Genomic DNA, 144,179 nt, shown 5'->3' on the forward strand with positions numbered 1-144,179 from the left:
TACGGCCTGGTATCACCGCTAGGTACCAGGGCTATTATGTCACGCTGCCTGCCTGCTGCCACACTCACACTACTCCTCCATTACTCCTGCTGCTGCTGTCTGTCTGTGTTTCCCACTGCCAGGGTACACAGAATTACCTTCTGCTGCCACACTGCCACCAGCTATTACGTCAAACAATAGCTGCTCACATTACTCCTCCATTCCTTCTGCTGCTGCTGCTGTCGGTCTGTGTTTCTCAACGCCAGGGTACACAGATTTACCTTCTGCTGCCACTCTGCCACCAGCTATTACGTCAAAAAATAGCTATATCTGTGTAATTGGTTGTAAAACCAAAACTACAAAACCATTACCAAAAAAAAAGGTTTAATTTTTCTGAGGTGCCCGGGTTGAAAACTGTGTTGTCCCAGTTGTGTATTGGACACAATGTGGGCTGCACGACCGCTGTCTGGAACCTCCTGTTGTGTTTATTTACGGCCTGGTATCACCGCTAGGTACCAGGGCTATTATGTCACGCTGCCTGCCTGCTGCCACACTCACACTACTCCTCCATTCCTCCTGCTGCTGCTGTCTGTCTGTGTTTCCCACTGCCAGGGTACACAGAATTACCTTCTGCTGCCACACTGCCACCAGCTATTACGTCAAACAATAGCTGCTCACATTACTCCTCCATTCCTCCTGCTGCTGCTGCTGTCTGTCTGTGTTTCCCAACGCCAGGGTACACAGATTTACCTTCTGCTGCCACTCTGCCACCAGCTATTACGTCAAAAAATAGCTATATCTGTGTAATTGGTTGTAAAACCAAAACTACAAAACCATTACAAAAAAAAGGTTTAATTTTTCTGAGGTGCCCGGGTTGAAAACTGTGTTGTCCCAGTTGTGTATTGGACACAATGTGGGCTGCACGACCGCTGTCTGGGACCTCCTGTTGTGTTTATTTACGGCCTGGTATCACCGCTAGGTACCAGGGCTATTATGTCACGCTGCCTGCCTGCTGCCACACTCACACTACTCCTCCATTCCTCCTGCTGCTGCTGTCTGTCTGTGTTTCCCACTGCCAGGGTACACAGAATTAGCTTCTGCTGCCACTCTGCCACCAGCTATTACGTCAAACAATAGCTGCTCACATAATTACTCCTCCATTCCTCCTGCTGCTGCTGTCTGTCTGTGTTTCCCAACGCCAGGGTACACAGATTTACCTTCTGCTGCCACTCTGCCACCAGCTATTACGTCAAAAAATAGCTATATCTGTGTAATTGGTTGTAAAACCAAAACTACAAAACCATTACAAAAAAAAGGTTTAATTTTTCTGAGGTGCCCGGGTTGAAAACTGTGTTGTCCCAGTTGTGTATTGGACACAATGTGGGCTGCACGACCGCTGTCTGGGACCTCCTGTTGTGTTTATTTACGGCCTGGTATCACCGCTAGGTACCAGGGCTATTATGTCACGCTGCCTACCTGCTGCCACACTCACACTACTCCTCCATTCCTCCTGCTGCTGCTGCTGTCTGTCTGTGGTTCCCACTGCCAGGGTACACAGAATTAGCTTCTGCTGCCACTCCGCCACCAGCTATTACGTCAAAAAATAGCTATATCTGTGTAATTGGTTGTAAAACCAAAACTACAAAACCATTACCAAAAAAAAGGTTTAATTTTTCTGAGGTGCCCGGGTTGAAAACTGTGTTGTCCCAGTTGTGTATTGGACACAATGTGGGCTGCACGACCGCTGTCTGGGACCTCCTGTTGTGTTTATTTACGGCCTGGTATCACAGCTAGGTACCAGGGCTATTATGTCACGCTGCCTACCTGCTGCCACACTCACACTACTCCTCCATTCCTCCTGCTGATGCTGCTGTCTGTCTGTGTTTCCCACTGCCAGGGTACGCAGAATTACCTTCTGCTGCCAGTCTGCCACCAGCTATTACGTCAAACAATAGCTGCTCACATTACTCCTCCATTCCTCCTGCTGCTGCTGCTGTCGGTCTGTGTTTCCCACTGCCAAGGTACACAGAATTACATTCTGCTGCCACTCTGCCACCAGCTATTACGTCAAACAATAGCTATATATCTGTGTAATTTGTTTTACAAACAAAACCAAAAAAACATTAAAAAAAAGGTTTAATTTTTCTGAGGTGCCCGGGTTGAAAACTGTGTTGTCCCAGTTGTGTATTGGACACGATGTGGGCTGCACGACCGCTGTCTGGGACCTCCTGTTGTGTTTATTTACAGCCCTGGTATCACCGCTAGGTACCAGGGCTATTATGTCACGCTGCCTGCCTCATTGACTGCCTGCTGCCACACACTCATCCTCCTCCTCCTGCTGCTGAATTTACCTCCTGCTGTCTGTGTGTTTCCACTGCCAGGGAGCACATACAATGGCGCTTCCAACATGCGTGCGCCACCAGCTATTTGTTACGCTCAAAAATAGCTGCATTTCTTTAAAAAAAAAAAATCGAAAAGAGAAATAAGTGAAGAAGAAGACGATATAGAAGAAGATGAAGAAGATGAAGAAGAAGAAGAAGAAGAAGGAGAAGAAGATGAAGATGAAGAAGAAGAAGATGAAGAAGATGAAGAAGATGAAGAAGAAGATGAAGAAGATGAAGAAGAAGATGAAGAAGATGAAGAAGATGAAGAAGAAGATGAAGAAGATGAAGAAGAAGATGAAGAAGATGAAGAAGATGAAGAAGATGAAGAAGATGAAGAAGAAGAAGATGAAGAAGAAGAAGAAGATGAAGAAGGAGAAGAAGAAGAAGATGAAGAAGATGAAGAAGATGAAGAAGATGAAGAAGAAGAAGATGAAGAAGAAGAAGATGAAGAAGATGAAGAAAAAGAAGATGAAGAAGAAGAAGATGATGATGAAGAAGATGAAGAAGATGAAGAAGAAGACAATATAAAAGAAGAAGAAGAAGATATAGAAGAAGATATAGAAGAAGAAGATATAGAAGAAGAAGATATAGAAGGAGAAGAAGAAGATATAGAAGATAAAGAAGAAGAAGAAGAAGTATATACAGTACTGAACAAAATTCTGGACACAACTTCTCTTTTCACCTTTTTTTTTTTAAAGGAACATCCCCACATAATCACTTGCTGTTGTTACTTGGAAAAAAAGATGTTTCTTGCATCATTCACCCTCAAAACAAGTGTAGGAAGCTATTTAAGGCCAATTCGAATAGTCAGCTCGAATAATGAGCTCGAATACCGAATAGTGAGCTCGAAGTCCGAGGTCGAATCGAATAGTAAAATTTATTCGACTCGAATATTCGACTGACCTCGAATAATTTACTATTCGAATTCGACCAAACTCGAATTTTGAAAAGGGGTATTTGAGCACCACTGTTGCTTTCTGGTGGCTTAAAGGGACTCTGAGCAGTAACGTAAATTAACGTAAATTAAAAGATTTCCTCCAGCCCACCAGGCCACGTGGTCCCCCAGCATCCTCCTGGCTCCTCTCTGTGTCCCGCCGGCAGCTCCCGGGTGTGGGACCGCCTCTTCCTGTATCCTGACGCTTGTCGTCATCACGCTGGCTGCTACTCGTCATCACGCCGGCCGGCATGACAGGTCTGCGCATGGGTGATTTTCTAACTCTAAACTGCGCATGCGCAGACCTGTCACGCCGGCCACCGTGATGACATGTGGCGGCCGGCGTGATGACGACGAGCGTCAGGATCCAGAAAGAGTCTGTCCGACACCCGACCCGGCTGTCGCCAGTAACGGGAGCCGCCGGCGGGACACGGAGAGGAACCAGGAGGACGTCAGGGGACCTCGCGGCCTATGGTGGGCTAGGAGGAAAATCCAGGTGAGTGAAATCTTCTAATTTACATTACTGCTCAGGGCATTTTATTGACAAGTTGTGAAAAATATCACATAGGAGAAAACTCAGGAGAAAAAGCATAGCTCCCAACGTTCCAGGGGCGTAGCAATAGGGGGTGCAGCGGTAGCGACCGCATCGGGGCCCTTGGGCCAGAGGGGCCCCGAAGGGCCCTCCCTCAACTACAGTATTAGCTCTCTATTGGTCCTGTGCTCATAATAATCACTTCTATAGATACTTTGAATAGTAGTAATCATTAACAAACTGTTTCCCATCCCTTCCTTGCACCTCTGACTCTGTAGTTGCCATTGGCAGGTTTTGGTGCACCGTATCAATTGCTATGTATAGAGTGCTTGGGGGGCCCCATTGTAAAACTTGCATCGGGGCCCACAGCTCCTTAGCTACGCCACTGCAACGTTCCCTCTTTCGGAGGAACAGACCCTCTTTGGTAGCCCTGTCCCTCTGTCCCTCTTTCCTCCTCATGTGTCCCTCTTTCAGGACTTTGTCCCTCTTTCTATGTAAACATATATATTTCTCTACTAAAAATGTGTTTGATTCTAAACTTTATTCCCATCCTTTAAATTGATATATTACTAATTCTAAAATGTTAATATGAAGGAAAATGAACCAGGATAGAAAGGACCAGTGTGGTTTGAATTATAAAACAACATATTTTTCTTATGAAATCTTTATGGCATGCATCACTAACAGTGTGATGGGGGCGTGGTTAGGGGTGTGGCAAAGGTTTTGGCCTAAGTGTCCCTCTTTCTCAAAAAGTTGGTAGGTATGAAAAAGTCAATTGCATATGGGCCCTGGAGAGAAAGCTCAATGTGCACACGTGGGTTGGAGTGACACTGACAACCAGTTACTCTACTGATCTGGTGGTTATCCCGTTACCATTGGCCTGAGCACCTAGAATTATATGGGCCACACACTATGGTATGCATCAGTTTCCCTTTCTCAACTTGACCCTTGCCAGCACACAACTTCTAGAACACTCCTTGTGGCAGCTCTCCAGCTGTGGGCCGGCCTTGGAATACCACGATTTCAGCTTGTAGGCATCTCCCGCACTGAAACTCTTCCTAATGCAGATGGTAGCTATAAGGACATCTAGTGGGTGAAGTACAAACTGCTATTTTTTGCCATTCACTACATTTCTGTCTCTCTATGTTCTCTCCACCGTTGCAGCCCATCAAACTTATTACATCAACGCTGACCCTTCTTTGGTTTATTTGCATAGGTCAGTGGATAACTCACATAACCATCCCTGAACTATTCAGCCGCATGAGAGTTTCGTGGCATGAGGGTAAGAAGTGTGACTAAGCTCCACACAACTAGATATCTCATGTCACTATGGCAACTGCAATCTGATAGTATAACCGTCTATCTGTGCTGCTAATTAAACCTCCCGTTAGCTACCTTAAAGATTGCCTAAACTTGACACATATAAAGCCCCATCTAATCAAATTCAATTGGATCAAATTTGATTGGATTGATTAAATCCGACATGTCCAATCAGGACTCGAACGATAGTGTGAGCGAATTTGGTTAGTTATCAATGCAAAATCGACTACACTGTCGATCGAGTCCCAATTTTGGATTTAATCAATCCAATCAAATTTGATCCAATCAAATTAGGTTGATCGCACGTGGAATTGTATTGTGTAGATGGGGTTGAAGACCAAGTCCATTTTGATATTTTATCAGTTGAAACAGCAATTTAATTTTCACAGCAAAATAAGTGTTTGAACACGTTGTTTGTTTTCTCGGTATTTCGCACAGAGCACAGAAAGGTTGTTAAAGTGTACCTGTGATGGCCGGTGCAGTCCAATTAAAGGACAATTGAAGTGAGAGGGATATGGAGGCTGCCATATTTATTTCCTTTAAGCAATACCAGTTACCTGGCAGCCCTGCTGATCCTCTGCCTCTAATACTTTTAGTCATAGCCCCTGAACAAGCATGCAGCAGATCTAGGGCTTGATTCACAAAGCGGTGCTAACCTACTTAGCACGTCTAAAGTCTTTAGACGTGCTAACCAGGGTGCTAAGTAGGTTAGCACCAGATTTCTCGATCAGATCGCGCACAAAGTTTTGTGTGCAAAGTTTTGCGAGCGCAAATTCCTATGCGCGCACTAAGTCCCATAGGCTTTAATGGGTACTTTGCGCGGAGCGTCCTGCGCTCTGTACAGTGCGCGCATAAAGTTTTACGGGCGAAGAGCTCGTTTAGACGTGCTAAGGGGGTTTTCACAGGCGTGCTACTAACAGTTAGCACCGCTTTGTGAATCAAGCCCCAGGTGTTTCTGACATTACTGTCAGATCTGACAAGACTAGCTGCATGCTTGTTCCTGGTGTTATTCAGATACTACTGCAGCCAAATAGACCAGCAGGGCAGCCAGGCAACTGCTATTGATTAAAAGGAAATAAATATGGCAGCCTCCATATACCTCTCACTTTAGTTCCCCTTTAATGGTGCCCATACACTGTACATTAAAACGTTACATTTTCCTGTTTATTCGACCAAAACGATCGAATCAAATGAAAGCTTAAAATAATCTTTTTTCAAAAAAAAGAATCGATTATCCCGTTTTTTAAAAAAAATCTGATCGAACATGTCGGAAAAATCGTTATACTTAATCTAACGCAATAGTTATATAGTGATTTGGGTTGAAAAAAGACATACATCCATCGAGTTCAACCAGAACGGAATAATCGAACAAAATGATTTAATCGAAAAAAAAAAAATTGTACCCTGTATGGGCACCTTTATACTTACCTGGGGCTTCCTCCAGCCCCATGAGCTGCCTGGAGTCCCTTGCCGCCTTCCCTGGCCTATCCGTTCTCTTAGAATCATTCCATGGAGATTGGTCAGTCATGGCTAGCAGGGCCGGCCCGCTCATGAGGCGGGGTGAAACTTTTGCCTCAGGCGGCAAATTTCCAGGGGCGGCACCCGCCCGTCCGTGGGTGCGGGGAGCCGGCCCGCCGAGCTGGAGGGGTAGCTGGCAGGACAGGGGGTATTGGGCCAGCGGCAGGGAGGGGGGTCGGACCCCCCCCTCCCTCGCCTGGGTCCCCCGTCCTCCGCTCCCCTCCAGCCTAAATAGACGCAGCCGTATATGTAAGAGGCACGGGCGGGGAGACACTCACCTCCTCCTCGCTCCAGCGTGCGCTCCACTGACATCACTTCCTGCAACGCTGCAGGAAGTGATGTCAGTAGAGCGCATGCTGGGAAGAGGTGAGTGTCCTCCCCGCCCGTGCCTCTTACATATACGGCTGCGTCTATTTAGGCTGGAGGGGAGCGGAGGACGGGGGACCCAGGCGAGGGAGGGGGGGTCCGACCCCCCTCCCCGCCGATGGCCCAATACCCCCGTCCTGCAAGCTACCCCTCCAGCTCGGCGGCCCCCCAGAGCGCCCCCCCCCCCCGAGGGGGGGGGAGGGGCGGCGGTGGCAATTTTTTTTAAAAAATTTGCCTCAGGCGGCAAAAAGTCTAGGGCCGGCCCTGATGGCTAGTAGTGGTGTTTCTGCACATGCGCAGATCGTCCACGCATGCATCTCTGCTACGCTCGATCTGTGCCTGCGCAGTACCACTGCACAGACACAGAACGCTCCTGGGAACGGGAGCACAACAGGAGTGCGCGCTCTGCCAATTCACGCATGTGCAGAATCACCACTACTGACCAGTCTAGCTGAAACGATTCTTAGAGAACGGAGCGGTGGGGGAAGGTGGCAAGGGACTCCAGGCAGCTCATGGGGCTGAAGGAAGCCCAGGTAAGAGGTAAGTATAAATTGGCCCACAAAGGCCATCTCGGGTACACTTTAAAGAGACACTGAAGAGAAAAAAAAATATGATATAATGATTTGTATGTGTAGTACGGTTAAGAAATAAAACATTAGGAGCAGAGACATAAGTCTAATATTGTTTCCTGTACAGGAAGAGTTAGGAACCTCCAGTTGTTATCTAGGGAAAAGAGCCATTGAGCTCCAGGACTTTTAAAGTCGCAGAGAGCTCTGTCTTCTGAAGCTTATTATCTCAAGTGTCTGTAAATGTATTTTCTTTTTCTCTGCAGAAAAGGGTTCAAAAGATCACTGGGCTGCTCTGTAAAAACATTTAGAATGCTGAGTAGTGTGTAAACTGCAAATATTAGAGAATGAGGTAATGTTATAAAAATAAAACTATATGACTGAAAATAAAAATATGAGAATATTTTCTTTGCTACTAATGTTCTAGTAATTATCTGTACTACACAACCAATTCATTATATCATATTTTGTTTTCGCTTCAGTGTCTCTTTAAGCTGACTGTCCTGTACTAACGCTGCCCCACGGTCCCCTCAGAGCTCAGAGTGGGAACCAATTCAATTGCAAGCTTGTTTGGGGACTGGTGATTGTTTAACCATTTCAGCCAGCGGGTATTTTTCACCTTATGGACGAGAGGACTTTTCCCATTTCAGCGCTTCTCCCATTCATTCCCCAATAACTTTATCATTATTTATCACAACAAAATGATCTATACCTTGTTTTTTCCGCCACCAATTAGGCTTTCTTTGGGTGGTACACTATGCTAAGAATTATTTTATTCTAAATGCATTATAATAGGAATCATAAGAAAAACATGGAAAAAATTCATTATTTCTCAGTTTTCAGCCATTATCGTTTTAAAATAATACATCATCATCGTCATTAAAATCCACACATTTTATTTTCCCATTTGTCCCGGCTATTGCAACGTTAAAATGATATCCCTAGTATAATGTATGGTGACAATATTTTATTTGGAACTAAAGGTGCATTTTTTTAGTTTTACATCCATCGCTAATTTGTATCAATTTAATAATAATAATACTAGTGTACTAGTGACATTAGCCCGTTTAAAAACAAACCAGAAATGGTTAACTGAATTAGCAATTTTAATTATATACCTCAAGGCGTAATTGCAAAAATGTACGTAAAATTTAGTGTAATCCTAATTAGCTGATTATGATCATCAGTGGCAGTTGTTGTCAGTTTTTTTTGTTTTTTTTTTCCAATATCTGCCAGTAGTAAAGATGGTGACCTGCAGGCTGATTGTGGATCAAACATGATGGAGAAATCACATGACGAATATCAATCATGTCTTGATCTCTCTTATATTTTTTAACTTCTTACTATGCAATGTATTTATTGATTTATTTTTTCCCCTTTTCGCTAAAGTTCCTCTTTGATAAACACAATATACACATAACCGCCACTGGTGTGTGGAGCTGTTAAAAAAAAGTAGTTTGCAGTTTAAGAGTTAATATTGAACACATGAAATATTCATGAAACTGCATCTAGAAAGTGCCCAGATCAATTCCGTTCAGCCCAGCACAGCATATGTTAGTTGTCCAGTGTAGTGAGAGGGAACGGAATATGGCGGCTGCCTGGTAGAGATAATAAGATGCGTTTCACTTAGAGGTGAAATATGGCTGATTAGTAAAAGTGTGGAATCAGGTGGTGATCAGGTGTTGCATGTGATAGATTTCCCGTTCTAATCACTGAAGTCTTTTTTTAAAATATCTTAATTATATTTTTTCATGTTTAACTTCTTGCCGACTGCTCCACGGCAATTGGCGTGAAAGTGGTGGCAGCCCAGGACCGTTCCACGCCCATTGGCCTGAACGACCTTCAATGGTGCTAGCAGGAGAGCACGCACGACCATTGGCCTGAACGACCTTCTATGGCGCTAGCAGGAGAGCACGCACGCCCATTGGCCTGAACGACCTTCTATGGCGCTAGCAGGAGAGCACGCACGCCCATTGGCCTGAACGACCTTCTATGGTGCTAGCAGGAGAGCACGCACGCCCATTGGCCTGAACGACCTTCTATGGCGCTAGCAGGAGAGCACGCACGCCCATTGGCCTGAACGACCTTCTATGGCGCTAGCAGGAGAGCATGCACGCCCATTGGCCTGAACGACCTTCTATGGCGCTAGCAGGAAAGCATGCACACCCATTGGCCTGAACGACCTTCTATGGCGCTAGCAGGAGAGCACGCACGCCCATTGGCCTGAACGGCCTTCTATGGTGCTAGCAGGAGAGCACGCACGCCCATTGGCCTGAACGACCTTCTATGGGGCTAGCAGGAGAGCACGCACGCCCATTGGCCTGAACGACCTTCTATGGCGCTAGCAGGAGAGCACGCACGCCCATTGGCCTGAACGACCTTCTATGGCGCTAGCAGGAGAGCACGCACGCCCATTGGCCTGAACGACCTTCTATGGCGCTAGCAGGAGAGCACGCACGCCCATTGGCCTGAACGACCTTCTATGGCGCTAGCAGGAGAGCACGCACGCCCATTGGCCTGAACGACCTTCTATGGCGCTAGCAGGAGAGCACGCACGCCCATTGGCCTGAACGACCTTCTATGGGGCTAGCAGGAGAGCACGCACGCCCATTGGCCTGAACGACCTTCTATGGCGCTAGCAGGAGAGCACGCACGCCCATTGGCCTGAACGACCTTCTATGGCGCTAGCAGGAGAGCACGCACGCCCATTGGCCTGAACGGCCTTCTATGGCGCTAGCAGGAGAGCACGCACGCCCATTGGCCTGAACGACCTTCTATGGTGCTAGCAGGAGAGCACGCACGCCCATTGGCCTGAACGGCCTTCTATGGTGCTAGCAGGAGAGCATGCACGCCCATTGGCCTGAACGACCTTCTATGGCGCTAGCAGGAGAGCACGCACGCCCATTGGCCTGAACGACCTTCTATGGTGCTAGCAGGAGAGCACGCACGCCCATTGCGCGCCCATCTCCGCTTCAGTCTCCCAGCGGAGATCGCCATGTAATATACCTGTACAGCGCTGCGATCTATGGCAGCGCTGTACTGGGGACAGCCGCGTGTCACAGCTGTCCCCCTGGGTGACACAGAAGCGATCGGCGGTGATAGGCTGACTGGGAGAGAGAGGGATGGAAAATAATTTAAAAAATACACATTTTTATTTAAAAAAAAAATATTTGTAAAAGAATAAATAAACATTGGGGGAGTGATCAGACCCCACCAACAGAGAGCTCTGTTGGTGGGGAGAAAAGGGGAGGGGGGATCACTTGTGTGCTGAGTTGTGCGGCTCTGCAGCGAGCCCTTAAAGCTGCAGTGGCCCAATTTATGAAAAATGGCCTGGTCTTTAGGGGGGTTTAACACTGCAGCCCTCAAGTGGTTAAAGGGCACCTGAATCAAAAGCAATATGGAAGATGACATATTTATTATTTCCTGTTAAACCATACCAGTTGCCTGGCTGTCCTGCTTATCCTCTGCCTCTAATACGCTTAGCCATAGCCCCTGAACTAGCATACAGATCAGGTGCTCTGACTGAAGTGTGACTGGATTAGCTGCATGCTTGTTTCAGGGTTGTGATTCAGACACTAATGAAGCCAAAAAGATCAGCAGGGCTGCCAGGCAACTGGTATTTTTTTAACCACAGTGTCTGGGGACAGGCACAAGTTGAGACACCAGAATGTCTGCAGGTATCCTGCAGCTCACAGCCCCGCCCCCTTTCTTACTCTGCTACAGTTGACTTTGGATGTAACAGCAGCGTGTGTACAGAGCATGGAGCAGCAGCGTGTGTACAGAGCATGGAGCAGCAGCGTGTGTACAGAGCATGGAGCAGCAGCGTGTGTACAGAGCATGGAGCAGCAGTGTGTGTACAGAGCAGGGAGCAGCAGCGTATGTACAGAGCATGGAGCAGCAGCGTGTGTACAGAGCATGGAGCAGCAGCGTGTGTACAGAGCATGGAGCAGCAGCGTGTGTACAGAGCATGGAGCAGCAGCACGTGTACAGAGCACGGAGCAGCAGTGTGTGTACAGAGCATGGAGCAGCAGTGTGTGTACAGAGCATGGAGCAGCAGCGTGTGTACAGAGCATGGAGCAGCAGCGATTGTAAAGAGCATGGAGCAGCAGCGTGTGTACAGAGCATGGAACAGCAGTGTGTGTACAGAGCATGGAGCAGCAGCGTGTGTACAGAGCATGGAGCAGCAGTGTGTGTACAGAGCATGGAGCAGCAGCGTGTGTACAGAGCATGGAGCAGCAGCGTGTGTAAAGAGCATGGAGCAGCAGCGTGTGTACAGAGCATGGAACAGCAGTGTGTGTACGGAGCATGGGGCAGCAGCGTGTGTACAGAGCATGGAGCAGCAGCATGTGTACAGAGCATGGAGCAGCAGCGTGTGTACAGAGCATGGAGCAGCAGCGTGTGTACAGAGCATGGAGCAGCAGCGTGTGTACAGAGCATGGAGCAGCAGCGTGTGTACAGAGCATGGAACAGCAGTGTGTGTACAGAGCATGGAGCAGCAGTGTGTGTACAGAGCATGAAGCAGCAATGTGTGTACAGACCATGGAGCAGCAGTGTGTGTACAGAGCATGGAACAGCAGTGTGTGTACGGAGCATGGAACAGCAGCATGTGTACAGAGCATGGAGCAGCAGCGTGTGTACAGAGCATGGAGCAGCAGCGTGTGTACAGAGCATGGAACAGCAGTGTGTGTACAGAGCATGGAGCAGCAATGTGTGTACAGACCATGGAGCAGCAATGTGTGTACAGAGCATGGAACAGCAGTGTGTGTACGGAGCATGGAACAGCAGCATGTGTACAGAGCATGGAGCAGCAGCATGTGTACAGAGCATGGAGCAGCAGCGTGTGTACAGAGCATGGAGCAGCAGCGTGTGTACAGAGCATGGAGCAGCAGCGTGTGTACAGAGCATGGAGCAGCTCTGGGGAATGTGACAGTCAGGTATGAGCACAGCCCTGTGCCCTACTGTGTGAATGCTTCACTTTCTCCTTTATTACCAATGTCGGCTGTCCTCATTATTATCCGTATCCAAACTACTCCTGATCGATCCTGTTGTAAGTCGGTCAGACAGGAAATTGCATTATGTGTACCCAGCATGATGTCCTACCATATTATTATACTGTATTGTGTGTGGCTGAGGGAAACCTTTCAGGAATCCCCCCCTTGAATATCCTGGGTTTGCCCCTGCGTGTGCCGAATCTAGGGGCCAATACCAAAGCATACTATCATCACTACAAGCTATCATCACTAAAATTGCTACGTATGTTCCGGGGAATAGTGGGAACAAGTCAAAACATTTTTTTTGAGAAAATTCATTTTAAAAATTCAAAGGAAACCTGTTTTTTAAACTTGGTAAAATTACATTTTTCTTTTTCACTTCCCCACTATCCCCCATTAAATCAGTAGCTATTTTGGTGACAATAGCCTGTATGGGGACTTTGCTATTAGCTGCTTAAGTCAGCACAACATTATGCAAAATTACACGTAATTACGCAAAATTGTAAAATTATGGTTACTGATTATGGTTGTAAATAAAATGAATTAAGATTTTTTATAAAATTTCACATTACAATTTTGCACCGTTATTGCGAATTACGATTGGGAAAATACGATTATGAGAAATTTGTGCTTATTCAGAGCTGGTCAGGGGCGTAACAATAGATCCTGCAAGGGATGCAGCTGCAGGGGGGCCCTGAAGCTGCAGGGGGCCCCGTGGGGGGAGAAGTTTATTTTCCCTGTTCTGAGAGACTGACAACTAAGGGCACAGAGAGAAAAAAAAAACTTTCTGCTATCTGCATAATTGTTCTAATGACTGCATCTGCTCAGCCACTGATAAGGAATCATACAAAGTTTTGTAGACAGTCCCGATTCAGTGTGCAGCAGGGTCTTGTGCACAGCACCCAGTACCCAACCTCCCTACCCCTCCCCCAGTACTGTGTTCTGTAGTGATGCTGGAGGAGTCTGCAGAGCCCCGCCCCCAGCCCCTCCACCCCTCCCCAAGTGCTGTGTACTGTAGTGATGCTGGAGGAGTCTGCAGAGCCCCTCCCCCAGCCTCTCCACCCCTCCCCAAGTGCTGTGTACTGTAGTGATACTGGAGAAGTCTGCAGAGCCAGTTCTGCTCCATCAGAGATGGACAGAGTGAGTGTAATAAGCTGAGGCTGGAAGCACACTCATCTGTTGGTTTTCTGTATGCGTTTTCTACACATCATGTGTGTCTGTAAGTGTGAAAACATGGATGTTATATCACAGAAGCTAATGTAGTTGATAGAGAAAATGCCTGCAGCACTTCCCTGCTGTCTGTTTTTATCTGCATGGGGAAAACACATTCAAGTGCGCACTAGCCAATTGAATACCATTGGTCCTCAACTAAACCGTGCAGAAAGCGAGGGGGGAGGGGAGAGGGCCCCATCTAAAGTTTTGGATGGGGGCCTAGTGATTTCTAGTTATGCCCCTGGTGCCGGTCATGGAGGACAAGTAGAAGACACATTTATGAAATGCATTTCTAAGCTCTGTGTAGACATCGGGACTTGGAGACTCGGATGTGCAGGATTACCATAACATTGATACAGCTACAATAGCATTCCCTGGAATAAGGACAAAACAACTTGGACAAACTAAATATAAACAGAACGGCAGGAGGAGCAGACGACTTCCACCCTCCAGTCCCTGAAGAGTCCTCCGCTTGTCATTTTTAAGACTTTTATGTGTAATCTTTAAAGACTCCTTAAAAGCTGGCATGGTGCTAATGGACTGGCGTAAAGTGAATGTAAGACCGCTCTTTAAAAAGGAATAAAGGGCTTCTGCCACTAACGACAGATTGTAAAATTAACTTCTATCATCAGAAAGACTTTCAGAGAGACGCTAAGTGACCGGACAACGAAGTGCGAACTGGAAAATAACATCACAAGCAATTAAGCAATAGTTCATGATGGGTTCATGCAAGACGGGAGTTGTCAGACACGCTTATGTCACTCTTACAAAGAGAATAGTAGTTATTAGAACAGTGGAGTGACGGTAAATTTAAAGTGACACCCATGCTAATTTAGAAATAAAAAACACATATATAAGTAGATAAATACTGGTTCTACTTACATAACAGATGTATTGCACTGTCCACGTTATGATTTCTGTGAATTTTATAAAGGAAAGGCAGAGAATCCTATTCTAGACAGTTTCCATCTTGGCTACCTATGAATGAAGCTAATTCTGCCATCATTTTCTCTCTCACTTTTTTTCTCCTCTTGCTAATTGTGTATTGGTTACCCGCCCTCCTCCCAGAGTTTTCAGACACTCCCACTGAGGTCTATACTAGGAAGTGTCTTATGTAATTAGAAGGAGTGGAAAATAAAGGGAAGAGGATAAATATATTATAGATAAAAATATCTCCCAGCATGCAACTGTTTGGCAATGGCAATTAAAATGCCAGTGCTCCTAAGGTGTGTGATAACTCCAAACCATAACAGAAGAACACGTTTTGAAAGTTGAATGCAGGATTAGCATCTTTATCACTTAAAGGATACCCGAACTGACATGTGACATGATGAGATAGACATGTGTATGTACAGTGCCTAGCACACAAATAACTATACTGTGTTCCTTTTTTTCTTTCTCTGCCTGAAAGAGTTAAATATCAGGTATGCAAGTAGCTGACTCAGTCCTGACTCAGACAGGAAGTGACTACAGTGTGACCCTCACTGATAAGAAATTCCAAATATAAAACACTTTCCTAGCAGAAAATGGCTTCTGAGAGCAAGAAAGAGGTAAAAAAGGGGAATTTCTTATCAGTGAGGGTCACACTGTAGTCACTTCCTGTCTGAGTCAGGACTGAGTCAGCCACTTACATACCTGATATTTAACTCTTTTAGGGAGAGAAAGAAAAAAAGGAACATAGCACAGTGACTTGTGTGCTAGGCACTGTACATACACATGTCTATCTCATCATGTCACATGTCAGTTCGGGTATCCTTTAATACACTCAGACCAGTTGCTGTTGAAATTTGATTTTTATGGTGACGATACCGCTTTAACATTTTGGGGCCTCATAAAAACTCACAGATGCCTAATAACCCTTATTCAGTCCTCTTTTTCTCCTAAGTTTTTTTTCCCAGGACTCCAGGAGATCATTTTTCTTCTTCTGTTTAAAGTGGGATTGACAGCCATAAAATCAAATTCTTATTACTCTCTGTTCTGTGTTTAATATGTAGTTTATATCCTGACCTTGCATTGCAAATATTCCATTATAATCATAAATGTTTCTCCTGTAATTAATCTTATCTCAGTCAGCCTGGCTCTTTTCTCGCACATTGCCGGGAGGAGGGAAGCTAAAAAAAAAATTTCCCCTCCCCCCCCCCCCCCCCACATTTCTGTTTCTTGCTGATTGGCTGAGGGCAGTTCAGTGTGACACGAGGCTGAAATCTGATCTATGTTCTGATCACATTTATTTACAAAGCAAGCTAGATATGACAGTGTAGTTGTCAGGTCCGCCGGTGACGCCGTATGGCAGAACGCTGAGACCCGGCTTGCAGCACGGATTTCCGGGTCTCAGCGGGCCACTGAGGTCACTGGAGCGCAGGGCGCTCAGCTGCCATTGGATGGGCAGTGGACGCGTTCTCAGTAAGCGCTCCGCCTCTGTAATCAATGATCACATGTGCACACTGCGTGTCAGTTGACTGCTGACATGCTGCTATGGGATTGGGCACTTTGGATTCCTTTACTTTCTGATTGGTTAGTCCTTGTATAAATGTAAGGTGAGCGCCCTCAGTTATGGCCTGTGATAGTCTATGCTGGGCTTGTTGCTGAGATTGCGCTCACAGCTGATTGATCTTGTTGCCGACTTTGTCTGTATCTTTACCAAGCTTATTTCTGGATTGATTTCCTGTTGCCGACCACTGCTTGTTCCTGACCATGCTTACCGATTGCCGACTCTGCTTGTACCTGGATTTCCCTGATTGCCGCCTGGATCGACCCCTGTTTGTTTAAAGGTTTTCCTTGAACTCTGCCTGGACTGACTCTGGCTTGAACTGACCACATTACCTGTAAAGTGTTTGAACTGCCTACAACCTATCCTCTCCAGCCTGCCAATATCTGGCTATCATCTGCACCGCCTCCACCTCCAGGCCTCAGGTGACTGCATACTTGAGTATACTGTGCCTTGTATTACTCATAATGCTTTGTTTGGTGAATACTATCCGTCAGTCTGTATGCTACATCTACCTGCAGGGTATTATAGTATTGTATTAGGTAGGAGTTTGCGCAGGTGTTATGGGCTGGGCTAGAGGTCAGTCATATGGGCATACAGCCTCACCTATAGTTATTGACCAGACAAGCCTGACAGTAGTTCTGCATACACCATTGCAGCAGAGCAAAATAAAAGAAAAAGTAAGAAAGGAAATGACATCAGTCAGAGGCAGCAAAGATGAAAAATGCCTGGAACAGTTTTTATAAAATTCACTGAAATCAGAATGTGGACAGAACAATACATATGTTATGTAAGTAGCACAAGTATTTATCTACTTATATATGTGTGTTTTTATCCTGGGATAGTATGGCTGACTTGTGCTTTAAAATAACTTGTCAGCAATCTGCAATTGAAAAAGTACCAAAAAGTGGGTGAAAAGTACTATCATAATTATTCTGAGTATTTTCTTGCTTTCTGGTTGCTTAAAGGGCATTTTATTGATAAGGTGTGAATATATTTCGTTGGAAAAGTCTTAGGAGAAATAGTGAATTGAAAATGGGCCTGTGTGTGTAAGTGTAAGTGAGAATACAGCATGTAAGCAGTCTGTTGTGTCTATCTGGAGGAGGGAAATTCTCCTCGGCTTCCCCCGGTTTTTAACATTTTTATTGTCTTTTATCCTTTTGGTGCCGCTGTTTGCCTGTACATGTTCTTTTCATACAGTTTGTATTGCCATCACATTACATCGATGATCACCTACCCTGATACCCCTATCTTACATTTACCTCACTTACATCCCTTACGTAACCCTTACCAAGAAAATTATATGGAATTCCACTACCACTGGATAGGTTTGTTGGCCATTGTACCCTGCCCAAGAACACCCTTTTTGGAAGAATGAGAATTGAGCTGGTTTCTGAAGCCCAAATGGTTACAGGATAGAGTTGTCTCCCCCTGCGACAGTGGTGGTTGGCTGGCAGGAGATCCACTTTCCAGAGTACCATTTGTAAGTACACTTCAGCTATTTGGTGTCTTCTCATCTTGTCATTGTGACTCTTTGGCCCTTATTCAGTCCACCTTTTCTCCGATGTTTTCTCCTAATTAATATGTTCACACCTTATCAATGAAATTCTTTTGGCAGCACATTTCCACCTATCGTTAGATGCTTTTAATGTTTGTTGTTAAAGGCATAGGTAGTAAATTGAAATTACTTACATTAATTAATTTTCTCCTTTCTTTTTTATTAGAGAAGTTTTCTGTTTATTATTCTAATTCTTATTATTATTATGTAAGTCTGCAGCACATTACAGAGTACATAGTCATGTCACTGAATGTCCTCAGAGGAGCCCACAATCGAATCCCTACCATAGTCATAGTCTAATGTCCTAGCATATTATTATTATGTATTTATATAGCACTGACATCTCCTGCAGCACATTACAGAGTACATAGTCATGTCACTGACTGTCCCCAGAGGAGCTCACAATCTAATCCTACCATAGTCATAGTCTAATGTCCTACCATATTATTATTATGTATTTATATAGCACTGACATCTCCTGCAGCACTTTACAGAGTACATAGTCATGTCACTGACTGTCCTCAGAGGAGCTCACACTCTAATCCTACCATAGTCATAGTCTAATGTCCTACCATATTATTATTATGTATTTATATAGCACTGACATCTCCTGCAGCACTTTACAGAGTACATAGTCATGTCACTGACTGTCCTCAGAGGAGCTCACAGTCTAATCCTACCATAGTCATAGTCTAATGTCCTACCATATTATTATTATGTATTTATATAGCACTGACATCTCCTGCAACACTTTACAGAGTACATAGTCATGTCACTGACTGTCCTCAGAGGAACTCACACTCTAATCCTACCATAGTCATAGTCTAATGTCCTACCATATTATTATTATGTATTTATATAGCACTGACATCTCCTGCAGCACTTTACAGAGTACATAGTAATGTCACTGACTGTCCACAGAGGAACTCACACTCTAATCCTTACCAGAGTCATAGTCTAATGTCCTACCATATTATAATTATGTATTTATACAGCACTGCCATCTTCTGCAGCACTTTACAGAGTACATAGTCATGTCACTGACTGTCCTCAGATGAGCTCACAATCTAATCCCTACCATAGTCATAGTCTAATGTCCCACCATATTATTATTATGTATGTATATAGCACTGACATGTTCTGCAGCACTTTACAGAGTACATAGTAATGTCACTGACTGTCCTCAGAGGAACTCACACTCTAATCCTTACCAGAGTCATAGTCTAATGTCCTAGCATATTATAATTATGTATTTATATAGCACTGACATCTCCTGCAGCACTTTACAGAGTACCTAGTCATGTCACTCACTGTTCCTCAGAGGAGCTCGCAATCTTATCGTAATATTATCCTATGTCCTTTGTAGTCTAGGGCCAATTTAAGGGGAAGTCAGGAAACGTATCTGTATTGGGAAGAATGTTACGAACTATCCAGCATGCCAATCTTTCTTGGTATTACCTAAAAGGTTCTGCATCACAATTATACATTGACGGAAGCCCACCACAGGGGCCCACAATGCCGTTCCATTTACCAACCCAGCACACTTTACTAAATAACACTATACCGTTGCAAAACGCGGATGTGTGCATTCTACGGCAAACATGTAAACAGCAGCAGTTGGTGTTTAATTGCTGGGAAATAAATCCCTCGCTGTTAGCGAGCACGTTCCTTATCTGCCTAGGAAGTAAGTGGGTTAAATTTACCAACCGACATCCTAGCCTCAATTATAGTGCATTTGCTTAGAAGATTCCCAGCGGGCAGCTGTAGTTAAAGATCCCCTCTGCATATTATCTTCTGACAGAGCCGTTCCTCTGGAGGTAAATCTGACTTGAGGGGTGATGTGATAGGATGCGATGAGGGATTAAGATGAAACGTCCTCCCGTCTCCCACCCTTCCAACATCCAACGTGGGCTCGGGGGCTGTTTCGGTGGAAACGCAGCCGTCAGCGAGCAGAGGCGAAGACGGGCTTTGCCGATGTTGACTTGAGATGAGAGGGTTAAACTTGCATCCCTTTTATCTTTCTTGTTAGGAGGCACTTCAAAGAAGCGAAATTTGGCACCTCATTTGCATACATCATTTTTAATGAGGACAGATCTGTAGTTGGTATCGAACGTACGCGCAAGAGGTGCGCCATGTTTTCAAAGAGTAGCGCTGCTTAACCTCCATCCTTTTGCCGGAGGGGCCTATGCTTGTCTCCCGGTTTAGAAGATGATTGCCACTGTGGCAGGCAACTTCTGCGGGGATGGCCCACCTTTCACAGCGAGTCAATATGACGAAAGCCTCTATGAACCTGTTCTAGTCACTTTTTAATGGGGATCCCGTCTATCTGAGTCTCCGAGATATATCCCTCTCGAAGTACATCAAATACAGGGGCACCAGTATGTAATTCCTGCTAAGTTGTCGCTTTTAGCTGTGAAATATGCCTCTACAGTTCCTGAGCAAGGCTGATAACGTTCTACAGTTGAGTCACCGTTTATTAATGATGTCTTTGTTCAGTATTGTGGTGTTGGATGACCTCTGCTGGCTGTGTGTGCTATAGCTGGGGAACAATCACTCTTTTTACATTGCAGGAACAGTTCACCACTCCATGTACAGCTGGATCTGTCTTTTCCGAGGATTGTAAATTCCAAATTTAAAGAGACACTGAAGCGAAAAAAATATATGATATAATGAATTGGTTGTGTACTATGAATAATTACTAGAAGATTAGAGGCAAAGAAAATATTCTCATACTTTTATTTTCAGGTATATAGTGTTTTTTTCTAACATTGCATCATTTTATATTATGTGCAGATTACACAACACTCAGCATTCAAAATGATTCTTTCAGAGCAGTCTGTGAACTAATGACCTCTCCTCTGGCAGAGGAAAAGTAAATATTTCAATAACACTTGAGATAAAAAAAAGTCAGATAACAGCTCTCTCCACGACTTTGAAAGTCATAGAGCTTAAAGAGACTCTGTAATGTCAAAAAGATCCCCTGGGGGGTACTCACCTCGGGTGGGGGAAGCCTCCGGATCCTAATGAGGCTTCCCACGCCGTCCTCTGTCCCACGGGGGTCTCGCCGCAGCCCTCCGAACAGCCGGCGACTGTGCCGACTGTCAGTTCAATATTTACCTTTGCTGGCTCCAGCGGGGGCGCTGTGGCGGCTTTCCGTTCCGAACTACATGGAAATACCCGATCTCATTCGGGTCCGCTCTACTGCGCAGGCGCAGGAAACTTGCGCCTGCACAGTAGAGCAGATCTGACGGCGATCGGGTATTTCCGTGTAGTTCGGAGCCGACAGCCGTCAGAGCGCCTGCGCAGGAGCCAGGAAGGTAAATATTGACGTCACCACTGCACGGACTCCACGGAGGGCTGCAGCGAGACCCCTGACGGATGGAGGACGGCGTGGGAAGCCTCATTAGGATCCGGAGGCTTCCCCCACCCGAGGTGAGTACCCCCCAGGGGATCTTTTTGACATTACAGATTCTCTTTAATGGCTTTTTTGTATAGAGATAACAACTGGAGTTTCTTAAATCTTCCTGTACTGGAAACAATAAGACTGATGTATCTGACCCTAACCCTAACCCTTAGCTGTACTACACATACAAATCATATCATCATAATTTTTTTTCGCTTCAGTGTCTCTTTAAGGTTCATAGAGATGGTCCTTTACATTTCAAAAAACAAGAAGTCTGTAACATGGTGTCAGATTGCTGTACAACCTATAAAATCATATATAAGCTTGAGTATGTGGTGATGCTACTTTGTATGGCTCTGATCCAGTTCTGTAGCATGCCTGAAGAAGAAACTTAAAGTGAACCTCCGGACTAAAAATCTACTCAGCAGAACTGAAAAGGCTTTGTGTTTCACAGCATCAGAAGTTTGTTTTTCTTACCAAAGCATCATTTTTAGCTGCATTTTTAGCTAAGCTCCACCCATCAAAGAAAAAAAGCCTGGGCTTTTTTTCCCTGATGCTATGCAGAGCATGATGGGATTTCCTATGTTGTTATTCACATTGCCTAGCAACTGGGAGAGGTGCTCAGGACACAGGCCAGTTGGAACTGTGTCTCATGCTCCCTGTCACCTCCTTTCAACCAAAAAGATGGCTGCCATTGTGAAATCAAACATTTGCCTGTTCTTTTAAAACATGGAGGGTAAGATATTATATTACCTATCTATTTTAATTAACATAACTAATGTAAATTAATGACAGTATGTTTGTTTAGGCAGGAGTTCCTCTTTAATGTTTCGGAAGGCTACAAAGAAATCTTGTACAGTTAGTCATAAGATTGCAGGCCTGCTAGGCAACTGGTAATGCTTAAAGGGAAATAAATATGGCAGCCTCCAAACGCCTCTCACTCCAGTTGTCCTTTTAAGAGAATCTGTATTGTTAAAATCGCACAAAAGTAAACATACCAGTGCGTTAGGGGACATCTCCTATTACCCTCTGTCACAATTTCACCGCTCCCCGCTGCATTAAAAGTGGTCAAAAACAGTTTTTAAAAGTTTGTTTATAAACAAACAAAATGGCCACCAAAACAGGAGGTAGGTTGATGTACAGTATGTCCACACATAGAAAATACATCCATACACAAGCAGGCTGTATACAGCCTTCCTTTTGAATCTCAAGAGATCATTTGTGTGTTTCTTTCCCCCTGCATCTCTCATGCACTGAAGTTTCAGGCTGCTCGTTTCTTCCTGCAAACAGCTTTGCCCTTGTCTGTAATTATTCAGTATGTGAAAGCCCAGCCAGCTCAGAGGACGATTTATCCAGATTGTAAAAGATAAGAGAGAAGAGAGAAGCTGCTCTAATCCTAAATAACACACAGGCAGTGTGCATAGAGGGGCCTGGAAGGGGGAGTTCATAGCAGAACCACAACACTGAAGAACTTGGCAGCCTTCCAGACACAGGCCTGACAAGTCTGACAAGAGAGAGATAAGTTGATTTATTACAGAGACTGTGATAGTACAAAGTGCTGCAGTAAGCCAGAACACATTAGAATAGCTTTTGGAACTTGTAGGATGATAAAAAACAGGATGCAATTTTTGTTATGGAGTCTCATTAAGGCTTGTACACAGATGCAATTTTTCCAACCTGACGACATGACGACCACACGACCAATTGATTGCACAACTTGTTTTTCCGTGCACCAACAATTAACTCATTTGCATACTGCGCACGCAAGCAAACAAAATGGCCTCATTCAAAACAAGTACAATACATCAAATGACTTGTACACACATGGCCAACGGCACGATATCAGCCTAACGGTCGTGGGAGTTGAACCACAGGTTGGATCAGGCAAACTGCCTGTTAGCAGTCGTTCGTCCAGTTGTTTGTCACACATCCACACACCCAACTATCGTCCAACAGAATACGTTTGGACGATAGTTGGGCGGAAAAGTTGCATCTGTGTCCGAGCCCTTAAAGTGAGGCCCTAAAAAATATGAGACTGCTAAAAATATGAGAGTCCTGTTATATTTACCTTCACATACATCAGTTTATTTTCACTTCTAGTTTGCTTTAAGAATAAGAAACAAACTATCACAATTAGCCACTTAGTGACCTGGGAGAGGAAATGCGACTATCTTTCTTCCTGTGTCAGTCTTCTGGCGTTCCCGGTCCCTAATTATATTATTACTGTTATTTGAATAATCGCCACTGGTCGACGCGAGTCCTGCACTTACTTTGCTTATTTTTTTGCTATTTTATATGTATTAATAAAAAACCTGCGAGAAGTTGCATAATGGATAATCCTCTGCATTCATTTCAGTAAACTATTTTGGTTGTTTCGCCTATTTCTGCTTATCCTGCTGCTGATGGGGAAGTAATAATAATGAACTGTAAAGTGTCAGGACAAATGTTCCGCTCTGCTCTATCCGAGCATATTCTGTTTTCCTATATTATTTCCTGATGAACCACAAATTTGGATTTTATAAATGGCAATTGAGAGACAAGTGAAGACTATGTTGAGGATTATTCTCTGCCAGCATGTCAGGGTTGTGTGCAGGGCCATGCAGAGGATCCTTAAAGGACACCAGAGGTGCACGCAGGCCTCGGAAGAAGCAAGGCTAACCCCATTGCGAAAGGGTCGTAAGGCCGTGCACCCTCTGGTGCCCACAGCCATCTCCCTCGCCCCAGCAGGAGCACAATAAGTACAAGGAACTTTCACTTTTGAACTGCTCATTGAGATATGTGTTCACCCCTGTGTTTGTACAGTTGCAACGTTCCATTAAAGCTACAATGCCAGATAACTCTCTCTCTTCATACTGACGTCACAGTCAGACTGAGTCAGACCTGTCTGTCATTGCCGCACACTCCCTCCTCCTCCTCCTCTTAAAGCATCCTGTTGTCTCTCCCTCTGGCAGCCATGTCGCTGTTATGCGACATCACGTTGACGTCACATGGTTGCCATGGAGATGCGGCGCTACCAGGAATTTGTCCCTTCCTTCATCTTGGTGGCTGCATGACTGTCCCTGTATCTGTCGGAGGAGGGGAGGGCGTCAGCAATCAGCGGGCTGCCAGCACTCAACAGTGAGTTACTAACTGCAGAACAACAGACTGTCTGTTCCAGTCATATAAGTCCAGGGGGCTGGGGTTAGTGGGTTACATGAAAGGGGGGGCACTTGCGCACCCAAAGCTATCCTCGTGTCTGTGTGGGTTTTCCCCGGGCACACCAGTTTCCTCCCACGTCCAAAAAACATACATATAAGGTAATTGGCTTCCCCCAAATTGGCCCTAGACTAGGACACATACACTACACGATGGTGATGGTCAAGTTGATGCAAATAACTTCGAGTTGATTCAGATTTATGCAAATTTGTATGCAAATTTATGCAGCTTGAAAATGAACCAATCAAATCCTGCTGATGTAAAACTCGATTGGTTCATTTTCAAACTGCATAAATTTGCATACATTTGCATTAACTCAAAGTTATTTGCATCTGCTTGAGCATCCATCAATACTACACGATGCACACCTAGACATATGACTATGGGAGGGATTGGATTGTGAGCCCCTCAGTGTTAGCAGGAAATATTGTGACCCCAAATTCCCAATGAGCTCTTCTACGTATTGATATTGATTTTCTTCCCTAGTCCACTCAGACTAGAAATGACTCATATTCTTTGTGCTACATGGCAAGCCATACGCCACAACTGAAAGGTTCCCGACATTTCTACTTGATCTTTTATACAAAATCTGAAAACCTTAAACCTTTACATGGAAACCAGGCTGCGTAAATAAATCCACTAACCTCCTGTAACGATCTGCTAGTGTGTGAGCACTAGCAGACAGACAAATATCAGACGTTCCCTGAACGGGAAATGTCCACAGATAGCGTCAGTACAAAGCAGCACTAACACTGAATACAGATAATGAGAATGGTCAGGCAAAACAGGGTCGGTAACAGATCTGACAGACACAGTACAAAATCGGCAGGCAAATACAACGTAAGGAGACAGGCAGAGGTCGGGAACAATCAGATGTGCAAAGGTACAGAATCGGTAGACAAAGCTAAGTGAGTGTTCAGGCAGAGGTCGGCAACAGATCAGATTGGCAAAGGTACAGAATCGATAGGCAAAGAGTAGTCAGAGGATCAAGCAGAAGTCAAACACAGTATATCAATAATAATAATAATAATAATAATAATAATATAGGATGGCTGGTATGGAATCCCCGGGGTCCTGCCGGTTCAAGCCACACACGGAACTAACTAAGGTCTGAAGCCTTCACTGCGAAGTGTTAGCTAGAGCAGACAGCGAGCAAGTGTCTGCACAGCTCTTAAATAGCCCGGGTAAGCAGGCAACCACGCCCCTAAGCTGCTGGGCCAATCAGACATTGGAGGTGGAGCCATGCGTGTCAGCTGACAGGTGATCAGCTGACACGCTTCCTTAAGATCCGTACACACGCCGGACTGGAGGCAACGACGGCCCGGCGGATCGCTCAGAAACAGCCGTATCAGTCCGCCGACAGTGCGTACACACGCCGGACTGTCGTTGGAACGCCCACCCAGCGGGAGGCAACGACGGACCCTTCGTTGCCTCCAGTCCGGCGTGTGTACGGACCTTTAGAGTATAAGAAGGGTGTCGCCGACAGCACATGTGTCCACCCTCATTTGCAGTCTGAGAATCATGTGTGTGTGTGTGTGTGTGTGTGTGTGTGTGTGTGGGGGGGGGGGGGGGGGGGGGTAGGGTTGGCAAAAGGATTCTGCATATCTAACTAACATAGGCTAAACATGACTGGGAGGGCTCAGCTACATACCAATAAACAGCAATATATCGGTATAGGATGTGTTTCTGTTGTTGAAACCAGGAAAAATACCCTAAAATTGGGTATTCTGAATAATATACTGCATTCTACTATATGTCATGACTCATTACAGTGCCTTTTTAAGTTACATGACATAGCCACCAGATGGCGCTTATTCCCCAGCAGATCAGTGGGTGAACCACACAAGAAGCACACAGTTCTGTTGTCCATGTGAAAACAGCACCTCTTCCCTTGACTATCACTGTGTTTGGATATTAAAGGGAACCTAAACTGAGAAGGATATGGATTTTTCCTTTTAAAACAATACCAGTTACCAGACTTTCCTGCTGATCCTGCATCTCTAATACTTTTAGCCACAGCCCCTGAACAAGCATGCAGATCAGGTGCTCTGACTGAAGTCAGACTGGATTAGCTGCATGCTTGTTTCAGGTGTGTGATTCAGCCACTACTGCAGCCAAAGAGAGCAGCAGGACTGCCAGGCAACTGGTATTATTTAAAATGAAACATCCATATCCCTCTCAGTTTAGGTTCCCTTTAAGTGACTAGTATCGTTATCCCAACATACATAAAATCATATAAGATTCCCAAGGCTAGGAGGCAGAGAGAGGGTTGGTATTTGCTTAGCATCCTGATTAGTAGGAAATCATTCATGTAAAGTTATATATAGTTTTATACCTTTAGTTATATAAAGGATCACTATAGCAAAAAAAAAAAAAAAAAAAAAGTAAAAACGAAAAATGCATATGTAAAAAATGTACATGTGATCCAAAATAAAATGCACTGTGCATTTTTTTTGTCTTATGTTGCGGTCACTTAGAGTAAGCTTTTAAAATCTGACAGGTTTTTGACTAGTCCATCTCCTCATGAGGAACTGTTAGGGTTTTCGTTATTTTCAAATGCCCCCCCCCCCCCCGAACGACAGTCAACTACCAAAATAGTATGCAAGCAGGTAGGGAGGCCGGCTGACATCTTTGTATGGATACTTTCCAAGGATTACTTTTGTAAAGAGTAGAGGAGTTACTGAAAATCCCTCATGACAATATGGATTATTCCAAAACCTGTCAGATCTGTCAGACCTGACTACTGTAAGCGGACATGAACAATTTTTCCTGATAGTGGTCCATTAAAGACAATTGCCGGACACAGCCTTAAATACGACATCTGATAGTTTAATAAACAGTGATGACATGTTATTATTGACGTACAGAACAGGCGTTCAAGAAGTCACAGTCTAGAGTGAAAATCCAGAGATGTAATCAGAAACAGCTGATCTGAAGGCGGTACTAGCATAATTTGTAGGCGGGGCTGTTCCTTGGCTTGCATAATCATCATGTCCTGATTGCCAGGGGGTGGAGAGTGGACTATACTTCTTCTGAGCAGCTTGCAGCCTACATTGATAGAAGTCTATGCTACAGGAAGTGCTTAGTAAAAGAAATGGCTAATTTTTGTCTCAATGAAAACAAGATGTGTCTACAGAGGAGTAATTATAAATGTATTCCTGGAGGCGAGAGAGGCTCCAGCCTCAGGGCACAGTGTAGTAGGGGCACACACACGGGGCCGAGGCAGAGGCTAGAGAGGCTCCAGCCTCAGGACGCAGTGTAGGAGGGGGAGCACAACTCACTCAGCTATCATTCCCCATTGTGTTTGAAGCAGAGAGAAATAAGAAAAGGGGATACATGGCAGTGACTACAAGCCAGATAACTAGAGATTAAGGTGTTGGGGGCCCTGGGGCACCTCCTAGTCTAATAGCAATCAGTGTGTGACCGCTGGGGTGGGAAGGGGGCGCACTTTGGTGTCTCACCCTTGGGGGCTGGAGCCTGGAGGACCTTGTCCCGGCTCTGGTTGTGGCACATCCGATCTTCTTAAAAATATTATTGAATGCATTTAAAAGGTGCTACCATCTAAGAAAAACAGCAATGTCCTCTGTCCATGTTAATTGCTTACATCTCATTCCCTTTAAAGATGAGGGTTTGTGACTATAGTATGACAAGACCTGGCCCACTGCCCGAGCCGTCAGTGCTCCAAAAATCCAGGCAAGACATTTAATGTCAACCTACGAGTCCACACATCTCCAGAGCCATAACCTGGAAGCGTATCAATGAGGTCAGCCTGGTGGCCCAGCCAGCTCGGACCTCTTGGAGGAGGCCTTGTTTTTCTGGCATCTACTTCATATCACACAACCTCCAAGCCACAAGTCATTCTGTTTCTTCAGTGGTCCTTTTTAATCGATGATATTTTCTTCTTTACAGAGACTGTGTCATAGAAAGGATCCCACGAAATGCTGGATCTAGAAAGAGAAGAACTTTGTTAGACTTTCTCAAAAAATGTGGGAATCACAACTCATCTTCTGGCTCCCTGGTAGAGAAGCAACTGCGGATGAGAAAACGGCTAATAACCAGACTACAATAGCCTCTGCGAATGTGGCTATATGTGAAACAACCAAATTATTAGATTCTTGGATCTATATAATAAAATGATCATTTGTGCAAAAAAAGGAAATCTCAATAAATGTTGTAAAAATGTGATAAGTGAACAAAAATGAAAAATCAAACCCAGGAGAAAAGGGCGTCATTAAAGGTAATGATCCAGGGCACGTGCCCCGATTTCCTAGCAGTGGTGACCCAATCCTTCTGCAGGATGTAGGCTCTCTGAGATATGGCTGGTCAGACAGAACACCGCACAAGATTTGATCCTTCTAAGAACTGCGGGTCTCTGACAGACTCAGGTGAGCAGGAGTCAGTATGTGGCTGCTCCAAGTCACCCAAGAGTCGGTAAAATGAAAGTGAGATGCAGCGAGAAGAGTGGCATCTTTTTATCATTTACAGTACCACAAAGACTACCCGTGATATAGTGGAAAGAGGGGAAGGGTTGTGTCACTGTACCTAGTTTGAAATCACCACACTTCATTAACCTCCTGGGCGATAATCCCGAACTGAGCTCGGGGTATATCGCGCAGGAGGATTTCTCAGGCCCTGGTGGGCAGATTTGCATAATTTTTTTTTTGTTACACGCAGCTAGCACTTTGCTAGCTGCGTGTAACTGCCGATCGCCGCTCGCCGCCGATCCGCCACTACCCGCCGTGCCGCGCAGCCCCCCCCCCCCCAGACCCCTTGCGCAGCCTGGCCAATCAGTGCCAGGCAGCGCTGAGGGGTGGATCGGGACTCCCTCTGACGTCACGACATCCATGACGTTGGTTACATCATCCCGCCCTGTCGCCATGGCGGGGAAGCCCAGCAGGAAATCCCGTTCTGAACGGGATTTCCTGCTTACTCTGAGTGGGTGGGGGGATGCCGCTGCGCTGCGGCTATCATGTAGCGAGCCCAGGGCTCGCTACATGATTTAAAAAATACAAAATTAAAAAAAAAAAGTGCTGCGCCCCCTCCTGGGCGATGCAATTGTATCGCCCAGAGGGTTAAGGAACCAGCAGACACTTATAATGAAGCAAAAACCACTAATCAAAGAAACTTGAAAGAATGATGCAAGTTTTTGCAAACAAAGCAAAAGAAGAGCATTGAAGATGAAAATCCCACTCTGTGCAGATAAGTTGAATAATACAGCATTGTGTGTGTTCTGTATTGTAGTATACTAACCTGAGACTCTGCACCCAGCTCTCCCGCTCTGCTGCGTTGGCGGCAGACAAACGATACGATTGGTGGTTGCCCTGCACTTTCTTGCCATCCGCCTGAGTCTTGCACGCTTTGACGGTCTGCCCTCTCGCATGCAGGTCGAAGCAGTGCTGGGGAAATAATAGAGGAACAGTTTTATAAGGCCCGCCGGTCAGAAGCATTTGCCTGCTGAGATATTATTCTGCAGATTTTTCTCCTGACACTTTCATATACACAATAAAGCCAGAGTGGAGCCAAATAAGTTTAGTGAGGCTTCCCACAGGGTCCGAGAAGTATGTATATGCTATCGGGATACAAAGAACTGGAGGAGGTGGAGACGGGAAGACATAGGAAGGAGAGCTCCGTCCAGGGGCGTAACAATAGACCCTGCAAGGGATGCATCTGCAGGGGGGGCCCAGAAAACAGCAAGGGGCCCCATAGGGGGAGAATTTTCTTTTCCCTGTCCTGAGAGACTGACAACTAAGGGCGTGTAGAGAAAAAGCTTTCTGCTCTCTGCACAATTGTTCTAATGATTGCATCTGCTCAGCCACTGATTTGTAGACAGTCCCTATTCAGTGTGCAGAAGGCTCTTGTGTTCAGCGCCCAGTCCCCAACCTCTCTACCCCTCCCCAAGTGCTGTGTACTGTAATGATGCTGGAGGAGTCTGCAGAGCCCCGCCCCCAGACTCTCTACCCCTCCCCCAGTGCTGTGTACTGTAGTGATGCTGGAGCAGTCTGCAGAGCCAGTTCTGCTCCATCAGAGGTGGACAGAGTGAGTGTAATAAGCTGAGGCTGGGAGCACACTAGTCTGATGGTTTTCGGGATGCGTTTTCTGCACACTACATGTGTCTGTATGTGCGAAAACATGCACGTTTTATCACAGAGGCTAACTTAATTGATAGAGAAAATGTTTGCAGTGCTTCACTGCTGTCTGGTTTTATCTGCATGGGGAAAACACATTCTAGTGTGCACTAGCCAATTGCATAACATTGGTTCTCAGTTTACCTGTGCAGAAAGCGAAGGGGTGGGGGTTAGGGGGGCTGGTAGGGGGGCCCCATCCAAAGTTTTGCAGTGGGGCCCAGTGATTTCTAATTACGGGCCTTGGCTCCGACTACCATATTAGCACCTCCCTCTCTACCTGTCGTGTCAGGGCCTCCAGGTCTCTCCCATGTATTGTATCTCCCAGGGTCATGTTGAGTTTAGATGTTATTCAGCTCCCCTATCTACCGGCGTGCCTCCCCCAGTATCCCAAGTCTTCTCTTCTTACCACAGCACCTGTGCCATGTGACCTGATGTAGAGTGACCATATTTTTATGGGTCCAACCTGGACGGGGAGGGGGGCGTGGGGGGGGCGGCGCGCGTGCGCGCCGTGTCGAAAAGTGGGGAGGACTGAGCGCGCAGCGGCGAAGACTGGGGGGGTGCGCCGAAAAAAATGGGCGTGGCCATGACATTGTATGGGCGGAGCTAACGTAATGATGTAACAGCGAGGCATAAGAAAAGCAGTGTTTACGCCATGATGTGGACAAACGAGACTTTGCATCATGGGTGTGCAGAAACTGTGTGGTGCTAATAGTATACCGTAACCCCAAAGCAGCAAACATAGCCATCTATGACCATTAAATAATAAATGCAGGAACGGTTACCCCGGACACCAGAAAATAAACGCAATAGGCAACATGTCAGCACAAAATAACCGCAATGCGGGCAACATGTCAGTACAAAATAAACGCAATGCGGGCAACGTGTCGGTACAAAATAAACGCAATGCGGGCAAACATTTCACCAGAAAAGAAACGCACTGCGGGCAAACATTTCGCTAGAAAAGAAACAATGCGGGCAAACATTTCACCAGAAAAGAAACGCAATGCGGGCAAACATTTCGCTAGAAAAGAAACGCACTGCGGGCAAACATTTCGCTAGAAAAGAAACAATGCGGGCAAACATTTCACCAGAAAAGAAACGCAATGCGGGCAAACATTTCACCAGAAAAGAAACAATGCGGGCAAACATTTCGCTAGAAAAGAAACAATGCGGGCAAACATTTCACCAGAAAAGAAGCGCAATGCGGGCAAACATTTCGCTAGAAAAGAAACAATGCGGGCAAACATTTCACCAGAAAAGAAACAATGCGGGCAAACATTTCGCTAGAAAAGAAACGCACTGCGGGCAAACATTTCACCAGAAAAGAAACAATGCGGGCAAACATTTCGCTAGAAAAGAAACAATGCGGGCAAACATTTTGCTAGAAAAGAAACGCAATGCGGGCAAACATTTCGCTAGAAAAGAAACAATGCGGGCAAACATTTCACCTGGAAAAGAAACCTAATGCGGGCAAACATTTCACCTGGAAAAGAAAGCATTTACTCACCTGGCAGAAGTCTCCTCTGGCGCGCTGCTCCGTCCTGGGACCGTCTTGTTCCTCCTGCTCTTCTCTCCCGCGCTGACAGGGCTACGGCAAGATGGCGCCCGAAGCCCTGTACTGGAGACACAAATAGGTCTCCAGTACAGGGCTTCGGCAGCCATCTTGCCGTAGCCCTGCTCGCCTGCCGGTGTCGGAAACAGACACCGGAAGAGGAGGCTGGAGCGGGGCTGCAGGCAATGAACTGGCACGGCGTCTATAGACGCCGCTGCCAGTTCATTGAGGAGAGAGTGGCCAGAGTCCCGAGGCCGGGACGTCCCGCTGCTGAAAGCGGGACGTTTCCCGGGACCTCATTAAGCCTGGGACAGCGGACCCCGAATCCGGGACGTGTCCCGGGCAATCCGGGACGTCTGGTCACTCTACCTGATGGCACGCGTGTGACCTCATACAGACCCTCTGGTCACATGGTACAGAACCTGGAGGAGAGAAGACATGGGACACTGGGCGAGGTACATCAGCAGACAGAGGAGCTAGGCACAGCTGCCATACTCCCCATGGGCCTGGGGGGTACACACTTGAGGGAGACCGGTTGGCGGTCTGTTGGTTGTGTGTTGGGACATCAAACACCGCTACCACCACACACCACCAAGCGAAACCTTTCTGGCATGCCGGATAGATCATTTTGATTGATTTTGTCAGAAAATCGAAATTACGATTCAATCTCGGTGGTCACTATGATCAAATCTACTGGATTTCGAGGCCACAAATCAAGTAATGTGTGGGCACCTTAAAGCACGTTAAAAGAAACCTTAAAATTCGATAGGAGCAGCATTTATACTTCCATGGGGGTTCCTCCAGCCATGGGCTCTCTCGCCGTCCTCCTGGGCCACTCCGTTGTCCCGTGGGGTGAGCTTTGGTAAATTGTCAGTTGCGCTCCACTTCTCATGCATTGCTGTGCATGCTCCCCTGTAGGGATGCTCATTCGGATTCCGCGGAAATGCAATTTCCGACCGGTAATGCAAGTGCGTTAGGCGGATTTCCGCCGGAAATCGCGGAAATTCCGCCCGACTTTAACATTGATTTTCTCAAAAACTATATTGTCTTTTTGAAAACTTTTTTTGCATCTTGTTCACAAGATGCAGTTTAATAACCCCTGAAAATTTGGTGTTTATAGGACTTAAAGAGACTCTGTAACATGAAAAAGATCCCCTGGGGGTACTCACCTCGGGTGGGGGAAGCCTCCGGATCCTAATGAGGCTTCCCACGCCGTCCTCCATCCGTCAGGGGTCTCGCCGCAGCCCTCCGAACAGCCGGCGACTGTGCCGACTGTCAGTTCAATATTTACCTTTGCTGGCTCCAGCGGGGGCGCTGTGGCTGCTTTCCGTTCCGAACTACACGGAAATACCCGATCTCATTCGGGTCCGCTCTACTGCGCAGGCGCAGGAAACTTGCGCCTGCGCAGTAGAGCAGATCCGACGGCGATCGGGTATTTCCGTGTAGTTCGGAGCCGACAGCCGTCAGAGCGCCTGCGCAGGAGCCAGGAAGGTAAATATTGACGTCACCGCTGCACGGACTCCACGGAGGGCTGCAGCGAGACCCCTGACGGATGGAGGACGGCGTGGGAAGCCTCATTAGGATCCGGAGGCTTCCCCCACCCGAGGTGAGTACCCCCCAGGGGATATTTTCATGTTACAGATCCTCTTTAAGGGGGCTTTGCAATTAACCGCTAAAGTCGGCAGATTTTTACTGTAATGTAAAATGCAGAAAATCTGCATCTGCCTTACAGGAAAAATCTGCCGACTTTAACGGTTAATAGCAAAGCCCCCGTACGTCCTAGAAACACCAAATGTACAGGGTTTATTAAATAGAATCTTCTGAACAAGATGCAAATAAAAGTTTTTAAAAAGACCTTATAGTTTTTGAGAAAATCGATATTAAAGTCGGGCGGAATTTCCATGATTTCCGGCGGAAATTCCGCATTGGAATGCTGAAATTGGTAGCGGAAAGCGGAATCGGTATTTGGCAATGGCGGAATGCGGAATTACCGCGGAATCGGAAATTGGCATTTCCGACCATCCCTACTCCCCTGTCTTGCTCTGATGGTCAGGAGCTTTGAGTATCTGCGAAGTACTACTGCCCAGGTGCAGAACGCTCCTGCTCACAGAAGCTCAACAGGGACATGCATGCAGAGTGGAGCACGACTAGCAGCAACTGAGCAATTTACCGGAGATCACCACTGGACAACGGAGCGACCTGGGAGGACAGTGAGGGGGTCCACGCAGGGCCGGCCCGCCCATGAGGCGGGGTGAGGCGGGTTCCTCAGGCGGCAGGAAGTGGAGGGGCGGCACCAGATGACGTGGCTGTGATAGCGGGGGGGGGGGGAGCCGGAGCCGCGGTGATCGCAGCCCGACCTCTCCCTCCCTCTCCCCGGGCCGCTCTCCATGCTCCCCCCTCGGACTGTAGGCAGCAGAGTTAGCGCGCAGGGAAGCGCTGCTGTACACAGCTGTTACTCACCTCCCTGGATCCGATCGCCGCTCCCGCCCTGCTGGTCTCCTCTCTGCCTAGCCGGCTGATACACACGTGGCTGCTTCCTGTGTAAACAGGAAGCAGCGTGGGTATCAGCAGCGGCTACATTGCAGAGAGGAGACCAGCAGGGCGGGAGCGGCGATCGGATCCAGGGAGGTGAGTAACAGCTGTGTACAGCAGCGCTTCCCTGCGCGCTAACTCTGCTGCCTGCAGTCCGAGGGGGGAGCATGGAGAGCGGCCCGGGGAGAGGGAGGGAGAGGTCGGGCTGCCCTCACCGCGGCTCCGGCTTCCCCCTCCGCCATTATGAGGGGCACCTACCTACTTAACCTATACTGGGCAAGCTACCTATCTATCCTATACTGGGGGGCACCTACCTAATCTAACCTATACTGGGGGAAGCTACCTAACTTTCCTATACTGGGGGGCACCTACCTAATCTAACCTGTACTGGGGCAGCTACCTATCCTATACTGGGGGGCACCTACCTAATCTAACCTGTACTGGGGGCAGCTACCTATCTATCCTATACTGGGGGGCACCTACCTAATCTAACCTATACTGGGGGCCAGCTACCTATCTATCCTATACTGGGGGCCAGCTACCTATCTATCCTATACTGGGGGGCAGCTACCTATCTAACCTATACCGGGGGGCAGCTACCTATCTAACCTATACTGGGGGGCAGCTACCTATCTAACCTATACTGGGGGGCAGCTACCTATCTAACCTATACTGGGGGGCAGCTACCTATCTAACCTATACTGGGGGGCAGCTACCTATCTAACCTATGCTGGGGGGCAGCTACCTATCTATCCTATACTGGGGGGCAGCTACCTATCTAACCTATACTGGGGGGCAGCTACCTATCTAACCTACACTGGGGGGCAGCTACCTATCTAACCTATACTGGGGGCAGCTACCTATCTATCCTATACTGGGGGGCACCTACCTAATCTAACCTGTACTGGGGGCAGCTACCTATCTATCCTATACTGGGGGGCACCTACCTAATCTAACCTGTACTGGGGGGCAGCTACCTATCTAACCTATACTGGGGGGCAGCTACCTATCTAACCTATACTGGGGGGCAGCTACCTATCTAACCTATGCTGGGGGGCAGGCAGCTACCTGTCTAACCTATGCTGGGGGCAGCTACCTATCTAATCTATACTGGGGGCACCTACCTAATCTAACCTGTACTGGGGGCACCTACCTAATCTAACCTATACTGAAGGGCAGCGACCTAATCTAACCTATACTGGGGGGAAGCTACCTATCTAACCTATACTGGGGGCACTTATCTAACCTGTATTGGGGGCACCTACCTACCTAGCTAGCCTATACAGGTGGCAACTATACTGGCTACCTATACTGGGGGCACCTACCTAACTAACCTATACTGGGGGTACCTACCTATCTAACCTATGCTGGGGGCAACTATACTGGCTACCTATATTGGAGGCACCTACCTAGCTAACCTGTACTGGGGGCACCTACTTATCTAACTTATACCGGGGCGGGGGGGGGGGTGCCTGCCTATCTAACATATACTGGGGGCAACTATACTGGCTACCTATACTGGAGGCAACTACCTGGCTAACCTATACTGGGGGCAACATTACTGGCTCACCCATGCCTGGCCACCTATACTCGGGGGGGACCTATAGCTGGCTACCTATACCGGGGGGGGGGGGGCGCAATTTTTACACCCTCGCCCTGGGTGCATTTTAGCCTAGAAACTGCACTGTTGCCGCCGGCCTCCGAGTCCGACGACTCCGAGCTCTGCAGCCTCTCCTGTCTCCTCCAAGGCTGCACGCTGGTGACGCTGCCTAGTGCCTAAGCCTGCTGATTTGATGGCGGCGGCTGCCGCCCGCTCTGCTGCCCTGGCTGCGGCTGATTGTCATGGTCAGTCACTGAGCAGCGAGCGCCGCCGACGTGACCGTGACGATGATGATGATGAGGCTGGCTGGCTCCTGCCGGCCGCCACTCACTGGCCCAGCGCGAGATCCCTTCAGATCCGAGATGGAGCATGCCCGCCGCAGACCGCAGCCGTCTGTCCCCTGCCAGTGCAGGATGCATGCTGGATGCGGATGCCCGCCCTTCGCCGCCGCCAGACCCGGAGGGAGACCCAATCCCTGGTGAGTCAGTCACTCACTTTGCTGCGTCACTCAGGCTTTCCTTCACGGGCACGGTCGGTTGTGTGGGGGATGTAATGTTATGTAGAAATATTGGGGGGGGGGGGGGGGGGCGCCTTTACGATCTTTGCCTCAGGCAGCAGAAAGTACAGGACCAGCCCTGGGTCCACGGTCTACATGGGGCTGGAGGAAGCTTCAGGTAAGTATGAATTCTCCACCTAATAATGTCTCAGGTACACTTTTAGTCTTTATGGGGGCTCTAAATTCTACAAGAGGGCAAAACTCATGCACTGCAAGCAAATTATTCATCAAATAGTAACCGGAGAGTGGTTGCATATAAAGTAGTTATAAATCTGCCAAGCTCAATAGAACATGTGACTTTTGTTCTAGATCATGTGACCTAATGCCGACACATCACCATGAAAGCTCTGTACAGTCTTCAGTCACCGGTAACAATTTGCCACATATCTAGTTACCGGTTTCTTGGGGTCTTCCACCAGCTCCACAGACAGGTTTTCCAGAGGTATTATTCCTAGGGGGTCTTTGTCCTGCAGGAAAACAAATAATGATCAACGGTGGCCTCACAGGATACAATAAAATGATTCGATTTTACGGAAATTCAAAAAATATGATCGGATCTCCCAAAAAAACTCAAAAGCTTTTTTTTTTAATTCGACTGAAAAATCCAATCAGATTTCCCGTTTTTTTTTCGATTTCCTGGTATATCAATCTGGAATGTTGAAACGTTTTCTTCAATTTTTCTAAAGATTGTATGGTGTGTGTTAGATTATCAATTTATTAATATAAACACCCTAGCAATTTTTTCAGCATTTTCAATCATTTTTATGATAATTTTGGAAAAATTGAACATTGGTTTGTGGTACATTGGTACATTGGTCAGAATTAGGTTTAGGTGAATAAGACCATCTCCCCTCGCTCAGCTCCACTCACCGTTGTGCATTCGAAGTAATAAAGACAATTATCTTTGAGGATGAACCATCGCTTCTTCCAGGTCTTCACACGTCCTCCTGCAATGGCATCAGCTGCAGTTAGATTTCATTGGTGGCATCATAAATGTAAAGCTAATTGTACACAGCATGGAAATGAGCCTATCAAGCTCATCAGGAAGAGCAGGGGTGTCACTAGAAATCACTAGGACCCCCTGTAAATCTTTAGATGACCCCCCCCCCCCCCCTGAAAAAACAAACAAAAAAAAACTGAAATTGGAAAGGCAGGCCAGGCAGGATATTACAAAAACAAACCAAACAACAAACAAACAAAAAAACCTTGCAGTATAGGTAGCCAGGGATAGGTGTCCCCATGTATGGCCAAATATAAGTGCCCCCAGTAGCCGCAGAATAGATAGCCAGTTATAGGTGCCCCCAGTATAGGTAGAAAGCTATAGGATCCTCCAGTATAGATATCCAGTTATAGGTACCCCCAGCACAGATAGCAGGTTATAGGTGTCCCCAGTATAGGTAGCCAGGTTTATAGGTGCCCCAGTATAGGTTAGCTAGCTATAGGTGTCCCCAGTATAGGTAGCCAGGTCTATAGGTGGCCCCACTATAGGTTAGCTAGCTATAGGTGCACCCAGTATAGGTAGCCAGGTCTATAGGTGCCCCCAGTACAGATAGCAGGTTATAGGAGCCCCCAGTATAGCTAGCAGTATAGGTTAGCTAGCTATAGGTGCACCCAGCATAGGTAGCAAGAGCTGTAGGTGCACCCAGTATAGGTAGTAAGATCTGTAGGTACCCCCAGTATAGGTAGTAAGATCTGTAGGTGCACCCAGTATAGGTAGTAAGATCTGTAAGTGCCCCCAGTATAGGTAGTAAGATCTGTAGGTACCCCCAGTATAGGTAGCAAGATCTTTAAGTGCCCCCAGTATAGGTAGTAAGATCTGTAGGTGCACCCAGTATAGGTAGTAAGATCTGTAGGTGCCCACAGTATAGGTAGTAAGATCTGTAGGTGCACCCAGTATAGGTAGTAAGATCTGTAGGTTCCCCCAGTGTAGGTAGCATGGGGGGGGAGCGGGGGACCTGACTCCTCATGCCTACCCTTCAGAGCTCCTGGCTCCTCCCTCCAGAAATGAGCGCAGCGGGCGGGAAACTCACCTCTTCCTGCTATGGAGCTCTGTGTGCCGCTGTCTTGTACTGTATGTCTCCAACGCCGCTGACAGGAAGTATAGTGAGCTACTTCGAAGACATAGAAGATGGAGGCACTCAGAGCTCCTTCGCCACCAGGAACACAGAAGAGGTGAGTTCCCTGCCTGCTGTCTCCACTCGCTGCCATCATTTCTGGAGGGGGGAGCCGAGAGTGCTGAAGGGGGGGCCTGAGGTGATGAAGGGGGGGAGTTGGGGTCTCCTCCCCGATGCTGTGTGCCCACTGCCCTCTGTGTGTGCGCGCACGTACGCAGGGGGGGGGGGGGGCACCAAACTCAGATTTTGCTCAGGGTGCTGTGAAACCTGAGGCTGGCCCTGTGTGCCATACACACGCCTGATTGTTGGCTGAGGTGGTCGTTATTGGCCGCCTCAGCCGACTTAAGTCAGGCGTGTGCACACAAGGCTTTAAACTGTACAGATTAAACTTTTTGTACTGAATTAAATGAGCAGTTTTTTTTATTTAGTTTGTCAACTACAAATCATGATTACTGCCTATATTATTTCTGTAGCTTGGAAAGTCATGCCATGCCAGGAGCTTGGGGAAACAAAATGCTTGAAATGTCAATAATATGTCTTTTCCCATGATGCAATAGCCAGGTCCCCCCCCCGCCTCCACTCCTCCGATGTCACATCATCACTTCTTCTCTGAGGCTCAACTTCCTTAAATTCTCTTTCAATATCACACAAACACGACTGACGTCAGCTTTCCTTCCTTGAATTTTGGAGTGTAAGGAAGTTATGCAATAAATACAAAACTTTCCAATTTATGGTAAGTTATACTTTAAGCACCAGTCAGCCTTCTATCAGACAAGAAAGAGATGATGCCATACAGGCAGCAGGGCCAGATTTCACATCCAGACGGTATTTTGCACGTCCACGGCGGTGGGGGTGACCATAGCTGGTGATTCTTCTTGGTTGAATCAATTATAAAGAACAAGATCTGAATAAATGGTATTAGGTTCACTATAGGAGTGGCTATTTGGACAGTAAGCTTCACTTATGACTTAAACACCACATCAAAATCAGGTTATAAAAATAAATAGGGCAATAAAAAGAGCCCAAATAAATTAAGTTGACATATAATTAAGTTCAGATCTCAGGAACTACATTGCAAGATATAGACTTTGTACAGCTGAAACTTATTTTAGTAGTTCATATTTTGCAGCATATTTCAGCAAGCTCCATTTCTTTATCCTCAGTTTCAGGATACCAGGGCCGGTTCTCTCATGAAGCAAGGTGAAACATTTGCATCAGGCGCAGAGATTACAGTGGCAGCACGTTTGTACTGTGTGTTTACACTAACAGCATGCAGTCAGAGTAAGAGGAGAAGTGAGAGGAGAGTGAGGTGAAGAGGTCATCAATAGGGAAAAGCAGCTTGTTGTGCTGTGTGAGGAGTCTGACAGTGAGTGAGGAGGGGGGAGGCAGGAGAGCAGCATTGGGGAAAAGCAGCTTGTTGTGCTGTGTGAGGAGTCTGACAGTGAGTGAGGAGGAGGAGGCAGGATGTCATCATTGGGGAAAAGCAGCTTGTTGTGCTGTGTGAGTAGTCTGACAGTGAGTGAGGAGGCAGGAGAGCAGCATTGGGGAAAAGCAGCTTGTTGTGCTGTGTGAGGAGTCTGACAGTGAGTGAGGAGGGGGGAGGCAGGAGAGCAGCATTGGGGAAAAGCAGCTTGTTGTGCTGTGTGAGGAGTCTGACAGTGAGTGAGGAGGGGGAAAGCAGGAGGTCATCATTGGGGAAAAGCAGCTTGTTGTGCTGTGTGAGGAGTCTGACAATGAGTGAGGAGGGGGGAGGCAGGAGAGCATCATTGAGGAAAAGCAGCAAGTTGTGCTGTGTGAGGAGTCTGGCAGTGAGCGAGGAGGGGGAGGCAGGAGAGCAGCATTGGGGAAAAGCAGCTTGTTGTGCTGTGTGAGGAGTCTGACAGTGAGTGAGAAGGTGGGAGGCAGGAGAGCATCATTGGGGAAAAGCAGCTTGTTGTGCTGTGTGAGGAGGCTGACAGTGAGTGAGGAGGGGGGAAGCAGGAGAGCATCATTGGGGAAAAGCAGCTTGTTGTGCTGTTTGAGGAGTGACAATGAGTGAGGAGGGGGGAGGCAGGAGAGCAGCATTGGGGAAAAGCAGCTTGTTGTGATGTGTGAGGAGTCTGACAGTGAGTGAAGAGGAGGGAGGCAGGAGAGCATCATTGGGGAAAAGCAGCTTGTTGTGCTGTGTGAGGAGGCTGACAGTGAGTGAGGAGGGGGGAGGCAGGAGAGCAGCATTGGGGAAAGCCGCTTGTTGTGCTGTGTGAGGAGTCTGACAGTGAGTGAGGAGGGGGGAGGCAGGAGAGCAGCATTGGGGAAAAGCAGCTTGTTGTGCTGTGTGAGGAGTCTGACAGCGAGTGAGGAGGGGGGAGGCAGGAGAGCATCATTGGGGAAAAGCAGCTTGTTGTGCTGTGTGAGGAGTGACAGTGAGTGAGGAGGGGGGAGGCAGGAGAGCATCATTGGGGAAAAGCAGCTTGTTGTGATGTGTGAGGAGTCTGACAGTGAGTGAAGAGGAGGGAGGCAGGAGAGCATCATTGGGGAAAAGCAGCTTGTTGTGCTGTGTGAGGAGGCTGACAGTGAGTGAGGAGGGGGGAGGCAGGAGAGCAGCATTGGGGAAAGCCGCTTGTTGTGCTGTGTGAGGAGTCTGACAGTGAGTGAGGAGGGGGAAGGCAGGAGAGCAGCATTGGGGAAAAGCAGCTTGTTGTGCTGTGTGAGGAGTCTGACAGCGAGTGAGGAGGGGGAGGCAGGAGAGCAGCAGTGCTTCATTTGACTTGCACAGCAGAAGGGAGGAGGTGGCACTGCTGTCCTGACTGAGGAGGAATGGAGGACGGCCAACTGGCTGAGGGTGAGCAGTTTGTTTGTCACAGACTCACAGCCAGTCAGTGTGCTACTGTGTTGGGCTGCAGCATGTCATGTGAGAACATTAAATGAAGCAGAGTAAATTGTCGGGTGCTGTGCGGTCTTGGGGGAAGGGGAGGGGGCACATCCTCACAAGTTTGCCTCAGGCAGCAAAATCTCTAGAACTGGCACTGCAGGAAACCCAGTAAAGGCTAATTCTTTCAACCGTAACTATACAACATCTTGTGACAGAGGCTAACACAGGGGCGTCGCTAGCCCTGTTTTAGGGGGGCACGTGCCCCCAATCTTTCCTGGGGTGCCACGGATCTCCGCCCGGCCGCCCCCTCTGTCAGACTCAGCGGCTCCCTCCAGCCGCCGCGTCACTGACAGTCTCAGACCTCAGGATCAGGCGGCGAGCCGGCGACCAATCGTGCGGGCGCTAGGACCCAGCGCCCGCACTGATATGCGGAAGTGACATCACTTCCGCATATCGAGCGGGTGCGTCCAGCGCCCGCTCGTACATCTGGTCGGGTCGCCGCTGATCCTGAGGTCTGCTGAGAGGTAGGGGGGGGGGGGGGAGCGGCGGCGGCGGCTAGAGAGGGGGCCTCCCTGTCACTCACTCACTCACTCACTAAAGGGGCTCCCTGGCACTCACTCACTAAAGGGGCTCCCTGGCACTCACTCACTCCCTTAAGGGCCTCCCTGTCACTCACTCACTCCCTAAAGGGGCTCCCTGTCACTCACTCACTCCCTAAAGGGGCTACCTGTCACTCACTCACTCACTCCCTAAAGGGGCTCCCTGTCACTCACTCCCTAAAGGGGCTCCCTGTCACTCACTCACTCCCTAAAGGGGCTCCCTGGCACTCACTCCCTAAAGGGGCTCCCTGTCACTCACTCACTCCCTAAAGGGGCTACCTGTCACTCACTCACTCCCTAAAGGGGCTCCCTGTCACTCACTCACTCCCTAAAGGGGCTCCCTGTCACTCACTCACTCACTCACTCACTAAAGGGGCTCCCTGGCACTCACTCACTCCCTAAAGGGGCTCCCTGTCACTCACTCACTCCCTAAAGGGGCTCCCTGTCACTCACTCACTCCCTAAAGGGGCTACCTGTCACTCACTCACTCCCTAAAGGGGCTCCCTGTCACTCACTCACTCCCTAAAGGGGCTCCCTGGCACTCACTCCCTAAAGGGGCTCCCTGTCACTCACTCACTCACTCCCTAAAGGGGCTACCTGTCACTCACTCACTCCCTAAAGGGGCTCCCTGTCACTCACTCACTCCCTAAAGGGGCTCCCCTGGCACTCACTCACTCCCTAAAGGGGCTCCCTGGCACTCACTCACTCCCTAAAGGGGCTCCCTGGCACGCACTCACTCCCTAAAGGGGCTCCCTGGCACTCACTCACTCCCTAAAGGGGCTCCCTGGCACTCACTCACTCCCTAAAGGGGCTCCCTGGCACTCACTCACTCCCTAAAGGGGCTCCCTGTCATTCACTCACTCCCTAAAGGGGCTCCCTGGCACTCACTCACTCCCTAAAGGGGCTCCCCTGGCACTCACTCACTCCCTAAAGGGGCTCCCTGGCACTCACTCACTCCCTAAAGGGGCTCCCTGTCATTCACTCACTCCCTAAAGGGGCTCCCCTGGCACTCACTCACTCCCTAAAGGGGCTCCCTGGCACGCACTCACTCCCTAAAGGGGCTCCCCTGGCACTCACTCACTCCCTAAAGGGGCTCCCCTGGCACTCACTCACTCCCTAAAGGGGCTCCCCTGGCACTCACTCACTCCCTAAAGGGGCTCCCCTGGCACGCACCCACTCCCTAAAGGGGCTCCCTGGCACGCACCCACTCCCTAAAGGGGCTCCCTGGCACGCACCCACTCCCTAAAGGGGCTCCCTGGCATGCACCCACTCCCTAAAGGGGCTCCCTGTCACTCACTCACTCCCTAAAGGGGCTCCCTGTCACTCACTCACTCCCTAAAGGGGCTCCCTGTCACTCACTCACTCCCTAAAGGGGCTCCCTGTCACTCACTCCCTAAAGGGGCTCCCTGTCACTCACTCACTCCCTAAAGGGGCTCCCTGTCACTCACTCACTCCCTAAAGGGGCTCCCTGTCACTCACTCACTCCCTAAAGGGGCTCCCTGGCACGCACTCACTCCCTAAAGGGGCTCCCTGTCACTCACCCACTCCCTAAAGGGGCTCCCTGTCACTCACTCACTCCCTAAAGGGGCTCCCCTGGCACTCACTCACTCACTAAAGGGGCTCCCTGGCACGCACTCACTCACTAAAGGGGCTCCCTGGCACTCACTCACTCCCTAAAGGGGCTCCCCTGGCACTCACTCACTCCCTAAAGGGGCTCCCCTGGCACTCACTCACTCCCTAAAGGGGCTCCCTGGCACTCACTCACTCCCTAAAGGGGCTCCCTGGCACTCACTCACTCCCTAAAGGGGCTCCCCTGGCACTCACTCACTCCCTAAAGGGACTCCCCTGGCACTCACTCACTCCCTAAAGGGGCTCCCCTGGCACTCACTCACTCCCTAAAGGGGCTCCCTGGCACGCACCCACTCCCTAAAGGGGCTCCCTGGCACGCACCCACTCCCTAAAGGGGCTCCCTGTCACTCACTCCCTAAAGGGGCTCCCTGTCACTCACTCACTCCCTAAAGGGGCTCCCTGTCACTCACTCACTCCCTAAAGGGGCTCCCTGTCACTCACTCCCTAAAGGGGCTCCCTGTCACTCACTCACTCCCTAAAGGGGCTCCCTGGCACTCACTCACTCCCTAAAGGGGCTCCCCTGGCACTCACTCACTCCCTAAAGGGGCTCCCCTGGCACTCACTCACTCCCTAAAGGGGCTCCCTGGCACTCACTCACTCCCTAAAGGGGCTCCCTGGCACTCACTCACTCCCTAAAGGGGCTCCCTGTCACTCACTCACTCCCTAAAGGGGCTCCCCTGGCACTCACTCACTCCCTAAAGGGGCTCCCCTGGCACGCACCCACTCCCTAAAGGGGCTCCCTGGCACGCACTCACTAAAGGGGCTCCCTGGCACGCACTCACTCACTAAAGGGGCTCCCTGGCACGCACTCACTCACTAAAGGGGCTCCCTGGCACGCACTCACTCACTAAAGAGGCTCCCTGGCACGCACTCACTCACTAAAGGGGCTCCCTGGCACGCACTCACTCACTAAAGGGGCTCCCTGGCACTCACTCACTCCCTAAAGGGCCTCCCTGTCACTCACTCACTGCCTAAAGGGGCTCCCTGTCACTCACTCACTGCCTAAAGGGGCTCCCTGTCACTCACTCACTGCCTAAAGGGGCTCCCTGTCACTCACTCACTGCCTAAAGGGGCTCCCTGTCACTCACTCACTGCCTAAAGGGGCTCCCTGTCACTCACTCACTGCCTAAAGGGGCTTCCTGTCACTCACTCACTGCCTAAAGGGGCTTCCTGTCACTCACTCACTGCCTAAAGGGGCTCCCTGGCACTCACTCACTGCCTAAAGGGGCTTCCTGGCACTCACTCACTGCCTAAAGGGGCTCCCTGGCACTCACTCACTACCTAAAGGTGCTCCCTGTCACTCACTATCGGGGTCCCTGTCACTCACTACCTAACTGGAGGCGCCTGTCACTCACTAGCTAACCTGGGGGTCCCTGTCACTCACTACCTAACTTGGGGGGGCTACCATATTAAGGGGGCATTCTGCCTATTTATGTGAAATGCTGTCTATTTATGTGCCTCATGACTGCTGAATGTGTCTTGTTGGGAGCCTTATGATTTGTTGGGGGCCTCATGATTGCTGAATTTGTCTTGTTGGGGGCCTCATGATTTGTTGGGGGCCTCATGATTGCTGAATTTGTCTTGTTGGGGGCCTCATGATTGCTGAATTTGTCTTGTTGGGGGCCTCATGATTTGTTGGAGGCCTCATGATTGCTGAATTTGTCTTGTTGGGGGCCTCCTGATTTGTTGGGGGCCTCATGATTGCTGAATATGTCTTGTTGGGGGTCACATGATTGCTAACTGCGAGACTATGGGAAAAGCTGAATCCTTATCATATAAGACAATAGCATTAAACCTACTTTTTTAGCGTTTTAAAACAGAAAATAAAACTGGGAGGTTCTAAAAAATTGAATACATTTTTCAGGAGTAGGATGAATGAAATTGTTTATCTTCACAGTTTATTTTCAACTTGGATTTTCCATAATGTTCATGTATGAGTTAAAACGTTTGTACAGTATTTAGTTTAAATTGCTGTTGCCACTTTGCGATAGATACCGGTAAGTGACTTTTGGGTTGCAGTTTGGGCACTCGGCCTCCAAAAGGTTCGCCACCACTGTCCTAATCTGATGTCCCACCATTGCTAGGTTCATGTAAATTTGTCTCCACCCGTTACCACACCTATATTCTGGTCCATGGCCCACCCATTTTTTGGTGCGGCGCGATAAGCACGCCACACAACGTGATCGTCATATTTTTGGCACGCTAGCTGCAGTGTGCTGAATTCTGCTGCCTACAGTATGTACAGTATACGCTGTTCTCTAGTGCTTGCACTGTGTGCTGATTTACCTCCAGTGTGTACAGTGTAAGGTGTTACTCTGTGCCTTTATTGATTGTAAACCAGCTGTATTGTATGCTGATCCCTGCTACTTTCAGTATGTACAGTATTAGCTGTAAAGCCTGGTACACACATACAATTTTGATTAGCCAATTTTAGCTCTGTTCATAAAATTCATTGTCTGTTGGCCCACTCACTGCACGGGGGTGGGAAATTGGGGGTCAGTGATTGACCAATCAAAATTGTATGTGCGTATACATCTTTGATCTATGCCTATACTGATTGTAAATGATCGAAATAAAGGACAGGGGGCTCCGTCCAATATTTCGATGGGCAGGCCCGTTATCCGTAGCTTACACCGCTGCTAAGTTCATGTACATTTGGCCCCACCCATGGCCACGCCCACTCACCGCATGGCCACGCCCATTTTTTACCTCCCCTCCTGGTGCCCACAGGTGCCACTGATCTCCAGGGACCCTAGAAACGCCCCCGGGCTAACATTTTGTTTAGTTGAGGGATCAATGGAGTTCAAGGTAAGGATCAATGGAGCGGAGTTCCACCTTAATATTTTGGAGCATCGCATCCCATGCATAGCGTGTTTCTATGATTGTATGTGCAATGCTCCGGTAGTCGCACAGACCGCGGCTGGCTGACAGCAATGATCCACGCATCTCGTCAGTGGTCCATACATCAATCCCCTGTACAGTCCTCGTACGGCCGCAGCGTTCCCCGCCCTGTGACATCATGTCTGGACTCGGCGAGGCAGACAGATTTACTAAAGCCCTTTTTGGTGGGAAAAGCATTACATTTATCATCACTGCCTTATAGGTCAATATAAAACTTACAATAAGAAAATGGCAGTATTATTTCTAAACCTTGTTCACCCTTCAATGAAATCATATTCTCCACACTGTGATAGTTGTGGATAGCTGTCTGATAAAACAGATGCTTGGAATTTTTCTCAGATATGCAACTGTCATCGCCATGGAGATGGCAGCATGAGTGAAATATTACTTCTGGTATTGGCAATAGGGAGACAGACATTGGGTGTGTATACACATTACTTTTGGACTGGCCAATTAATGCCACTGCCATGTAGTAACATAGCCAAACAATACAATCTGTTGATGTCATTCAAAATCTGTTGTCCCTCATGCTACATGGAAGTGGTAAAATTGGCCAGTCATTGGCCCATCAAAATTGGATGTAACTCAGGAGATAAAGTTAAATTTGAGCCATAGGGGTTTATTCACTAAAGTAAATTTTGCGTGTGCATGCTTTGTGCGGTCCTGTAAATGTTGGCGTGTGCATGCTTTGTGCGGTCCTGTAAATGTTGGCGTGTGCATGCTCTGTGCGGTCCTGTAAATGTTGGCGTGTGCATGCTCTGTGCGGTCCTGTAAATGTTGGCGTGTGCATGCTCTGTGCGGTCCTGTAAATGTTGGCGTGTGCATGCTCTGTGCGGTCCTGTAAATGTTGGCGTGTGCATGCTTTGTGCGGTCCTGTAAATGTTGGCGTGTGCATGCTCTGTGCGGTCCTGTAAATGTTGGCGTGTGCATGCTCTGTGCGGTCCTGTAAATGTTGGCGTGTGCATGCTCTGTGCGGTCCTGTAAATGTTGGCGTGTGCATGCTCTGTGCGGTCCTGTAAATGTTGGCGTGTGCATGCTTTGTGCGGTCCTGTAAATGTTGGCGTGTGCATGCTCTGTGCGGTCCTGTAAATGTTGGCGTGTGCATGCTTTGTGCGGTCCTGTAAATGTTGGCGTGTGCATGCTCTGTGCGGTCCTGTAAATGTTGGCGTGTGCATGCTCTGTGCGGTCCTGTAAATGTTGGCGTGTGCATGCTCTGTGCGGTCCTGTAAATGTTGGCGTGTGCATGCTCTGTGCGGTCCTGTAAATGTTGGCGTGTGCATGCTCTGTGCGGTCCTGTAAATGTTGGCGTGTGCATGCTTTGTGCGGTCCTGTAAATGTTGGCGTGTGCATGCTCTGTGCGGTCCTGTAAATGTTGGCGTGTGCATGCTTTGTGCGGTCCTGTAAATGTTGGCGTGTGCATGCTCTGTGCGGTCCTGTAAATGTTGGCGTGTGCATGCTCTGTGCGGTCCTGTAAATGTTGGCGTGTGCATGCTCTGTGCGGTCCTGTAAATGTTGCCGTGTGCATGCTCTGTGCGGTCCTGTAAATGTTGGCGTGTGCATGCTCTGTGCGGTCCTGTAAATGTTGGCGTGTGCATGCTCTGTGCGGTCCTGTAAATGTTGGCGTGTGCATGCTCTGTGCGGTCCTGTAAATGTTAGCGTGTGCATGCTCTGTGCGGTCCTGTAAATGTTGGCGTGTGCATGCTCTGTGCGGTCCTGTAAATGTTGGCGTGTGCATGCTCTGTGCGGTCCTGTAAATGTGTGGCGTGTGCATGCTCTGTGCGGTCCTGTAAATGTTGGCGTGTGCATGCTCTGTGCGGTCCTGGCAGCGAAGCTTGCACTCTTGAGTTATACAGGACCATTCTAAGTGCCGCTTGATGTACTTATAGCGCCAGGGCCGCCTTCAGGGCATCACATGAGGGGCTAGAGTATGGGGCCCCAGTGAGTATGGGGCCCAATGAAGATTGCAACACACACAGGCTCCTGCTGCTGTGTATTCGTGTGTCCGTGGCCTGGCTGCCCTTTGCTCACTGTCAGCATATACATGCGGTGGGGGTGTCAGGCAGAGTACGGGACTGGCGGTACATAGTTTGTTACATTGGCAGGCTGGTGCTTATAACGTGGATGCTCACCTCCTGGTGTCTCCTCCTGTCTCCACCTGACATCCACAACAAGCTCCGCCCTTTCGCATCACATCTCCTCCACACTATTCTGCTGGGGCTGATGGGAGGAGGAGACGTGCAGGAGGTGAAGACAAGACACAAGACCCTGCCCAGGGAGTACGTCACTGAGCAGGGCGGTGCTATGCATATGATCCTGCCCAGCAGGAAGTACGTCACTGAGTGGGGGCGGTGCTATGTATATGATCCTGTCCAGCAGTAAGTACGTCACTGAGCGGGGCGGTGCTATGCATATGATCCTGCCCAGCAGAAGGTACGTCACTGAGGGGGCGGTGCTATGTATATGATCCTGCCCAGCAGGGAGTACGTCACTGAGCAGGGGCGGTGCTATGCATATGATCCTGCACAGCAGGGAGTATGTCACTGAGTGGGGGGCGGTGCTATGCTATGATCCTGCCCAGCAGGAAGTACGTCACTGAGTGGGGGCGGTGCTATGTATATGATCCTGCCCAGCAGGAAGTACGTCACTGAGCAGGGGCGGTGCTATGCATATGATCCTGCCCAGCTGGAAGTACGTCACTGAGCAGGGCGGTGCTATGCTATGATCCTGCCCAGCAGGAAGTATGTCACTGAGTGGGGGCGGTGCTATGTATATGATCCTGCCCAGCAGGAAGTACGTCACTGAGCAGGGGCGGTGCTATGCATATGATCCTGCCCAGCAGGAAGTACGTCACTGAGGGGGCGGTGCTATGTATATGATCCTGCCCAGCAGGGAGTACGTCACTGAGCAGGGGCGGTGCTATGCATATGATCCTGCACAGCAGGGAGTATGTCACTGAATGGGGGGCGGTGCTATGCTATGATCCTGTCGGCGCACTCTGCCACAGGGTCATATGATTGACGTTTTGCGTTGCGATGCAGCAACAGCATCCCCCCGCATCGCAACACAAAAATAAGTGTAAACCCGGCCTAATCTTTCTTTTTGCTGAAATTTCAGTGTTGGTTTGAACTTTCTTTTTATATAGATAACAATAAGAGTACATCTGCATTTGATAGACGCTGGAATAAATACATAAGTCTAAAAAGAAAAACAACACAGTTTGAGAAATCCCAGCTATGCGCCTGCGACAGCGTCGGGATCGCGGCACAGAGACGTGAGCGGTTGTGACAAGGGACCATATGTGGATTTGGAGCTGCAGCATTTGCAGCGCTGTGAAGAGACGAGACGTGAGAAATGTAATTGCTGGAACATAAAATCATTTGTAAAAAAAGAGGAACAGAGGAAAGGGCGGCTCCCCGGCCAATTCCTGTTCATCGCTATGTTAAAGATTGTATTACTTGCTGAAAATGATCCTCGTGGAGGGAGAGAACTCTGGCCCAAAACTGTTTTTTCGTCTTATCTTTAAATACAACCAGGAAGGGTTAAAAACCTAGGGGTACTGTAGTGAAAACAAAAACTTGGATACTTACCTCAGTAGGCCCATAGACCTCCCAAATCTTCCTGCGTCCCACAATTCCTGAGCTGTGAACCTCTTTACAATATTCAACATTAATGTCAGATATTGCTCGCGGCTGTACTGCGCATTATCCAGATGATTCATTTCAAACTCGTAAAGTGTACCACCTGAGCCTAAGCTTGGGTAGAAAATGAGATACTTATTAAAATGAAGGAAGCCTCAGGATCCTATTGAGGCTTCCGTTGGTGCTCTGATGTCCCCATCGCTGAGCGCGGCCACCTGTAAGATTAGTGACAAGGCATTGTCGCTAATCACATTGGGGCCGCGCACCCTCTCTTCCTTCAGCGTGGCTGCAGTATCCGCGCAAGCCCGCCCGCGCATGCTCAGCAAGCCAGAGCTGCAGGCTCAGTGTTACTGCGCAGCATGCGCGACCATGCTTGTGTGGCTACTGCATAGTCGCGCTTGTAACAGAGGAGGGCAGCCCCGATCTGGAGGGTGGCCACGATCAGTAACGGTGGACATTAGACCACCGAGGGAAGTCTCAATAGGATCCTTAGGCTTCCCTTTCTTCAGGCCGTTTTCACACTGTGGATTGGCGGTAGCAGGGCGGTGCGGCAACCACCAAAAACAGGCCTTCGGGGATTACCACATTAGTACGCAGTAATCCCCGTCTGGTATTCGGCCAGGCAGGAAATGACGCTCACTTCCTGTGGGCGAAGCGTGCGCGGAAGCGTAATGCTAAAATACGCGTGTGCATGTGCGATGTGTAAAACTTGCAGTGGACATTTCAAAAAACATGCGTCACCATAGACTTATACCACTTCCGGTCCACCGCACATTGCCGCAGGGTAAAGTAGGTTTGTCCTCGCATCTGGGATGCGTCGAAAAAAGTCACTTCTGCCACATCGCACCGCACCATGGCGATATGAAAGGCCCCATAGACTAACATTGCCCTAGCGGTGGGCTGCGGTCGAAATGCTGCACCTTGGGAGTGTGAACGGACCCTCAGGTTAGTATCTTATTTTGAACCTGAGCTTTGGCTTAGGATTGCTTTAAGGCCCAGTTCACATTGGCCAATGCTTAATGCGTCTCTGGAAACGGGCAGAGAAACATTTGGCATTAGTCCTTGTCATTCTGCAAATGCGTCCCATTCTGACCCCCTTGCAGGAACTATGGTAGAAGCCAGTACCAGCGTTTATAGGGACCCTGAGCAGACCCTTTAAGAAAAACCTAACCAATAATTGAACTTCATCCCAATCAGTAGCTGATACCCCCTTTCTCATGAGAAATCTTTTCCTTTTCTCAAACAGATCATCAGGGGGCGCTGTATGGCTGGTATTGTGGTGAAACCCCTCCCACAGTGTGATGTCAGGACCATGGTTCTGACATCACACTGTGGGAGCCTTGTTGCATTGTGGGAAATAACCGCTGTTTCCAACTGCCAAAAAAGCAAGCAGCACCTCCTTCCACTGACATCACCTGCCAGCAGTAAAAATGTCCCCATGTGATAAATGTCAGAATGTAAATCAGGGAGAGGAAAGATTTTACAACGGGAAAACACAGACTAAATCATTTATACATAATTATTGTAAAAATTAAGCCTTTTTTTTATTACATTATTTTCACTGGAGTTCCTCTTTAACCACTTAAAGAGAACCAGAGATGAAGCACCCTCTTGTATTTTACCTTATAAATCAGTGGGAACATGACAGTAAACACCTAATCTGCCCTTTGTTTCATTGTTCTCTGTGTAATCTGACTGTTATCACGTCTGATAAGAATCCTCGACTGAGAAGTCAGGCTGCTCCGTCTAGCTTTGCTACAGAAAGATTATAGCTAAGTATGTATTCTGTGGTGTTATTTCAAGCCCAAGCCTGCCCCCTTGTGGCTTTGCTATAATGACTCAGCAATAATCATTCCCAGCAAAGCCAGATTTAATTGCTCAGTCTGGGATTCTTGTGACTGCTGTTAACAGACACTTTTAGCAGTGAGGAGGAAATTGAGAGCATGGTAAGTGTTTTCTCTAATGTTCTTACTGATATACATGGTAAAATACACAAGGGTGCTTCCTCTCTGGTTCCCTTTAAGGACCGCCTAACGCCGATAGGCGGCGGCGGGTTTAAGTGGTTATTACATGGAAATGGCCGCTCGTTCGAGCGGCCTTTCCATGTAAGTTCACGGAGGGTGTCTCCGTGAACAGTGTGCGAGCCGCCTAATGTAAACACGCGGGGAAGAAATCCCCGCTGTTTACATCAATACGGCGCTGCTGCGCAGCAGCGCCGTAAGGCAGATCGGCGATCCCTGGCCTCTGATTGGCCGGGGATTGCCGGCATATGATAGGCTGAAGCCTATCCTTCAATGTGCAGGACCTAGCGCCAGAGCTGCAGCCACTAGGACGTGCTCTATAGGCAGTAGCAGTGTTAGGGAGACTTGCCTAAGGTCTCCTACTGAATAAGTGCTGGCTTACTGAGCAGACAGAGCCAAGATTCGAACTCTGGTCTCCTGTGTCAGAGGCAGAGCCCTTAACCATTACACCATCCAGCTACTGCTTACAGATATTTAGCCAGACATGGCCTTGTCTTTTGTGTTCAACAGTTGTCAAGAGAAAAATTAGACAAGACAGAAGTGTTAGGAAGACTTGCCTAAGGTCTCCTACTGAATAGGTGCTGGCTTACTAAACAGGCAGAGCCGAGATTTGAACCCTGGTTTCCTGTGTCAGAGGCAGAGCCCTTAACCATGGTCCTTGAAAGACTGAACCATGCATGCGCAGGAGGCTTACAGCAACACGCGTGATTGAGTATGAAAGGGCCAGGCATGTGCAGTCGCGCATGACTTCTCCTTAAGTTGCCAGGCTAACGGAGCCGGCATCTGGACCACTGAGAGGGCTCAGAGGACACCAAGGGACCTTACGGGCCGTGGGCTGGAAGAAGCCCCAGGTAAGTGCAGATTTTCATTTTATGGTCCTGCTCAAGGTCCCTTTAAAAAACGATTTCCGTTCATTTGAATGGGCAGTGCTTTGTGGCAAGCACCGTGACTGTCGTTTATCGCCAGTTCAACGCCCATGTAAGGCGGCCCTAACTCTAAGCTCTTCACTGAATGATCCAAATCTCTCAGACCAAACCTGCCTTACGGAACCAGCTCCGCTCAGCTGATGGATGCTTTTTGCGGCCTGTATCTCTGGAGCTGGAGGGAAGCACATGTTGTCTTTGGATGAGAATGCTGATGCTGCAGCCGGCAATTATCCTCAGAAATATTCCCGTATAATGAAATGCTGATCTGATGAAACTCTACGTTCCCTGTGTCATGTGGAATTTACTTCAAAGGAGACTTTATTAATAATTGAGTCTATTTATTCCGTCTCACATGTTTGCGTTTTCAGAATGACAGCATTTTCCGAGGATCTGGCTGTGGATTTCTGATGTATTTTTCATGTGTGTGTTTTCATGTATTGTGATGTATTTTTTATGGGCATTTTTATGCATTTGTCTTACTTTGGCCGAGCGGCATTTCATGAAGCAATCAGTGCAGTGTGTCCTGCGAGAGAGGAACATTACTCGGTATCTTCCTGCACAGCTTTCTCCATACAGGAAGGGCATTTCGCGTTCCCAGCCATTTTGTTAACACCGTGTTTGATAAAAATTCTTGTTTCTGAAGCCAATTTTCATGTTCCAAAGCTCGGTAATACTTATGCAGAGGTTGTCTATCGCGTGCATGGAATAGAGGAGCGAGGAAAAATGGGCGCCGGATGAAGCCGATATAAATCTGAACGATAAATACTGCTGTGATTTGGACACCAAATGAAAATGAAAAAATATTTACAGTGGTAATGAGTATAGTAAACATTGGTAAATGCTACCGAAATTTAACTACAACTAAACCTAACTCTACTCTCACACAGAACCCTCTACCAATGCATAACCCTAAAACCTGCTACTTCCACTGCAAATAACGTAAGTACTATCAATACTACCCACTACCTGTTCCCGTCCCCCTCCTGCAGAGTATAGTGCAGCAAAAGTTGTGCTGTTACCTCCCCTCTGGAGTCCAGTGCTGTGTAACCATCCATGTTATTGATCCCCACTTCTATAAGTCTGCAGGAGCGCTAGAGAAATCGCCTTACCTATTTTGAGGAGCCAGCCCTCTCGCTGTGGCTTCTGGAAGGCCAGAGTGAGTTCCCAGGCATCCTCCTCTTCTGGGAGCTGAAAGGGTTCCTTCTTCAACATCTCGTACATCTCCTGTCAGAAGAGAAGAAAAAGGAGTATAACAGCCGAGACACTCTGATGGCCACATTACACAGCCAGGGCTTGATACCTCGGCTGCTCATGTTAGATAAAGCTCAGATCACTTTAATGAGTCAGGTGTCTGGCAAGGAGTAATACCTGTAGAAACAGCCAGGGGCGTAACTAGAAATCACTGGGCCACCCTGCAAAGCTTTGCATGGGGCCCCCTCCCCCCACTCACTTCCTGTACAGGTAAACTGAGAACCAATGGTATTCACTTGGCTAGTGCACACTGGAATGTATTTTCACCATGCAGATAAAACCAGACAGCAGGGAAGTGCTGCAGGCATTTTCTCTATCAATTACATTCACTTCTGTGATAAAACGTGCATGTTTTCACACATACACACACACATGGTGTGCAGAAAACGCATACAGAAAACAGACAGACGAGTGTGCTCCCAGCCTCAGCTTATTACACTCACTCTGTCCATCTGTGATGGAGCAGAACTGGCTCTGCAGACTCCTCCAGCATCACTACAGTACACAGCACTTGGGGAGGGGCAGGGCTCTGTACACAAGAGCCTGCTGCCCACTGAATAGGGACTGTCTACAAATCTTTGTCTACAAAACTTTGTATGATTCTTTATCAGTGGCTGAGCAGATGCAGTCATTAGAATCATTGTGCAGAGAGCAGAAAGCTTTTTCTTTCTTTGTTGTCAGTCTCTCAGGACAGGGAAAACAAACTTTTCCCCCCACAGGGCCCCCTAGATTCTGCCCCCCCCCTGCGGTTGCATCCCTTGCAGGGTCTATTGTTGCACCCCTGGAAACAGGGCATGCATAGAACTTTCCATGAACAGATTAAAATAAACTGATGAGAAAAACAATTGTATCTATCCTCCTTTGCCTAAAAATGACTTTTTTAGATATTGCACAGTTTTATTTTATATCTAAATCTAGTTTTTACTGTTTCATTGTCTCTGCTCAATGACACCTTCATTGAGGTATGCCAGAGCTCAAATCTATGAATTATTGATCCTTTTTATGTCTTTGTTTTGACTTCATTTGAATTACGAATTTGAGTCCGTCTGGACTGGAAAGCCCATGCCTGATTATTGTTATATTGCAAATGAGGGATTCTAACTATTAATCAAGTGCAATGAGAAACCCAAAAACATAAAATGAAGAAAAAATACACCTTTATTGTCAAATAACATTGTCGCCAGACATTGTACTAGGAACATAATTTCAGTGTCATGATAACTGGGACGAGTGGGCAAAAAAAATTGGTGGGGTTTATCTACAGACAGTAACATTTATTATTTTAAAACTATAGGGGGTTAAAAATTGAGAAACGATATTTTTTCAGTTTTTGCGTATTTTACCCTGAATAAAATAAAATAAAATGAAGGGACCCATACACTGGTCGATTTCAGCCATCGATCGATCGATTGATTGTATAGAATCAATCAATCAGAAATCGACTCTTTCAAATCTATCAATCGATCGATTTGTGGCCGATTTCGATCAATTTCAATGGATTTGATCTATCTGACAGGATGGAAAATCTAGGTCGATCTGCTGCTGGCAGCAGATCGATGGCCCATGCATTAGATCAAATTGTCCAATAATGCATTTAGATAGATTTCCAATAGATTTCATTCTGAAAATCTGGAAATCTGTTCCTAGTGTGTGGCACACATCAGATAGATTGTTGTCAGGTTCAGCCTGACAGGCATCTGACAGATATCTATCTGATGGTCGAATCTGGTGCAAATCTATACGTGTATGGCCACCTTAACTCTGAGCAAAAAGTATCATCCAAAGAAAGCCTAATTGGTGCCGAAAAAAACAATGCATAGATTATTTTAGTGTGATAGGTAGTGATAAAGTTATTGGCAATTAAGTGGGAGGAGCACTGAAATATGAAAATTGCCCTGGTCTGTAAGGAGAAAACCCCCTGGTGGTGAAGTAGTTAATTAGTGTAAACAGATGGGCAAAACCAAACTCATTATTGAGCGGTAGCCAGCAGCACTTTGTGAACAGGCCTGATTCGGTGTCTGCTGTCCGGTACTCACAGTCAGGAGGTCTGTGGGCAGATCTCCCCCTGGGTGGATCCCTTTGTGTATAGAGATGAATTGCTGCAGATCGGGTTTGTCTTTGACACTCGGGTTGTGCAGACTTGTGTTCAGGATGATCAGTGAGAAGGACACAATATAGCAGCTGTCTGTGGGGAGAAAAAGAGATGATCAGTGAGCGAGTCTCGTCATATAACAACAACAACAACAAATAACATTTGTAGAGTGCTTTTCTCCCGTGGGACTCAAAGCGCATAAGCATGGCTCAGACCATCGTGGTACAGAGGAAGAATTTTATAAGTCTGGAAATGCCAAGCTAAACAGGTGGCTTTTCAGTCTGGATTTGAATAGCTCCAGGGATGGTGCTGTCTTTACTGGGTGTGGTAGGGAGTTCCAAAGAGTAGGGGCAGCATGACAGAAGGCTCTGTCTCCAGATTTTTTGAGGTGCACTCTAGGAGTGACCAAGTTTATAGAACTAGCTGATCTGAGGTTGTGAGAGGTGTGGTGCAGCTTCAGCAGGTCCTTCATGTATCCAGGGCCCAGATTGTGCAGGGATTTGAATGTCAGCAGTCCAATCTTGAAGAGTATTCTCCATTCTACTGTTAGCCAGTGCAGTGAGCGAAGGATCGGTGTAATGTGACAGTGGCGAGGCTGGTTTGTTAGCAATCTATGCATAGACAGTCCAATCACAGCTTTTCATTATTAACAATTGTCTGTATCCTCAATGCAAAGAAAAAAATCAGCACACACTGCAGATAGTTTGCTATCAGTACAGACACTGAGTAACAGCTTAACTGTATATACTGGCGGTAGCAGAGATCAGAACACACTGCAGCTAGTTTACTATCAGCACAGGCACAGAGTAACTGCTTATACTGTACATACTGGAGGTATCATAGATCAGCACACGCTGCAGCTAGTTTACTATCAGTACAGGCACAGAGTAACTGCTTATACTGTACATACTGGAGGCAGCAGAGATCAGCACATAGTGCAGCTAGTTTACTATCAGTACAGGCACAGAGTAACAGCTTATACTGTATATACCGGGGGTAGCAGAGATCAGCACATACTGCAGCTAGTTTACTATCAGTACAGGCACAGAGTAAGAGCTTATACTGTACATACTGGAGGCAGCAGAGATCAGCACACACTGCAGCTAGTTTACTATCAGTACAGGCACAGAGTAACAGCTTATACTGCACATACTGGAGGTAGCAGAGATCAGTACACACTGCAGCTAGTTTACTATCAGTACAGGCACAGAGTAACTGCTTATACTGTACATACTGGAGGTATCATAGATCAGCACACGTTGCAGCTAGTTTACTATCAGTACAGGCACAGAGTAACTGCTTATACCGTACATACTGGAGGCAGCAGAGATCAGCACACACTGCAGCTAGTTTACTATCAGTACAGACACAGAGTAACAGCTTATACTGTATATACCGGGGGTAGCAGAGATCAGCACATACTGCAGCTAGTTTACTATCAGTACAGGCACAGAGTAACAGCTTATACTGTACATACTGGTGGCAGCAGAGATCAGCACACACTGCAGCTAGTTTACTATCAGTACAGGCACAGAGTAACAGCTTATACTGTACATACTGGAGGCAGCAGAGATCAGTTTACACTGCAGCGCGTTTACTATCAGTACAGGCACAGAGTAACAGCTTATACTGTACATACTAGTGGCAGCAGGGATCAGCACACGCTGCAGCTAGTTTACTATCAGTACAGGCACAGAGTAACAGCTTATACTGTACATACTGGAGGTAGCAGAGATCAGCACAGGCTGCAACTGGTTTACTATCAGTACAGACCCAGAGTAACAGCTTATACTGTACATACTGGAGGTAGCAGAGATCAGCACACACTGCAGCTAGTTTACTATCAGTACAGGCACAGAGTAACAGCTTATACTCTATATACAGGGCCTATTCTAGACTTTTTGAGGCAAACTTGTGAGGATGCTGCCCTCCCCCCAGATAGGTAGTATAATTGCCCCAGTATAAGTAGACTGGAGGGGGTAGCAGCCAGGAAGGGGTGCAGCAGGCACAGCAGTGGGAGGGGGGTTGGACCTCCCCCCTCCCTCACCTGGGTCCCCTGGTCTGCGCTCCCCCTCCAACTATTAGCGCAGAGTACAAGTATCAGGCAGCAGGCGGGGAACCAATGACTCATCTCCTTCCGGGTTCCAGTGCTGCATACCCTTGCTCGTCACTTCCTGCAATGGCACCCACTGCACTTCCATAAGCACAGTGGGCGGCATTGCAGGAAGTGACGAGCGGTGGAACGCAGCACTGGAACCTCAAAGGAGGTGAATAATGGCTTCCCCACCCGCTGCCTGATACTTGTACTCTGTGCTAATAGTTGGAGGGGGATCGCAGCCTGGGGGGGGGGGGGGGGGGGGGAGGGGTGTCAGGTGAGGGAGGGGTCCGACCCCCCTCCCCACCACTGTGCCGGCTGCCCCCATTACTGCATTCTACTATATGTCACTACAGGGCCTCTTTACTGCATTCTGCTATATGTCACTACAGGGCCTCTTTACTGCATTCTGCTATATGTCACTACAGAGCCTTTTCACTGCATTCTGCTACATGTCACTACAGGGCCTCTTCACTGCATTCTGCTACATGTCACTACAGGGCATCTTTACTGCATTCTGCTACATGTCACTACAGGGCCTCTTTACTGCATTCTGTTATTTGTCACCACAGGGCCTCCTTACTGCATTCTGCTATATGTCACTACAGGGCCTCTTTACTGCATTCCGCTATATGTCACTACAGGGCCTCTTTACTGCATTCTGCTATATGTCACTACAGGGCCTCTTTACTGAATTCTGCTATAGGTCACGACAGGGCCTCTTTACTGCATTCTGCTATATGTCACTACAGGGCCTCTTTACTGCATTCTGCTATATGTCACTACAGGGCCTCTTTACTGCATTCCGCTATATGTCACTACAGGGCCTCTTTACTGCATTCCGCTATATGTCACTACAGGGCCTCTTTACTGCATTCCGCTATATGTCACTACAGGGCCTCTTTACTGCATTCTGCTATATGTCACTACAGGGCCTCTTTACTGCATTCTGCTATATGTCACTACAGGGCCTCTTTAAATGCATTCTGCTATATGTCACTACAGGGCCTCTTTACTGCATTCTGCTATATGTCACTACAGGGCCTCTTTACTGCATTCTGCTACATGTCACTACAGGGCCTCTTTACTGCATTCTGCTACATGTCACTACAGGGCCTCTTTACTGCATTCTGTTATTTGTCACTACAGGGCCTCTTTACTGCATTCCGCTATATGTCACTACAGAGCCTCTGTACTGCATTCTACTATATGTCACTACAGGGCCTCTTTACTGCATTCCGCTATATGTCACTACAGGGCCTCTTTACTGCATTCTGCTATAGGTCACTACAGGGCCTCCTTACTGCATTCTGCTATATGTCACTACAGGGCCTCTTTACTGCATTCTGCTATAGGTCACTACAGGGCCTCTTTACTGCATTCTGCTATAGGTCACTACAGGGCCTCTTTACTGCATTCTGCTATAGGTCACTACAGGGCCTCTTTACTGCATCCTGCTATATGTCACTACAGGGCCTCTTTACTGCATTCTGCTATATGTCACTACAGGACCTCTTTACTGCATTCTGCTATATGTCACTACAGGGCCTCTTTACTGCATACTGCTATATGTCACTACAGGGCCTCTTTACTGCATTCTACTATAGGTCACTAGAGGTCCTTTACTGCATTCTGCTATATGTCACTACAGGACCTCTTTACTGTATTCTACTATATGTCACTACAGGGCCTCTTTACTGCATTCTGCTATATGTCACTACAGAGCCTTTTCACTGCATTCTGCTACATGTCACTACAGGGCCTCTTTACTGCATTCTGCTACATGTCACTACAGGGCCTCTTTACTGCATTCTGCTACATGTCACTACAGGGCCTCTTTACTGCATTCTGTTATTTGTCACCACAGGGCCTCCTTACTGCATTCTGATATATGTCACTACAGGGCCTCTTTACTGCATTCCGCTATATGTCACTACAGGGCCTCTTTAATGCATTCTGCTATAGGTCACTACAGGGCCTCCTTACTGCATTCTGCTATATGTCACTACAGGGCCTCTTTACTGCATTCTGCTATAGGTCACTACAGGGCCTCTTTACTGCATTCTGCTATATGTCACTACAGGGCCTCTTTACTGCATTCTGCTATATGTCACTACAGGGCCTCTTTACTGCATTCTGCTATATGTCACTACAGGTCCTTTACTGCATTCTGCTATATGTCACTACAGGACCTCTTTACTGTATTCTACTATATGTCACTACAGGGCCTCTTTACTGCATTCCGCTATATATCACTACAGGGCCTCTTTACTGCATTCCGCTATATATCACTACAGGGCCTCTTTACTGCATTCCGCTATATTTCACTACAGGGCCTCTTTACTGCATTCTGCTATATGTCACTACAGGGCCTCTTTACTGCATTCTGCTATATGTCACTACATGGCCTCTTTACTGCATTCTGCTATATGTCACTACAGGGCCTCTTAACTGCATTCTACTATATGTCACTACAGGGCCTCTTTACTGCATTCTGCTATATGTCACTACAGGGCCTCTTTACTGCATTCTGCTATATGTCACTACAGGGCCTCTTTACTGCATTCTGTTATATGTCACTACAGGGACTCTTTACTGCATTCTACTATATGTCACTGCAGGGCCTTTTCACTGCATTCTGCTATATGTCACTACAGGGCCTTTTCACTGCATTCTGCTATATGTCACTACAGGGCCTCTTTACTGCATTCTGCTATATGTCACTACAGGGCCTTTTCACTGCATTCTGCTATATGTCACTACAGGGCCTCTTTCCTGCATTCTGCTATATGTCACTACAGGGCCTTTTCACTGCATTCTGCTATATGTCACTACAGGGCCTCTTTCCTGCATTCTGCTATATGTCACTACAGGGCCTATTTACTGTATTCTGCTATATGTCACTACAGGGCCCCTTTACTGCATTCTGCTATACAGTATGTCACTACAGGACCTCTTTACTGCATTCTGCTATATGTCACTACAGGGCCTCTTTACTGCATTCTGCTATATGTCACTACAGGGCCCCTTTACTGCACGTTATGGAAATAGCATGTTACATAGCTTCTGCAGTTAGGTCTGGACTTATCTGTGATTTCAGGACTGGAAGGCATTCAGAGTGTTAACTGTCCCTTCATGCCCTATAAATCTCGTTTACATTGTCCAGGCAATGCAGATGAGATCTTAAATCCACTAATCCACATAAGTAAAAATCATTCAAATCAAAAGACCATTTGTCCCGACAGAGGGAGAGAAAAGAGCATTGATTTGTTTTTGTGTTTTAAAATCATTTATATCAGAAGGAGTTTGATGAAAAGGAGCAGGCTGCATTAACGTTCTGCAACAGCGGCCGCCGGTTCTGCCGCGGGACTTCAGCCGGAGGTCTGGCGACTGTGGGGAGGAGATGAACTCCTCTCTGCGGCTGCACGGTAAATTACCGCTCTGTGCTGCAGGGTTGTTAATTTACTGACCTCTCCTTCTCTGGCCGCGCGCTATTGTGCAGGCGCTGATATATGAGTCGCACTGCAGCTGCAGAGAACGATGAGAGAATAACTAGTGTGGGCTCCAATAATGTCCCCCGTCCCCCCTCCCCTCCTATGATCACCACGACAGACTCACTGCGTCCATCGAAGAGGGAAGATAGGAGAAGATAATTATTAATTCATTAAAACATTCATTATGAACATTCGGGCAACATGTAGGCCCAGACAGTGCACACCAGAAACCTCTAGCAGGTCCGCAAAATGCTAGAGGTTTTTGAAGCAGATTTCAGAGCGATACTAGGCATGTTAAGGGCCTATTCACACTTGAGCGTTTTGCCGGCGATTTCGGCAAAACATTCGAATGCCGCAAATCGCCCCAAAACGCTAAACGCAAAATCGTAGCCTGCACCATTTTCAGGCGATTTCCCGGCGATGGCGTTTAAGTACTATAGAAGCGCTAAACGCGATCGCGGGTAAATTGGCAAGTGTGAATGGCAATTTTTTCGCGTTAATCGCGCAAAATCGCCATGGCAAAATGCTAGCAAAAGCGCTAGTGTGAATGGGCCCTTAGAGACGTATTCTAAACATGCCTAGCGTTTTTTGGAGTGTTTGTGTAGCAGATTTCATATATTGTTACCGTAAAGCTGTAACTGGTCAGCTTCTGTAACAAAAACGCCTGGAAAACCTCTCTGATCTAGCGTTTCTCAGAGCGGTTTTCCACTTTCCTATACTTTAACATTGAGGCAGAAACGCCTCAGAAATCTAAAAACTGCTGCAGCCCGTGAGTTTGCGTTTGTGGAAAAAACGAGCTGCTCTGGTGTGCACCATCCCATTCACTTTCATTAGCCAAGCGGTTCTCCCCCTGCAAACGTTTTAAAAAACGCTCCAGAACCGCTCCGGTGTGCACCAGCCCGTAGTGTAATTTTCATGTGCTGTCTGCGCACAGAAACGTCAACAAAATTTAGTGAGTATGTCCCATGCAGTGCTTCTCGCAAATTTTCACCGAAGTTTTGCCATTTTCGATTTGGACAAAAAAATACATTGTATAGTTTGAAAAAAATTCACAAAAACCTGAAAATTCATGATTTTACAGCGAAATGTGAAAAAAAAAAAACATTTCTTTTTGCATGAAAATTCACAAAAACACAAAAATTATTTCCGATGGCATTTTCGCCCGAAAGTTGAATTTAACATTATTTTCATGAAAATGAATGTGAAAAGAATAATATCGACATTTTTATCACTGATCGCATGGTGTGGAATGTTGTTTGCTGCATCTCCTGATGCTTCAGTGATAGTAGTTCTCATACCTCGTGGGAGGGAATAAGAGCAGAGGTCACGGGATCCGCGGGGGAAGTCCCAGGAACTGCCCTGACTGAAAGAGGTCTGGAGACAATTGTGGCTGAGAGTGAGAGCGCAGTACAGAGGACAGTCAGAAGAATTATGGGGAACAGCCAGTGCCCTAGGCCTGCTGTCATCTATCGCCCCTCCCCCCTCCCCCCCCCCCCCCCCCCACTGCCTCCACCAAAAAACATTCTGTCCAAAACTCTGACTAGCAATCATTGGTTTGAATGGGCTCATTTCAGTTGTGCTGCTGTGCCTCCCATTCAGCCAAGAGTCAGAGGATGCTCTGTCTGCTCAATGATTCCTGCAATTTGCGCTCCTGCCCGAATGTCCACAGCAGCCAATAGTGTTCTGGACATGCATACATGAGAAATGACGCTGATGTGTGTACTTGTCAAGAATGCATAGCACTGTACTGGAGTTGGTTGCTGTGCACATCTGGGCAGGAGCAGAAAACTTGCGCAAGTCGCAAGTGGCCAGAGCATGTGCTGCTTCTTTGTCCTCTGTGCGACTCGCTGCAGTCAGAGCCACAAACAGGAGGCAGGGCAGCTCAATTTTGACAGTATACAGAAACAAAGTCTGAAGAAAGACTTATTTGCAGAAAGATTACTTTTTTTCTTTTAAGCCAATAAATGGTAGCATCCTGATTCAAAACTCTCTGCTTTCGCTGATGGCTAAGATGGTACAATGTCCTACTGCTACAGGAAAGGAGAAGGATGCCGAACCATACACACTAGCATAGAGGTAGTAACAGCTCAGGTGACAGTGACAGTTTAGCAATGAAAGTAAAGCAAACAGCATTTTTATTCCTCTAGTTCTCATAGATGGTAGGAACTGAAGGACAGAAATTGAGCCAGGAAAGAGTTAACTGAGACCACTGCTGGCTAGGAAGAAAAAAAAACCCTAAAGCCATAAATTTAGGTAGATTAGAGATAAGAAAGTGTAATTTAGAGCTGCTGGGGTCAGTGTCAAAGCTGTAAAGGAGAAAGTGAAGAAACTAGCAGAGCTCACTGATGTTTGTGAATGCCTGCAATAAAACTCAGCGGAACTTAGTTCTATCTACTTTGTAATGTAAATCCCTGGTATTTCTCACATCATTTTGTATGATCATGATAAGAGGAATGGATCATCAGGTGAGGGGACAGCAGATGTTGATTGTCATAACACACCAGGAATTGTCAGAGAGAGATGAAGGGATTGGGGAACTCTGGAATTCAGCTATTAGTGTAGAGCAGGGCGCTGGTTGGCTGCGCTGCGGGACCAGAAGAGATGATTTACTTTGACATATGACCTCTTCTCTCTCCAAGTCATGCCGCCCTTCTTATCTTATCTAATTTTATCGCCCTACGCCCTAGGCCATGGCCTTTGTGGCCTTCCCAGAAATCTAACTCTGGGAACAGCTACATTACATCGCAAACATATCAGCTATACTTCAACATACATCTGCTTTATTTAGCCCTTATGGCCCCTGACACTCTAATGGTAACACTAACAGGACGCTCCAGTGTTAACCCTTCCTACCCTTCCTAATATTAGTCAGGAGTCCAGACTTCTGAATCTCTTTAGCTCTGTGTAGCGTTCTGATTCACCTTCTTCTAATTCTGATTCCTGTAGCACAAAACACTCACGTAAAGTGGAAAGTTAAGGTCATTCCTGGTTTCTGATGCTGAAACATTTCAGGGGTATCAAGAAAATCGGGCACATGCGGCTTTTGGACAAAGCGGACATTAACCCCCTTGGCGGTATGAAAAATACCGCCAGGGGGCAGCGCAGCAGTTTTTTTTTAATTATTTTTTTTTAAAATCATGTAGCGAGCCGAGGGCTCGCTACATGATAGCCGCTGCTCAGCGGCATCCCCCCAGCCCCGCCGATCGCCTCCGGCGATAGGCGATCAGGAAATCCCGTTCAAAGAACGGGATTTCCTGGAGGGCTTCCCCCGTCGCCCCGTCGTCGGGACGTCATTGGGAGACCCGATCCACCCCTCGGCGCTGCCTGCCACTGATTGGCCAGGCAGCGCTCGGGGTCTGGGGGGGGGCTTTTAGGCGCGCCGCACCGGATAGCGGCGATCGGGCGCACGGCGGCGGCGATCGGGGTGCTGGCACAGCTAGCAAAGTGCTAGCTGCGTCCAGCAAAAAAAAAAATTAAGTAAATCGGCCCAGCAGGGCCTGAGCGGCACCCTCCGGCGGCTTACCCCGTGTCACACACGGGGTTACCGCTAAGGAGGTTAATTAAAAATATTGGCAAACCGGTGACAAAGGGTAAACTTGGGCGCCAGGTGGAACCTGGTAATCATTGTTTTTTTTTACCTTTTTTGTTTTTTCACCAATGGGGGGGGGGGGGGGAGGGGGGTCCTTAGGGTTAGGCACCACCAGGGGTGTCCTAGGGTTAGGAACCAGCAGGAAGGGGGGTCTTAGGGATAGGCACCACCCGAGGCGGGGGGAGTGGAGGTTAGGGTTAGGCATAAGTAGTAGAGGGATCTGTGTGAGAGTCGTGTCAGATTTAGCTATAGTAAAATATTGGTAACAATTACTGATATTTTACTAACAAAAGTTAACGCTTTAAATAATAGAATATTGGTAAATTTACCAATATGCTACTATCTGCACTGTTCCTGTGCCTTATTTTCCAAGGTGCCCAAAATTCACGTAAGCATTTCAGGGGTTAGAAGGCCACACTATAGTATCACTGATATATAATAAGCAAGAGGACCACTGAGGGGAAAGATTCTGTAATATTGAAATTAAAAATGTTTTTCTTATGAAGTTATAAAAAAGTTAGAAAGAACAAACTTCCATCTTCTTTCCTAGAGAGTGAAGTAAGTTTATGCTCAGTCAGACTATTAAACAAAACACTGACAGTTCCATTTGCCCATTGTAGTTTTATTATTTGCCAGAAGTTTCCCCAAATGTGGAACTTTCCTGGATTTTAGACTTTTTCTGGCCCCGTGGAAGCATAAATTACGGGGTTGACAGTAACTATTGTTTTGGACCAGAGAGTAAACCGTAAATATGAGGCAGAGAGGAAGCCGTGAGAGTTTATGGAAGGGCTGGTAACAGAAAGCTGCCCTGGGGAGTCCTTCACATCAATTCACTCCCACTTCAGAAAAAAACCTTACCTTGCTGGGTAATATTTACAGAACAAATGCCAACCGGACAATCCCTTGAGTGTCTCTTTCCTGATCTGCTCTAAGACTCCGCCACACACAACTCTGTGGCGAGGTGCAACTTTCTAGACAGTCTTATGGATCTGCAGATCAGGATCAGGGCTTAGTAAAACTACGGTCAAACATAAAAATTCAGCAAATAACTATAAGCATTAATCCAGGGGTTCTCAAACTGGTTGCCTCGAGCACCTTCCAGGGGTGCCTCAGCATTCATCCCCATCCTTTGTGCATTGCCATCAGGTAATGCCACCACACATTGATATACACTGTGGCTGCACTACCAGCCAGTGAACCTGCAGTCCCGGCAGCCGTAGTTGAAGTTGGACATCAGAGGAATCGGGTGGAGCGACGGATCAGTACACCTTGGCCAGGATAGGTAAGGAAGTGTTTGTCCAGCTAATGGGGGTCACTTACAATCTGAAATGGGGGCTGAGGTGATGCTGCATAATTATAAAGGAGGGGTTACTAACTGCAGCTCCCATGTGGGGAAATGTCTATGTGCTCTACAAGATAAACTCTTCATCCTTGTCATGTTCATTCAGAAGAGATGCTGCATAATGGGGGGGGGGAGAATGCTGCCTCACTAATTGGAGTGGGGGATGCTGGGTAATGAGGGTAACCGATTATTTGGAGGAGGTAATGCTGCCTAACACGGGGGTCGCTAATAAGGGTCATAACAGCATTTCGGTAGTTGTTTTGTTTTGCTTTGAAAAAATGTCAAGGACATCAAGGGCACCCTCACCCAAACTCACCCAAAACGTTTGAGATACAGTGGCTTAACATTCTCTTCTACACACAAATCTTTCCTTGCGTCTATGGCGACTATGGCAAAGTGAAAACTTCCATGGAGCCTCTGGTGCCCAAATTTCTGGGTATAAACGATATTTGTATAGGCACCTATGGTGGCGCCCAAACTTTCACGGCACCTCCAGGACTTCAATTTCCTGTTTCCTAATCAAAGACCTTCTACGAAGGTAACAACAAGCTGCACAACTATCTACACAGGATGAGGAATACATTTGGATCAAGCCATCAAGCCAATGCTATGCTTCTAGGGCTAGCCTGCTTCTGTCATTGCTTAATAAAGTTCTGCTTGTTATCGCCCAGTAAGCGACTCTTCAAAGAGGAATTCCGGTAGTTAAATGAAAGGAGAGTCTCCGGACCAGACAGAATTATTCACCTGCTCCTCATTACCGATCCCGGCATTCCCAACAGGTCGATAGCCTCCCGTCCGCTGCAGGTCTGCATATTGTATGTTTATAAAGTGCAGGAATAGCTCTAAAAGCATTATTTATAGATTAAAGAAATGCTATTGAAGTGATAGACGTTTGAATAAATCCATATTATCATTTTCCAGGTAAGTTAATGCCTGTCCTTTTCTTTCATGTCTATTCTTTCTTTTTATTATCATTTGGAGATATGCAAGGCAGAAGTTTGCCTTCTTAAAACAGAAAGTATTTGCAATTATTCAGAGTGGAGTGAGCATATGATGACTCCCACAATGCATCACTGCTGAATATGCAAATCATCCATTGTTGTCCCTGTAAGGTAACCACACCTCCAGAACCGTTGGAATGCAATGATGTGTCAGCTTGTTAACCACTTTACCCCCGCCCGTACGAATTTCTCCGTCCCTTTTTCCAACCTTTAACCCCCAGGGACGGAGAAATCCGTACTTTCCGCGCTCCCGCCGCTGCCCGCGCTCCCGCTCGCTGTAGCACGCATTCCCGCTCGTAAACACGCCGCCCGCCGCTCGCCCGGAGATCAATGAACGGGAAAATCCATTCCCGTTCGTTGATCTAAGCCCCGCAATGATCCGCTGCTCTCCGATAAGCAGCACGATCATTGTGAAAAAAAAACCCCACTTACCCAGCCTCCTAGTATTTCCTCCAAGCGTCCAGAAGGTAAATAGTTACCTTAGGGACTTAACTTTTTAAATATTTATGTCAAGAGGGTATAACACTGTTACTTTATAAACGATGGGCTTGTAATTAGGGATGGACGCAAAACTGAAAAAAATGCACCTTTATTTCCAAATAAAATATTGGCGCCAAACATTGTGATAGGGACATAATTTAAACGGTTTTATAACCGGGACAAAAGGGCAAATACATTTAATGGATTTTAATTACAGTAGTATGCATTATTTAAAAACTATAATGGCCGAAAACTGAAAAATAATAAATTTTTTCCCACATTTTTCCTATTTTCCCATTAAAACACATTTAGAATATAATAATTCTTGGCATAATGTCCCACCTAAAGAAAGCCTAATTGGTGGTGGAAAAAACAAGATATAGTTCGTTTCATTGTGATAAGTAATGATAAAGTTATAGACGAATGAATAAAAGGAGCGCTGAAAGGTGAAATTTGCTCTGGTGGTCAGGGGGTAAAACCCCTCAGTGGTGAAGTGGTTAATATTACAGAGCCACAATAACCCAACATGCACACAGACTGTTTCTGATTGGTTGAGCCTCATCAGTGAATGGCAAGTATTAAGGTGGCTCTATGGAGTGGACAGCGCTGCGATCGGTGGCGTAGCAATAGGGGTTGCAGAGGGTGCGACCGCATCGGGGTCCTTGGGCCAGAGGGGCCCCGCAAGACCCTCCCTCAACTGCAGATTTACCTCTTTATTGGTCTTATATTTATAATAATCACTTCGATAGATGCTTTGAATGGTAATAATCATGAACGCACTGCTCCCCGTCGGGAAATTGCCCACCGCTCCTGCCGCGCACCTGACCAACCAACCTTGGCCAGACATATTGCAGCATGTGCTATCAACAATGCGACCAATTTCCGTCCCAAAAATCGTCGCTTTGTCGGTCAGGTATGCACTTGGCGGCACCAACTTTCATCAAATTTGACTATAATAATCGAATTGGATGGTTGATCATTTGTTGTGCTGATTGTACGGTCTGTGCTGATTGTATGGATTGGTCGCGATGTGCTGATTGCACTCTCTATGCTGATCATATTGATTCATCGCCTGTGCTGATTGTCTGCGCTGCTTGTATTAGTTGATCAGGCTGTGCTAATTGTACTGTCTGTGCTGATTGTATTGATTGTTTTTGACTGTGCTGATTGTACTGTCTGTGCTGCTTTTATTGGTTGATCAGGCTGTGCTAATTGTACTGTCTGTGCTGATTGTACTATGTCTGCTGATTGTATTGATTGATCTGGCGGTGCTGATTGTATTGATTGGTCGAGCTGTGCTGATTGTGTGTGTGTGTCCTCATCACCTGCAGATTTGAAGGTCTCGGGATTGCACTGGCAGTAGTGAGCGGAGAAAGTCTCCATTATCCGGTCGATCTTCTGAGCCTCTCCCGGAAGTCGAAATGTTCCCAGAAACCGCCTGTGAAGAGTGGAAAGAGAGCTGTGAATCAGTTTGTTTGATACGGAGGACAGATAATGGCCACTAAAGCATCCTGAATGACTGGTACTCAGGTCTAGGCTGTTTAGCTATGAGGAATTCACCACCCAGAACATTCTGGGTGAGCGCTGTAAAAACAGGGCAGGAGATTTGGGTGCGGCCGGCGCCACCGTAGGCTGTAATAGGAATTACGGCTATAGGGATAGTGAGTTGGGCGCTGTCAAAAGACAGTGCCCAAATTACTACAAAAACAGTGTAATTCGGCCGTCAGCAATAGCTGGAAGCCCAATTACATTTTTTCCCCACTATCTATGGCGGCCTGGAGGGGGAATAGTAATTAACGCTGCCAGGACTTGTGCAGGAGCAGAGGGAGCTTTTTAACGGCTTTACCCTGCGCCCAAATGTCCCGGCGGCTGTTTCATAGGTATGTATTCTGGGAGACTACGTTTTATTTTTACTGGCTTTGGAACTCTCAGTAAACATTCTACAGAGATGTGCAGTAAAGATGTCACCAACTGTGATAAATGTCAAATGTAAATCAGGGAGAGGAAAGGTTTTACAATGGGCAAATATTGGCTGAATAATTTACACTGTAAATCAATATTGTATTTTTTTTATTATGTTATTTTCACTGCAGTCCCTCTAATTTATTAAAAGGCAACACTTTTTAATCTTCATCAGGGCCTGATTTCTGGAAAGGCCCCCAAGGCTCAGGCCTTGGGCGGCAGCTGGCTAAGGGGCGGCTGGACATAGAAGAGGGATATTGCTGCATATGGAAGAAGAGGCTGCAAATAGAATACAGTGGTTGCAAATATGGAGAAACACGTGGAAATAATAGTTCCTTTTTTTGTATAGCACTTTTCTCCTGTCAGACTCAAAGCGCTTGCGAGGCAGCCAATAGAGCGCACTCAGTAGGCAGTAGCAGTGTTAAGGAGACTCGCCCAAGAAACTCCTTACTGAAATAGGTGCTGGCTTACTGAGCAGGCAGAGCCGAGATTCGAACCCAGGTCTCCTGTGTCAGAGGCAGAGCCCTTACCAGGCTGATCTGTGCTGCGTGGGCTCTTCAGCCCACAATACAGATCAGATAACAGGCAGGGCGATCAGACTTCACCCCCCTTTTTTCCCCACCAGGGGGATGTCCTGCTGGGAGAGTCGGATCGCCACTGCTCTGTGTGGCCGAGCGTGGGGGGGCTCCTCAAAGCCCCCCTCCGCAGCGACCCATGGGCGGTACAGGACGGTGATCCATCCTGCACCGCCTCCGATAGGCTTCAGCCTATCAGATGCCGGTGATCCCCAGCCAATCAGAGGCCTGGGATCGCAGATCTCCTTTACGTCAGTGCTGGGCCGAAATTACGCATTAGCGTAATTACGCATCTTAATTCACTACAAATGCACCGTAAGCGTTACGTGTAAGGTTACGGTATTACGCGTAATTAATTACGTGTAGACCGTAGGGTTACGTTTTACGCGTAACAAATTACGCGTAAGACAGTAAACTCCCATTGAAATTACACAGTCTGCCGTAATCGCGTAATATTACGCTCCCGTATAATATAAAAAAGCCGCCGACTTTAAGGGTTAATAGCAAAGCCCCCTTAAGTGCTAAGAGCCTCAAATTTGGAGAATATATTAAGGAGATCAGAAGGAATAAGAGGAAAAAATTTTTTCAAAAAGACCTTATAGTTTTTGAGAAAATCGATGTTAAAGTTTCAAAGGAAAAATATATACATTTAAAAACCCGCCGACTTTAACGGTTAATAGCAAAGCCTGCTTAAAATTTAGGAACACCAAATTCACAGGGTATATTAAGGGGATCAGTGGGAATAAGGCCCGGTTCACATTAGCGGTGGCCGTCCGGAATCGCCGTGCCGGAGCCGGACCGCTTGCAGAACGGACGGAACGGACGCACGGCAATAGCAATGAAAGCCTATGCGTCCGTTCACATGCGTCCGTTCTGCCGGACCGGATCCGGACCGGATCCGGACCGGATCCGGACTCCGGCGTCCGTTCCAACATGCGCTATTTTTTGGTCCGCACCATCCGGCCAATGGAAACCAATGAGAACCGGAGAGCGCACAACACACTGGCTACAAAAACCGGACGTTCTACCCCACTTCCTATGCATTTTGGATGGGGACCACATGGGCCCAGCGTTCAGGTGGGGCAGCAGCGATTTCATGCTGGAGCTCTAGGCAGCAACATGTCTGATTAGTCTGATAACGAGGAGGCGAACAACAGAGAATTCCCAGGTATACGAGTAAAAAATGCCTGGATCCATGGTCCCAACTGCAGTCTCTGTATCCACGGATGGTCTCCACACGTCCACCTGTCTCCAACAATGACCCCAGACCCTTCTGCTGACCTCCCAGACCCCAGGTAATAACAGGTTGTTATCTCCTTAAGAAACCGGATCCAGACCGCAACCGTGTTCACACCGCACGGAAACCGGATGCAAACGGACCGGATCCGGACCGGATCCGGATAGGAACCGTACGGATCAGGTCCGGTCCGGATACGGTGAGGTCCGGACATCCGGTGCGGTTTTGACAAAACCGCAAGTGTGAACGGGGCCTAAGAGGAAAAATTTTTTTTTCAAAAAGACATTATAGTTTTTGAGAAAATCGATTTTTAAGTTTCAAGGGCGAAAATGTCTTTTAAATGCGGAAAATGTCAGTTTTTTTTGCACAGGTAACAATAGTGTTTTATTTTCATAGATTCCCCCAAGTGGGAAGAGTTTTACTTACTTCGTTCTGAGTGTGGGAAATATAAAAAAAAAACGATGTGGGGTCCCCCCTCCCAGACCTCTTTAACCCCTTGTCCCCCATGCAGACTGGGATAGCCAGAATGCGGAGCACCGGCCGCGTGGGGCTCCGCACCCTGACTATACCAGCCCGCATGGTCCATGGATTGGGGGGTCTCGGAAGGGGAAGGGCAGCCAAGCTTTCCCCTCCCCCTCCGAGCCCTTGTCCAATCCAAGGACAAGGGGCTCTTCTCCACCTCCGATGGGCGGTGGAGGTGGAGGCCGCGATTTCCTGGGGAGGGGTTCATGGTGGCATCTGGGAGTCCCCTTTAAAAAGGGGTCCCCCAGATGCCCACCCCCCTCCCAGGAGAAATGAGTATAGAGGTACTTGTAGTACCCCTTACCCATTTCCTTTAAGAGTTAAAAGTAAATAAACACACAAACACATAGAAAAAGTATTTTAATTGAACAAAAAACATAACCAGGAAAAAAGTCCTTTAATATTCTTAATTAACCATTAATACTTACCTGTCCCTTTAAAAGCCAGTTCCCACGCAATATCCTCGGAAATATACTAATCAGTTACAATGTAACGAAGTTATTACAATGTAACAACTTTGTTACATTGTAACTACGCCGCACCCGACGTCACTCACCGCCGCCGCCGCCGCCACCGCGTCTGTGCTGCAGGACCCGACAGAGCTCTGAGCTATAGCTCAGAGCTCTCTAAGCATCTTTGTATTTGGGCTCCAAGGAGGAACCCCATTGGTCTGCTAAGGACCAATGGGGCTCCTTGGAGCCCAAATACAAAGATGCTTTCGAGAGCTCTGAGCTAATATAGCTCAAAGCTCTGTCGGGTCCGTGCAGGACGCTAAGTCCCCGCCGGCTCCGCTGCCCTCCCCGCCTCTCCCACATGTCACCTATATACTTGCTGGCACCCATGGGTGCCAGCATGTATATGAGTGACAGGTGTGGGCGGAGTGGACGGCGGGAGCCGGCGGGGACTAGCGTGTATGCGGCGGCCGGCGGGTGAGCGGCGAGTGACGTCGGGTGCGGTGGTGTTACAAAGTAACAAAGTTGTTACATTGTAATAACTTTGTTACATTGTAACTGATTAGTATATTTCCGAGGATATTGCGTGGGAACTGGCTTTTAAAGGGACAGGTAAGTATTAATGGTTAATTAAGAATATTAAAGGACTTTTTTCGTGGTTATGTTTTTTGTTCAATTAAAATACTTTTTCTATGTGTTTGTGTGTTTATTTACTTTTAACTCTTAAAGGAAATGGGTAAGGGGTACTACAAGTACCTCTATACTCATTTCTCCTGGGAGGGGGGTGGGCATCTGGGGGACCCCTTTTTAAAGGGGACTCCCAGATGCCACCATGAACCCCTCCCCAGGAAATCGCGGCCTCCACCTCTACCGCCCATCGGAGGTGGAGAAGAGCCCCTTGTCCTTGGATTGGACAAGGGCTCGGAGGGGGAGGGGAAAGCTTGGCTGCCCCTCCCCTTCCGAGACCCCCCAATCCATGGACCATGCGGGCTGGTATAGTCAGGGTGCGGAGCCCCACGCGGCCGGTGCTCCGCATTCTGGCTATCCCAGTCTGCATGGGGGACAAGGGGTTAAAGAGGTCTGGGAGGGGGGACCCCACGTCGGTTTTTTTTTTTATATTTCCCACACTCAGAACGAAGTAAGTAAAACTCTTCCCACTTGGGGGAATCTATGAAAATAAAACACTATTGTTACCTGTGCAAAAAAAACTGACATTTTCCGCATTTAAAAGACATTTTCGCCCTTGAAAAAAAAATCGATTTTCTCAAAAACTATAATGTATTTTTGAAAAAAAAATTTTTCCTCTTATTCCCACTGATCCCCTTAATATACCCTGTGAATTTGGTGTTCCTAAATTTTAAGCAGGCTTTGCTATTAACCGTTAAAGTCGGCGGGTTTTTAAATGTATATATTTTTCCTTTGAAACTTTAACATCGATTTTCTCAAAAACTATAAGGTCTTTTTGAAAAAAAAAATGTTCCTCTTATTCCTTCTGATCTCCTTAATATATTCTCCAAATTTGAGGCTCTTAGCACTTAAGGGGGCTTTGCTATTAACCCTTAAAGTCGGCGGCTACCTAACATTGATCCATGCGTCAACTTTTCCGCTTGGCAGCATGACCTTACGCATTAATTGCTAGTAGGATTTTACGCGTAAACCTATAACGTAATAACCTGAATTACGGTATACTTACGCGTAATTGCGTAAGTGCTATGCGTAATTATAGACATGTACCGAAATTGACTGTCTATGCCGTAAGCGTAATTTCGTAATGCGTAATAGCGTAAAATTACGCGTAATGATCCGTAAGCGTAGCTTTCTCCATTACGACCAGCACTGCTTTACGTCGCTGCTGCGTAGCAGCGCCGTGCGACGTAAACATCAGGGATTTCTTCCCCGCGTGTTTACATTTAGCCTGCGAGCCGCGGATCGGAGGCTCGCAGGCTGTTCACGGAGACACCCTCCGTGAACGGAGTGGCCGGTTCCATGTAAATCCACTTATGACCAGCCGCCGCCTATCGGCGTTAGGCAGTCATTAAGTGGTTAACTATTACACTATCCAGCCACCGAAATAGGGAGCTGCTGCCCAAGGGACCTGTATAGAACTGAAGGGGGTTGCTGTATATGAATGTTAGACATGGAAGAGGGGGCTGCACAAGGAATAGGAGGAGTGAGGATCTGTACATGGAAGGTGAGCTGCAAGGAAGTTGGCCTAGGGGCGTAAAAAGTATAAATCCGGCCTCGATCTTCATATTTTCCATTCCTAGCCCAGATCTCATCTCTTTCTATCACAATCTAGGTTTTCCTCTGTTCTGTCTCATGCTGTCTGAACTTTGTGCACTCGGCGGGAGGGGAAGCCAGACTTTGGCAGGAAGTGAGGTCGCTCCATGCGGATAACCCGCCTCCCCCAACACTTCTCACCTCAGAGCCTCCACCAGTCCCAGCTTCTCCAGGTTATGGCGCTTCACAAAGGCCTGCAGGACCTGAATATTGATGGAATCCCTGGAGAGACAGAACAAAAGAGATGCGTTTGAGGAAGGAAGAGGGACGGCGGGTAGCAGAGGAACAACACGAGAAAGAGGAAGATGCACCAACAAAAATATTACACGATGGGAGAACCGTGTGGTTACGAGACCAGCACTGTGTCATAGAGCTTGAAATAAATGTGTGAGAACATTACAGTAACGCTGGTTTGTGTATCTCCCCGAAACTGCAAGAATACGGGAACAGAACCGCTCCGCAACTTCATCAGAATCATTACCGAGAAGTCACTAAAATTCTGAGGAAGAAACTTTACATACGGCACGAGCTGCAAAATAATTTAAAGAGTAACTGTCAGGCTGCAGAAGCTAATTTAAACCTCTATTCTCCTGTGTTAAACAGTTTAGAAGGAAGCCCAAAAGCCATTAGTGAAGATAAAAATCTCAGTTACCTTTGATGTGTGCTTATCTCAACCACTTGATGACCCACCCTTTACCCCCCCTTAAGGACCAGCGCTGTTTTTACTGATCTGTGCTGGGTGGGCTCTGCAACCCCCAGCACAGATCAGGTAGCAGGCAGAGAGATCAGATTGCCCCCCTTTTTTCCCCCCTATGGGGATGATGTGCTGGGGGGGTCTGATCTCTTCTGCCTGCTGGGTATTGCGGGGGGGGGGGCACCTCAAAGCCCCCCTCCGCGGCGAAATTCCCCCCTCCCTCTCCTACCTGCTGCCCCCCCCGGCGATCGAGGCTGCACAGGACGCTATCCGTCCTGTGCAGCCAGTGACAGGACGTCCCCTGTCACATGGAGGCGATCCCCGGCCGCTGATTGGCCGGGGATCGCCGATCTGCCTTACGGCGCTGCTGCGCAGCAGCGCCGTACAAATGTAAACAAAGCGGATTATTTCCGCTTGTGTTTACATTTAGCCTGCGAGCCGCCATCGGCGGCCCGCAGGCTATTCACAGAGCCCCCCGCCGTGAATTGACAGGAAGCAGCCGCTCGCGCGAGCGGCTGCTTCCTGATTAATTAGCCTGCAGCTGGCGACGCAGTACTGCGTCGCTGGTCCTGCAGCTGCCACTTTGCCGACGCACGGTATAAGCGTGCGGTCGGCAAGTGGTTAAAGGCTATTATAGACCCATAAGGACGCAAGCCGCATACTAAACTGCAAAGCATTCTGGGGCCCTCCCCTCGGCTGCTAATGAGACGTTACAGCAGCTTCTAATCAGTCCAGCGTGTAGCACTGAGAAATCTCCGGGCAGAGTACACTGCAGGAGTCAGCTATTGTTCCTAGCCACATGGCTCATTAATATTCACTGCACACTGTGTTGTTCAAGTACCAGCTTATCTGTGATCAGGAAGCAGGCAGGACATGACGACACATTTGACAGAAAAACATGGAGCCTGCCATGAGCTGTCAGGAGCATCATTCTCTGCATATACTATATACAAATTCTGTGAAATCCAAACGTGGACAGTGAAATGCATATGTAATGTAAGTACAGCCAATCTTTAGCTACTGATATATGTGTTTATTTTCTCTGAGACCTTATACCTAACAGCTCCTCTTTAAGAATATTGGCAGTTTTTCTCATAAAAAAACATTTTGTAGACCAAAGAGGGTTTATTAACGTAACAAAATAGATATTTTCTACAGCAACCACTTTTTAGATTGTGAAAGAGAACAGAGTCGCCAAAAGGATAAAATGTATTTAAAAACTTTAAAATTCTTCGGGAGTTAGTGGTGGACTTACCTCCCTGAAGTAGACATGAAACTGTCGATTTTCACACAGAAAAATGTATTTATATACTCCAACATGCAATGCAACGTGTTTCGGTAGGCATATTCCCGCTTCCTCAGGCAATAATAGAGAGAGGAGTACACAACAGTATAGTCTCAAGGTCACGATAAGCATTGCATTGTTGGAGTATATAAATACATTTTTCTGTGTGAAAATCGACAGTTTCATGTCTACTTCAGGGAGGTAAGTCCAACACTATTGCCTGAAGAATTTTAAAGTTTTTAAATGCATTTTATCCTTTTGGCGCCTCTGTTCTCTTTTACAATACCAGTATCCACCCCTGGTGGAGGGGTCGAACCCCCTTTTTTTCTTCTGACCTACAGAGAGCGACATCTTAATCCTGAGTGAGGACAGGTCTAATCTCCTCACCTGCATCTACAGTGGTTGCCTCAGCGGTAACCCTGACTTGTGAGTATATCAATTATATACTTCTTATTTACCCAATTACTTTACATACTACACTATATTGGGCTCTCGGTGTTCCCCTCTTTTTCTTTCACTTTTTAGATTATATTTAAAGACCACCTCCAGCCAAGGAAAGGTCTGAATGGCAATACATATACGTAGTCTATGCACTGTGTACAGTTAGATTAACTTTACATTTGGTACATCATAGTGGATAGAACAGAATCACATCTATATCTGTAGCAGCACTTGCTTATTTCTAAAGTACACCCTCAGCATTGTGTCCTCCCCTCGAGCCAGGTACCCTCCCCTACCCCTCCCTCTTCTGCTGTCTGCCTGCCTGGATCAAATTACTTCTCTTTTCGCAGTGTGTAACAGAGAGGAAAGACAGGAGAACTGCTGTCTGTTTGCTATAATTCTTATGTCAGATGTCTGCCTGTCTACCTGCCTAGATTAGATCACATGGACATGGGGGGGGAGTTATGACATCAATCCCCCAGCATCCTTTGCACCTATGGTTTGGAAAGAAAAAAAAACAGCCAGGGCCCAATTTCACACTGGCCATATGTGGAATACGGACCCTGGGAGTGAGAAAATCACACTTTATCATGTGTGAGTTTATATATCTTGGCAACTTATTAGGTTTAAAATAAACTGTAATTTATAATGTAGGCTCTTGATATATCCCCACACAAGAATTTTTGTCAGTATGTTTCCCTCAAAACATAATATTCAGCATCCTGTTCACTAAACAACATAAGAAGCAGCATTTTCCTTGAAAAACATTATTAGGTAGTCCTGTGCTCCCCTCCTCCCTCATCCCTGGTGGTCAAGTGCCCCCCCTCCCCCCTCCCATCCACTCACAGTGCCCCCTGGTGTCTAGTGGCCCCCATCACCATATAACTCACTCTGAACAGTGCTGCGGAAGATGTTGGCATTATATAAATACTAAGTAATAATAATAATTTGATTGGACTAGTGGTCCCCCCTCTCACTTACAGTATGCCCTGGTAATCTAGCAACCTTCGCCCACACTATACAGAGATCTGCGCAGGAAGCAATGCTGCAATATAAGTAACATGTCTCCCTGGTTCCGGCAGTGATTATGGCTTGCCTATGTTCTGCACTGGTGCCGGCCTCCTCTAGTCGTGATTACCTGAGCTCAGCTTGATGATGTCATCAAGCAAGGACACAGGTGATAGGTCCTAGAAACATGGGAGAGCTACAAATGTAACTGGAATGGGCAAATGGTGAGTCACTCCATACTAGTGTACTGTCACGGTTTTGTGGGGTCGACACGGTGTACCGAATGTGCGGAAATCCAGCATTCTATGTAGCTAAACTGTCATAGCCAGATTTCTAGAGAGGCCACAGAGGTCCAGACCTGGCTGCCCGTGGGTGTGGCCACAAGACAGTTGGCCTAGAGGCAAGAAATTAAAAAATCCATCCTTCTATACAATACAATGGTGCTGCCTGCTGGGTAGCATGACATTGATCTACTGAGTAATGAAATGCGTGCTCAGTCCAAGATAAATAATGGTTCTCACCTCTGACCGAGATATTCTCCTATCGCCGTCTTGCTGAGACCATCACCGTTATACAGGAAACCAGCGATCTGCTCTGCGTCGTTTTCCAAAAACTTCCTGTTGATCAGCAGTTCAATGCCCTGAAAGATAAGGTGATACATCGAAGAGCAACGGATACAGTGTTATACTGCCATAATAAACTGCACTGAATATACAGCGTAGCAAACAGGCTTTCCTGGAGTAAGGCAGTCATGGCAGCGTATCCATACAGCAGAAATACACCATTCTGTTGTAAGAATCTGTGGCCATTTCCACTGCCCTCAGGGGCAAGTGTGTACCTTTCTATTAGAGGAAATGGTAAAGCATCAGCTGCCGATGTTCACAGCAGTCATATCAATAGCCTAACACACTGATCACTTATTCTGAGCCATCTCCTACATATCATACAGAATTTTGTATGTCAATAGTGATGTTCTCAAATTGTGCATACTTTGCAACACATTTTGCAATTACAATGGAAAACCTTAAAGAGAATCTGTAACTAAAAACATCCCCTGGGAGGTACCCAGCTCGGGTGGGGGAAGCCTCCGGATCCTACCGAGGCTTCCCCATCCTCCTGTGTCCCACGGCGGCGGAGAAAATGCTCCTTGAACAGCGTGGATGTAAATATTTACCTCCCGGGCCCCAGCGCAGGCGCAGTATCGGCTCTCTGCACGGAGAACGGAGATAGGCGAAAATAGCTGATCGCTGTCAAGCCGCTCTACTGCGCAGGCGCAAGTCTCCTACGCCTGCGCAGTAGAACGGACCCGACAGAGATCAGCTATTTCTGCCTATCTCCATCAGAAGAGCCACAACAGCGCCCCCGCTGGAGCCAGAAAAGGTAAATATTGCACAGCCCGACAAATTGTCGCCTGTGCGTTCCGTGGGCTGCAGCGAGACCGCCGTGGGACACAGGAGGACGGGGGAAGCCTCGATAGGGTCCAGAGGCTTCCCCCACCCCAGGTGAGTACCCCCCAGGGGATGTTTATTTGTTACAGAGTTTCGTTAATGAAAATTTTCAAACTACAGACAGTCCCCCTCCTTACAAACAACTCAAGTTACAACATTTCAGAGATACAAAGTTGTCTCCATGTTCAAAATATACAATACTGTGTTTTTTTTTATTAAGGGGCAGCAGGCCACCATTGTTGCAGAAAGCCTCACACAGCCCAGGGCACTCTGTGAGAAAACAGAAGTAATGATGACCACATTCAGTGCGGCACAAACACACAGACCTGTTTCCTGAAATCACAGCTCACCACAAAATTCATAGAATCGACATCTGTCCATAAAGCTGAAATGCCAGGTTAGTTATCGGTAGAGGGATATCTTAGGTTTAGGCATTGGTAGAGGGAAGTCTTAGTGTTAGGAATCAGCAGAGGGAGGTCTTAGGGTTAGTTATCGGTTAGTTATCGGTAGATGGAGGTCTTAGGGTTAGTTATCGGTAGAGGGAGGTCTTAGGGTTAGTTATCGGTAGAGGGAGGTCTTAGGGTTAGTTATCGGTAGAGGGAGGTCTTAGGGTTAGTTATCGGTAGAGGGAGGTCTTAGGGTTAGTTATCGGTAGAGGGAGGTCTTAGGTTTAGTTATCGGTAGAGTGAAGTCTTAGGGTTAGTTATCGGTAGAGGGAGGTCTTAGGGTTAGTTATCGGTAGAGGGAGGTCTTAGGGTTAGTTATCGGTAGAGGGAGGTCTTGGGGTTAGTTATCGGTAGAGGGAGGTCTTAGGGTTAGTTATCGGTAGAGGGAAGTCTTAGGGTTAGTTATCGGTAGAGGGAGGTCTTGGGGTTAGTTATCGGTAGAGGGAGGTCTTAGGGTTAGTTATCGGTAGAGGAAGGTCTTAGGTTTAGTTATCGGTAGAGGGAGGTCTTAGGGTTAGTTATCGGTAGAGGGAGGTCTTAGGGTTAGTTATCGGTAGAGGGAGGTCTTAGGGTTAGTTATCGGTAGAGGGAGGTCTTAGGGTTAGTTATCGGTAGAGGGAGGTCTTGGGGTTAGTTATCGGTAGAGGGAAGTCTTAGGGTTAGTTATCGGTAGAGGGAGGTCTTGGGGTTAGTTATCGGTAGAGGGAGGTCTTAGGGTTAGTTATCGGTAGAGGAAGGTCTTAGGTTTAGTTATCGGTAGAGGGAGGTCTTAGGGTTAGTTATCGGTAGAGGGAGGTCTTAGGGTTAGTTATCGGTAGAGGGAGGTCTTAGGGTTAGTTATCGGTAGAGGGAGGTCTTAGGGTTAGTTATCGGTAGAGGGAGGTCTTGGGGTTAGTTATCGGTAGAGGGAGGTCTTAGGGTTAGTTATCGGTAGAGGGAAGTCTTAGGGTTAGTTATCGGTAGAGGGAGGTCTTGGGGTTAGTTATCGGTAGAGGGAGGTCTTAGGGTTAGTTATCGGTAGAGGAAGGTCTTAGGTTTAGTTATCGGTAGAGGGAGGTCTTAGGGTTAGTTATCGGTAGAGGGAGGTCTTAGGGTTAGTTATCGGTAGAGGGAGGTCTTAGGGTTAGTTATCGGTAGAGGGAAGTCTTAGGGTTAGTTATCGGTAGAGGGAGGTCTTAGGGTTAGTTATCGGTAGAGGGAAGTCTTAGGGTTAGTTATCGGTAGAGGGAGGTCTTAGGGTTAGTTATCGGTAGAGGGAGGTCTTAGGGTTAGGCATCAGAGGGAGGTTTTAGGTTAGGCATCAGTAGAGGGAGGTCTTAGGATTATGCATCAGTAGAGGGAGGTCTAATGCTGGGCATACACGGGTCGTTTGTTATCAATCGAGCCGCTGATGGCTCGATTGATAATATCTGACGTGTCCGATGACCCGCCGGATCTATTCCGCACTCGATACGGACAATAGCGGAAATCGAGCGGAAGATAAGAGAAGCGCAGGCGGGGACGAGCGGGAATCGATCCAGGCGCGAGCGGGGACCCGCGGGTGTCGATCCGGCGGCTAATCGAGCTGCAGAAACGGTTCGTGTATGCCCAGCATTAGTGTTAGGCATCTGTAGAGGGAGGTCTTAGGGTTAGTTAATGGTCAAGGGAGGTTTTAGGGCTAGGTATCGTTAGAAGGAGGTCTTAGAGTTCGTCATAAATGGAGGGGGGTGCTTAGGGTTAGACATTTTTAGAGGGAAATCTTAGTGTTAAGCATCAGAGGGAGGTCTTAGGGTTATTTTGTCGGTAGAGGGAGGTCTTAGGGTTATTTTGTCGGTAGAGGGAGGTCTTAAGCTTAGGCATCAGCAGAGGGAGGACATGGGAGATCGCTGCAGTTTTGTGGCACGCGGAGAGGCTAAAATTGAGGTTCCATATAGATGGAGGGGTTTCTCAACACTCTCCCATAGAAATTATCTGCTCCGCCCCCAAAAGCCCAAACAATTGACAAACCCCCTTAGGAGGAAGGTTCATTTAAGAGGTTTTTAAATAGTAGTGCTTAGCTCTCTAGAATCCGAACTGCACAACTGGAGCAGAGTCCTAAAGACATGTTGGGGCAAATTCCCGAATCAATGTTAAAGGGGAACTGAAGAGAGAGATAGATGGAGGCTGCCATGTTTATTTCCTTTTAAACAATACCAGTTACCTGGCAGCCCTGCTGATCCTCTGCCTCTAATACTATTAGCCATAGCCCCTGAACAAGCATGCAGCAGATCAGTTGTTTCAGACTTTAAAGTCAGATCTGACAAGACTAGCTGCATGCATGTTTCTGGTGTAATTCGAATACTACTGCAGAGAAGTAGACCAGCAGGGCTGCCAGGCAACTGGTATTTATTAAAATAAAATAAATATGGCAGCCTCCGTATACCTCTTACTTCAGTTCCCCTTTAAAATTGCTGAACACAGGTAGTCAACGTCAATTTTATCATTATTTCCGCAAGTTATGTAGCGCCCATTGTACAAATAGTGCTTTCTGTGTTACCTAAATAACGCAATGTAACCGGTGTAAGTAGCGGTAAAATCAGCATGCACGGCCTGTGCATAGCGATTCTGGAATATGCCCTATTGCATTCTGGTAATGTATTTTTTTTGTCAGCAGAATGCAGTAGTTGCCAAAAGTTAGTCATGTGGGTCTTGATTCACTAAACATAGCACCGCTTAACACCGCAAGTTATCTGCTGTTATGTGTGAATCTGCGCGCCTTACATCAGTGTCCCAATAGACTGTCACTTGGCAGACCACCTATTGGGCCAATCAGAGTGCGGGGATCAGCTCCTTTAATGTGACTGGACCTGCTGGTGCTCAGGGCGGGAGAAGTCGCATTACGTTATTAGCGTTCACTATGCAGCAATTCAGCAGCATCGCATGCGCGATTGCCTCGCAGCAATTCAGCAGCATCGCATGCGCGATTGCCTCGCATGAGCGAGTGCCTGCTCCCTGATTACGCATGCCATGCTGCCAATAACGCACAGAGAGTGCAGGGACACTGATTTAAGGCGCGCGGATCACTAGCGTGCACAACAACAAATAACTTGCGCTGTTATGGGGCGCTATGTTTAGTGAATCAAGCCCATTCTTATTAATTGAGCTAAACTCTTTTCTGGTGTCAGCTCCTGCCATTTTGTTGTAAATTTGCTGGTGAATTTGGGAATTGGGATTACAATGGCTGATTCACAAAAGTTATCTCACAAATTAGCTATCCTTACTTATTTTTCCCCTAATCCAGTGATGGTTAACTTTGGCACTCCAACTGTGGTGGAACCACAAGTCCCATGAGGAATTGCAATACTCTGAGGGCCCATTTCCACTATCGCGAATTTGCATGCGATTTTTGCATGCGAATTCGCATAGCAATACAAGTGAATGGGACTGTTTCCACTTGTCAGGATTCCTTTGCGTTTTTCTGTACAGAAAAAATTTGCATGGCAGAGCCATCAGAATTCGCATACCGCTATGCGAATCGCATACAATGTATTTAATAGGAAATTCGCATGCGGTTTGGGTATGCGAATTTTCATGCGAATTTGCATAGAAACAGTGGAAAATCACACCAGCACTGCCATGGTTAAATTCGCATACATCGTCATCCATGCGAATTCGCATAAAAATTCGCATAGACCCGCATGCATAATTCGCATCCGCATGCAAATTTTTCCCGCGATGATTCCCACCGCACAAATGGAAATGCAGCCTGACAGCTCTAAGCATAACTCGGGGAGGCAGAGGCATGATGGGATTTGTAGTTTTGTCACAGCTGGAGTGCCAAGGTCAGCCATCACTGCCCTAATCTAATGCATTTTCAGCATCTAGTTCCAGATAACAAAAATCTCTCCTAAAACTTTGTACCAGTCGAATTAACTTTGATGTTACTTTTCTCGCATTTATTTTAGCAGGTTTTTGTTTGTTTGTTTTGGTGATTTTTTTTTTTGGTAAGTCGCAAAATTAATTAAGAATTTGCCGAAAATGTTGCATTATGATTTTGCATCTTAGTTGAAAATGTTTATGTGAAACTATAATTATGCGAAACTGAACACTAATTCTGGGCGATTTCACTCACCTTCTCGGGATTCATGTTAAATTTCCTGTTGGCGCTGAGCAATTCGTTCTCTCTCTGTTTCTTACGACTGAAAAATAAAAACGGAATGTTAACAAATGATCACCGTATTGTGGGCCGATCTGCTTTCCCTCAGCTAAATCCAGTCACCTGATCTGCTGGCGCTCAAAATCGTCTATTTCTGCCACAATTTCCGTAATTTCATTTTGCAAGTTCTGTAAGAAAGTCCAGTAAAGGATGAGACAAGACACAGAGGGTAGGTGCACACATGCTGTATCATAACATGAAAGGATGAGTTTTTGGTTTGCTTGCGTTAGCGTCTTTTTTTTTTTATCGCAGATGCATTTTCCGAGCGTTTTGCATGCATTTTAATGCATTTGTGGTTTGCATATACAAAACGCAGATGCATTTTTATGCGTTTTAGAATTGTGTTTTATGCAAATTAATAGGAAGACAACAGGAGGTGAAGAACTCATCACAAAACAATAAAAAGAACAAAAAAAACCCGCATATATAAACTCATGGAAAACACATGAAAAAACGCATATCATTGCGTTCCCATTGACTTTCATTATGTGCGTTTTTGATGCGTGTTTTTGGATAGTATGCAGCAAAACCAGCGCTTTTGAAAACGAACGCATACAAAACGCATGTGCGTTTTTTCCTGCGACCCATAGACTTCCATTATTGGCAGAAACGCAGCGTTTTCCGCAACGCTAGCGTTTCTGCTAAGTGTGCACCTAGCCAGAGGTGCGTGTGAAGGAGAATATGGAAGTAGCAGGGTTCAGAGTTTTTACATCATAGTTTTGCTGTAGAGGAGTAGCAAACCTGTATTAGGCCCAGTGCACACCAAAATCCGCTAGCAGATCTGCAAAACGCTAGCAGTTTTTGAAGCGTTTTTTTTCGTATTATTTTGAAGCGTTTTGCTAGCGGTTTGCGGTTTTGTGTAGCTTTTTTTGTGTAGCAGATTACAGATATTGTTACAGTAAAGCTGTTACTGAACAGCTACTGTAACAAAAATGCCTGGAAAACCGATCTGGCGTTTTATCAAGCGTTTTGCGTTTTTCCTATACTTTACATTGGAGGCAGAAACGCCTCCGAAATCCAAAAAATGCAGCAGCCCGGGAGTATGCATTTCAGCAAAACGCCTCCCGCTCTGGTGTGAACCACCCCATTGAAATACATTACCCACGCGTTTCCACAGCTGCAAGCGTTCCTAAAAACGCAACTGAACCGCTCAGTGTGCACTAGGCCTTAAAGGACCGCTTCAGCGAAGAAAGTAAGCAGCTAAAATCTGTCAGAACCGACAGTTTTTGGACTAGTTCACCTCCTCATGGGGGATTCTCAGGGATTTTATTGTTTTTAGAAGCATTTCCTGAACGGCAGTCTAATGCTGGGAGCACACGATACGTTTTCTGCGATCGATTTACCATTCGATTCTCTTATTTTCCGCTCGCTTTTTGTTACGTTTTTTCTATTCACTTCTATGACAATTCGAGCAGAAAACGATCGAGAGGAATATCGGACACGACGGAATTTATCAATTGAAGGCATCCCTACTCACTGGCACACTATTTTGTCAGTAATGCTGGGAGGCTGGGAGCACACGTTTCGTTTTTTTGCAATAGAATCGATTCGATAGATGCCTTCGAATGATAAATTCCATCATGTCCGATGTTCCGCTCGATCGTTTTACCGCTCGATTTGTCATAGAAGTAAATGGAAAAAAGATAAGAAAAAAAGAGCGGAAGGTAAATCGATCGCATGGAAAATCGACCGCAAAAAAGTATTGTGTGTTCCCAGCATTAGACTTAGAAACTGCCGTTCAGGAAATGCTTTTGAGACTTCCCCATGAGGAGATGGACTAGTCCATCTGAAGAAAGCTTATTAGTCAAAAGTTTAACCTTTTTCTTTTAAGCTAGCCAATCAATGGAATCATCCTACATTAATTCAAAACTTCCTGTTTTTACTGATGACTAACATGGCACAATTAACATGGCACAATACTCTATTGCTACCCCAGGTAGTTACTTCAAGGACAACTGTAGCAAGAGAGATATGGAGGCTGCCTTATGTATTTCCTTTTAAGCAATACCAGTCGGAGCAGTGCTTTTCAGCGCTGCTAGCTTTGGGCGCAGCCAGCGCCGCCATAGACTGTAATGGGAATCAGTCTATAGCGGCGCTCAATGAGGAAGGTCGGCTCCGTCAGAAGACGGAGCCGAAGTTGTTTAAAAAACACAATAATTCGGCCTCCAGCAATAGCTGGAAGCCGAATTATTTCATTCCCCCACCATCCATGTCGGCCTGGAGGGGGAATAGTAATTAAAACGCCCCGGACTTGTGCAGAAGCAGGACCAGCCATTTAACAGCTGGATCCTGCGCCCAAGTCTACCAGCGCCGTATTCAAATGTACGCATACCAGTTGCCTGGCAGTTCTTCTCATCCTCTGTCTCTTAAACTTTTAGCCATAGACCCTGAACAAGCATGCAGCAGATCAGGTGTTTCTGACATAATTGTCAGATCTGACAAGATTAGCTGCATGCTTGTTTCTGGTGTGATTCACACACTACTGCAGCCAAATAGATCAGCAGGGTTGCCGGGTAACTGGTATTGTTAAAAAGGAAACAAATAAGGCAGCCTCCATATCCCTCTCACTTCAAGAGTCCTTTAACAGGGCACAGTACTTCAGCCTATTTACTGATCACATTAGATCATTGCTGTATCTCAGGCCTTCCAGTGTATACAGTCCCCTCACTAGCTGCAGAATGACAGGCCTACTTCATCTATGAGACTAATGGGATGGCAGTTGAACAGACATAACTGTTACAGAGCTGGAAGGAGAATGTCAGAGATTAACATGTACTGTACTTTAATGTGTTCAAGTAGTTCCTCTCGAGTATCTGATGTGTTGGTGCCGGTCTCTTCTGTGAAGGCCATGGAGGAGTCTACACAAAAAGATACAGAATGAGAGGAACATGAGTACAGAAGATCTTCTCAGAAGGAGATTTAGGCCTCGATTCATAAAGCATTACCTCATGCATTACCAATGCTGAAAACAGCAGACTTTACCGACCACTTAGCAAAATGTCAATTCATAAAGGCTGTTACCGCGTGAAAAGCTGAAATTACCGACCAGGGAGATAAATTACCGACTTGGCTGCAGTTACTGACAACACATGTCAGTAAATTGTCAGCAAATGTCAATTCATAAAGCACTCAACAAGCGGCAAGCCTGGCGGTAGTTACCGACACCTCTAGTGAGGCGATAACAAGTTACCAACAGCTCTGATGAATGCAAAGTGCAGAGATCCGAAGTCTGCTTGAGTCATCAGTGGAGAGAGCCAGAGAGCCCTCTGTGTGAGTCATTTGTGCAGGCAGGGAAAGACTGTGTGACTCATCTGTCTGAGTCATCAGTGGGAAGAGCCTTCTGTGTGATTTCATTTCTGCAGGCAGGGAAAGACTGTGTGACTCATCTGTCTGAGTGATCAGTGGAGAGAGCCAGAGAGAGCCATCTGTGTGATTGATTTCTGCAGGGCAAAGAGAGAATCACCACACTGCTCTACTCTACCGCTCAATGGGCTGCGGTAATTTACCGACCTCCAAGGGCAGCTGGGGAAATCTTTATGAATTAGCACACAGACCGGGAAAATACCGAGTGCTGTATTTTCCCGACAAGATTTTTTTATCGCACTGCTGTTTATGAATCGAGGCCTTAGTAGCTATCACAAACAATCTCATCGTTTTATTTCAAAGTATTTCTTTCAAACAGACTGCCAACCAGTGTTGTTTGCAAATTTCCGTCCCAAATCATTTTTGCATCCAAAATAATATTCAAAAACATTTTCTCAAATATGTTTTGAGTTTTTGCGAAAATGTGCAAAAGCTATATTTTACTGCGGAAATCATGAGAACGTTGAAAAACAATATTTTTACAGTTGTTTTGTTTTTTTGTTTTTTTTACTGCAAACAAAGCAATTTTTACAGTGAAAATTTGTGAAAAAATTTGAAAAATACTTTACTTATTTTTTGATGGCATGTTTGCTATCAGTACTCCCACGAACATTAATGTGAAAAGAATATTGGCATTTTCCCTCATAACTGCTGCCAGCTATTGCTGCTCGTCATGAGTAATTTTGGTTTTGTGTAATTTACACATCAACAATCCTGATCGTAATTACAGTTTTGTGGGTAATCTTGATTTTTCTTAATTTGCATAATTTTCACACTAATGAATTAAATTGAATGGTCTTTATTCAATTTTCCACTAAGTTTTATCCTTGGAGTAAATTTTCATCTTTTTAAAATAAATTTTCAGCACTCTGCAATTGAAAAATGACCTACGCGTTGGTGAAAAAGTACTGTTAAAAGTATTTTTCACTTTGCAGTAGTCTGAAAATGTACGTAACGATTTTGCATCATAGTTCTGTATTTCGCTACAAAATTACTATTATCAAATTAAAAATCGCTACCATTACTGTCAACATGGAACCTTCAACATGCTTCACCTGCAGAGTGACATGACATGGGGAAAATTATTTATAATAATTCTAGCACTAGGAAGAAACTCAGATTTTGCTTCCAAGGCCTCCCATGATAATTGTTTGTCTCCATAAAATAGCTTTTTGATCAGTGATGAGAAAAAATGGCAATATTCTTTTCGCATTCATTTTTCACGAAAATAATGTTACATTTCACTTTTGAAAATGCCATCGAAAAAACATTTGATAATTAGTTTGTACTTTTTCCTATTTTTTGCAACAATTTTTTTTTCACAGTTTCCTGAATTTTTGCGCTAAAATAAACCATTTTTTGCATTTTTCCAATAATAATAATAATAGTTATTATTATCTGCATTTTGCCATATTGCTAAAACACAATGTATTTTCACGTAAATTTTCTCGAAATCAAAAATGCCATTTTCAAAGTGAAAAATGACTTTGGAGAAAATTTGCCAGCAACACTGTTTTTGATGGCTGTCTGAATAATTTTACAGTATCGGACGATAAACTATGGAAAGCTATGTGTAAACTTTTTTTTTTCTTTCATTGGAATCAATGGATTACCCTCGCCCAATGGCCATTCCTGAGGGAACTGCTATGGAAATACCTTCAATGTGAAGCAGCTCACTTGTTCATGTTGGAAGTATCAACAGGATTATTACCTAAACTGCAGTTCAGTATAGCAACCACAAGATGTCACTGTGTGTGAAATGTGATAATCTCTTGGTATTCACTCTGTGTTCCTCTCTGTTGTAAGTAAGCTGCACTTCCTGATGCTGGTGTAAGATATATCTCTGCATGTTTTCTTCAGTAAAGAGTTCTAACCTGTTATACTGGGTGCCTATCTGCCTGTACAAAACACTCTGCCACATCAGTCCACCCTCTCCTCGCAGTTTGCTGAATCCATTGCTCCATGATCTCAGCCTGTAAATAGAGTCCTGTTAAGCTGGCCATACACTGGCCCGATTTGCGGCCGTTTCGACAGCAGATTCGACCACTGGGATCGAATCTGCTGCCAATCGTTCGCGCTACACGCCGAATTTCGATCCATTTCGTCCGATCCCGTTGATCGCTCCGAGCGGAAAATTACCGTCGATCGCCCGTGGGTAGGGAGCGCGTCGCTAGCGCCGTTCGATTGCCCGACGACCGACGCAATAGAGCGGCAATACATTACCTGCTCCGCTGGCGCGACTACCCCCGGTCACCGCTGCTCCGTGTCCGTGCTGGTCTCCGGCATGCTTCAGTTCCTCCTGCCCGGCAGGAAGTTTAAACAGTAGAGGGCGCTCTACTGTTTAAACTTCCTGACGGGCAGGAAGAAGCAAAGCATGCCGGACCTGGAGACCAGAGCGCAGACAGAGCACCGGTGACCAGGAGGACTCGCGCCGGCGGAGCAGGTAATGTATGCGCGGGGGGGAGGGGAGCGGCGGCGGCAGCAGCACCACCACCACAACAGATTGTGAACGGTTTAAGGCTGAAATTGGTTCACAATCTGTTTGCAGTAAAGGTAGCCATATGATCCCTCTCTGATCAGATTCGATCAGAGAGGGATCTATCTGTTGGTCGAATCTGATGGCAAATCGGCCAGTGTATGGCTACCTTTACTCTACTTATGAATTAGGCTGAGATCACTGAGACATAGGAGCTGAGAACATTAGACACATGACAGTAGACTGAACAGTTTGGTTTGTAGGACGATGGCTGGGGGAGGGAAATACAAAGAGATAAACAAACAAAAAATAATGGCTGGCCTACATGGATGTAAAGGCGTTTACACACGCCGTATTTTTACAAACGACGGGTCCGTCAGACCCTCCCTCGGCGCGGTCATTCTGCCGACAGTAGGACGTGAGCACAGGCTGTCGTCAGACTGATAAGACTGTTTTTGACTGATCCGCTCGGCGTATCCATCAAAAACGTCTTGTCAGTCTACCGACAGCCTGTGCTCACGTCCTACTGTCGGCAGAATGACCGCCCCGAGGGAGGGTCTGACGGACCCGTCGTTTGTAAAAATACGGCGTGTGTACACGCCTTAACACATGGGTTGCACATGGAATGGGAGGGGCTGCTGTACGTGGATGTTACACATGGAAGAGGGGGATACACATGGAATGGGAGGGGACTGCTGTACATGGATGACACTCATGGAAGAGGGGGCTGTACATGGAATGGGAGGAGGGTTGGGCTGCAACACACGCCGGTGGTAATTACTGTGTGTAGAAAGGGGCTATACATGGAAATGGGGCCACAAGAAAGTTGATCTAGGGGAGAGAAAAGTATAAATCCTGCCAAATTTCTAACACCCCAAATACATGTACATATTATAGCCGGGGTCAGGAACCTTTTTGGCTGAGAGAGCCATAAACCCCACATATTTTAAAATGTAATTCTGTGAGAGCCATTCAATACGTTCCAAACTGGGACAGTGTGCATGCACAGCAGAGGGCTGTCCCTGTTGCCATAGTGATGTGTATACAGTTGATCCTCTGGGTAGTGGAAGTGTCAGACACGTCTTCAGCTGCTCTTGGGTTTCAGCAACATCAGCAATTTCACTGAGAGCCAGACAGGAGAAATTCCGACTAACAGCTTGTACAATTAGCTAGCTGACTTGGGGGTCGATTCACTTTGTAGGACGAAATCCCCACACTTTGGCCTAATAGGCTGTCAGTCACTGCTGGAGTAGTGTAGCTTAGTGAATAAACCCCTACTGATTTGTAAATCAGAATATGTATGATTGCCGCGCACCTAGCAGCACCACAATAAGGAGCTTTAACAAAAATGTTGGCTGCAAGGAGAAAAATGGATCTGTACCCCAATCCACTCGAATTAAACAAAAACACAGTATTACTCCTGCGCACTCAAAAACAATTTAATACCATTAATTAAATAACAATAAAAATCATACCACACACGAGTAGCTCCACTAAAATCGCAACCACACTGTCATTCACATCCAGACAAATCTGCAGGTATTCAGAGACCTTACACACCTCTCACACTGAGACCTTACACACCTCTCACACTCTCAAACTGAGACCTTACACACCTCTCACACTGAGACCTTACACACCTCTCACACTGAGACCTTACACACCTCTCACACTGAGACCTTACACACCTCTCACACTTAGACCTTACACACCTCTCACACTGAGACCTTACACACCTCTCACACTGAGACCTTACACACCTCTCACACTGAGACCTTACACACCTCTCACACTGAGACCTTACACACCTCTCACACTGAGACCTTACACACCTCTCACACTGAGACCTTACACACTGAAACCTTACACACTGAAAAGTCCTGCAGGATCCTGCTAATTAGCCTGATGGTTCAGAGCAGCAGTTTGAGGATGCAAAAATACGCGAGCAAACACTTCAGTGGCAGATTAAGGATCCAATAAAAAATTCCAATAAAAAGTTCCACAATAAAACAATAAATTCTCCGGATCAATGCCAGTGGTATATATTATCCTCTTAGTGATGTAAAGCATAACACAGCATTGCAATAAGGCTGCATACTCACCACTCCTGTTATGAGTAGTGGTAACGATTTTTATCAGACTTTGGCAGCTTCTAATGAGTCCTGTTACTTGGTAGGTATATCCAGTATACCTGAACAGTCCGTTACAGGAGGAGTCGGACTTGCACTCCTGGGAATGAGCAGCTGCGGCCGTCAGCTCTCACTCTATGCCGGGATCCGGATGTTGTATTCAGCGGACACTGATGCTCTGAGGAAGAGAGGCGAATCCTCTCGAAACATGTCAGCGTGATTGGATACAGTGTATGTGACGTCACGATACCATCACTACTGGACTACGGGGCTGGTTACAGTGTCCGCTGAATACAACATCCGGATCCCGGTATAGAGTGAGAGCTGACGGCCATAACAGATATTAAGATATTAAGCACAGTCCTAGTCTGAGGTGTGAGGTCCGTGGTCTCGACACCCCAGAACTGGTCTAAAGTATAACACAGCAATGACACAGTGATCCTAAGCTTGGGTGTGAGGTCCTTGGTCACAACACCCCGGAACTGGTCTAAAGCATAACACAGTAATGACACAGTGATCCTAAGCTTGGGTGTGAGGTCCTTGGTCACAACACCCCGGAACTGGTCTAAAGTATAACACAGTAATAACACAGTGGTAATCTGGCTAAGTGTGAATTCCCAGGTCCACCTGGTTCTAACACACTGTGGGATCTGACTAAGGTCTGAGTGCTCACACGTAAGTATTCACAACGGCAGACAACCAGAGACTGACCAGCAAGATCTATATATACTGCAGCGCTCCTCCGCGCCGCCCTGCGCCACTCAGCCAATCAGTACCCGCGCTGGGATCAGCTGATCGACCTGATCAGCTGATCCCTCTCCTACTGGCATAAAGGGCTTGCCTTCTAGCGCACGCGCGCGTAGCTCTCCATCTGTGTGCACTAGAAGGCCCAGGCAAACCAGACACATGCTGCTGTGCGGAAACCGCCGGTCTGAACGCGGAGACAGCCGCCCCGCCGCCAGGCCACGCGGCGGCATCTCCGCAATCCATTACATATACTATATATATATTTAAACAGCTTCCTGTTGTCTTATATTCATTTTTGTTTCTATATGAAAAGTAATTCAGTGTGATACATTTGCAATGACCATGAAAGTCAGGGAGGACATGAGGACGTTTTCATATCAACTTTTTTATGTGTGGAGTTTTCTGAGTGTCGAAAGTCCGGCTTCAGAAATAGAAATCAATAGGCATTAGCGTCACAATTACTGCCCGGCTCCTCCATGCTCAGATTCCCTGTCATCCCGGAGAGAATAAAGAGCGATACTCCCATGTGGGCATCCAATTATCAACAAAGTATTCTAAGCCTATCAAATGCCTTCACTGGCGGAATGCAAAGTACCTCTGTGTGATGAGGAACTGGATGTGCTAAAACAAGGAAACATGTCTGCTACTATTCGCTATTAATATACATCCCGTATTTATAATCTGTCCCAAGTGATCTCCCGCCGTTTACAGAACAATGCAGGCCAGCATGCCATTCATTACTAGTCTGTTGTGAGATTCCTGTGCAGCATGGTATTGTCATTAAACGCACATAACCTATTTTCACACGATAAGCCAGAATACTGGCGTAACAATAGGGGAAGCAGCCCCTGCCCCTGAGGGGGGGGGGGGGGGGGCACTCATGGCTATTTTGGGGGCAGGAGGGGTCGCAGCATGAGGGGAGAGCTTTGCATATCGGCGGGGAGGGGGGACGGTCCCCCCCTCTCTCACCTCGGGCTCTCCCCTCTGCGCTCCCCTCCTGCATCTATCTAAGTGGCAGCGTTGGTGGCGGCAGCTATAAATACCTCCATTCACCACCGGAAGTAATGTGAAGCCCTTGCAGATCGGAGACCTCCGGTGGTGAATGGAGGTAATTATAGCTGCCGTCGCCGCCGCTGCTACTGAGATGCAGGAGGGGAGCGCAGAGGGGAGAGCCCGAGGTGAGGGAGGGGGGGACCGTCCCCGCCGATGTGCAAAGCTCTCCCCTCATGCTGCGACCCCTCCTGCCCCCCAAAATGGCCATGAGCGGGCCCCAGGGGGGAGCAGCTCAAATTCTTGCAGGGGGGCCCGGGGAGTTACTCCCCTGAGCCAGAGCATAATCACCATCACTTAACATTACATACATCCTTCTTGGGAGCACGTTGTATACTATGCAGCGCAGGAGATTTGGGTGCAGCCGCCGCCACCACAGACCGTAATGGGTATTACCGCTATAGCAGCGCACAGGGAGTAACTTCTGCGCCGTCAGAGGACGAAGCTGAAGTTACTTTTAAAACAATGAAACTTGGCCACCAGCACTAGCTGGAAGCTGAATTACATCATTCCCCCACCATCCACCGCCGGGACTTGTGCAGGAGCAGGGTAAGCCGTATATCGGCTGTATCCTGTTCCCAAGTCTCCTGGCGGCTATTTCATATGCACTCCCTTCTTGTGCTACCAGGAGGTGTCCTGTGGTATCTGACTATATATCTATAATACATATAATACACTATCAGCCTATAATCTAGTGCAGCTCCCCCTGGTGGTCAGGCCTGGACTCCACAAGACCTGTGAAGGTGTCCTGTGGTATCTGACTATATATCTATAATACATATAATACACTATCAGCCTATAATATAGTGCAGCTCCCCCTGGTGGTCAGGCCTGGACTCCACAAGACCTGTGAAGGTGTCCTGTGGTATCTGACTATATATCTATAATATATATAATACACTATCAGCCTATAATATAGTGCAGATCCCTCTGGTGGTCAGGCCTGGACTCCACAAGACCTGTGAAGGTGCCCTGTGGTATCTGACTATATATTTATAATACATATAATACACTATCAGCCTATAATATAGTGCAGCTCCCCCTGGTGGTCAGGCCTGGACTCCACAAGACCTGTGAAGGTGTCCTGTGGTATCTGACTATATATCAATAATATATATAATACACTATCAGCCTATAATATAATGCTGCTCCCTCGGTGGTCAGGCCTGGGCTCCACAAGACCTGTGAAGGTTTCCTTTGGTATCTGAGTATATATCTATAACACATATAATACACGATCAGCCTATAATATAGTGCAGCTCCCCCTGGTGGTCAGGCGTGCACTCCACAAGACCTGTGAAGGTGCCCTCTGGTATCTGACTATATATCTATAATACATATAGTACACTATCAGCCTACAATATAGTGAAGCTCCCCCTGGTGGGCAGGCCTGGACTCCACAAGACCTGAGAAGGTATCCTGTGGTATCTGACTATATATCTATAATACATATAATACACTATCAGCCTATAATATAGTGCAGCTCCCCCTGGTGGTCAGGCCTGGACTCCACAAGAGCTGGGAAGGTGTCCTGTGGTATCTACCTATATATCTATAATGCATATAATACACTATCAGCCTAGAATATAGTGTAGCTCGCCCTGGTGGTCAGGCCCAGACTCCACAAGACCTGTGAATGTACTGTGGTATCTGACTATATATCTATAATACAATATCAGCCTATAATATAGTGCAGCTCCCCCTGGTACTCAGGCCTGGACTCCATAAGACCTGTGATGGTGTCCTGTGGTATCTGACTATATATCTATAATACATATAATACACTATCAGCCTATAATGTAGTGCAGCTCCGCCTAGTGGTCAGGCCTGGACTCCACAAGACCTGTGAAGGTGTCCTGTGGTATCTGACTATATATCTATAATACACTATCAGCCTATAATGTAGTGCAGCTCCCCCTAGTGGTCAGGCCTGGACTCCACAAGACCTGTGAAGGTGTCCTGTGGTATTTGATTATATAGCTATAATACACTATCAGCCTATAATATAGTGCAGCTCCCCCTGGTGGTCAGGCCTGGACTCCACAAGACCTGTGAAGGTGTCCTGTGGTATCTGACTATATAGCTATAATACACTATCAGCCTATAATATAGTGCAGCTCCCCCTGGTGGTCAGGCCTAAACTCCACAAGACCTGTGAGGGTGTCCTGTGGTATCTGACTATATATCTATAATATATATAATACACTATCAGCCTATAATATAGTGCAGCTCCCCCTGGTGGTCAGGCCTGGACTCCACAAGACCTGTGAAGGTGTCCTGTGGTATCTGACTATATATCTATAATACATATAATACACTATCAGCCTATAATATAATATAGTGCAGCTCCCCCTGGTGGTCAGGCCTGGACTCTACAAGACCTGTGAAGGTGCCCTGTGGTATCTGACTATATATCTATAATACATATAATACACTATCAGCCTATAATGTAGTGCAGCTCCCCCTAGTGGTCAGGCCTGGACTTCACAAGACCTGTGAAGGTGTCCTGTGGTATCGGATTATATAGCTATAATACACTATCAGCCTATAATATAGTGCAGCTCCCCCTGGTGGTCATGCCTGGACTCCACAAGACCTGTGAAGGTGTCCTGTGGTATCTGATTATATAGCTATAATACACTATCAGCCTATAATATAGTGCAGCTCCCCCTGGTGGTCAGGCCTGGACTCCACAAGACCTGTGAAGGTGTCCTGTGGTATCTGACTATATAGCTATAATACACTATCAGCCTATAATATAGTGCAGCTCCCCCTGGTGGTCAGGCCTAAACTCCACAAGACCTGTGAGGGTGTCCTGTGGTATCTGACTATATATCTATAATACATATAATACACTATCAGCCTATAATATAGTGCAGCTCCCCCTGGTGGTCAGGCCTGGACTCCACAAGACCAGTGATGGTCTCCTGTGGTATCTGACTATATATCTATAATACATATAATACACTATCAGCCTATAATATAATATAGTGCAGCTCCCCCTGGTGGTCAGGCCTGGACTCCACAAGACCTGTGAAGGTGCCCTGTGGTATCTGACTATATATCTATAATACATATAATACACTATCAGCCTATAATGTAGTGCAGCTCCCCCTAGTGGTCAGGCCTGGACTCCACAAGACCTGTGAAGGTGTCCTGTGGTATCGGATTATATAGCTATAATACACTATCAGCCTATAATGTAGTGCAGCTCCCCCTAGTGGTCAGGCCTGGACTCCACAAGACCTGTGAAAGTGTCCTGTGGTATCTGATTATATAGCTATAATACACTATCAGCCTATAATATAGTGCAGCTCCCCCTGGTGGTCAGGCCTGGACTCCACAAGACCTGTGAAGGTGTCCTGTGGTATCTGACTATATATCTATAATACATATAATACACTATCAGCCTATAATATAGTGCAGCTCCCCCTGGTGGTCAGGCCTGGACTCCACAAGACCTGTGAAGGTGTCCTGTGGTATCTGATTATATAGCTATAATACACTATCAGCCTATAATATAGTGCAGCTCCCCCTGGTGGTCAGGCCTAAACTCCACAAGACCTGTGAGGCTGTCCTGTGGTATCTGACTATATATCTATAATACATATAATACACTATCAGCCTATAATATAGTGCAGCTCCCCCTGGTGGTCAGGCCTGGACTCCACAAGACCTGTGAAGGTGTCCTGTGGTATCTGACTATATATCTATAATACATATAATACACTATCAGCCTATAATATAATATAGTGCAGCTCCCCCTGGTGGTCAGGCCTGGACTCCACAAGACCTGTGAAGGTGCCCTGTGGTATCTGACTATATATCTATAATACATATAATACACTATCAGCCTATAATGTAGTGCAGCTCCCCCTAGTGGTCAGGCCTGGACTCCACAAGACCTGTGAAAGTGTCCTGTGGTATCTGATTATATAGCTATAATACACTATCAGCCTATAATATAGTGCAGCTCCCCCTGGTGGTCAGGCCTGGACTCCACAAGACCTGTGAAGGTGTCCTGTGGTATCTGACTATATATCTATAATACATATAATACACTATCAGCCTATAATATAATATAGCACAGCTCCCCCTGGTGGTCAGGCCTGGACTCCACAAGACCAGTGAAGGTGTCCTGTGGTATCTGACTATATAGCTATAATACATATAATACACTATCAGCCTATAATATAGTGCAGCTCCCCCTGGTGGTCAGGCCTGGACTACACAAGACCTGTGAAGGTGTCCTGTGGTATATGACTATATAGCTATAATACATATAATACACTATCAGCTCATAATATAGTGCAGCTCCCCCTGGTGGTCAGGCCTGGACTCCACAAGACCTGTGAAGGTGTCCTGTGGTATCTGACTATATATCTATAATACACTATCAGCCTATAATATGGTGCAGCTCCCCCGGTGGTCAGGCCTGGACTCCACAAGACCTGTGAAGGTGTCCTGTGGTATCTGACTATATATCTATAATACATATAATACACTATCAGCCTATAATATAGTGCAGCTCCCCCTGGTGGTCAGGCCTGGACTCCACAAGACCTGTGAAGGTGTCCTGTGGTATATGACTATATAGCTATAATACATATAATACACTATCAGCTCATAATATAGTGCAGCTCCCCCTGGTGGTCAGACCTGGACTCCACAAGACCTGTGAAGGTGTCTTGTGGTATCTGGCTATATATCTATAATACATAAATTACACTATCAGCCTATAATATAGTGCAGCTCCCCCTGGTGGTCAGACCTGGACTCCACTAGACCTGTGAAGGTGTCCTGTGGTATCTGACTATATAGCTATAATACATATACTACACTATCAGCCTATAATATAGTGCAGCTCCCCCTGGTGGTCAGGCCTGGACTCCACAAGACCTGTGAAGGTGTCCTGTGGTATCTGACTATATATCTATAATACATATAATACACTATCAGCTCATAATATAGTGCAGCTCCCCCTGGTGGTCAGGCCTGGACTACACAAGACCTGTGAAGGTGTCCTGTGGTATCTGACTATATAGCTATAATACATATAATACACCATCAGCCTATAATATAGTGCAGCTCCCCCTGGTGGTCAGGCCTGGACTCCACAAGACCTGTGAAGGTGTCCTGTGGTATCTGACTATATAGCTATAATACACTATCAGCCTATAATATAATGCTGCTCCCCCTGGTGGTCAGGCCTGGACTCCCCAAGACCTGTGAAGGTGTCCTGTGGTATCTGACTATATAGCTATAATACATATACTACACTATCAGCCTATAATATAGTGCAGCTATAGTGAAAAATCACATGAGGTCACGCCTTTACAAACTGTAAAAAAAAAGTGTTGTTTCCCAAAACATGAAAAAGCACAAAGGTGATAAACACGGAGCGAGGACTGAATCGTAAAATATTACAGGTCTGGGGCCCGCTAGCGGTGCTTAAAGGAATATTTAAACCACGTAAAAAAATGAGTTTAACTTATCTGGGGCTTCTTGCAGCCCCCTGGAGTTCTTCTGTGCTCACAACGTCCTCCTGATCCCCTCTGGCCAGCAGCGGCAAACCCCGCAAAATTGACCGGATGCCGGCGGCTACTGTGCATGCGCAGAGCAATCAGGATGTGCGTGGCTCAGGGCCGCGCATGTTCAGTAGTTGGCGACTGGCCAGCTTTGCGGTGGTTGCTGCTGCAGGCCAGAGGCGAAAGATGTTGCTTTGACCAGGGGCGTATCTAGGTAATATAGAGCCTATGGCAAACAGTGATATTGCGCCCCCCGGTCAGAGCCCCCTTTCCCCTTTAAAAATAGCATCCTTTCTCATGTACATGTATTATAGTTGCCTATGAACTTCAGCAGTATCTTGGCTCAGGAAGTTGCTGAAGTTCCTGTTTTGGAAATATTTCTTCTTATCTCATCTCTCTCCTCTTTTCTTACACTAAGCCAAGTGGGCCCTACATACATAAATGAAGTAGTCATGTTCCATATGTAACAGAATTAATCTGATCTGATGGGGAGGCATGGGGGCAGGCAATGGCGCCCATGGCACGTGCCATGCCCGCACCCCTCTTGATACGCCTCTGGCTTTGACCCTTTGAAGTGTATATATAAATAAATGTGCTTGTTGCTATATCAACTTGTTTTGTGTCTGTTTGGAGGGGGTAGGTCCACCACTGCCTCCCCCATTTAAAGAAAACCTGTATTGAGAAAAACCTCCCCTGGGGGGTACTCACCTCGGGTGGAGGAAGCCTCCAGATCCTATTGAGGCTTCCCCCGTCCTCCTCGGTCCCACGGCGGCGATAAAGCTCCCTGAACAGCGGGGATGTAAATATTTACCTTCCCGGCTCCAGCGCAGGTGCAGTATCGTCTCTCCGCTCGGAGATAGGCGGAAATAGCCGATCGTTATCGGGACGCTCTACTGCGCAGGCCCAAGTCTCCAGCAAGTCTCCTGCACCTGCGCAGTAGCGATGCCCGACATAGATCGGCTATTTTCGCCTATCTCTGTGCAGAGAGCTGCAACAGCGCCCCCGCTGGAGCCAGGAAGGTAAATAAATCAGCGCTTGTCAGGCTTGTGGAGGGAGGATTCCGGGACACTTCGGGGGAGCCAGCGGTGGACTGCCTGCAGCTACAGGGGAGGGGGAAGCCTCATTGGGACCCTGAAGCTTCCCCCTACCGAGGTGAATAGCCCTCAGGGGAACTTTTTTTTTTGATACAGGTTCTCTAAAAAAAATAGCTACCTTTATCCTTTTGGTGCTTCTGTTCATTTCCACATTTGAGCAAAAATGCCATTGAAAATCATTTTGTAATAAAGTCAAATTTTACATTATTTTTGCGAAAATTAATTCATAAAAGAATATCGGCATTTTCACTCATCAGTGATTCCAGGGAATTAGGGGCAAACTGCGACCGCTCTGAAAAGGAAAACATCCAGTAACACAATGAAGACGTTTCCATGTAAAGCCTGCCAGGTAGTGAGGCGGATACACTTGTCTATGAATGAAGTTGTGTCATATTGTATAACTGGAATCTGTCTTGCTTTGATGTGTGATGTATGGAGCCGCATACAGGAGAAGCAGGACAGGAAACAGACAGCATCAGAGCGCAGGAAATCACGAAGCGGAAACCAGAGGGATCACAATGCAAAGGGAAAACGCCAGGGACCCCGACCTTCATAAACATCTCAGGAGAAGCAACAACCTTCAGCTGCAGATGCCACCTAAAGGAAACCAACACATACCAGAGACAGTCCTGGCCAGGACCACTGCGTGACTGCATGGAGGGTGTATGTCCCCCCCCCCCTTAAGCTTGTGTGTGTCCTCCAGGCACTTCTGTGTCCTCCAACATACCATAAACACACCAGCAGGTTAACTGCTAATACTATGACTAATAAAGTAAGATAATAATATGGTAGGACATTAGACTATGACTATGGTAGGATTAGAGTGTGAGCTCCTCTGAGGACAGTCAGTGACATGACTATGTACTCTGTAATGTGCTGCAGAAGATGTCAGTTCTATATAAACACATAATAATAATATGGTAGGACATTAGACTATGACTGTGGTAGGATTAGAGTGTGAGCTCCTCTGAGGACAGTCAGTGACATGACTATGTACTCTGTAATGTGCTGCAGGAGATGTCAGTGCTATATAAATACATAATAATAATATGGTAGGACATTAGACTATGACTATGGTAGGATTAGAGTGTGAGCTCCTCTGAGGACAGTCAGTGACATGACTATGTACTCTGTAATGTGCTGCAGGAGATGTCAGTGCTATATAAATACATAATAATAATATGGTAGGACATTAGACTATGACTATGGTAGGATTAGATTGTGAGCTCCTCTGAGGACAGTCAGTGGCATGGCTATGTACTCTGTAAAGTGCTGCAGAAGATGTCAGCGCTACAGAAATCTCATTAATAATATAAACTAGCTGGACGCCCGGTGTTTCCCGGGTATGTATTTGGCTGGTGTTGGCCCCGCCCAATTTTCCTAACCCTAACACACAATTACTTAATTACTTAATGACCACGTTTGTGAGCTTTGAGGTCTTTGGCACCAATAATTTGAATTCAAATAAAATAAATCTGATTGGCTGTGGCTCCACTACTTTTCTGAATTTGAACCCCAATCACCCAATGGCCAAGTGTACCAGGTACAGGTGATTAACAGTGCAAAAAGCTTGTGCCATTAACAGTGCAAGAATGGCAGCAATTAAATGTTCCCCTTAAAAATCAATAGGTAGATTTTAATTGGCTTCTGTAGGCTCCACCCACCTTTCTGAATATTAATCCCAGTCACCCAGTGACCAACTGTGCAAAGTTTGAGAACCCTGCCATTAATAGTGTAAGAATGGCTGCAGTTTACATTTTCCCAATGAAATTTGTATTTTTCTCCACCCACTGATTTCCTGACATTGTTCGGGTATGTATTTGGCTGGTATTGGCTCCGCCTACTTTTTCTAACACACAATTACTCAATGTTTGTGCGCTTTGCGGTCTTTGGCATCAATAATTTGCATTGAGATTAAACAAATCTGATTGGCTGTTTGTGGCTCCACCCCTTTGTCTAAATTTGAACCTCAGTCACCCAATGACCAACTGTACCAGGTTTAAGGCTTGTGCCATTAACAGTGCAAGAATGCCAGCAATTACATATTCCCCTTGAAAATCAATAGGTGAATTTTGACTGGATTTTATAGGCTCCACCCACTTTTCTGAATATTAATCCCAGTCACCCAGTGACCAACTGTGCAAAGTTTGAGAACCCTGCCATTAACAGTGTAAGAATGGTGCAGTTTACATTTTCCCAATGAAATTTGTATTTGTCTCCACCCACTGATGACCCGGTATTGCCCAATTATGTATTTGGCTGGTGTTGGCTGCGCCCAATTTTCCTAACCCTAACACACAATTACTCAATGACCAAGTTTGTGAGCTTTGAGGTTTTTGGCATCAATAACCTGCATTAAAATGAAACAAATAAGATTGGCTGTTTGTGGCTCCACCCCTTTTATCAATTCAAACCCAAGTCACCCAATGATCAACTGTACCAGGTTTGAGGCTTGTGTCATTAACAGTGCAAGAATGGCAGCAATGAAATATTCCCATGAAAAATCAATAGGTAATTTTTGATTGGCTTTTGTAGGCTCCACCCACGTTTCTGAATATTAATCCCAGTCACCCAGTAATTAACTGTGCAAAGTTTGAGAACCCTGCCATTAACAGTGTAAGAATGGCTGCAGTTTACATTTTCCCAGTAAAATTTGTATTTGTCTCCGCCCACTTATGAACCCGTGTTGCCCGCTTATGTATTTGGCTGGTGTTGGCTGTGCCCACTTTTCTAACCCTCACACACAATCAATTACTCAATTACCAAGTTTGTGAGCTTTGCAGTGTTTGACATCAATAATTTGCATTGGAATGAAACAAATCTGATTAGCTGTTTGTGGCTCCACCCCCTTTCTGAAATTGAACCCCAGTCACCCAATGATCAACTGTACCAGGTTTGAGGCTTGTGCCATTAACAGTGCAAGAATGGCAGCAATTACATATTCCCTTTGAAAATCGATAGGTGAATTTTGATTGGATTTTATAGGCTCCACCCACTTTTCTGAATATTAATCCCAGTCACCCAGTGACCAACTGTGCAAAGTTTGAGAACCCTACCATTAACAGTGTAAGAATGGCTGCAGTTTAAATTTTCCAGTGACATTTGTATTTGTCTCCACCCCGTTTTCGGTTATGGGAATAAAAAGTATCCTATACTTAATTCCAGGTAATGTACTATGTGTGTGCCAAATTTCATTCAAATCCGTTCAGCCGTTTTTGCGTGATCGAGTAACAAACATCCAAACATCCAAACATCCGAACTTTCACATTTATTATATTAGTAGGATGCAAAAGTTTGGATGTTTGTTACTCGATCATGCAACAATGGCTGAACGGATTTGAGTGAAAATTGGCACACACATAGTACATTACCTGGAATAACATATAGGATACTTTTTATCCCCATAGCCAAAAAGTGGGCGGAGACAAATACAAATTTCACTGGGAAAATATAAACTGCAGCCATTCTTACACTGTTAATGGTAGGGTTCTCAAACTTTGCACAGTTGGCCACTGGGTGACTGGGATTAATATTCAGAAAAGCGGGTGGAGCCTACAAAAGCCAATCAATAGATTTTCAAGGGAAATATTTCATTGCTGCCATTCTTGCACTGTTAATGGCACAAGCCTCAAACCTGCTATAGTTGGTCATTGGGTGACTGGGGTTCAAATTCAGAAAAGGGGGTGGAGCCACAAACAGCCAGTCAGATTTGTTTCATTTCAATGCAAATTATTAAGGTAGCCCCTAATGAATTGCTAGGCAACGAAACACGTAGGGCGGAGGCACAGAGTGACGTCAGACACAGGACGCAGGCTGGTGGATCGGCTTAGAGTACCAGCGGTGTCTGTGAATTACATACACAGCGGTGATACATGAGGCAGAGCCATAAGGATTTTTACTCTTCCTCAGCCGACATGTACACTTGCTGATTTATGTTTTTTAACCTTTTTTTTTACTTTTTACTAAAATTAAACGGAGTTACACTATTGAAAGCCAGTCTTCCGTTTTTTATCTTTTTATGCACCATCTGCAGCCCTAACAGGACGTACGAGAGGTGACCACCATATCACTCTACCACCTGCCCATACTGGAAGGAGGCAATTGCCTGGAAGGCGACTGGGGGCCATACACCCCGAATGCTCTGAATGGTCATTGAAGCCCCAACATCCGGTGAGTGGTTTCCTGAAGGGGGGAAGGTTTGATGCATGTATCTATATCAAGAAGCGCAACATTATAACTTCATTATTCTGCACTACTGGCCATAACCCAGAGACTGTGTTGCAGCACTTGAACACTGAATTCATTTGTGCTGTGACGCACAATTACCGTATTTTTCGGACTATAAGACGCCCCTGACCATAAAACGCACCGAGGTTTAGAGGACATAAACCAGGGCGAAAAATATATTTACTAAATCTGGTGGATCCATGATGAAGGGCCATCTTGTGGATTATGCCACCTTAGTACCTCTTGTGTCTCCCTGTATCCTTCTCTGTCCCCCTTGTGTCCCCATGTGTCCCCTTTTGTCCTCCTGTCCCCACATGTGTCTGCCTCTGTCCCACTTGTGTCCCCCTCTCTATGCCCCTCTGTGTCCTCTGTTTGTCCCCCTGTGATCTCCTCTGCATGGGCACAGTACAGGGAGTCCCTGACATTGCGGTGGGTTGGAAGTTGGTATTGGCAGGCATTCACAAGTCAGGAACTCCCTGCATTTGGACTATAAGACGCAGTGACTTTTTCACACCAGTTTTGAGGGGAAACAGGTAAGTTTTATAGTCCAAAAAGTACAGTAACTGCATTTATTGGGACGTTTTGTGTGTTTTTTTACACATTCAGAGCGAGTGTAGATTTTCCGTTTTGTTTATGCAAATTATTGATGCCAAAGATCGCAAAGCTCACAAACTTGGTCATTGAGTGGTTGTGTGTTAGATTTAGAAAAGTGGGCGGAGCCAACACCAGCCAAATACATACCTGGGCAACGCTGCCGCCGGGTCATCAGCTAGTTGAAAATATATTGGCATAATTAAGTGCACTGTCACAGGGCAGACCGTCCCATCATGGGGCAGAGGGATCCAACTACGCAGCTTGTCACGGAGCGACCCATGACAGGGCTCAGGGACGTCGCTTGCCCCAAAGATCAGTGGCACGTGCCCCGGATATATTCTGGGGTGCCCCGGATATCCCCCAGGCAGAGTCAGCTGCTGTGCCTCAATGGTGGGCATGCTGGGAGCTGTGGTACATCAATCGGGGGTATGCTGGGTGCTTTGGTGCCTCTGTGTGGGCATACTGGATGCTCTGGTGCCATGTTGGGTGCTGTGATGCCTTTATGGGGTCATGCAGGGAACTGTGGTATGTAATTTTGGCTCCACCCATGACCACACCTACATTATGGTGCATGGCCACACCCATTTTTTTGGCTGGTGTGCCCAAAAGTGCCCTGAATCTCTTAGGCTCCTAGCAACGCCCCTGGGCTAAAGGTGGGCATACATCAGGGGATTTGGTGGCCAATCGACCATCCAATTCCAATTATTATAATAGAATTGGATGAACATTGTTGTCGCCAAGTGCATGCCTGATCAACAATGCGACCGATTACGGTTCTGAAAATGGTCGCACGCTGCTTGCCATCATGGTCGGTCAGGTGTGTGGCGGTATTGGTGAGCGATATTGGGACAAGCAACAAAATTCCCGGTGCTGTTCCCCTAGTGCATAAATGTATATGTATGTGCATTTACTCATTACCTGTCCTGTGTCGCAGGGTCTGTCCGTCTTCCGAATCCACCGCTCTCCGTTACACTTCCCATACACGCTGGGGCGCTTGTGACGTCACACATGCGTCACCCCAACTGGCGTATATTAGGGAAGAACGCGGGTTCAGAAGAAGGAGGGGCATCGCAACACAAGACAGGTAAAGTACACATGCACACACATATACATTTATACACTAGGGAGCAGCGGTGAGGCGGCGAATGCGGTGGGCTGGCCTGATTCCGGAGAGATGCCATGCTGAAATTGATCAGGAACCACCCTGCGGTGTACGGGCAGCAGACAGAGATCTCTCTGATCAGATTTGATCATAGGTTTTGTCTCTTGGTCGAATCTGCCCATCATCACTAGGTGTTTGGCTACCTTAACCTTTTGGGGACCGCTGTTGTAAATCCTACGCCACCCTTGTGGCCACCTAACGGTGCAGGATTTACGCCGACTGCCGTTTCCACTCCCGATGCGATCGTGCGCACCTAAGAAGGGAGATTAAGCTGTCATATGACAGCTGACATATCCCCTCAGTGATCAGACGCCATCGCGTATGGCTCCTGATCACGTGATCAGTATGTTAATCGGCAAATCGTAGTGATCCGTTACTGATGCGGTGGTGGGGGGGGGGGGGGTAAAGAAGAGGATCCACTCACTTTCCTGCTGTCCCCCCAGGGATTGGTCCTCCCCTCTGCTCTGGCCGGCATCCCCGCTTGCTCTGACATCAGTGCCGGGTCCCGGGTTGATGATGTCATCAAGCCGCGAACCGGAACTGAGCGGCAGTATGAGTGGGGATGCCAGGCGGAGCGGAGGGGTGCACTGCAGCTCATCGCTGGAGCCTGGGAGGTGAGTGAAGGCTGCTGGTTAAAGGGGGGACACACAGCCCAGCTACCAAAAGTGGGGATCCGGTTGCTTGACCTCCCCCAATTGCGCCCCTGCATGCAAATTCGTCCTTAAGGGGGGTTAGGGAACCGGTCCCCAATAGGTTAAAGGTAACACTAATATAACAATTAGCTGAACGATCATTTACAAAGATTCTTTGCATGAACGATCAGAAATTACTGTGTGGGACCACTAATGGATAAAAGTCTCCTAACCGATCCCATCAGATTGAATGGATAGATCCGAAAATTGGATCAATTTCACTAATCTGCTCGGATTGGTTAGATTTTTTTTTCTTTAGTGGTCCCAAACAATCATATCCGATCATTCATGCAAAGAATCGTTTGTAAATGGTCATTTTGCAAACTGTATAGTCAATGGCCATCTTAAGTGTCTGGTCACATGGCAGAGCAACCAATCACAGGGCAGAGAAATATGTCACATGGTGCAGCTATCCGTCACAGGGCTGAGAGATCCGTCACAGACAGAGCAGCCAATCACAGGGCTGAGAGACCCGTCACATGGTGCAGCTAGCCGTCACAAGGCTGAGAGATCCGTCACATGGCAGAGCAGCCAATCACAGGGCTGAGAGATATGTTACATGACAGAGCAGCCAATCACAGGGCTGAGAGATATGTTACATGGCAGAGCAGCCAATCACAAGACTAAGAGACCTGTCACATGGCAGAGCAGCCAATCACAGTGCTGAGAGATCCGTTACATGGCAGAGCAGCCAATCACAGGGCTAGGAGACCCGTCACATTGCAGAGCAGCCAATCACAAGACTGAGAGACCCGTCAAATGGTGCAGCTAGCTGTCACAGGGCTGAGAGAGATAGGGCACATGCTGCAGCTGACTGTCACAGATGTGAGAATGTCACAGCAGAGGAGGTAATTACAAGTTACAATGATGGGGAAGTAACACAGAGAGCAGGAAGCAGAGGAAATCGCAGAACAAGAAGAGGAACAAGTGCTACGCTGAGCATATTAACAGATGACAGATCAGCTGTATGAAGTGTGTGGGGGTGAGAGCTCACACTGAGCATTACTGGGGAGAACCACACAGACAAGCCCAGAGAATCATGCCTCTCAGAGGATGACTTTGTTACTCTGTGCCTACACTACTAATAAGCTGTTACTCTGTGCCTGTACTGATAGTAAACTAGCTGCAGTGTGTGCTGATCTCTGCTGTCTTCAGTATGTACAGTATAAGCTGTTACTCTGTGCCTGTACTGATAGTAAACTAGCTGCAGGGTGTGCTGATCTCTGCTGTCTTCAGTATGTACAGTATAAGCTGTTACTCTGTGCCTGTACTGATAGTAAATCAGCTGCAGTGTGTGCTGATCTCTGCTACCTCCAGTATGTACAGTATAAGCTGTTACTCTGTGCCTGTACTGATAGTGAACTAGCTGCAGTGTGTGCTGATCTCTGCTTCTCACTAGCATTTTTTGAACGATTTCTGAGCAATCGTTTCAGTTGCTACAGCAGCCAAATTGTGATCGCTCAGTGAAATCGCAGCACTTCCTTGATTTAGCAGATGGTGGACACTTTGTGGGGGCCGCAGAGCACCCATAACAAGTCCAAGCCCTTATTCCTAACTGACTGCAGATTTCACACATATTGTATACCGCTAGGAAACTGGCCAATCGCATGCACATCCTGCTGAGTTTAATCGGCCCAATATCCAGCTGCATACAATTTGCATGACATTTACATGCCTTTAGGAATTAATTGCATCTCATTAGCCCCCTGTGCTGATTACTTTGTATGTGTTGGGGCCGGTGCACACCTAAAAGCATTAGCGTAATTGCTCAGCACTTTTAAAAGTGATTTTTCTAAGCGATTCTAGGCATGTGCCTAGCAGTTTTCTAGGTATGCCTAGCGCTTTGTGGAGAGTTTCGGTGTAGAGAATTTTATTTTTTTGTACAGTAGAGCTGCATGCGTACAGGTTTTGTTAAAAAAATGCTTGGAGAATCGCTCTGATCTAGCGCTCTTTAGAGCGATTTTCCACTTATCCTATACTTAACATTGAGGCTGAATCACCTCCGAAATGCTGCAGGACCCGCGTTTGTGTTTCTCTAAAAATCCCATCGCTCGGGTGGGATCCATCCCATTAAAATACATTAGCCAAGCGCTTTTCAAAGCGATAGCATTTTGAAATGTGCTCAAGAATGCATTGGGAATTTTTTACGCTTTTTTGCAACTTCTGCCGATTGCTGTGCGTTGAGCGTTTTTGGTAAGCGTTTTTGTAAGCTTTTTTGGGGCGTTTTGCAACTTTTAAGTGTCCTAGGCCTTATTTTTAAAGGGGAAAGGACCCATAAATGCCGGGAACACTTCACATTTACATTGACAGGGAAAAAAACGCCCATGAAATCGCTGGGAAAAGCGCTTTTTCTAGCGCTTTGCGCTTTTCCTATACCTCCCATTATCTCAAAATCGCTCAGAAAATGGTCCATACAGCGCTTTACAGATCGGAAAGCGAATGGAACGCCCCAGTCTGAACTAGTGCATAGGAAAGAATAGTGTAGAGCGATTTTGAAAAATCACCAGCGCTTAAAACAAAAACAAAAAGTTCCTCTAGTTTGAACGGGCCCTTACAACGTTTTTACTTCATTACAAGGAAGTCTCACTTCTGTTGAGGAAAACTCAGTCCTGTCAGTTCAGCTTTATAAGATTTTATGGCAACCTTTACTTCAGCGATAGAGGCGCCTGCGTCCCACACAGTCATTATAAATGTACTTGTTTTTAATGGACCCATATAACAGCCCATAAAACGCGTTGTCACCTTAGCAAATTTGAGTCGGAAGTAATATTAAAAAAAAAAAAAAACATACTCACCTAAGGAGAGGGGAGGCTCTGGGACCTATCGAGCCTTCCCATTCCTCTCACGGTCCCCGCGTTCCAGCGCTAGCTCCCTCGATAGCAGTCTACGACCCATGGTAAAAAAAGTCATATCAATCAAAAAACTCAAAAAACAGTGGCGCAACCCCCATGTATTTTATGACAATGTTATAACTAATTCACTTTTCAATATGTTCTTCTGTTTCCGAAGTCTCATTTGTGAGCTTCCACCATTAAACCTGACCAGAGCGGACCTCGGTGTAAAGAAAGAGAAGATACCGGTAAAGTGTCCTCCTCACCTGGTTCCCCGTTTCCCATGATGAGCTGCTCCTCTCTCTGCGCTTTGGTGGGCGACTGCTGCGGTGTCACCAGATATCTGGCCGTATCTCTGCTCTCCATAACAGTCTCTTCTGGGGTCACTTCTTCTGGCTCTCAGGAGACAATTTAGATCACCAAACACTATCTGTGCTTCTCTCCCCCACCCACAGGCTGGGCAACTCTTTCCTGGCTTGGCATTACTCAAACTCTTCGGCCTATTCGATTCTGACAGTTCCAGATGGTGCTTTATCCATGTAACAGGTTCTTCTCCAACCATCAGATGGTCCTCATCCCAAACCCTCCAGTTTCTTTCACTGTAAACCAATGTAGCCCATCTTCCATTCCCGTCCCACAGACTCTGTACAGATGATGCACAGACCAGGACGGATCTTCATCTGCAGCTGTGTGTAAATATATCTGCACAGAAGTCCACGAATGGAAGAAGTAAGATCCTGGAACAGGAAGGGGACGGCTGCGGTCAGTGTTTTGCTAAGCTGAAATCACACTTCCTAACCCTGCTTGCTGGTATCACCTTGAAAATGTAGAAATACATTGTCGCGTTACAGACAACGGTGACATTGCGAGGCACGACTCTCTCTCTACTTCCTGTTTATCAATTTTTTTGTGGTTTATTGAGACAGCTTATCTCTGTCTAACTCCCTATTAACTCTTTCTTCTTTGCATCTTATTTTATTTCATCTCCCCCACCCTTCGTTTCAAGTTCCTCTTTCTGCAACCACAAGTTCTCTGAAGAAGAGGCTTCTCACACGTCAGTCATGTTGGGGACAGATGTGCTTTCAGATGAGGAAAGGGTGGTGCAATGGGACCAGGAAGGGGTTAATCATATACTGGTTACAAAAATGGTTTTTGAGGTACTTTTCCTGGACTGAGACTAGCAGAGCTGTCATAACATGGTGGGGGCTGTCCGAGGGGCTTTAGAGGTCACGGTTTCTCCAGCTAAAATATGTTTCTACCGAAAAGATGTGACGCGCAATTTTTAATGTTCCAGCTGGTATCACAAAATGTTCTCCTCGTTTTCGACTCAGAGGAAAGAAATGTTGACTTTAGCATTGCTAGTCCTGAAGATCAGTGGCACGTGCCCCGAATGTCCCCCCAGGAAGAGTCAGGCAGCAGGCGGCAGTACTTATCTCTGGCCGTCAGGGCTGGTTTTAGCAACAATGGGGCCCCAGGGCAAAAAAAACCTGGGGGGCCCCCCCAACAGATACCCCGGAAAAAAAATCGGCATTAAAGGACCTTTTTTGCAGATGGTATAGTCAGGGTGTGAAGCCCCAAGCGGTCGGAGTTCCACATGCTGGCTATCCCAGCCTGCATGGGGGACAAGGGGTTAAAAAGTTTCAGGAGGGGGCTGCACATAATTAAAAAAAAAATCCCACAATTACTCTAAACATAATTTTTTGGGGGGAAAATAGGAAAAAATGCCGGGGATCTTCATACAGCCATATTGCAGCTGTATAGCGATCCCTGGCCAAAGCGCTGCGGACGTTTTGTTTCCAGGGGGTCCACGTATGTATGAACCCCCTGGAAACCCCGTCAGGAAATTCATAGCTCTTTCTTTTGATGCATGTAAAATGACACTACCGTTAGGTTTGCTACTAAAAGTGACATTTACCGCATTTAAAAGTATACTTTTTTCCTTCGAAACTTTAAAATCGATTTTCTCAAAAACTAAGATCTTTTTGAAAAATGTTTTTTTCCTCTTGTAGCCACCGGGGGCCCCTACAGGCTCTGGGGCCCTGGGGCAATTGCCTCCTTTGCCTCTATGGTAGCGCCGACCCTGCTGGCCGCTTGGTCTCCAGATCCTGCAGACATCGCTTATGGGCTTCTCCCCCTAGTGTCTGAGAAGGAATCAGATGCTGGAGTTCCTAGCGTCTGATTCTCGGATGCTAGGGGGAGCATCGCCAGCTACAGAGGATGTCTCTAGACTTGGAGAGTAGATGGAGGAGATGAGTAGTTCCTCCCGCTGTGTTATCTGCTGGGGGGGGGGGGGGGGTTCAGGGGGAAGAACAGTGACGACACACACAATGATGCATGCTCCCTATGGAGGCTCCACAGCTTCCAGCATGTCACTAGAACACCCAGCACGCCCCGTAGAGGCACCACAGCACCCAGCATGCCCCATAGAGGCACCACAGCACCCAGTATGCCCCATAGAGGCACCACAGCACCCAGCATGCCTCATAGAGGCACCACAGCACCCAGCATGCCCCATAGAGGCACCACAGCACCCAGCATGCCTCATAGAGGCACTACAGCACCCAGTATGTCCCATAGAGGCACCACAGCACCCAGCATGCCTCATAGAGGCACTACAGCACCCAGTATGCCCCATAGAGGCACCACAGCACCCAGCATGCCTCATAGAGGCACTACAGCACCCAGTATGTCCCATAGAGGCACCACAGCACCCAGCATGCCTCATAGAGGCACTACAGCACCCAGTATGTCCCATAGAGGCACCACAGCACCCAGCATGCCTCATAGAGGCACTACAGCACCCAGTATGCCCCATAGAGGCACCACAGCACCCAGCATGCCTCATAGAGGCACTACAGCACCCAGTATGTCCCATAGAGGCACCAAAGCACCCAGCATGCCTCATAGAGGCACTACAGCACCCAGTATGTCCCATAGAGGCACCACAGCACCCAGCATGCCTCATAGAGGCACTACAGCACCCAGTATGCCCCATAGAGGCACCACAGCACCCAGCATGCCTCATAGAGGCACTACAGCACCCAGTATGTCCCATAGAGGCACCACAGCACCCAGCATGCCTCATAGAGGCACTACAGCACCCAGTATGTCCCATAGAGGCACCACAGCACCCAGCATGCCTCATAGAGGCACTACAGCACCCAGTATGCCCCATAGAGGCACCACAGCACCCAGCATGCCTCATAGAGGCACCACAGCACCCAGCATGCCTCATAGAGGCACTACAGCACCCAGTATGTCCCATAGAGGCACCACAGCACCCAGCATGCCTCATAGAGGCACTACAGCACCCAGTATGTCCCATAGAGGCACCACAGCACCCAGCATGCCTCATAGATGCACTACAGCACCCAGTATGCCCCATAGAGGCACCACAGCACCCAGCATGCCTCATAGAGACACTACAGCACCCAGTATGTCCCATAGAGGCACCAAAGCACCCAGCATGGCACCACAGCACCCAGAATGGCGCCACACAGCACCCACCGTGCATTTTTTGTATTAATGGAGAGGGGGGAGGGCTTCATCCAACATTTTGCTGGGCAGACCTACTTAGACAACTGTTAAGTTCATGTAACCACACCCACATTCTGGTGCATGGCCACACCCATTTTCGGCTGGAGTGCCCAAAAGTGCCCCCGATAGACTGACCATACGTCCCGGATTGCCTGGGACAGGTCCCGGATTCGGGGTCCCCTGTCCCAGGCTGGCTTGGGTCCCGGGAAACGTCCCACATTTAGATGCAGGACGTCCCGGCTGCGGGAGTATGTGATGTCAATGTCCCGCCCCCCGCCACCCTGCTGCTACTGCTCCCCTCCCTCCGTCTTCTGCCTGCATTGGCTAAGGATTCCCAGCGCTGTCTGGACCCGCCCCCCGCCCTGATGCTACTGCTCCCTCCCTCCCTCCCTCCCTCCCTGTCTTCTGCCTCCATTGGCTAAGGATTCTGTCGAGCAGGGCTACGGCAAGATGGCTGCCGAAGCCCTGTACTGGGGACTGTCTCCAGTACAGGGCTTCGGGCGCCATCTTGCCGTAGCCCTGTCAGCGCGGGAGGCGAGCAGGAGGAAGGTGGTCCCGGGAGCAGCACGCCAGAGGCCGGAGACTTCTGCCAGGTGAGTAAATGCTTTCTTTTCCAGGTGAAATGTTTGCCCGCATTGCGTTTCTTTTCCGGTGAAATGTTTGCCCACATTGCGTTAATTTTCCGGTGAAATGCTTGCCCGCATTGCGTTTATTTTCTGGTGAAATGTTTGCCCGCATTGCGTTTATTTTGTACTGTCATGTTGCCCGCATTGCGCTTATTTTGTACTGACTTGTTGCCCGCATTGCGTTTATTTTGTACTGACATGTTGCCCGCATTGCATTTATTTTATACTGACATGTTGCCCGCATTGCGTTTATTTTGTGCTGACATGTTGTCCATTGCTTTTATTTTCTGGTGTCCAGGGTAACTGTTACTGCATTTATTATTTAATGGTCATAGATGGCTATGTTTGCTGCTTTGTGGTTACGGTATACTATTAGCATCACACAGTTTCTGCACACCCATGATGCAAAGTCTTGTTTGTCCACATCATGGCGTAAACACTGCTTTCTTATGCCTCGCTGTTACATCATTATGTTAGCTCCGCCCATACAATATCATGGCCACGCCCATTTTTCGCCGCAGCAGACACCCCCCCCCCCCGGGTCTTCATCGCTGCGCGCTCCTCAGTCCTCCCCGCTTTTCGCCGCGGCGCACTGCGCGCGCCCCCCCCCCCGCGACCCCTCCCCGTCCCAGGTTGGACCCACAAAAATCTGGTCACTCTAGCCCCCGATCTCTTAGGATTCTAGCCAACACCCCTGGCTGCCAACTTTCAATAACATTTCCGAAATTCGTTACTTCTATTTCATGCTCCCCAAATAGCTGCTACCATGGTGGACCCACAAGCCACCTCGGCATCCTTAGTAAGGAGTTCTTGGTCATTAGGTGTAGTGGTTAGCACTCTCTTGCCTTGCAGCGCTGGCTCCTCGTTTCAAGTCTCAGCCAGGGCACTATCTGTACAGAGTTTGAATGTTCTTACTGTGCCTGTGTGGGTTTCCTCCGGGCACTCCGGTTTCCTCTCACATCCAAGAAACTAATAGCTAAGCCAATTGGCTTCCCCCTAAATTGGCCCTAGAAATGATGTATACAAAACACAATATAGACAGAAGACTATGGTAGGATTAGATTGTGAGCCCCTCTGAGGGACAGTTAGTGACATGACTATGTACTCTGTAAAGTGCTGCAGAAGGTGTCAGTGCCATATAAATACATAATAATAATATGGTAGGACATTAGAGTATGACTATGGTAGGATTAGAGTGTGAGCTCCTCTGAGGACAGTCAGTGACATGACTATGTACTCTGTAAAGTGCTGCAGAAGATGTCAGTGCTATATAAATACATAATAATAATATGGTAGGGCATTAGACTATGACTATGGCAGGCTTAGATTGTGAGCTCCTCTGAGGACAGTCAGTGACATGACTATGTACTCTGTAAAGTGCTGCAGAAGATGTCAGTGCTATATAAATACATAATAATAATATGGTAGGACATTAGACTATGACTATGGTAGGATTAGAGTGTGAGCTCCTCTGAGGGACAGTTAGTGACATGAGTATGTACTCTGTAATGTGCTGCAGAAGATGTTGACGCTATATAAATAATAATAATAATAATAATAATAATAATCTCCACCCTTAGACATTCTAGGATATGGGCAGAGGTGGATGCAGGTATAGTTATCAAAATTATGGAAGATGGAGACTGATTTGTAAAAAAAAGGTGGATAAAAATAAATGAAATATTAAAAAAACCAAATAAATAATTAAAAGGGAGTGTAGATTATGGCTTACGTCTGAAATTGAAGTCTCGCCAGCTGATAGGCCACAGAGACTGTATTTGTGTGCTCTTGAATAGATAACTGGCTTCCTGGACAGATACCACTTCCTCAAGTTATGAAAAGTTCCAAAACCTGATCTACTACAAGGTGCGATGTCTGCTTGGGAGGCAGCAAACGCTTACACTCTGATTTTAACTATGTTATTTCTTTTTGAGGCGTTGCTTACGGATGACTCTTCTTCTGTATACATTTGTCAGGAGGTGGACACATTATTAAACTTTTATGTATCTTATTATAAGAGTGCGGCGGGAAGCAGGAAATTTGGGCGCATGAGGCAGGTGGACAAAAAGGGCGCCGCCATTCACTCCTATAATAAATATCGTTTAATCGGCGCCCAACAGGAAAAAAGGGCGCCGGAGAAAAATAACGTTTTAAAAGCGGCGCCCGGAGACTTTTAATGTTTTATAACTGCTTCTCATGATTACACGTTATTTAATGATTTATAATTTTCTAAACATTATTTTTAAACGAAAAACAGTGCAATATTTTTTAAAACATTATTTATAAATGAAAAATTGTAAAAAATTTTCTTTTTTAAATCATTATTTTTAAACGAAAAACCGCACAATATTTTTTAAAACATTATTAATGCTTATCACAGGGGGTCTTAGGTTTAGGCACCATCAGGGGGGTCTTAGGTTTAGGCACCAACAGGGGGGTCTTAGGTTTAGGCACCACCAGGGGGGTCTTAGGTTTAGGCACCACCAGGGGGGTCTTAGGTTTAGGCACCACCAGGGGGGTCTTAGGTTTAGGCACCAACAGGGGGGTCTTAGGTTTAGGCACCACCAGGGGGGTCTTAGGTTTAGGCACCACCAGGGGGGTCTTAGGTTTAGGCACCACCAGGGGGGTCTTAGGTTTAGGCACCACCAGGGGGGTCTTAGGTTTAGGCACCAACAGGGGGGTCTTAGGTTTAGGCACCAAGAGGGGGGTCTTAGGTTTAGGCACCAACAGGGGGGTCTTAGGTTTAGGCACCAACAGGGGGGTCTTAGGTTTAGGCACCAACAGGGGGGTCTTAGGTTTAGGCACCAACAGGGGGGTCTTAGGTTTAGGCACCAACAGGGGGGTCTAGGGGTTAGGGGTAGGTACAGGGAGGGTTACTTAGTATTTTTTTTTTAAACGTTATACGTTTCACTTTTTAAACGGAAGATTAACGTTTTTATAATTGTCGATTTCATACACATTATTTAATGATTTATAACTTTATAAAACATTATTTTTAAACGAAATATAGCACAATTTATTTTTTAAACGTTATTCATGCTTATCGTTTAAAACCGTGCGCCCTTTTTTCCCGGCGCCCTTTTTTAACGTACGCGTGCGGTGGCCTATCATGTCAGGAGTTACCTGGTGGCAGCCTTTACATGATACCTACAGTGGGTTGCAAAAGTATTCGGCCCCCTTGAAGTTTTCCACATTTTGTCACATTACTGCCACAAACATGAATCAATTTTATTGGAATTCCACATGAAAGACCAATACAAAGTGGTGTACATGTGAGAAGTGGAACGGAAATCATACATGATTCCAAACATTTTTTACAAATAAATAGCTGCAAAGTGGGGTGTGCGTAATTATTCGGCCCCCTTTGATCTGAGTGCAGTCAGTTGCCTACAGACATTGCCTGATGAGTGCTAATGACTAAATAGAGTGCACCTGTGTGTAATCTAATGTCAGTACAAATACAGCTGCTCTGTGAGGGCCTCAGAGGTTGTCTAAGAGAATATTGGGAGCAACAACACCGTGAAGTCCAAAGAACACCAGACAGGTCAGGGATAAAGTTATTGAGAAATGTAAAGCAGGCTTAGGCTACAAAAAAGATTTCCAAAGCCTTGAACATCCCACGGAGCACTGTTCAAGCGATCATTCAGAAATGGAAGGAGTATGGCACAACTGTAAACCTACCAAGATAAGGCTGCCCACCTAAACTTACAGGCCAAACAAGGAGAGCGCTGACAACTATTAGTCATGCACTGTACAAAGTTGGCCTTTATGGAAGAGTCGCAAGAAGAAAGGCATTGTTAACAGAAAGCATAAGAAGTCCCGTTTGCAGTTTGCCACAAGCCATGTGGGGGACACAGCAACCATGTGGAAGAAGGTGCTCTGGTCAGATGAGACCAAAATTGAACTTTTTGACAAAAATGCAAAACGGTATGTGTGGCAGAAAATTAACACTGCACATCACTCTGAACACACCATCCCCACTGTCAAATATGGTGGTGGCAGCATCATGCTCGGGGGGTGCTTCTCTTCAGCAGGGACAGGGAAGCTGGTCAAAGTTGATGGGAAGATGGAAGGAGCCAAATACAGGGCAAACTTGGAAGAAAACCTCTTGGAGTCTGCAAAAGACTTTGGACTGGGGCAGAGGTTCACCTTCCAGCAGGGCAATGACCCTAAACATAAAGCCAAGGCAACAATGGAATGGTTTAAAACAAAACATATCTATGTGTTTGAATGGCCCAGTCAAAGTCCAGATCTAAATCCAATTGAGAATCTGTGGCAAGATCTGAAAACTGCTGTTCACAAACGCTGTCCATCTAATCTGACTGAGCTGGAGCTGTTTTGCAAAGAAGAATGGGCAAGGATTTCAGTCTCTAGATGTGCAAAGCTGGTAGAGACATACCCTAAAAGACTGGCAGCTGTAATTGCAGCAAAAGGTGGTTCTACAAAGTATTGACTCAGGGGGCTGAATAATTACGCACACCCCACTTTGCAGTTATTTATTTGTAAAAAATGTTTGGAATCATGTATGATTTTCGTTCCACTTCTCATGTGTACACCACTTTGTGTTGGTCTTTCATGTGGAATTCCAATAAAATTGATTCATGTTTGTGGCAGTAATGTGACAAAATGTGGAAAACTTCTAGGGGGCCGAATACTTTTGCAACCCACTGTATGTGAAAGAGACCTGAGCGGATCAGCAGGTGTTGTGCACATGGGAAGTGTGGCCAGTGGCTACAGAAAATCAGGAGACAGTGATTATGGCTTTGGGGGTTCAGTGATTGCCTCTTTCTCTGTGGGTATAATAAGTCTCAGCAAAAAATTGGCAGTCGCTCAGTCAGGCTGAGAACCATCATATGAGGAACTCACAAGGCTGGATAAATACACAGCGCTAAATGTAAAGGTCCAACAGCAGTGGCGTAGCTTAGGAGCTGTGGGCCGCGATGCAAGTTTTACAACGGGGCCCCCCAAGCACTCTATACATAACAATTGATACGGCGCACCAAAATCTGCCAATGGCAACTACATTGTACTGGAAGGGGATGGGGAACTTCTTGTTAATGATTACCACTATTCAAAGTATCTATAGAAGTGATTATTATGAGCACAGGACCAATAGAGAGCTAATACTGCAGTTGAGGGAAGGCCCCTCGGGGCCCTCTGGCCCAAGGGCCCTGATGCGGTCGCAACCTCTGCAACCCCTATTGCTACACCCCTGGGTCCAGGGCTCAAAACTCACAGATAGCCAGCAGCCAACACAACATCCCAAAATAAACGAGAGTGTTGGTGCTACATTTCCAACAGGCATGTGGATTGACCCCTCTGCCGGTTTTCCAACATTTTGGCATACCCAACTGTTATAGATTTATTTAATAGTCAGAGTTTTCTGCATAAACCAAGTGGTTGTACTTTAGTGTTAGGCCATAAATTCCTCGGATCAGTGAATAATGGCGCACAGCGCCTATGCATAAGAATGGCGCCGCATTAAAAAGATACGCTTATCGCTATTTATCGTTAGTACTGCATAATAATGGCGCACAGGGAAAAAAGGAGAAAAACGGCACACAGTAACGTTATTTATCAATAGTGGCACACACTAACGTTATTTATCAATAGTGCCATTCATTTCTCAAACAACAGACGTTATTGCCCACAGTAACGTTATTTATCAATAGCGCCCTACATAAGCCAAACTGCAGTCGTTATTTAACTGCAAAACGGTGAATGGATTTAATGTACCACTGTAAGGTTAGGGTTAGGCACCACTGGGGGGGTTTTAGGGTTAGGCACCATCAGGGGGGTCTTAGGGTTAGGCACCATCAGGGGGGTCTTAGAGTTAGGTACCACCATGGGGGTGGTTAGGATTAGGCACCACCATGGGGGTGGTTAGGATTAGGCACCACCAGGGGGTCTTATGGTTAGGCACCACCAGGGTGTGGTTAGGGTTAGGCACCACCAGGAGAGTGGTTAGGGTTAGGCACCACCAGGGGGGTGGTTAGGGTTAGGCAGCACCAGGGGCGTGGTTAGGGTTAGGCACCACCGGGGGGTTTAGGGGTTAGGGATAGTACAGAAAGAGTTCTGTGTGTTAACGCTAAATAACAATAAGGCTTTAACGTTAAATAGCGATAAGCGGCAAACGGATTAGCGGCAACACTGTGCGCCATTATTCACAGGCGCCATTTTCAGATGGATGCAAATTCCTACTGGATATATATACATTATGGTGACAAGGGGATTCGAGTAGACAGCTGATTCCCCAAGGACCAAGGTGACACTGGAGAAGATGACCAGAGATCTGTGTTTGGTAATGCTCTGTGTTCTGTATTTTTAGCTGTGACGTAAGCTTTGGGCAGTAAAGTGTATAAAAGCTGTGATTGTGTTCTGTTAAAGTAGTAAAACACTTTAAGACACTTGTGTGTATGTGTCACTGTGTTCTACTCCGGGCCTGAACAAATATCTTATTTGTACTACAAAGCACTTAGTATTGAATATATTGAGATAGACTCTAAATCTGGCCATACACTGGCCCAATTTGCCGCCGATTCGACAGCAGATTCGATCACTGGGATCGAATCTGCTGCCAATCGTTCGCGCTAAACGCACCCGCCGATCCGATTTCCTCCCGAAATCGGATCGGTCCGTCGATCGCGCCGTGCGGGTTACTTCCGTCGATCGCCCACGGGTAGGGAGCGCGTCGCTAGCGGCGGCCGATCCGATACAGTTATACATTACCTGACGCTGGCTCCCGGGCATCTTCTCCGTGTCTTCTCCGCATCTTCTCCGCGCTGCACCGCTCTTGCTTCCATCCCAGCGTACATTAACTTCCTGTGTCACTCCAGTGACCAGGAAGTTCAAATAGAGGGCGCTCTATTTGAACTTCCTGGTCACGGAGTGACACAGTGTACGCTGGGATGCGGTGCGGGGTGCAGCGCGGAGAAGAGGACCCGGAGCCAGCTTCAGGTAATGTATACGGGGGGGGGGGGGGGCTTGGGTGGGGGCTTGGGGGGGGGGGGGACAGGCGGCCGGAGCAGCTCAACAGATTGTGATCGGTTTCAAGCTGAAATCGATTCACAATCTGTTTGCAGTAAAGGCAGCCATACGATCCCTCTCTGATCAGATTCGATCAGATAGGGATCTGTCAGCTGGTCGATCTAATGGCAAATCGACCAGTGTATGGCTACCTTTACACCGACAAAATAGCATACAAATGCTACTGAGCATGTGCAAAATCATGCACCGGCATCAAGGCCAATCTCCTAGAGGGGTCCCTAGGCTAACGGCGGATGCATCTGAATCCTAAACATACAATGGGCCTGATTCACAAAGCGGTGCTAACAGTTAGCACCCTGGTGAAAAGCCCTTTATCACGCCTAAACTCAGTTTAGGCATGATAAGTTTAGGTGTGATAAGTTTAGGTGTGATAAGTTTAGGCATGATAAGTTTAGGTGTGATAAGTTTAGGTGTGATAAGTTTAAGCGCCAACTGCGTTAGCACCGCAGTGCACAGCTGATCAAAAGTTTTACGCTAGCAAAGACTGGTGCACTTCGTATAAAGTTTAATGGCGCTGCTTTGCGTGCGGGACTTTGCAAGTGATCTAAACTTATCTAAACTTAGCATGCCTAAACTTATCACACCTAAACTTATCATGCCTAAACTTATCACACCTAAACTGGCTTTTCACCAGAGTGGTGCAATGGTTATCATGCCTAAAGTCTCTAACTGGGTTAGCACCGCTTTGTGAATCGAGCCCTAGATGCGGTACGATGCACCGGAAGAATGCAATTTAAAGACACTTAAAGAGGAGGGGGAAAAAAACACATTTATAAGTAGATAAATACTTGCTCTACTTACATAACAGATGTATTATACTGTCTACATTTTGATCATTTTAGTTTTTTTTATAGTAAAAAAGAGAAAATCCTTCTTAGGTATTTGTTATGTTAGGTTTCTTCTATTTGCAGACACACATGGTAGATTATAACTGAGAGGATTTAATCATGCTTATCACACAAGCCTGTGTCCTTTACACATACACAGGGAGGAACCAACAAGTTGTACAAAGCTGAATCCTTAATAACAGTAGCGAGACATCTAGTGGCTAAACTGCAATACTACATATTGCTACATCCTTTCTCTTTTAACTGACAAAAGGTAAACACAACACAGTATATGTATATGTAGAAAATTCAACCAAACTCTAGCTATACTGGTCTGTCTAGAGAGTTTGTACATTAAACATAATCGTTCATATGAGCTGGTTTTCTAGTTGTTCTGCCTGCTCGTGTTACATAAGGTGCCTGTCCATGTTCTTGTGCTGATACAGGCAGACCAATGTCTACTGCAGTCTCTCTGCCAACTGCAGTCTCTCTCTGCTCTTCTCCTTGTGTTGCTCTTGTTGCTTCTGTATCTGCAGATGTAGATGGATTAGTGTAATTGTCCCAATCTGGCTCACTTGGCCTCATCCTGAATCTTTCCTCAGTCTTTCTTAAATGCCTACGATTTCTTCTCAGTTTTCTTCCTTCTTCTGTTATACGCTGACCATACGTCCCGCATTACCCGGGACGCGTCCCGCCTTCGGGGGGCGCTGTCCCAGGCTGCATGAGGTCCCGGGATACGTCCTGCTTTTAGCCGCGGGACGTCCCGGCAGTGTTGCCAACTCATCCCTTTAATTACTGACACATCTAAGTTATACAGTTTCAGGGGCTATTTTCAACATAATCAGTGCCTTAACTTCATCTACCTAGCCACAAAACCTGTATAATTCATATGTGTCAGTAATTAAAGGGATGAGTTGGCAACACTGCGTCCCGGCCTCGGGACTCTGGCCACCATACTGAATGAACTGGACGCAGTGTCTCATAGACTTCCATTAAGCTTTGACAAAGGCGGCCGGGACCGCAGAAACGCGTCAGCTGGAGGGATATAGCGTGTGAGCAGGGCCATCAGGTGCTGCAGACCAGAAGACCCAACGCTTGCGAACATGCTAGAAGGGTGACGTGACGTCACCATCCATACCCGGAAGCGTACCACCGGCGTCTAGGCAGACCCGGAAGGACTCTTGTCACACTGCACAGCTCTCACGCTATCAGGGAGCACTTGCGCTGGAACTAGAGCACTGCAACCAGCGGAAGATACGCACCTGGATTGCGGACAAGGACACTTGGAGCCCCGCACAGGAGGACACCAGCCACTATACACCTGGACAGCTGCAGGAGCGTGAGTACCCCCGTTGATCGGGGAAGAGATCCGTTCATCAAGTTTGTGATCCACCATTATTTACATCCGGCGGCATCGCCGCAAGCGCAATTCAGGCGCAACCACTAGGAGTACTCTAAACTCAGTCTCTACTACTAGAATATCCATCATTCATCTGCACCCCCCGCTGTTTTCGGACAATTTGTTCCTAGAATTCTTTAACAACTTTTTCCCCCTTTTTTGTTTTGTTTTGATAGCACATTTTTGTGCATAACTGCATCGGGTGGCTCAGGAGTGAATGGGGGTTGAATGTTGTATGTTGACTGAATATTGCATTCTTTGTCACAGAAATTATGGTGAATACTCCCAATGTGGTGTGAACTTTTACAACTTTCACAACAACCAAGTTAGCTGTATGCAATATATGCATTTGAATTACGTACTATGCGATTTTATATATTTCGTACTTTTTAATAGTGATCTTTTTTTGATTGAATATTAATCCTAAACATACGCAGGATATGTGCATGCAATATATGCACTCTAGCTATATGCGGTGCAACCTTTAATAGATTTTAAATTCTGCATTTTTAGCATTTGACATTGTGCTTTGCAATTTATTCTGAATGTATACAAGCCATAACAATCTATTAAAGCTTATATTTTCCAATTACTACTCTCAGCGCTGTTCATACCTATATAGACTCCATTTATAACACAACTGTATGCAATATATGCATTTGAATTACATGCTATGCGATTTTATATATTTTTTTGTACTTTTAAATAGGGATTTTTTTGATTGAGTATTAATCCTAAACTCACGCAGGGTATGTGTATGCAATATATGCACTCTAGCTATATGCTGTGAGACTTTTTACAGATTTAAAATTCTGTATTTTTAGCATATGACCTTGTGCTTTGAAATCTATCCTGAATATATACAGGCCATGACAATCTATTAAAGTTTATATTATCCAACTACTACTCTCAGCGCTCTTCATACCTATATAGACTCCATTTATAACACCAGAGGTGGTTGGGAACCTCTGGCCAGTGAACAGCAGCGGGTGAAAAGATACACGTTATCCCCATCTGTACTCCCATATCACCTAAGCGCCTCTCCACCTTTCTAAAGCAGCGTCTCATAGACGCTGTGCCCGTTCATTCCCTGCAGCCCCTCTCCAGCAGCCTGCATTGTCCTCCGGCAGGCAGAGCAGGGCTACGGGAAGATGGCGTCCGGAGGCGGAGCCCAGTACTGGAGACTTTGGGCTTGATTCACAAAGCGGTGCAAAGTGTTAGCACCGTGGTGAAAAGGCCCTCTTCACGCCTAAACTCACTTTAGGCATGATAAGGAGCTTCTCGCGCGAAGTTTCCGCGCGCAAAGTTTTGCGCGCGCACCCGCGCGCGTGCGCGCGAAGCTCCCCGCGCTTCGCGCGATGCGCCCATTAAACCCTATGGGACTTTGCGCGCGCGCCTGTGCGGGTGCGCGCGCAAAACTTTGCGCGCGATAACTTCGCGCGAAGTGCAGGCAAAAGCGGTGATAACTCAGTGGTGAAGAGGTTATCACGCCTAAAGTACTTTAGGCGTGATAACTGAGTTATCACCGCTTGGTGAATCGAGGCCTTTGTGTCTCCAGTACAGGGCTCCGCCTCCGGGCGCCATCTTCCCGTAGTGCTGCTCTGCCTGTCAGCGCGGGAGACTGCAGGAGGATCGTCGGGGAGGTGCACACCAGAGGCCGGCCGGGAGCGAGAGGAGGAGACTTCTGTCAGGTAAGTAAATGCTTTTTCTTTCCAGGTGAAATGTTGCCCACAATGGGCCTGATTCACAAAGCGGTGCTAACAGTTAGCACGCTGGTGAAAAGCCCTTTATCACGCCTAAACTCTGTTTAGGCATGATAAGTTTAGGCATGATAAGTTTAGGTGTAATGGGCTCGATTCACAAAGCGGTGATAACCCAGTTAGAGACTTTAGGCGTGATAACCATTGCACCATGCTGGTGAAAAGCCAGTTTAGGCGTGATAAGTTTAGGTGTGATAAGTTTAGGCATGCTAAGTTTAGATAAGTGTAGATAGCGCACAAGGGGCTCGATTTACCAAGCGGTGCAAAGTGTTAGCACCGTGGTGAAAAGGCCCTCTTCACGCCTAAAGTCACTTTAGGCATGATAAGAAGGGCTTCGCGCGAAGTTTCCGCGCGTAAAGTTTTGCGCGCGCTCCCGCGTGCGTGCGCGCGAAGCGCCCCTCACTTCGCGCGATGCGCCCATTAAACCCTATGGGACTTTGCGCGCGCGCCTGTGCGGGTGCGCGCGCAAAACTTTGCGCGCGATAACTTCGCGCGAAGTGCAGCCAAAAACGGTGCTAACTCAGTGGTGAAGAGGTCATCACGCCTAAAGTCCTTTAGGCGTGATAACTGGGTTAGCACCGCTTTGTGAATCGAGCCCCAAGTCCCGCACGCAAAGCAGCGCCATTAAACTCTATGCGAAGTGCACCAAACTTTGCTAGCGCAAAACTTTTGATCAGCTGTGCACTACGGTGCTAACGCAGTTGGTGCTTAAACTTATCATGCCTAAACTTATCACACCCAAACTTATCATGCCTAAACTTATCACACCTAAACTTATCACACCTAGGGCTCGATTCACCAAGCGGTGCTAACCCAGTTATCACGCCTAAAGGACTTTAGGCGTGATGACCTCTTCACCACTGAGTTAGCACCGTTTTTGCCTGCACTTCGCGCGAAGTTATCGCGCGCAAAGTGTTGCGCGCGCACCCGCACAGGCGCGCGCAAAGTCCCATAGGGTTTAATGGGCGCATCGCGCGAAGTGCGGGCCGCTTCGCGCGCACGCACGCGGGAGCGCGCGCAAAACTTTACGCGCGGAAACTTCGCGCGAAGCCCTTCTTATCATGCCTAAAGTGACTTTAGGCGTGAAGAGGGCCTTTTCACCACGGTGCTAACACTTTGCACCGCTTGGTGAATCGAGCCCCTAAACTTATCATGCCTAAACTGAGTTTAGGCATGATAAAGGGCTTTTCACCAGCGTGCTAACTGTTAGCACCGCTTTGTGAATCAAGCCCAATAAGTTTTTAGGCATGATAAGTTTAAGCACCAACTGGGTTAGCACCGCAGTGCACAGCTGATCAAAAGTTTTGCGCTAGAAAAGTCTGGTGCACTTTGCATAGAGTTTAATGGCGCTGCTTTGCGTGCGGGACTTTGTGCGCGATCTAAACTTATCTAAACTTATCATTCCTAAACTTATCATGCCTAAACTTATCATGCCTAAACTGAGTTTAGGCATGATAAAAATGGTTATCACGCCTAAAGTCTTTCACTAGGTTATCACCGCTTTGTGAATCGAGCCCAATGTGTTTATTTTGTACTGACATGTTGCCCACATTGCGTTTATTTTGTACTGACATGTTTGCCCGCAATGCGTTTATTTTGTGCTGACATGTATGCCCGCAATGCGTTTATTTTGTGCTGAAATGTTGCCCGCAATGGGCCTGATTCACAAAGCGGTGCAAACACTTTGCACGCCTGTGAAAAGCCCTTTATCACGCCTAAACTTAGTTTATGGTGTGATCTAAAGGAATTCGCGCGAACTCCCGCGTGCAAAAATTTGCACACGTAGCGCGGTGCGCTACGCGCGCAGCGCACCGTGCTTCGCGCGAAGTGCACATTAAGCCCTATGGGACTTTGCGTACGCGCATACGCGCGCAACACTTTGCGCGCAGGAGCTTCGCGCGAGTTAGAGCACAAAGCGGTGATAACTTTGCTAGTGCAAAGGTTATCACGCCTAAAGTCTTTTAGGCGTGCTAACTGAGTTATCACCGCTTTGTGAATCAGGCCCCATGTGTTTATTTTGTACTGACATGTTTGCCCGCAGTGCGTTTATTTTGTACTGACATGTTTGCCCGCAATGCGTTTATTTTGTGCTGAAATGTTGCCCGCAATGCGTTTATTTTGTGGTGAAATGTTTCCCACATTGTGTTTATTTTGTGCTGACATGTTGCCCCCATTGCGTTTATTTTGTGCTGACATGTTGCCCCCATTGTGTTTATTTTGTGCTGACACGTTGCCCTTATTGCGTTTATTTTGTGCTGACATGTTGCCCATTGCGTTTATTTTGTGTTGACATGTTGCCCACATTGCGTTTATTTTCTGGTGTCCGGGGTAACTGTTGCTGCATTTATTATTTAATGGTCATAGATGGCTATGTTTGCTGCTTTGTGGTTACGGTATACTATTAGCATCACACAGTTTCTGCACATCCATGATGCGAATCCTCGTTTGACCACATCATGGCGTAAACACTGTTTTCTTATGCCTCTCTGTTACATCATTATGTTAGCTCTGCCTATACAATGTCACGGCCACGCCCATGCGCCCCTATTTTTCGGCAGCCCCCCTATTCTTCGGTGTGGCGCCCCGACACCCCCCCCCCCCCCCTCGTCCCAGGTTGAACCAACAAAAATCTGGTCACTGTATCTGTTATCACTTCATATACGCTGACCATACATCCCGCTTTGCCTGGGACGCGTCCCGCCTTCGGGGGGCGCTGTCCCAGGCTGCATGAGGTCCCAGGAAACGTCCCGCTTTTAGCTGCGGGACGTCCCGGCCTCGGGACTCTGGCCACCGTATGCATGAACTGGCCATCTGTAGACACTGTGCCAGTTCATAGCCTGCAGCCCCGCTCCAGCCTCACCCCCTGGCCGCTGCTCCCCCGCATGAGACCTCGATCAGGCGGCGACCAATAGTGCGGACGTTAGGACCTAGCACACCGCACTGATATGCGGAAGTGACATCACTTCCACATATAGAGCGGTGGGTCCGTGCGCCCGCTCTAACTGGTCGGGTCGCCCGCTGATTGAGGTCTGACGCTGCAAGGTGGGGGGGGGGGGGGCTCCTGTCACCTGTCACTCACTACCTAAATGGGGTCCCTGTCACTTCCTAGCCTGGGGGCACCTGTCACTCACTATCTAAATGGGGTCCCTGTCACTATCTAACCTGGGGGCACTGTCACTATCTAACCTTGGGGCACCTGTCACTCACTACCTCAATGGGGTCCCTGTCACTTCCTAGCCTGGGTGCACCTGTCACTATCTAACCTGGGGGCACCTGTCACTCACTACCTAAATGGGGTCCCTGTCACTTCCTAGCCTGGGGGGCGCCTTTTACTACCTAAACTGGGGGGCTCCTGGCGCTACCTAAATTAGGGGGCACCTGTCACTACCTAAACTATCCAGGCCAGCCAGCCCAGCATCACCACCAGCCAACCAGCCTGAATCACTGTCAAAAAGGCCACAGCATCACCACCAGTCAGTCCAGCATTTACTTCAACCAGCCAAGCACTGCCCAGCATCACCGCCAGCCAACCCAGCTACAGCATCACCGCAAAGGCCTTTCAGCCCACACATCATCCCCAATCCAGCCAAAAACAGTATTGCCAGGCCAGCCAGGCACAGCAGTCAGTAGAGGAGAATTCAGAAGCCAGGTAAGAGGTGTCTACCATATTAAGGGGGCATTCTGCCTATTTATGTGAAATGCTGTCTATTTATGTGCCTCATGACTGCTGAATTTGTCTTGTTGGGGGCCTCATGATTGCTGAATTTGTCTTGTTGGGGGCCTTATGATTTTTTGGGGGCCTCTGTAACGATCGGGGAATAATCTCCACGGTCAGCGCACAACGTGTACGCTGACCCTGAGGAAATCTCCCTCATGCGCTCAGACAGAGAACCCCACTTATGGTGCAAATGCACCTGTGGAGGTGCAGACTAACCAGCAGGAGGAGCTGTGGAGCACAGAGGGTCAACACCTCTGAATGTCCCACAGAAGTCAAACATAAATCGTTCAGTGCGAGTGCAGCAATGAGCGATACTAAAGCAGCATGAAACTGAGCAGGAGTGAGTAAGAAGGTACACAGAAATACAACAGACCAAATGCGCGTATACCAACGTATTGATATACCTCCACAATTTGAATACAAGAAAATAACAAAAGACGCTAGCATGCGCATATATCGATGTAGAACCAATATATGGCGCAAGTATTAGCAAAATAACAAACGTGTGCTGTAGGTCCTAACTAGTGTGTACGAGTCCCTGGGGTCCTGCCAGTTCGAGCGTACAAGGAAAACTAACTAAGATAAACATAGACTGATGGATGGAACGCTTGCTAATTAATCACAATACCACAGCGACAGGTAGCGGCCAAAACAGACAAGAAAGACAGATGAGGTAACCAGTAGCAACCGCTGCTATGGCTTACACTCCGGGAACAGACTGGATAGGATTCACTGCTTCTACGCAGAAGCTAGTGCAATCCAGACAAGGTACATGTAGCTGGGATAGGAAAGACTCGCCACTCTTCTGCAAGAGCTTGGCGCAATCTTCACAAAGTAGCACAGGGACCAGAAATGACCGCTAGACAGACCAGCAGAAACTATGACCGGCAAAGTCTGAAAGGGAAGGCAGACCTTAATGCTAGCATCAGCCAATGAATGCAAGCATGCAAATCTCCACACAGCTGAAGAGTAATCAGGGGCGCCTCTAGCCATTTTGTCACTCTAGGCAAGAAAACCTGTGGCAGAGGGGGCAGAGGTAGCACAGGGGGACAAAGAAAGGCACAAGGGGACATAAGGAAGCACATGGGGACATAAGGAGGCAGAGGTGGCACACGGAGACTGAAGGAGGCACAAAGGGAGACAGGAGGCATAAAGGGAGACAGAAGGACAAACAGGGGGTCAGACATGGCACAAGGGACTAAAGGAGGCACAAGGAGACAGAAGAAGGCACAAAAGTTACAGGAGGCACAGGAAGGGGGGGGGGGGAAGGAAGTACAAGGCACAGAGGGACACAGTGACAGCTGCCTACAACTTACGCTAAGCAGATGCATTAAAAGCAAGTAATAGAACACCAGTGGGGGTGTGGCTTTGCCCAGGGGGCATAGCTTCATCCAGGGGCGTAGCTTCATCATATCGCAACATGGCGCCCCCAGGACCAATGGCACTCCAGGCAATGGCCTGTACTGCCTATGCCTAGAGGCGCCCCTGGTTGTGTGTGTGTGTTTGTGGCGTGTGTGTATGCGTGCGCGTGTGTGTGTTGTGTGTGTGTGTGTGTTGTGTGTGTGTTGTGTGTGTGTGTGTGTTGTGTGTGTGTTTGTGGTGTGTGTGTGCGTGTGGTGTGTGTGTTGTGTGTGTGTGTTTGTGGTGTGTGTGTGCGTGTGGTGTGTGTGTTGTGTGTGTGCGTGTGGTGTGTGTGTTGTGTGTGTGTGTTTGTGGTGTGTGTGTGCGTGTGGTGTGTGTGTTGTGTGTGTGTGTGTGTGTTTGTGGTGTGTGTGTGCGTGTGGTGTGTGTGTTGTGTGTTTGTGGTGTGTGTGTGCGTGTTGTGTGTGTGTGTTTGTGGTGTGTGGTGTGTGTGTTGTGTGTGTTTGTGGTGTGGTGTGTGTGTTGTTTGTGGTGTGTTTGTGTGTGTGTGTTTGTGGTGTGCGTGTGTGTGTGTGTTTGTGGTGTGTGTGTGCGTGTGGTGTGTGTGTTGTGTGTGTTTGTGGTGTGTGTTGTGTGTGTGTGTGTTGTGTGTGTGTGTTTGTGGTGTGTGTGTGTGTGTGGTGTGTGTGCTTGTGGTGTGTGTGTGCGTGTGGTGTGTGTGTTGTGTGTGTGTGTGTGCGTGTGGTGTGTGTGTTTGTGGTGTGTGTGTGCGTGTGGTGTGGGTGTTGTGTGTGTGTTTGTGGTGTGTGTGTGCTTGTGGTGTGTGTGTTGTGTTTGTGGTGGGTGGGTGTGTGTGCGTGTGGTGTGTGTGTTGTGTGTGTTTGTGGTGTGTGTGTGCGTGTGGTGTGTGTGTTGTGTGTGTTTGTGGTGTGTGTGTGTTGTGTGTGTGTGTGCGTGTGGTGTGTGTGTGTTGTGTGTGTTTGTGGTGTGTGTGTGTGTGTGTGTGTGTTGTGTGTGTTTGTGGTGTGTGTGTGTGTGTTGTGTGGTGTGTGTGTGTTTGTGGTGTGTGTGTTGTGTGTGTGTGTTTGTGGTGTGTGTGTGCTAGTGTTGGGCGAACAGTGTTCGCCACTGTTCGGGTTCTGCAGAACATCACCCTGTTCGGTGATGTTTAGTTGCCCTTTGAAAAGATGTGAGATTTTGGAAAGTGAAATAGGGAGGCAATGAAAGCCTATGGGGGATTTTACCAATTTTGGAGCCCTGTAACTCTGGTTTGCAGAGATGTAGGGACCCCATCTTTGGAATCCAAGTCTAACAATATGTCTTCTACCTGCATGAGACATTTCGTGAAATTCAGACGTTGCTAACGGCCATGGCTGAGATTTATGTACGTCAGCATCACTACCATTGAAATAGCCCAAATAAACAGGTTTTTGTGACCCTAGGCTATGACCTCTTCGGCCTAGGGGCCCGAAACTCACCAGTCATGTTCCCCCTAAGGGTCCCTACAATGCTAGAAAATTTGCCACTGCTGAGCAATTGCCCTTTGAAAAGATGTGAGATTTTGGAAAGTGAAATAGGGAGGCAATGAAAGCCTATGGGGGATTTTACCAATTTTGGAGCCCTGTAACTCTGGTTTGCAGAGATGTAGGGACCCCATCTTTGGAATCCAAGTCTAACAATATGTCTTCTACCTGCATGAGACATTTCGTGAAATTCAGACGTTGCTAACGGCCATGGCTGAGATTTATGTACGTCAGCATCACTACCATTGAAATAGCCCAAATAAACAGGTTTTTGTGACCCTAGGCTATGACCTCTTCGGCCTAGGGGCCCGAAACTCACCAGTCATGTTCCCCCTAAGGGTCCCTACAATGCTAGAAAATTTGCCACTGCTGAGCAATTGCCCTTTGAAAAGATGTGAGATTTTGGAAAGTGAAATAGGGAGGCAATGAAAGCCTATGGGGGATTTTACCAATTTTGGAGCCCTGTAACTCTGGTTTGCAGAGATGTAGGGACCCCATCTTTGGAATCCAAGTCTAACAATATGTCTTCTACCTGCATGAGACATTTCGTGAAATTCAGACGTTGCTAACGGCCATGGCTGAGATTTATGTACGTCAGCATCACTACCATTGAAATAGCCCAAATAAACAGGTTTTTGTGACCCTAGGCTATGACCTCTTCGGCCTAGGGGCCCGAAACTCACCAGTCATGTTCCCCCTAAGGGTCCCTACAATGCTAGGAAATCTGCCACTGCTGAGCAATTGCCCTTTGAAAAGATGTGAGAATTTGGAAAGTGAAATAGGGAGGCAATGAAAGCCTATGGGGGATTTTACCAATTTTGGAGCCCTGTAACTCTGGTTTGCAGAGATGTAGGGACCCCATCTTTGGAATCCAAGTCTAACAATATGTCTTCTACCTGCATGAGACATTTCGTGAAATTCAGACGTTGCTAACGGCCATGGCTGAGATTTATGTACGTCAGCATCACTACCATTGAAATAGCCCAAATAAACAGGTTTTTGTGACCCTAGGCTATGACCTCTTCGGCCTAGGGGCCCAAAACTCACCAGTCATGTTCCCCCTAAGGCTCCCTACAATGCTAGAAAATTTGCCACTGCTGAGCAATTGCCCTTTGAAAAGATGTGAGAATTTGGAAAGTGAAATAGGGAGGCAATGAAAGCCTATGGGGGATTTTACCAATTTTGGAGCCCTGTAACTCTAGTTTGCAGAGATGTAGGGACCCCATCTTTGGAATTCAAGTCTAACAATATGTCTTCTACCTGCATGAGACATTTCGTGAAATTCAGACGTTGCTAACGGCCATGGCTGAGATTTATGTACGTCGTCAGCATCACTACCATTGAAATTGCCCGAATAAACAGGTTTTTGTGACCCTAGGCTATGACCTCTTCGGCCTAGGGGCCCGAAACTCACCAGTCATGTTCCCCCTAAGGCTCCCTACAATGCTAGAAAATTTGCCACTGCTGAGCAATTGCCCTTTGAAAAGATGTGAGATTTTAGAAAGTGAAATAGGGAGGCAATGAAAGCCTATGGGGGATTTTACCAATTTTGGAGCCCTGTAACTCTGGTTTGCAGAGATGTAGGGACCCCATCTTTGGAATCCAAGTCTAACAATATGTCTTCTACCTGCATGAGACATTTCGTGAAATTCAGACGTTGCTAACGGTCATGGCTGAGATGTATGTACGTCAGCATCACTACCATTGAAATAGCCCAAATAAACAGGTTTTTGTGACCCTAGGCTATGACCTCTTCGGCCTAGGGGCCCAAAACTCACCAGTCATGTTCCCCCTAAGGCTCCCTACAATGCTAGAAAATTTGCCACTGCTGAGCAATTGCCCTTTGAAAAGATGTGAGATTTTGGAAAGTGAAATAGGGAGGCAATGAAAGTCTATGGGGGATTTTACCAATTTTGGAGCCCTGTAACTCTGGTTTGCAGAGATGTAAGGACCCCATCTTTGGAATCCAAGTCTAACAATATGTCTTCTACCTGCATGAGACATTTCGTGAGATTCAGACGTTGCTAACGGCCATGGCTGAGATTTATGTACGTCAGCATCACTACCATTGAAATAGCCCAAATAAACAGGTTTTTGTGACCCTAGGCTATGACCTCTTCGGCCTAGGGGTTCGAAACTCACCAGTCATGTTCCCCCTAAGGGTCCCTACAATGCTAGAAAATTTGCCACTGCTGAGCAATTGCCCTTTGAAAAGATGTGAGAATTTGGAAAGTGAAATAAGGAGGCAATGAAAGCCTATGGGGGATTTTACCAATTTCGGAGCCCTGTAACTCTGGTTTGCAGAGATGTAGGGACCCCATCTTTGGAATCCAAGTCTAACAATATGTCTTCTACCTGCATGAGACATTTCGTGAAATTCAGACGTTGCTAACGGCCATGGCTGAGATTTATGTACGTCGTCAGCATCACTACCATTGAAATTGCCCGAATAAACAGGTTTTTGTGACCCTAGGCTATGACCTCTTCGGCCTAGGGGCCCGAAACTCACCAGTCATGTTCCCCCTAAGGCTCCCTACAATGCTAGAAAATTTGCCACTGCTGAGCAATTGCCCTTTGAAAAGATGTGAGATTTTAGAAAGTGAAATAGGGAGGCAATGAAAGCCTATGGGGGATTTTACCAATTTTGGAGCCCTGTAACTCTGGTTTGCAGAGATGTAGGGACCCCATCTTTGGAATCCAAGTCTAACAATATGTCTTCTACCTGCATGAGACATTTCGTGAAATTCAGACGTTGCTAACGGTCATGGCTGAGATGTATGTACGTCAGCATCACTACCATTGAAATAGCCCAAATAAACAGGTTTTTGTGACCCTAGGCTATGACCTCTTCGGCCTAGGGGCCCAAAACTCACCAGTCATGTTCCCCCTAAGGCTCCCTACAATGCTAGAAAATTTGCCACTGCTGAGCAATTGCCCTTTGAAAAGATGTGAGATTTTGGAAAGTGAAATAGGGAGGCAATGAAAGTCTATGGGGGATTTTACCAATTTTGGAGCCCTGTAACTCTGGTTTGCAGAGATGTAAGGACCCCATCTTTGGAATCCAAGTCTAACAATATGTCTTCTACCTGCATGAGACATTTCGTGAGATTCAGACGTTGCTAACGGCCATGGCTGAGATTTATGTACGTCAGCATCACTACCATTGAAATAGCCCAAATAAACAGGTTTTTGTGACCCTAGGCTATGACCTCTTCGGCCTAGGGGTTCGAAACTCACCAGTCATGTTCCCCCTAAGGGTCCCTACAATGCTAGAAAATTTGCCACTGCTGAGCAATTGCCCTTTGAAAAGATGTGAGAATTTGGAAAGTGAAATAAGGAGGCAATGAAAGCCTATGGGGGATTTTACCAATTTCGGAGCCCTGTAACTCTGGTTTGCAGAGATGTAGGGACCCCATCTTTGGAATCCAAGTCTAACAATATGTCTTCTACCTGCATGAGACATTTCGTGAAATTCAGACGTTGCTAACGGCCATGGCTGAGATTTATGTACGTCAGCATCACTACCATTGAAATAGCCCAAATAAACAGGTTTTTGTGACCCTAGGCTATGACCTCTTCGGCCTAGGGGCCCGAAACTCACCAGTCATGTTCCCCCTAAGGGTCCCTACAATGCTAGAAAATTTGCCACTGCTGAGCAATTGCCCTTTGAAAAGATGTGAGATTTTGGAAAGTGAAATAGGGAGGCAATGAAAGTCTATGGGGGATTTTACCAATTTTGGAGCTCTGTAACTCTGGTTTGCAGAGATGTAGGGACCCCATCTTTGGAATCCAAGTCTAACAATATGTCTTCTACCTGCATGAGACATTTCGTGAAATTCAGACGTTGCTAACGGCCATGGCTGAGATTTATGTACGTCAGCATCACTACCATTGAAATAGCCCAAATAAACAGGTTTTTGTGACCCTAGGCTATGACCTCTTCGGCCTAGGGGCCCGAAACTCACCAGTCATGTTCCCCCTAAGGGTCCCTACAATGCTAGAAAATTTGCCACTGCTGAGCAATTGCCCTTTGAAAAGATGTGAGAATTTGGAAAGTGAAATAGGGAGGCAATGAAAGCCTATGGGGGATTTTACCAATTTTGGAGCCCTGTAACTCTGGTTTGCAGAGATGTAGGGACCCCATCTTTGGAATCCAAGTCTAACAATATGTCTTCTACCTGCATGAGACATTTCGTGAAATTCAGACGTTGCTAACGGTCATGGCTGAGATTTATGTACGTCAGCATCACTACCATTGAAATAGCCCAAATAAACAGGTTTTTGTGACCCTAGGCTATGACCTCTTCGGCCTAGGGGCCCAAAACTCACCAGTCATGTTCCCCCTAAGGCTCCCTACAATGCTAGAAAATTTGCCACTGCTGAGCAATTGCCCTTTGAAAAGATGTGAGAATTTGGAAAGTGAAATAGGGAGGCAATGAAAGCCTATGGAGGATTTTACCAATTTTGGAGCCCTGTAACTCTGGTTTGCAGAGATGTAGGGACCCCATCTTTGGAATCCAAGTCTAACAATATGTCTTCTATCTGCATGAGACATTTCGTGAAATTCAGACGTTGCTAACGGCCATGGCTGAGATTTATGTACGTCGTCAGCATCACTACCATTGAAATTGCCCAAATAAACAGGTTTTTGTGACCCTAGGCTATGACCTCTTCGGCCTAGGACTGCATTGAACGCGACCCACGCATTGTGCGCATTCTGGACAACACCAATTACTGGGTTTATACCCTTCTGGATCCACGGTACAAACACAATGTTCCAAAACTGCTTGAAGAAAGAGTCAGACAGGTCAAAATGGAAGAATACCAGCAGGCCCTTGTGGAGACTTTAGAGAGGAGATTGACATCCTTCCCCTCCTCTAGCCAGTTGTACACCGACAGACTGACTTCCGCAAACCCAGGATGACCAGGAGGGCAGCAAACAACACAAGCCGCAGCTAGTGCCCAAAAGGGAATGGTATCGGCAGTGTCCTTGGAGTGGGAACATTTTCTGACACCCATGCAGCAGCACACGGAACAGCAAGTGTGCAGATGCACCTCCAACACCGATCGCCTGGACCGTCTGACTCAAATTAAAATGAATCAATCCTGGATTGGAAACGACTACGCAACACTCCCGGACCCCAACCAAGTAACATGAACAATGAACATCTGTGATGGGTTAGCGTTTCCGGTCCCTGTTTATTGAACCTCTCATCTGTATTACATTTATGACTGCATGGCGACAAAATGCAAATTGCTATCCGCACGCTTCTTGTCCTCATGCAAGGCCTGGGTTGTTGTGTCTCAAAGCGTGGCCTTCTCCTCCTGCGCCACCCTCCTCCTGTTCCATCACGTGTGCTGTTGCTGGGTTAGCGTTACCGGTCCCTTTTCCTGGAACCTCTTATATGTATTACATTTGTGACTGCATGCCGACAAAAAGCATGTTACCTGTGCAAAGAAAACAGACATTTCCCGCATTTAAAAGACAGTTTTCCCTTTGAAACTTTAAAATCGATTTTCTCAAAAACTATAAGCTCTTTTTGCTAAAAAAAATTTCCCTCTTGTACCCACTCCCAAGGTGCACATACCCTGTAAATTTGGGGTATGTAGCATGCAAGGAGGCTTTACAAAGCACGAAAGTTCGGGTCCCCATTGACTTCTATTATGTTCGGAGTTCGGCTCGAACACCCGAACATCGCGGCCATGTTCGGCCTGTTCGGCCCGAACCCGAACATCTAGATGTTCGCCCAACACTAGTGTGTGCGTGTGGTGTGTGTGTTTGTGGTTTGTGTGTGCGTGTGGTATGTGTGTTGTGTGTGTTTGTGGTGTGCGTGCGTGTGTGTGTGTTGTGTGTGTGTTGTGTGTGTTTGTGGTGTGCGTGCGTGTGTGTGTGTGTTGTGTGTGTGTGTTTGTGGTGTGTGTGTGTTTGTGGTGTGTGTGTGCGTGTGGTGTGTGTGTTGTGTGTGTGCGTGTTTTGTTTGTTTGTATCAGCTGTAACAAAGACATTTTTTTTAGTTTAAAGGTCATTATGCTGTTTCATATCTTTTAGAGCAGAGAAGGATGTTCTGAGTTCAGGTCAGCATGAGTGTTTGTGTGTAAGTGGGGGTTCCCTGTGTGATGTCCCTTTAACTACCTACCTACCTACAGGACACTATACCTACCTACCTACCGGCCACTATACCTACCTACCTACCTACAGGCCACTATACCTACCTAAAGGCCCCCTATACGTACCTACCTACCTACCTACCTAAAGGCCCCTATACCTACCTACCTACCTACCTAAAGGCCCCTATACTTACCTACCTACCTACCTACCTACCTAAAGGCCCCTATACCTACCTACAGGCCTCTATACCTACCTACCTACTTAAAGGCCCCCTATACGTGCCTACCTACCTAAAGGCCCCTATACCTACCTACCTAAAGGCCCCTATACCTACCTACCTACATACCTACCTATACTTAAGGCCCTATACCCTGCTACATATACTGAAGGTCCCTTTAACTACCTACCTACCTACAGGACACTATACCTACCTACCTACCGGCCACTATACTTACCTACCTACCTACAGGCCACTATACCTACCTAAAGGCCCCCTATACGTACCTACCTACCTACCTAAAGGCCCCTATACCTACCTACCTAAAGGCCCCTATACCTACCTACCTACATACCTACCTATACTTAAGGCCCTATACCCTGCTACCTATACTGAAGGTCCCTTTACCTACCTAAAGGCCCCTATACCTACCTACATACCTACCTATACTTAAGGCCTCTATATACCCTGTTACCTATACTGAAGGCCCTATACCCTGCTACCTATACTGAAGGTCCCTTTACCTACCTAAAGGCCCCTATACCTACCTACATACCTACCTATACTTAAGGCCTCTATATACCCTGCTACCTATACTGAAGGCCCATATACCCTGCTACCTATACTGAAGGCCCCTATACCCTGCTACCTATGCTGAAGGCCTATATACCCTGCTACCTATACTAAAGGCCCATATACCCTGCTACCTATACTGAAGGCCCATATACCCTGCTACCTATACTGAAGGCCCATATACCCTGCTACCTATACTGAAGGCCCATATACCCTGCTACCTATACTGAAGGCACATATACCTTGCTACCTATACTCAGGGCCGGATTTATACTTCTTACCGCCCAAGGCCGACTATTACCAGCCGCCCCAACCGAAACCGTATCCTACCACCTCTCTCCACACACACCCAAAAAACTTTGGGCCGATGGTGTCCGCTATTGCGGCTAATGCCGAGGTCTCCATGGCAACGTGAAGTGAATCAATCACGTCACATGGGGAAACTGGTCAATCAAGCGATCTACAGGTGATGGCCATGGTTGGAGCCGTCCACCACACACACATAGTCAAAAGTGACTCACAATTGGACATTGGGTTGGGTCAGCAACACGTAAAAGTGAGTCCTGTACCCACTGCTGTCTCCAAGGTAACAGTGCTGGCCAATCAATAATTAAGAAATGGGTACTGTAAGAGGCTGCTTTCTGTATTCTGTACTATTTGCTGGTGCTGCCGCTGGTCCTTTCATCCCCCACACCAAGTGCGTGGGACCCGGCCTTCTGTAACTGCCTGCAGCTGCTAGTCATTGGACAAGGTCTGGCTTTTTGCTAGTCACACACTGTTCACAAACGTTTGGTTAACGGACTGCAGCTGCCTGTAGCACAGCACAGGCAAATGCCAGCTGGTACTAATAGTGCAGTTATCCTGATCACTTTCATTTGTTTGGACACTTGCAAATAATGCCCTGCAAATAATGTCCACTGTCTGCAGGCTGCCCCTTGTTTATCTGGTGCCCTAGGCCATGGCCTATGTGGCCTTGCCAGAAATCCGGCCATGCCTATACTGAAGGCCTATATACCCTGCTACCTATACTGAAGGCACATATACCCTGCTATCTATACTGAAGGCCCCTATACCCTGCTACCTATACTGAAGGCCCATATACCCTGCTACCTATACTGAAGGCCCCTATACCCTGCTACCTATACTGAAGGCCTATATACCCTGCTACCTATACTGAAGGCACATATACCCTGCTACCTATACTGAAGGCCCATATACCCTGCTACCTATACTGAAGGCACATATACCCTGCTACCTATACTGAAGGCACATATACCCTGCTATCTATACTGAAGGCCCCTATACCCTGCTACCTATACTGAAGGCCCATATACCCTGCTACCTATACTGAAGGCCCCTATACCCTGCTACCTATACTGAAGGCCTATATACCCTGCTACCTATACTGAAGGCACATATACCCTGCTACCTATACTGAAGGCCCATATACCCTGCTACCTATACTGAAGGCACATATACCCTGCTACCTATACTGAAGGCCCATATACCCTGCTACCTATACTGAAGGCACATATACCCTGCTACCTATACTGAAGGCCCATATACCCTGCTACCTATACTGAAGGCCCCTATACCCTGCTACCTATACTGAAGGCCCATATACCCTGCTACCTATACTGAAGGCACATATACCCTGCTACCTATACTGAAGGCCCATATACCCTGCTACCTATACTGAAGGCCCCTATACCCTGCTACCTATACTGAAGGCCCATATACCCTGCTACCTATACTGAAGGCACATATACCCTGCTACCTATACTGAAGGCACATATACCCTGCTACCTATACTGAAGGCCCATATACCCTGCTACCTATACTGAAGGCACATATACCCTGCTACCTATACTGAAGGCCCATATACCCTGCTACCTATACTGAAGGCACATATACCCTGCTACCTATACTGAAGGCACATATACCCTGCTACCTATACTGAAGGCCTATATACCCTGCTACCTATACTGAAGGCCCATATACCCTGCTACCTATACTGAAGGCACATATACCCTGCTACCTATACTGAAGGCACATATACCCTGCTACCTATACTGAAGGCCTATATACCCTGCTACCTATACTGAAGGCCCATATACCTTGCTACCTATACTGAAAGCTACCAATATTGAAGGCACCCATACCTAGCTAGCTATACTGAAGGCACCTTTACCTCGCTACCTATACTGCGGGCAACTATACCACGGATCGCACAATTCGTATGTGCAGGATTCGTTAGATTCGGGATTCGAAAGGTTCGAGATATTCGAGAACCTTTTTAGATTCGGATCCGGATTCGGATTCGAAGAAATTGTGGATTCGTCCCATCCCTACTTTTTATTCTCATAACCAAAAAGGGGGTGGAGACAAATGCAAATTTCACTGGGAACATTTAAACTGCAGCCATTCTTACACTGTTAATGGCAGGGTTCTCAAACTTTGTACAGTTGGTCGCTGGGTGACTGGGATTAATATTCAGAAAAGTGGGTGGAGTCTATAAAAGCCAATCAAAATTAACCTATTGATTTTCAAAGGGAATATTTACATTGCTGCCATTCTTGCACTGTTAATGGCACAAGCCTCAAACCTGGTACAGTTGGTCATTGGGTGACTGGGGTTCAGATTCAGAAAAGGGGGTGGAGCCACAAACAGCCAGTCAGATTTGTTTCATTTCAATGTGAATGATTGATGCCAAAGACCGCAAAGCTCACAAACTTGGTCATTGAGTAATTGAGCGTTAGGGTTAGAAAACATGGGCGGAGCCAACACCAGCCAAATACATTCCCGGGCAACGCCGGGCAATCAGCTAGTAATTAAATAAAAACTTCAGAATGACAACCAGAAAAGGTCATTTTTAAATTCTTAGTTTATCTTCTTAACATTTTTTTTTTATAATCATGACAGTATATTTGCATTGAATGATTGGCAATGGAAATGTTTTTGTGCATAGCACCAATGTACTTTTTACAATAAAGATATTAAAACTAAATGTCTGCATTCCCTGCTTTCTCTCTGCTAGGAGTGAGCATCATTGCTTTATCAATACAGAGCAGATCGTGTGGCCCCACCCACTGCCTTCCTCTGATGCTGAGAGATTAACTCCTTGTGGGCAGCATAGCAGCCACTGAGCCACAGCTCAGCAGTTCCTCCCTGCTCAATGTGTCATAAAGCATGTTAGTAAAAGTCATGTCTGTAAACACCATTTCTTATGACACAGATGTGATGGGGAGAGAGCTGAAGGGGGGTCCGAGGTGAGTGAGGGGGGAGTCAGGCCCCCTCCTCACCGCTGTGTGTGCCCTCTGCTACCCCTCTGCGCTATACTATTGGGGGCACCTATACCTGGCTACCTATACTGGGGGCACCTATACCTGGCTACCTATACCGGGAGCACCTATACCTGGCTACCTATACTGGGGGCACCTATACCTTGCTACCTATACTGGGAGCACCTATACCTGGCTACCTATACTGGGAGCACCTATACCTGGCTATCTATACTGGGAGCACCTATACCCGGCTATCTATACTGGGAGCACCTATACCTGGCTACCTATACTGGGAGCACCTATACCCGGCTACCTATACTGGGAGCACCTATACCCGGCTATCTATACTGGGAGCACTTATACCTGGCTACCTATACTGGGAGCACCTATACCCGGCTACCTATACTGGGAGCACCTATACCCGGCTATCTATACTGGGAGCACCTATACCTGGCTACCTATACTGGGAGCACCTATACCCGGCTATCTATACTGGGAGCACCTATACCTGGCTACCTATACTGGGGCACCTATACCTGGCTATCTATACCTGGCTACCTATACTGGGAGCACCTATACTTGGCTATCTATACTGGGAGCACCTATACCTGGCTACCTATACTGGGGCACCTATACCTGGCTATCTATACTGGGGCACCTATACCTGGCTATCTATACTGGGGGCACCTATACCTGGCTACCTACACTGGGAGCACCTATACCTGGCTACCTATACTGGGGGCACCTATACCTGGCTACTTATACTGGGGGCACCTATACCCGGCTATCTATACTGGGAGCACCTATACCTGGCTATCTATACTGGGGGCACCTATACCAGGCTACTTATACTGGGGGCACCTATACCCGGCTATCTATACTGGGAGCACCTATACCTTGCTATCTATACTGGGGGCACTTATACCAGGCTACATATATTGGGGGC

At 47.0% G+C, this 144,179-nt stretch overlaps 1 protein-coding gene across 1 annotated transcript; it reads right to left on the reverse strand.

The window, feature by feature from the left end:
• Nucleotides 1-27,254: 27,254 nt before the first annotated feature.
• Nucleotides 27,255-112,077, reverse strand: LOC137533683 (cytohesin-4-like). The gene is made up of 13 exons (XM_068255023.1): nucleotides 111,518-112,077; nucleotides 88,140-88,216; nucleotides 85,422-85,486; nucleotides 85,275-85,341; nucleotides 79,812-79,930; nucleotides 76,004-76,084; nucleotides 70,160-70,272; nucleotides 56,778-56,926; nucleotides 54,600-54,714; nucleotides 37,682-37,758; nucleotides 37,207-37,278; nucleotides 29,697-29,842; nucleotides 27,255-28,393 (listed from the first exon to the last, which is right to left on the reverse strand). Exons 1-13 carry the CDS (start codon nucleotides 111,615-111,617, stop codon nucleotides 28,315-28,317), a joined length of 1,260 nt encoding a protein of 419 aa, XP_068111124.1. The 5' UTR covers nucleotides 111,618-112,077; the 3' UTR covers nucleotides 27,255-28,314.
• Nucleotides 112,078-144,179: the final 32,102 nt, after the last annotated feature.

Source organism: Hyperolius riggenbachi, chromosome 9 (assembly GCF_040937935.1).
Source record: "Hyperolius riggenbachi isolate aHypRig1 chromosome 9, aHypRig1.pri, whole genome shotgun sequence".
NCBI classification, from domain to species: Eukaryota; Metazoa; Chordata; class Amphibia; order Anura; family Hyperoliidae; genus Hyperolius; species Hyperolius riggenbachi.

What these genes read in the sequence shown, in the direction of transcription:
- LOC137533683 (XM_068255023.1), bottom strand. Translation starts at nt 111,617, where the DNA reads ATGGAGAGCAGAGATACGGCCAGATATCTGGTGACACCGCAGCAGTCG. An exon ending in GGACTGGTGGAGGCTCTGAG is followed by an intron (nt 70,273 to 76,003) that starts GTGAGAAGTGTT and finishes CACTCTTCACAG; the next exon opens with GCGGTTTCTGGGAACATTTC. An exon ending in CGAGACCTTCAAATCTGCAG is followed by an intron (nt 56,927 to 70,159) that starts GTGATGAGGACA and finishes TTCTCCCCACAG; the next exon opens with ACAGCTGCTATATTGTGTCC.